General features: G+C 37.9%; 7 protein-coding genes, 1 long non-coding RNA gene and 1 pseudogene across 23 annotated transcripts; 5 read left to right on the forward strand and 4 right to left on the reverse strand.

Moving 5' to 3' along the window:
* Positions 1-2,861: 2,861 nt before the first annotated feature.
* Positions 2,862-14,021, forward strand: LOC103717995 (F-box/LRR-repeat protein At1g67190-like). 5 transcript variants are annotated; one of them, XM_026808808.4, is made up of 4 exons: positions 2,907-3,001; positions 3,508-3,534; positions 3,776-5,256; positions 13,545-14,021. In XM_026808808.4, the coding sequence occupies exon 3, from the start codon at positions 3,929-3,931 to the stop codon at positions 5,180-5,182; it is 1,254 nt and encodes a 417-aa protein (XP_026664609.1). In that variant the 5' UTR covers positions 2,907-3,001; positions 3,508-3,534; positions 3,776-3,928; the 3' UTR covers positions 5,183-5,256; positions 13,545-14,021. The 5 variants fall into 5 exon arrangements, with proteins under 5 accessions (XP_008804826.1, XP_026664609.1, XP_088564319.1 ...); XM_008806604.5 differs by lacking the exon at positions 3,508-3,534 and having other exon boundaries at positions 2,862-3,001; XM_088708193.2 differs by lacking the exon at positions 3,508-3,534 and having other exon boundaries at positions 3,767-5,256.
* A 154-nt stretch (positions 14,022-14,175) lies between these two features.
* On the forward strand, positions 14,176-23,407 carry LOC103717994 (transcription factor TGAL5). 3 transcript variants are annotated; one of them, XM_088708188.2, is made up of 13 exons: positions 14,176-15,466; positions 15,582-15,802; positions 16,251-16,339; positions 16,653-16,726; positions 16,851-17,051; positions 17,851-17,925; positions 18,360-18,419; positions 18,511-18,588; positions 18,693-18,738; positions 18,851-19,122; positions 19,925-20,164; positions 21,328-21,470; positions 22,132-23,407. In XM_088708188.2, the coding sequence occupies exons 2-13, from the start codon at positions 15,666-15,668 to the stop codon at positions 22,220-22,222; spliced, it is 1,506 nt and encodes a 501-aa protein (XP_088564314.2). In that variant the 5' UTR covers positions 14,176-15,466; positions 15,582-15,665; the 3' UTR covers positions 22,223-23,407. The 3 variants fall into 3 exon arrangements, with proteins under 3 accessions (XP_088564314.2, XP_088564316.2, XP_088564317.2); XM_088708190.2 differs by having other exon boundaries at positions 17,872-17,925; XM_088708191.2 differs by lacking the exon at positions 17,851-17,925.
* Positions 23,408-26,887: 3,480 nt separating this feature from the next.
* LOC103717993 (uncharacterized) lies at positions 26,888-33,162 on the reverse strand (annotated as a pseudogene). The gene is made up of 3 exons (XR_015971880.2): positions 32,714-33,162; positions 31,807-32,384; positions 26,888-27,268 (listed from the first exon to the last, which is right to left on the reverse strand). The product of XR_015971880.2 is annotated as an uncharacterized LOC103717993 (transcript).
* Positions 33,163-37,058: 3,896 nt separating this feature from the next.
* On the forward strand, positions 37,059-39,439 carry LOC120104788 (ACT domain-containing protein ACR12-like). The gene is made up of 4 exons (XM_039116551.3): positions 37,059-37,746; positions 38,337-38,434; positions 39,160-39,262; positions 39,347-39,439. Exons 1-4 carry the CDS (start codon positions 37,576-37,578, stop codon positions 39,437-39,439), a joined length of 465 nt encoding a protein of 154 aa, XP_038972479.3. The 5' UTR covers positions 37,059-37,575.
* A 4,072-nt stretch (positions 39,440-43,511) lies between these two features.
* LOC120104798 (uncharacterized) lies at positions 43,512-45,139 on the forward strand. Its single transcript, XR_016398065.1, has 4 exons — positions 43,512-43,980; positions 44,071-44,139; positions 44,514-44,686; positions 45,005-45,139. It is a non-coding gene; the product is annotated as an uncharacterized LOC120104798 (long non-coding RNA).
* A 147-nt stretch (positions 45,140-45,286) lies between these two features.
* ABI5 (Basic-leucine zipper (bZIP) transcription factor family protein) lies at positions 45,287-50,577 on the reverse strand. Of its 4 annotated transcripts, none has more exons than XM_008806597.6 (6): positions 50,433-50,577; positions 50,222-50,318; positions 47,167-48,239; positions 45,936-46,007; positions 45,810-45,839; positions 45,287-45,657 (listed from the first exon to the last, which is right to left on the reverse strand). In XM_008806597.6, exons 3-6 carry the CDS (start codon positions 48,190-48,192, stop codon positions 45,571-45,573), a joined length of 1,215 nt encoding a protein of 404 aa, XP_008804819.1. In that variant the 5' UTR covers positions 48,193-48,239; positions 50,222-50,318; positions 50,433-50,577; the 3' UTR covers positions 45,287-45,570. The 4 variants fall into 4 exon arrangements, with proteins under 4 accessions (XP_008804819.1, XP_017700914.1, XP_088564379.1 ...); XM_017845425.5 differs by having other exon boundaries at positions 47,167-48,255; XM_088708253.2 differs by lacking the exon at positions 50,433-50,577 and having other exon boundaries at positions 47,167-48,255; positions 50,222-50,426.
* Positions 50,578-60,302: 9,725 nt separating this feature from the next.
* LOC103717990 (uncharacterized) lies at positions 60,303-82,000 on the reverse strand. Its single transcript, XM_039116550.3, has 4 exons — positions 81,749-82,000; positions 81,447-81,658; positions 81,000-81,267; positions 60,303-60,784 (listed from the first exon to the last, which is right to left on the reverse strand). Exons 1-4 carry the CDS (start codon positions 81,998-82,000, stop codon positions 60,470-60,472), a joined length of 1,047 nt encoding a protein of 348 aa, XP_038972478.2. The 3' UTR covers positions 60,303-60,469.
* Positions 69,755-84,429, forward strand: LOC149751527 (uncharacterized). 3 transcript variants are annotated; one of them, XM_089926849.1, is made up of 2 exons: positions 69,755-82,689; positions 82,802-84,429. In XM_089926849.1, the coding sequence occupies exon 1, from the start codon at positions 69,755-69,757 to the stop codon at positions 70,739-70,741; it is 987 nt and encodes a 328-aa protein (XP_089782975.1). In that variant the 3' UTR covers positions 70,742-82,689; positions 82,802-84,429. The 3 variants fall into 3 exon arrangements, with proteins under 3 accessions (XP_089782975.1, XP_089782976.1, XP_089782974.1); XM_089926850.1 differs by lacking the exon at positions 82,802-84,429 and having other exon boundaries at positions 69,755-82,410; positions 82,492-82,796; XM_089926848.1 differs by lacking the exon at positions 82,802-84,429 and having other exon boundaries at positions 69,755-72,879; positions 72,974-82,796.
* Positions 84,430-88,931: 4,502 nt separating this feature from the next.
* LOC148700385 (uncharacterized) lies at positions 88,932-94,956 on the reverse strand. 4 transcript variants are annotated; one of them, XM_088708362.2, is made up of 5 exons: positions 94,868-94,956; positions 94,480-94,733; positions 94,173-94,384; positions 93,734-94,016; positions 88,932-89,452 (listed from the first exon to the last, which is right to left on the reverse strand). In XM_088708362.2, exons 2-5 carry the CDS (start codon positions 94,729-94,731, stop codon positions 89,144-89,146), a joined length of 1,056 nt encoding a protein of 351 aa, XP_088564488.2. In that variant the 5' UTR covers positions 94,732-94,733; positions 94,868-94,956; the 3' UTR covers positions 88,932-89,143. The 4 variants fall into 4 exon arrangements, with proteins under 4 accessions (XP_088564488.2, XP_088564489.2, XP_088564486.2 ...); XM_088708363.2 differs by having other exon boundaries at positions 94,818-94,885; XM_088708360.2 differs by lacking the exon at positions 94,868-94,956 and having other exon boundaries at positions 94,480-94,809.
* Between the last annotated feature and the right edge of the window lie 17,657 nt (positions 94,957-112,613).

Genomic DNA, 112,613 nt, shown 5'->3' on the forward strand with positions numbered 1-112,613 from the left:
AATCACTTCTCTGTCTTTCCTGTAAGAGTCGATTGTAAACAGTTGGAGTACACTCGCGCTCTGCACTTGAAAAAAAACTGCTCTCTGTTTTTACTATAAGAGTCGACTCGCCTCATCTGGGAGTCGGCTCAAGGAAGTGCCAGACAATAACCATATGTGAGAGTCGACTCGTGAATTTTGGGAGTCAACTCGAGTGCAAGGCAAATACTTTAATGGTTCCAAACATAAGTAAAGTTCAACTTGAATTTCCTGAACCATATTCTAAGGCATTCTTACAAGTTTGAAAGTATTTTACCTGTAACACTCACTTGAATTCATTAGTACAATATGAAATATACTCAAGTGTTTTGGGCTCATCAAAATCAAATAAGGAATCAATAATCACTCAGCAGCTCTATTAGGGTTTTGGCTACTCTTGCACCAGTGAAACCAATATCCTCAAGTATTTGCAATGCAAATTTTGTTTGGCAGACTGATATACCTTTTGTAGACCTTGCTACTTCTAAGCCCAAACAAAATTTCAAAGCTCCTAAGTCTTTAATTTTGAATTGATGATTAAGTGCAGACTTGAGAACATTTATTTCTTCTAAATCATTTTCAGCGAGTATAATATCATCAACATATACTAAAAGAGCAATAAATGAATTAGCTCTTGATATGGTAAACAATGTATAATCTGCTTTAGACTGCTTGAAACCTTGTTGAATTAAAAAATCAGAGAACTTAGCAAATCATTGCCATGATGCTTGCTTCAAACCATACAAGGATTTATTTAATTTACAAACCACTTGTGTTGATGAAGACTTTCCCTTGCTGCCAAATCCAGGAGGCATTTTCATATAAATCTCTTCATTTAAGTCACCATGTAAAAATGCACTATTAACATCAAGTTGTTGCAAGTGCTAATTTCGGGCTACAGCTACTACCAACAAAGTTCTAACAGAAGTAAGTTTAGCTACTGGAGAGAGGGTGTCAAAGTAATCAAACCCTTCTTTTTGAGTGTAACATTTAGCAACTAAATGAGCCTTCAATCTTTCTAGAGTACCATCTGATTTAAGCTTTTTCTTGTAAACCTATTTGTAATCTATGAGATGTTTTCGGTTGGTAAAGTCTCGCCACCAGTGATGGCACACCCAATTTACCATACCTGACTAGCTGGCAAACCACCTCCCAAATGGACACTACCTCTGTCGCCTCACCTCCCCTAGGTAAAATCCCAGATGAGCTGCTCAACCGACCTCAATGACGCTACAGGGGGAATGGCGTTAGACAAAAGATATATCGAAATGGAACTAAGCACTGACCACGCCAAGGTAACCCTACCCATCATAGAGAGTGCATGCATCTGCCACCCCTCCATCCTGTCTAATATTGAGCTCCAGAGAGGAATAGTCCCCTCTGCGCAACCATCGTCTCAGAATCAGAACACCCAAATATCTCAGTGTACCCTTCTGCTCGTCTACTTCCAAAATCTCCATAATCTCGGCCTTGACATGAGTCTTGGTCTTCGGGCTGAAAAAGATTGTAAATTTGGCCTGATTGATCCGTTGGCCGGAAGCAATATAATATGCCCAAAGGATCCTTCTAATCACATGGGCGGTCTGCCAGGTCGCCCCTGACAACAATAAACAATCATTGTCAAATAGCAAATGGGACATCGGAATAGCTCCCTGCACTAGCCTGTAAGCCTCTAGGATCTGCAAATCCACGGCATGCCGAAGAACTCTGGATAGTGCATCTGCACAAATAATGAAGAGCAATGGGGACAAAGGGCATCCCTGGTGGAGCCCAACAGATGAAACAAAAGAATGGGAGGGCGTATCGTTTACCAAAATGGCAAAGGAGGGCCCCCTCACGCAGCCCCTAATCCATCTGATCCATGTCTCGTGGAAGTCGAAGCTCTGTAGAGAATGTCAAATAAAATCCCAGTACATCTTATCATATACTCTCTCCATGTCAAGCTTGACCCTCATAAGACATCTCCTCATCGGGGCCCTGTTGAGATCAAACATAAACTGCTGGGCAATTAGGATGTTATTTGATATGCTTCTCCCCCTATAAAAGCTCCCTGCTCTGGACTAATGATCTTGGGTAACATATCCCTCAATCTGATTGCCAAGATCTTCACCGTGACCTTGTACAATGTGTAGCATAGACTGATCGGCCGGAAGTGGCCAGGCTCAGTAGCATCCTGTCGCTTGGGGAACAAAGTAACAAAAGTCCTTTGCCACTCCGGAGACATCGAAGCTGTACTGAAAAATTGCTGGATGACCTCAATCACATCCTGTTCAACTATTGATCAGTACCTGCGAAAAAACACCGATGGGAAGCAATCCGGCCCGGGTGCCTTATCTCCGGCTAGGGACCACACCGCCTTCTGAATCTCCCTCCCTGACACTGGCCTAATGAATACTGATGTATCCTCATCTGAAACTCTCTCTGAAGGCATGGGTAGGTTAATCAGAGTCGTACTCCCCATCTACTCAGTCCATCTAGCCCTGAAGAACTGCTCCAGCACCCTGCGAAATTTGTCCGGGTCCTCTGTGATCTATCCATCCTCTCTCCTAATAGTTCTGATCCTATTCTGCTGTCTCCTGATTAGTGTCTGCTCTAGTGAAAGAACTTTGATATATCCATGTTACCTATTACTGAGCGCACATTAGTGGAAACCCCAGCTTGTGGCGCGCCGCTATCTCCGCACGTGCGGCCGTCTCGAACCAGTAAAGAGAGGGGAGAGTTAAAAAAAAAATCAGAAATAAAAAAATATTTTTTTAAAGAAAAAAAGAGAAAATAAAGAGGAAGAGGAGGATGAAGACGACCATCCAAAAACGTCTTCGCCGCTGCTTGACCTTTTCTCCTCTTCTTCTCCGCTGCAGCCGCTTTTTATCAAGGATAAAAAAAAAAAAATAAAGCTACCGTAAATTATCATCAAACTTCTCGGCTGGTGGCATCGATCTTTCTTCCTTGCTCTTGGTCGATACCCTGAATTCGACGCGAGAAGGTAGAGTCCTTGATCGATATGTTAGATTGGAGTAGATCCACTTATTCTTTAACAATTTTAATTTAATTGTTACCGTGCATAGATTAGATCCTCTCGTTTTTTTTTCTCTGATAACTTTTAAATTTTTTGATCTCCTCTGGAGGAACTCGGCTGCCGGATTTCGATTTGTTGTAATGTTTGACGCCCAATCTTTGTTTTCATAATTCTTTTTCCAAGACGGAGATCTGTCTATTGGATTCATCCGACGCTCTTGGACATATGAATACGTGAAGAACTCTCGGATGTTAGGTTCTTGTAGTTTGAAAATTTCTATTTTTTTGGCGAGATTGATTGCTTTTTATGATGAATTCGTGGATCCGGATTTTGTTATAACCTATTAGGATCCTCAAGGTTTCATCAATATTTCGAAACTCTGATCTCGGATTTTTTGCTTTTATTGGACATTGGGAATGAATGTGGACCTCCCTGTGGTAATGTTTGGGTTATTGAATCTTCTAAAATTCCAGTGAAGCTTTCTGAATAGGAGATGGCAGGTACGACACTCAAAAGATTTGGAATTTATGTTGATTGAACGTTACTTCTGTCTGAAACTAGGAATTTGCGAGAACTGTGCGATGCTTGTATTCATTGCCTGCCTTCTGTTATTACATGAAATTTTTCAAAACCTAGATTGTTTTGATGTTCTACTTAGAATTTTTACTATTCTATCCCCGCTATATTAACTTGATTCGTATAATTGGTCATGGTTTAAATCCTTCTTGTTAGCTGCTACAGGAAAGAAAAATGCTTGGTCTAAATTGCTTCTGGATCTTACATGTTTTGCATTGGCTGCTGTATGTACAAGTAGGCAGCTTTGGAGTTTATAAAATGGAATCAATTCTAGAAGGCTAGTGCTTCCCATTTTCTATTGGGAACTTTTTGTTATATATGGAGAACCTCCCTGTGGAAGTCATTGGTAATATTCTTTCCCATCTTGGAACTGCTCGGGATGTCGTTGTTGCCTCTGCAACTTGCCGAAAATGGAGAGAAGCCTGTAGGAAACACCTCCACACCCTATCTTTCAACTCTGATGACTGGCCTCGTGATCTCACCACTAGGCAGTTGGAGATTCTCATAACACAGACTATATTCCAGACTATGGGTTTGCAGTGCCTTTCAATCCATATGGATAGTGCCCATGAGTTCTCGGCAGCTCCTGTGATCGCTTGGCTTATGTATACTAGAGAAACCTTACGGAGTCTATCATATAATGTCCGTACGACTCCAAATGTAAACATTTTGGAGAAATGTGGCCGGCAGAAGCTGGAGATGTTGGATTTGGACCACAATACTATTACTGGGGTTGAGCCAAGTTACCAGAGATTTACTTGTCTCAAATCCCTTTCCTTGAGACATGTTAGTATCTCAGCTTTGGATCTCAGCCTATTGCTTGCTGCCTGCCCAAAAATAGAGTCTTTAACACTTGATACACTAGAGATTGTAACATCTGATTCACAATCTACAATGGAATTGAGCAGTCAAACACTGAAGAGTATTTATGCAAAATCCATAGGCGTGGATAAGATAGTACTGGAAGCAGATAATCTTGAAAATTTGCACTTAAATGCATTAAACCTTGATCTTTTTGAGCTGATTGGAAAGGGTACCCTGAAACATCTCAAGATTGATGATGTCAGCGTCACTCATTTGGATATTGGTGAGAACACAGATCATCTGGAGGTTGTAGATGTTGGCAATTTTACAATTGTGTGGCCTAAATTCTACCATATGATATCTAGATCATCAAAATTGAGAAGACTCCGGCTTTGGGGCGTGGTGTTTGATGATGAGGATGAGATTGTCGATTCAGAAACTATTGCTGTTTCCTTTCCATTGCTCAGACATCTTTCATTAAGTTATGAATTAAGGGATGGATTGCTCCATTATGGTCTGCCTGGTTCATCACAATTAGAGAATGTGTCGGTATTGGAACTGGGATGGACGGTAATAAGTGAGCACTTTGGACATTGGGTTTTTGGGATGATTGAAAAATGCCCAAACCTTAAGAAGTTAGTCATCCATGGTACTCTTTCTGAGGCCAAAACTCGTGAAGAACGCCAGATGTTGGCCAATTTTACCTCATTCATTGTTCATCTCATGAGGAAATATGTAGATGTTGATGTGCAGTTTGAATATGAATGAGATTCCAAAGGTGATTTGATCAGAGTTCACATCGTAATTTATCTCAGCCTTTGTAACCATTACATCAACTTCAGGTACAGTTTCAGCATTTTGTGTAAAATCTGCCCCGCTCTTTTTGTCTTGCCATCATATTGTTGGCTTAAGCTGATGTAACTTACCTGTTAGGGGTGTTTTTTTTTGTCAACTTGATTTTTAGTACGATATTTTGTTTCTAGTTCTTCTAACATCGTGGCAACAATGCACGCTTTACAATTTGTTGTCACAATCATTATTTTGCATTTTTTTTTCATTTCACAAACCTCTTCAACTATCTTGGTCCTTTCCTTTTTCGTGTCTATGGTTACTGTAAGTGTAAGATATGATGATAGACTATGAAGAATTAAACTCTCTATTGATATGGAATGTTTATCCAATTCTTTCCTGTTCAAATTCTTGCAGACATTAAATCATGTGGAATCATTTTCCACTATATTATTCGTGTGCTCAGATAATCAATTAACGTTTTGCAGTTAAACTTTCATTTTGTATTCATATCTGTTTATGGATCCACTCGATGCTGTCCATTTAACTAGAAGCATGCAAATGTAATTTTTTATTTTACAGAAATTGATATATGAACCTGAGTGTCTCACTCTCCCTTCGTTTCCCTTTTATGCATTGTTTAATTAAGCTAATAGTTTAATTTCAGGGTGAAGTTATGCTTTGTGCATGTGGAGGTGGGGACTTGGGGTAGTACACATATGGTCCAGTGTTAGTCATCACAAATTACAAAACTTCTCTTACTGTTAATTTGCTCAAATATATGACATCTATATTCAAGGCATAACCAGACATTTAGATTGACAAGAATTTGGTTATGAGCAAATTTTGACGCTTCAAAGAAAATGATTAGAAATGTCATGATGGAACTTTGAGATCAAGTGTAATTATGTAACAAATGCAACATCTCAGAGAAATGATTCTCGTCATTAGTGTACCACATCTTGCCTGGACTAGAAAAAATATCAGTACATCTGAAACTTAGAGGGAATAAACAGATGCTCAAATGGATGCTTATAACTTAAAAGTCATGTGGGAATGCTCGGGTGGCAAGTCTTACTGGTAGTAGACAAAAGCAATCAGGCTTATAGACAAATTCATATATTCCTATATCAATGCTCCATCTATATTTGTGGAAGGATATATTGCACTACCGATCACATCAATACTAAACAATATTAGACTTCCAGAGTCAAAAGCACCGGTAGTCTTTGAAAGCCCTTCACAATCGTTCCAAATCTTATAAATACTCATGGAGTTGCCTTTCTTTGTAACCTCTGTCAGAAAATCTTTGCATTCAGATAGCATCCATACCTATCTAATCTCTTCAGAGGACTTATTCTCTGTTTGTTCATATTCATTTGTTAATCAAATAAAAAACATCAATTTAAAGTAAACCAATGCATCTAGCAAGAGGAACTACCCTGCCTTCACATACTAGTGCATTATTTTCAGCTTACTGATATTCTGTCAATGCCTCTTGGTGATGGACATTAAACCATTGATTTTCTTTTTTTCTTTCTTTTTTTGGTAGTAGACCCAAATATATTGTAGGGGAATTTGTCCCCTGTCATCTTATGAAATCTTCACTAATAAGATAAATCGTATACTCTTCTGTCATTATGCCAACGAACTTGTGAAGTCATTGATTTATTACATGTCACTGACATAATCATGAATCACAAGTGACAAACTTAAGGTTGGATATTGCTCATTGTTAACATTTCACATTATTAGAGTTTTATACGTAATTTTTACATGCTTAGTTTTTCTACTCCAAGTCTAGGTTGGAAATATAATTAAGCCAATATCACCAGCCTTATAACTCATTTTTTAAGCACAGTGAAAACCTAATGAAGAGAAGAGGAAATATGTCTTATCATGGACCTCTTTCCTTCCGAATTTTTTTTTAAATGGCTTTATTTTTGACTTGTCTTTTGAAGTGTCGGTGGTGCAATGGAATTATGATTTTGACATATTAGCCCCCTTTTCCAACCTAATCATAAATTAGTCCCCCTATTCTTATAAAAAGACATTTAGATCCTTCTGTTTTTGTGAATAGGACAAAACAGTCTTTGCCACCCAACTAGTAACTAACTTTGCTATACTCTTTATATTAAATTATGATTATAAAATTAATCTATTCTTTTACGATTAATTTAGATAAGGAGAGTGGGGATGTGGATCACCCAAGGAATTTCTATGATAATGGTAAGACAGTTTTTTTTTCTTTTTGATGGAAATGGTAAGACGGGTTAAATTCAAATATTTTTCCCTTTAAGATAATCAAGTTAATGGTATTAGTAAGCAGCTAGACAATATCATTCACAATAAAAGGTCCTAAATATATTTATTAGAAAAGGGGACTAACTCGGTATTTGGTTGGGAAAGGATAGTTAACACATCAAAATCATTCAACAACTTCACTGAAGTTTAGGAGTTTTAGGCAAAAAGGTAAAAATTCTCATACAAAAAGAAAAGTGGAAGAACAAGCAGCCAAGTTATTTCACTATATGTGTCATGGTTTTTTACCTTGGGTAGTTTTGGCAGCTTTAGGCTGGAGTTAATATTTTATTCAGGTGAAATTCATAAAGTATACCGTTTTTTTGTACCGTTAACACTTATATTGTTTATTTATTGAACTATTATTGTTTGAAATTCATTACCTTTAGCTGTCATGAAGCTTTCTGATTCCTATTGTCTTCAAGTCTTTTTCCATCGTAAAACTCACAAATATATTGAACTAGAGCATTTCTTTCTCATATCTTTGAGGTGAAGTAGCTATCAGTTTATTGTATGAAGTTATGGAATGAACTAAATATTAAACATTAAATCTTTGACAAGATATTTTTAACAATTTCAAGAACAATGATAAGCCTCTAGAATTCAAGACCCACAATGTTGAGTTTGATCTATTCCTTTAAAATGGGTGGAAGTTAAAAATCATATATATTTTGGAGGTCTTCAATGTACACCTCAAGTGAGTACAATAATGAACGGTACTAATTCTCGTAGTGTGCCAAAATATTTGATAGGGCACATAAATCAAAGATCCACTTTTTTGCTCATGATCTACATATATGAAAACATGAGTATTTTGAGTTCAATCTGTTTTGATGATTAGATCATAGCAAAACATGGTACCATCCTATTAAAACCATTCACCTTTTCATCTATTTGATGCTTAAAGATTACCAAAACATATGATTTTGAGTTTCTAGATATTTTTTTTATACTGTAGATCAAGGTCCGCCGTACCGGTCCGGATCGGCGTACCGGTGGCCGGCCGGACCGGTACGGTACCGGTCCGGACCGGTACCGTACCGGTCCGGACCACTTTCTTTCCCATCAAAAAAAAAAAAAAAACCACAGCGAGGCACTGTGGTTCTCCCCCCCCCAAAAAAAAAACACCGTACCGGTGCGAACCGGCCGGTTCGCACCGGTACGAGGCCGGTACCGGCCGGTTCACAGAAGAAAACCGGAAATACCGGTTTTCATCTGTGTCCGGTACCGGTCAGGGACCGGACCGGTACGTACCGGCCCGTACCGGCCGGTACGGACCGGTACGGCATTCCTTGCTGTAGATCATGTTCAATGGTTTGGATTTTTAATTTGGATGCTCCATCATTGACTTTGAATTCTTAAATCTTTTGTCAGAGATGTAACATTTAGTGTGTGGTCCAACTCGTATGGTTATTTTATTAAAAAGAAGATGTTATGACTATGCATGATTTTGCTCCATTAAATTATCGTAATAGGGCCCCGTTAGAGGACTTAATGCGTTAAAGTTACATTTATCATCTATAAGTAAACATTCCCTCTTTAACATCAAGAAAAAGAAAGGAACACAACCCAAAATTGATACTATACAGCCCATGTACTCAAGAAAACAAAGAAATTACCTAAATGTGCTATTAAATACTAAAATTATAAATTAAACAGAATTTATGTCTTATTTCAGTCATTTTTGGTTCGAAAACTGAAACTGCAGAAACTGATTGAAGCTACTGGCATTAATTAATCAAGTTTTGGGGGTAAGTTTTTGCTCAGTTTAAAGCCAAATCGCTCCATTTTGTCTAAAATGGATTTGTTTCAGCTGAAACATCAGACCTTATATCTTAACAAATTTAAGGTATCCCATTAATCATACAAGAAAAGTTAAATATGTAATTTTGGTCGGAAATCTTCCTAAATATCTCCTTGAATTAGATCTAGTAGTACATGAGGGAAGCTGCAATCAACTCGGCCATTTAGTTCACCAAAAGCAAGCATACATTTTATTCCTTCTTTGACTTTATACCTGTACTGTGCACTAATTTCCAATTACAAAGTCACCCAAGATAAATCTGTAGTTTTTTTTTTTTGCTGAAAGATAAATCTGTAGTTTGTCTTGCATTTTCTTGAGCTTGGCAAGGCCATGACATAATCTTACAGTCCATGGGTTTATTATCTTTTCTTCCCCTGTTTCTTACAGGGGTTAGGATAATATGAATAAAATCTTTTGCTGCTCCTTTAGTCTTTAGTATTGTCAAGGGTTGCTTATCACTTCCTCTTTCAAGAAATCAATGATTTGCAGGACTATGTAATCGGTATTTCTCTCCATTTGTTCATTAGTTGCTCTCCTCTGTTTTCTTTGCACTGAAATCTTTGGTAATCTAGTACTTATCAAATGCAGATAACCAATCATCATACAATCCCATATATTTTACTTGGACTTCTTTATTTCTTATGAACTTCTTCAAGTAGTTAACCAGTTTTTGTAAATCCTCTTGCACGTTTGAAGACAAGACCTGCAACCCGGCTTTTATTATTTTCATATGATTTTCTCGTTCCCATGAGCACATTTGTAGAATAATATGATTTTGTAAGTTTTTCTTTTCAAGGCATGAGTCTCTATATTTATGGTGCCCATTGATTTCATTATTCGGAGACATGTTATTCCAATTAAAGTTAAACATTAACATCATAGGAGCTTTGTGATTGGAATCCACCAAAAAGGGGACATTGTTCAAAGTCATTTTTGGAAATGCACCAATAATAGCCCAAAGGTACAAATTTTCCCTATTTGATGGCACAATTGATGTTATATCTTAATTATATCGTCCATCATTAGACTGGAAGTAGCAAATGAGAAGATTTCTTTTAGTGGAGATAGGAATAAAGGTGAAAATGAGAACATAGAAGAAATATTAGGTTGTCTTTATTTTTGCTCCTAGTCCCTCTCTCTGTCTGCGTGGTAAACAATAATTTGTCTTCTTTGAGATAAAACGAACCTAACCTGGTGGCAGCTTAAGAAGATCAAACCAAACCATGATGTGCAGTGCCCACATCTTATTTGCCTTAAATATCTGAAAATAGCTGCTGTGTCTCCAATGATGCAGTTGAAGTTAATAAAGGAAGATCTCATGTTGATTCAAAAGGTTCACAAGGTTTCCTTATATGGAGAAGTTAGATGAAGTTCTAGGAATCAGCAAAGTCCATTATATAGGATCTATAGGATGGAATGAAGAAATCCCCTTAATGGGACTTCATGTTTGGCAATCAGGAAGTACAGAGGAGGGTATAAGTTGTAGCTTGGAACAGGTCATGTAATCCCCAACAAGAGGATATGCGGGCAGGAGTCCTAGGTGGCAGCATTTCTTGCTTGAGGTGACTGGTGTGTTTGTAAGCTGGATAATCAATGCTGTTCTCCTATAGAATTTTCTTTTAATAAGTTACGTGCTTTAGATTAGATGAATAGACCCTTAAAATTTTATAAGGACCTCAGAGGTTAACTAAAATTTCAATTCCTTAAGAAACTTGACTAAACTTCAGTTAGTCCATGTGGAATGTGTAATATATGCACCTTGCTAACAGGGTTATGAACTGAGCATTGAATAGAACTAGTCTTCCTGGTTATGGCTATGTCGTCACCTCCTGAGAAGTTTTTCTTGATTTACTATGATTTTTGTCAATCTTCTACAAATATAGAGGTGCAACTTTATGACTATCCTACATTTGTTGAGCTATTGGAAACTGTGACTTTATAGTAGCAATTAAAACCAATTCTTGAAGATCTGGTTTTAGCTTTTATTCAACTGGAGATTGATAGTTGGGTCAAAAGGATCATGCTCCCCACAATAAGTTTAATGCATTTCAGGAGATAAATGGACATACCAAGATCCTATAAGTGCTTGAAGATCAACTCCGTAATAAGGACTTGTTTGATGAGGTTATCTTGGCTCCTATAATGGAAACTTTGAGGGTGTCTGTACCCCTCGAGTTCTGCACCACCATGGTCTCAATTCCATTTGGCTCCACCAATCTTTCTATTTTGCGTTATTACCTACTGTGAACCTACCCTGTTTTTTTCCCTAGGAGTCTGTCTTTTCCTTCTAGTGCCAGCAATCTCACAAAGTTGTGGACCTTGGATGGGATTCTGCCCATTCACCTGCTTCTAATGTGCAGTGCATGTATAATCATCAAGTTATTGTTAATTGAAGCTGAGTGAAGATGGCTCATGATTCTAAAGCCACAGTTTGGGTTGTTTGAGGAGGTCAAAAAAGGAATTGTAGGACAGTTTTTGTATATTGTCGAACAATTAGTCTAAGCAAGTTGAAAGAAGGTAGATGAGTGTGTTTGTGACTAGGTGGTTGAGACAATGAAATAGATATAGATAATGATACATATCCCAGCAGGTGCCAAAAAATGTGCCCAGTATAGTTTTGGACCGCTGGGGGTAAAATGGGCGTTAAAGCCCCAAATGAACCACCTATCCCCTGTGTATCATACTGAAACGTGGTTGGCAGCTCACTATGGGTACACAGTGGGGCAAGCATAGCAGTAGTCATAGGTAATTGGCCTAGTGTAAAGTAGAAAATTTGTTCTAATTTAACTTCAGAATTCCTCAAAAGGTTTTACAATATAGCATGCTTTGATGTTAAAAATAAACATGGACCTTTGGTTTCTCCAATTATCATTGACTTTAGAGTTGGTGTTTTATGTTTACCTCATATTTATATGTTTTTTGAGCTCTTCCCTTGGATTCTCTTATTTAATTTATATGTTACAAGGGAAAAGCCTAGCATGTTCCCTTGCATTGCTCCCTTACCTTTTCCTTTTCTATTTCCTGTTACTCAGTCTTGATCTTGTTGTTCTTGGAGAAAGATCATTGTTATGTTTCTGTTGAGACTAGAGTACCAAGCAGGGCTGGATAGTATTTGTACCACGGAAATCACTTATTTTCACATATATCGTGGGTTTGCTATGAGTTTTTTTTTTTTTTTTTTTTTTTGTGAGAGTTGAAATATGGAGACAGCAGTTTTTTTTAATTTATTGTTTTGTTATTTTCTTGGAAGTTCTACTCTGATGGCACATCTGAAACTATATAATAGATGTGTTCTTTTAAATAACGTATGTGATAGATGTGTTCTACTCTAATGGCCCTAAATTGCAGCAGAATGGAGGAAAATGATTCATGTAGCTGATTCCAACTAGTTTGGGATTAAGGCTTAGTTGAGTTGTAGAATGTATGAAAATCAGCTCTTTCAGCACTTTCCAACTTGTATTATTGTAGAGACAAAGTTCAGATACCTGAAGTCTAACCATTATTTACAACATGAAAGGACATGTCTATATTACTTGAAACCTCCTTTTTTTTTCTTCTTATTTCATCAAATCCAGCTTTTTACCCTGCAAAGTATTTGACAGATATGCGGCCATTTTTTTGGAAAAAGCTTACCATCTCACTGAATTGACAACATTACATCATTTGTTAATGCTGGTTTTATATTGAAAACATCCTTCTGCTAATTCACAAGGCACAAGAGATGTTTGTTTTTCATTATGTCAGTAACCTTTTTCTTTCTACTAATTCCCAAGGTGCAGAGGTTCTCTTGACAATGATATGAGCTTCTGTTTCACCCGAATTTCTTTTCTGCATTTGGTTGACCGGTTTCAAAGTAAAGCAGTTCTTATCCTCAGCAGGAATCTTAGCTCTCTGACTCAGATCTGGGCAACTAGAAAATAATTCTTTAACAACACAAATTGCAAGGAGCCTAGCCAAATTGTAATTCACGTCAGATTTCTCTCGTCAAAACCTCTTGAGGGCCTCTTGTTTAAAGAATATCTTTTTAAGGTTTTATGATATATAGTTGTTCAGATCCTTGATAGTTGGTGTAGAATTGCCTTGCTGTTGCCGGGGCCTACTAAACCAATTTTTGGTTTGTCCTACTCTTTGGCATTTTGAATGATTCATACTGAGTTCTGCATTTTTAGTATGTTATCTAGTCCTTGAATTTCATATTGAAAGTTGGTTAATGACAATTTGCTTATTCCTCTGCAGATGTGTGATATTAGCATTTGGTCACTCGCATATCCGCCAATGCTCTCAGTGCCGGTATTGTGTTCTTCAATGCAGTGCATCTACGGTGGGAACAATCTAGCTTCCACATATGTGGCTGAAGAATTGTATACTATTTACATAAGCTTAAGGTTGAGGAAAGAAAAGTACTAACCGGATCATTTTCTCGGATGGGATGCTTGCATCGCCTGCTGCTACTGCCAGAGTCTCTAAAGTTGTTGCATTCATTAAGTCTCTTGGAGGCGTCCCAAGAAATGAACAGAAACTGCCCCTCATCTGAAATGTCATATTGCACAAGAATTTGCTTTCTCTATCGCCACATCTATTTTAGTTGGTCTTTGATGTATTTCATATAAACTAATGGAGGTGGGCTTGCTGGTTATCATCTCGAGTTATTGCAGATGCAAGTCAGAGGATAGAGCACTTGAATCGACAATTTTTTCCCATTTTCTTTTGCAATATCTTCTCTCATGTTCCCTTTCAGTGCCACTAACTTCATTAACAATTCAAATAATGCAGCAGCAGTCCCTTGGAAATAATCATTAGTTTCTGAAGTCAGAGCTAAGTATAATAATTAATATTTGTAAGAAACAACAATCTATTATATACCTCCAGATCAAGAGGCCTAATAATTTGTGCATCACTAACTGTTTTGAGGCCGGTTGGATAAGTCAATGACTTCTTTTAAAGAGGATTCCAGAGTGATTCAGACCCTTTATGATCGACTACAAAACTGGATATTAAGTTGACAAGTAGATTTTTAATCTAACAACCTGATGTGCTTCATTTGCATGTGACTTTGTGAATCCAAAAGGATTACCTGATCGCTGTTTCTGATGACAGAATCCAAATTTCAACCATGAATAATTAGCACAAACAAGTTAAAAATACAGAGAAAGATGACATCACGCGAAGCTTAAGCAATCACCATGTCATGTGTTGTGTTGTAGATTACCTAATATGTGCATTCTTGTTTGAGGCCGAAAGGAATAGTTGATGGTACCTTTAGATCTATGTGGTAGTAGATTGACATACGCTTTCCATCTCTTTTGAAATGACCTTTCTTATACAGGGATTTGTTGGTAAAAGTCATTATTTGGTTAATGATCAATACACAAGCCACACCTAATATTGGATGGGGAACTACCTCTACTGAAGCTTCTGTTTGGGGAGATGGAATTTCTGGTGTGTTCCTGGTTTTAGGTATTTGACATGGCATGGATGTTGACCCATGAACCAAGGGATAAATATAATATCAAACAATGAAACAAATCCATTTCAGGGGCAGGATTTATATTCCAAGTGGCCTTGCTTGTGGGCTAATTCTGGTAGTGATTGTTTTGGTTGGAATGCGCATGGAAAGGGACAACTAATGTTCAGCATAGAGAAAAGGACCATGATAGAGTTCCCCATCTTTTTTCTTTTTTTTTTTTCTCAAGCTTAGGGGCTTGTCTTTTAACTATTGAATGCTGGTTTTGTTAAGTACTTCATCTCAAGTGGCCCAACAAGGAGCCAATGAGAGAGCACAGTTGGTTACAAAAGAGTGGAGAGGGAGTCAGAGCAAGTCGCTTCCTGCCAAAGGCCCACCATCTCTCTTTCTCCCTCTCCCTCTCCCTCTCCCTCTTCCCGCATGCTTTTGAGAGTTGTCTGCAAGGACAAGATCTTCTCTGCTGTACTACGGATAAACTCCAGGGGTGATATTATTGCTAGAGACAAGAACACAAAAGTTTAACAAGAGCAATGGATAGAGACCCATGAATGGTCAAGGTCCATCAGATGATTCAGTGATATAGCTTCTAAAATCCATAGGCCATATTTGTAGAAAGTTATGGTCCTTCTCATATATCTGCCTCACATTTACACAGAAGGCTCCTGTTGTTCTCGAGAAAGCTAAATATAACATGGTATACTCCATAGCTCGTATCTCTCACTATCCTCCTTTCAGACTATGAAAACTCTCTCTCTCGCTCTCCCTCTGTCTGATGGTTTTGTCGTTCTTACCTCTGTTGGCCACTGCAGAAAGGAAGAAGCATGGATGAAGGGCTGTTGGAGAACACGAAGTTGAAGGATTAAATTATGGACCATCGCTGAAGCAAGTCAGGCATGGTGCAAGGGGGAGAAGAGCCCGGGATGATGGGAAATCATAGAGTTGGTGAAACCAGCCTTTCTAATTCCGGACCTTCAAATCAGGCTCCAACTTATGGAATCCATGGCACCAAGGCTGCTGCCGCCAATTTCTTGTACAGTTCCTCAATTCTATTCTTCATGAGCATATAAGTCTAGAAAGAAAAAAATATTACGTCTCAAGTCCTTTATGAGATTTTATGCACTGATTCTAGATCACTACATGAATTTGTTCTTTTTTAGTGACTGTTTTTAAATGGGTTTAGCACATCTTTCCTCCTGTCTCATATCCTATTTTTCTAATTCTTCAGTGGGCTCCTTATTTGTGCTATCTACTGCTTTTAACCTTCCTTTTACCTTTATAACGACCAATATGCTATATCCTCAGCCTTTAGTTGGATTACTCAACTTCCCATTAAACTCATAAAGTTTTTGCCTAATCCATGAACTGGTTCCTCTTTAATTCACCTCCAGCTTAACCCTCCTCTTCTTTCTTCTCCTCCTACTTATCTAATATCAAACTAGAAAACTGCTCGCTAAAATGGATTTTGGTTGCTTGATCAGTGATCATGGGCGAACTGGTTACTTTGGGGAGCTGGAAGAGGCTCTCATGCAGGGAGTTGATGGCATTAGAAGCGACGGAGGTGGAAAGGGTAGGCCTTTCTGTGTTCTTCCCTTCTTTGGTGACCTTGTTCATCTCGCACACGGATTACACCATAACAGGCTCTGCCTTTTTCCACCATAGCGATAAAATGAAGCTGGAGAACTTAAAATGGTGTGACCCCCCATACTCGGAACCCCACCAACCCAAACTTTATGTTAAGTGTTGTTTTGTTTAACTTTCCTGCATCCCTTGCATAGGGAAAGAATAAGTTCCATGCTGGAAAACTGAGTCACTGACACCTTGGCCTTTATTTCTTTCTGATACTTGGAGCTCTCACCATCCTGCACTCACTCTGTGTACAGATTATTTCACAACGAGACTCCCCACACTTGAGATCTTCCCCTCCTGGCCAATGAGATTCCAGCAGAACCCCAGAGTAAGGTCTTTCCCTTTGACTTGGTTTTTTGGCATAGAATAGTAGAATTATAAAAAGGGGAGGGTGGGGATGCGTTGCTTCCCCCATTCAGGCTTTATGGTGCCTTGTTGTTTATTGCCAACAGGGGAATTCACAGTCAGCAGGGAGCACTGATTCAGGCTCAGCTCAGGTCACAATATCTCAGCTGGAATCAGAGTCTCCAGTTAGCAGGAAGGCCTTCTCAGAGAAGTCAGCTGAGCAGCAGCAGCAGCAGCAAGGGATGATGGCTAGTGATGCCTCCAGGGCAGGAGCAACACCAAATTATCAGCATGGAGCCCAAGAGAAGGTACTGTTTAATTGTTCTCTTCCACTTTATTGTTACTGATCCAAATCCCAAGAACTTATACAAGAAAAAGTTGGGGCGATTTAGGTCTCCCCAAGCCCAAGAACTCAGCTCCCAAATCTCAAGACCCAGAACCACACCATATGCCTGGCCAGAAACCAACAAATCCACCAACAGTCTATTGTCCACACAGATCCCAAGGAAGGAGAGAGAGGGAGGGAGAGAGAGAACAGCCAGTGATGTGTCAGCTACGATCTTTGGCCTTCTTAGATTAGACCTTTGATACTCAGCAGCTCGAAAGACTATGTATGAGTTCTGACATGGCCTGGTTCACGGTTTCTACTGTTTCATTTGTTTTTTACCTCCTCACAGAATCATAAGTTTCACTGCCCAATGCCAATTATGGAGGTTCTATTTTTTAAAAACTATGGGTAATAATGATGAAGCTGGTGACGGTTTTATTAGATATACAGTCTATCAACTGCTGTCCTTATGATCTTTTTTTTTAAGCTGGCTTTGCGAGTTCCTCCTTGTTCACCAAAGAGTCATGATCTGAGCTACCCCACACACACACACACACAGAGCTCAAAAGGAAGGATGTAGAGCATCCACCTCCACCGAAAACATGCTATTATTCTTGTTCTGCTGGACTAGAAACTTGCAGTCACTGTGGACACATGCCAATCCCTTTGCAACTTTTTGTAACTTGATGCCCCTCCACTGTTACGTTCTTTTCTATTCTTCCATCAGATTTTGTGAATATTGGAGGATATGTCTTTTGACTTCTTTTTTAAACTACCAGTTGTTATATTTTATGTCACAGAAGAGGATGGGTGGTTCAACTACAGGGAAAGATACCAAGATGCTTGATGCTAAGGTTCTCTCTCTCTCTCTCTCTCTCTCTCTCTCTCTCTCTCTTCATCTCCCACTGTGTATGTGGTCATGCATGTATGTCTGCATGCATTGCATGGATCTACATGGGATCAGATCGTTCCTCTTATGATTGAACCAAAAAGAAATTAAAAAAACTTGAACAAAGAACTCACTCCTTTGACATCTGTCCACATCCAACAGCAAATGCGACTTTTAGAAATGAATTCAGGTAGAGCTCCTAGATACTTGATTCAAACAGCTGTCACTCATCGAAACCCTTGGAACAAAATATTCATTCTATTGCACTAGGACCTAATCCTTAGCTGCATGGCTGCATGTAGGGTCCTTATATCCATCTATGAATGAGAAATTAGGATATAGCTAATATCCATCATTTTCTTTGCCATTTCCTCTTTTTTTATTCCCACAACTTTTTAGACCTTGAGGCGCTTAGCTCAAAATAGAGAAGCAGCAAGGAAGAGCCGACTAAGAAAAAAGGTGAGTCTGATAAAATTTTTTGCTATAACCTGTTGAAAGCTTTAGAGAAATGGTTTGGACCGATGTACGACCCCTCCCTTCTTTTCAACAGGCATATGTGCAGCAGCTAGAGTCTAGCAGAATTAGGCTTCAGCAATTGGAACAAGAACTCCAGAGAGCAAGATCACAGGTAGTAAAAGCACTGTTATTTTTGTTCTTCCATAAATCTATAGCTTCTTCTTAGTTTTCTATCTGAAACATATATTGAATCCACTTCCATTGGTTGGTGTTTAGGGTCTGTTCTTGGGAGGAGGCAGTGCAAGTGGAGATCTCAGCTCTGGTAACAAGCAAATTCCCCTTCCTCCTCTGGCTTTTGGACACTGGCATTGGAAACACAAGATTACTTTCCTTTCCTTCAACCCTTCCTGTTGATAAAAATAGATGTGTTGCAGGTGCAGCAATGTTCGACATGGAGTACGCCCGATGGTTGGATGATAACAGCAAGCATATGTCTGAGCTCCGAGGTGGATTGCAGGCTCACCTGCCGGACGGCAATCTTGCCGTCATCGTCGACGAGTGCATTGCTCACTACGACGAGCTCTTCCGGTTGAAAGGCGTCGCAGCAAAATCCGACGTCTTCCACCTCTTGACCGGCATGTGGGCAACACCTGCAGAACGGTGTTTCCTGTGGATGGGTGGATTCAAACCCTCCGAGCTTCTCAAGGTCTGCAACCTCATCCTCTTCTTTCTTAATTTTCCTCAAATTTCTCAATGCCAGCAACCTGTTTCATCTTCAATTGGACACCCATCACTTTGTGTCTTCCAGTTATCTGATCTTTCTGCGAGTCATCTGTGAATCAGTTTTCGATGGGCAGCTCACTGGTTAACGCAGCAGACAGCCAAAAATATTGCAGCTCAAAATTCAGTACTTGAGCTATAATTGGTAATGTATTAACCGGTCGACCAGTTATATCTCCTTGTTATGGCTAGGACATAAGTGTGGATACATTGCGAGGCACGGCGAGTCCACTTCGAGGGATTAGAGATATTTTAACTCAAGTTTTGCCATCTCCGTACTGAACTGTATACCGGTGCCGTACCTTCCGTATTGGATACCGGTACCGAACCAGTATGGTATAAGATGTTCCATACTGTTTGCTTTGGACCGGTAAGATTACCTTACTTTAACTAATGCAACAAAATCGACCCGGTGGTGCACGACGACATACAAATTTTTGCATTGTAGCTGCTCCGTCATCCCCGACAGATGCATTGTATTGAGCAATTTGCTAGTAGGAGCGGCATGTATTAGAGTAGCACTCAGATGTAACTAATTTTATCAAAAAACTAGAGCTGATTTAGTCCTGGTTCCATTGCATTATCTTCAATTATCAGCTGTTAAATATGTTCATTTTATTCTTTCTACTTGAATTTAGTGTCCAATAGAGGATAAATATTATTTTTCACTAGAACATAACAGGATAATGACTCGTTTAACCTGTTTAATTGTCGATGAATTTGATCAGATACTGATGCCTCAGCTGGACCCATTGACGGAGCAGCAACTAATGGGGATATGCAACCTTCAGCAATCATCGCAGCAGGCAGAGGAAGCCCTTTGGCAGGGTCTCGAGCAGCTCCACCAGTCCTTGGCGGACACAGTTGCAGGTGGATCTCTCAGCGACGGTGCCGACATCACAAATTACATGGGTCACATGGCCATTGCATTAGGAAAGCTTGCCAACCTTGAAGGATTCATCCAGCAGGTCTTTTTTTTTTTTCTTCCTCTCCCTTTTCATGCAGTCCTCATATCATGCATGATTTTGATACTATAAGATGCATGGCATGGCTTGATGGTTGGCCCACAAATAGTAGTTTATGATCAACAAGATTAATTATTATGAAGTCCAGCATAATTCTAGAAATTTTGCAAGGTTTTGATGAAAGCTAAGTTTATTAATATATTTTGGAAACATTGGGTGGTGATGCATTCAGTCATCTTGAGGATTGATAGTTTAATACTTTCCTAACAGTCAGATCATGTACAAGTACTTGGAGGCCTAGTTCTCTCAATTCTTCTCTTTCCATCTAATCAATGACCCTGATAAAGATCATGATCTTTTAAAAATGTCTTTGAGGAGCCTGAATCTTTCTGCTGGTGGCATTGCTGTAATAAGTTGACAAGGAAGCCATAGAAAAAGGTAGGAAGAGTATCCTTAACCCCACACCTCACAATCTGGATAAAGTCAAGGAAGAATATTTGATTTGTTTTTTTTCACTTAAGGGGGTCCCTGCATCTATTATATATTCCTTTGTCCTTTCTTCTGCTAATGCTAACCTTTCCCTCCTTTATCCTTTAGTGTTTTTTGGGTACTTCCAACAGACACAAGCATCAAAGCTATTTGGTTCATTTAATATCTTTTTATGCCTTAGAAAAGTAGTAAGGGTTGCAATCCATGAATTGTAGCAAGAAAAGGACACCAATTACCTAACCCTCATATCCATGGATAAGACCAGTAATCTATAATTACACACCAATACATTTTGTGTTTTTCATTGATATCTGATTATAGTTTTTCTGAAACTTTTATAACTTTTGTTAACTAGATATTTTAGGATGGGTACATGTCACTAGAGAATTTCACTCTTACAAAAACATAAAAAGACTTTGTCAATCGAAGATACAAACTGAAAGTAAACAAGAAGAAACCTGCATAAATACCAGAAAAATAACTCGTTCTAGGTTGTTATTTAACACATTATCAGATTCTAACTCTTTTTTCCCCCCTCCGTGCTAATAAGTAATTTTGCGTTGCAATCATGGTCTATTTCTATTATACATTGATAGAACCTATACTTAAAAATGCAATTTGCGCTTCAAAAAGTTATCTTCATAATATCAGATTTATTTACATTGATTCATCAATAGGCGGACAATTTGAGACAACAGACCATACACCAGATGCGCCGGATCTTAACAATTCGACAAGCAGCAAGATGTTTTCTAGCAATTGGAGAGTATTATAGCCGCCTGCGTGCTCTCAGCTCCTTCTGGTCTTCTCGCCCTCAAGAGTAAGCTTGCTTCACATCTCTCACTATCTTCATTGCAAGATCTCGTACGGCAACTAATATGTCGGCCGAGGGATGGTAATAAGATGCAAGTACCCCAAGATAATTTGATAGGTGTTGTCAACTATGCTATAGCCCAATTGTGATAACCCCTTCTCTAAATGGAGGAGGTTCTGAGAACAAAAATTGAGAGATGTTTGTTTCCCAAGAATTAGACACAAATCTACTGGCTGGGTTTCCCTCCTTTTGCTGGGGAAGGATCAAATAGATAAAGAAGTTGCATATGACTTTCTTCTATAAATTAAGAAAAGAGTTGGTGCTATAATTCACCTACTTGATGAACCAGAGTGAACCACTGCCCTCACCAACAGATACAGAAGGCTGAAGAAAGACTCTCCCATGATTCACATGTTCACTTCGAATTCACTTAACAAAGTATGGTTTAATCAAACGGTCTTCACTAGTACTACCATGATAGTGTTCTTATGTCTATACGAAACCTTTTCGATCGACAGGTGAATCTAGCTTTTGCAATGACTCTTACCTTATAGTTTGTTTGTACTGGATACATGCAATCTAATTAGGATGCTCTATTTTATTATTCCCTTGTTCATCTTGGCATGATAATTTTAACTTAGCTATCGTATGTGCCTTTGCATAACAGGAACTTGATCCCGAACGAGAGTGTTTGCCCTACGACGACAGACCTGCAAATAGTTCATCATCCGATTCACCATCATTTTTCTGCCTTCTGACTGATTCATTGAGAAGATGGTAGAGTTGTCCAAATCCAGTGTTATAAAACTCCTGCCTACCTTTATTTGGAGAAAGTGAGAGTGGGTTTATCCAACCATTCAAAGAGGTCCCTAGTCATGTGGCTCATGAGGAGGATGAAGGGTTTTAGGAGCAAAGAGAGAAAAACGAAGACAAAAAAGTTGGCAGGAAAGACATGACATGGAGTATAATATTACTAATGTGTATAATATAAACATATATATATATATATATATATATATGGTTCAGTATGAAATATTCTGCATTATATTATTTACAAGTTGCATTGGATAAGGACAAGTTAGAACGGTTATGAGTTCAATTGATGCGCCTTTATGTAGGTGTAGTTGCAACGAATTCCCCTACTTTCTGAAATGGAAAATGCTTTATAGACCCCTTAGTTTTTGACAAATTATGAGGGGTAAAATAGGTAATAAAACTCTTTATGAACTTTCTACACTTATATGGTGTACAACAAATCTCCTTTGGCACTCATTCTAGGTATACTGAGTGGTAAGCCAAATAGTAATTTTAAAATTTACAAATATACTTTTTTTTTCCTTAGTGCCATGGTTTTAAATAACAGTATTATAATCACTGTAGAAATTGTTATAATAGTTTTGGCAACCTTATTTATGTTAATGAGGTTGATGATATGAAAAATATAAAGGTTATTATTCTTTTTCGAGTAAAATGGATGCATTATCCAATCTCTGAGGAAATACAACCGCTAGATTCAGTATATATAATATCTAAAAGCTGGGTTAGAGCTATCGATCTAGAGTTCCATAATATTATCCCTGTATGATTAGGGACATATGTCACAACTCAGTCATTTGCTTCTAGGAAAATATGTGTTGTTTCAAACGAATGAAAAGAGGCAATCAAACACTAGCAGTCTTGTATCAAAGGATGAGACTGAGATTTTAAAGATTGCGAGGCTGATAACCATCTAATCACTATTGAGGAATCTCCCTGCGAAGCTCTCAAGATATCGATGGAATGTGTCAAATTGCATGCAATTCAGTTGTTGCAACTTCGGCATCAAAGATTCTAACTCTATCTGCAGCTATGAAAAGACCTGTAGAACTTCTGATAACAAAACCCGAACAACTATAAGCACCTCTATTCTGGATGCCGGCATCAAAGTTAATCTTATTTTTAGCATACCCTTAAATTTTCATTTATGATGGACCATTATAACACAAATAATGAATGCTATCTTTCTTATATATTCCTTTCAACAACATAATATGGTTTTACATTTCAATTTTTCTCTCAAATTTCCTCCAAAAGTGAATGTATAGTTCATCTAATAAAACATGAACAAAATAATACCATTATTATCCATTATTTTCTATTAACATATTATTATAATAGCTGTTATTTCAATCATTGTTTTAACTTTTAATATAAACATTCAGACAATTACTTTAAGATAAATAACATAATTATAACTGTTACAACAGTCAATAACAGGTTCAGTGGGGCTCATAATAATGTGATTACACACTATTAAAAACTATCCTCAATGCAATAAGGTAGTTGCTTGATTTAGGTGTTGCCACATGGTATTCATCTATATATATATATATAGTACATGAATTCTTGCATAATTATGTGATTGGCATTTTAAAATACCTAAAAATTAATAAAAATTATAAGCATAAATAAATTAAGTAAAAATACAAATAATTTAAAAAATGAAAAAAAAGAAGCAACTGTTATGCATGAATTACAACTAAATTTAAAAAATGTCTATTTTTTTTTTGCCGGAAGAAAGGAAAGAGAGGGGTGAGGAGGATCTCACCCGCGTAGCAACCCTCACTGAGCCCCCTTTCCGCCGAAGAATATTCAATATGGGCGGACAAGTTTTACTCATACCCTCTCCACCCGCAGGGGAGCCCCACTAACGTGGCAGCCCCTTCCACGTGTGAGTACATCATACCAGCACCACCTAAGTACCGGCAGACCAGATGGCGACTCCACTGGGCAAACCAGATGGGGGGCATCCGGTCTCCGCATTTAATCGACGCCCGCACGTTTCGAATCTGGGCCACTCCGATGGAATCTGAGCTCCATTCCAACCGTGCTACCACCACGGTGGTAAAAAAAAAATGTCTATTCAACAAAAAGTTTGAAGTAGCCAATAACTACTAATCTTCATAAAGACAGCAAGTCATACTTGTTCTTCAAAAAATAATTTATTTATTAGATAAAAGGCAATCATCACCTCAATGCTATATGAGTGCGTCCCAGTTTCAAGCGGACAAATGCAAGCGTATGCCACCCCCCCCCCCCCCCCCCCCCCCCGTTTTTTTTTTTTTGCTTAAGAAGCGTATGCCCCCTTCGCTGCATCCAGAGATAAAGCAAAAAAAAAAAAGGGCCGCATCCCCAGATGCAGACCCTAACATAGTCTTCAAGGGTACAATAACCTCTCGTTCTATCAACAAATCATAGGTTAATAATATTACAATTATTATAATAACAAAACAATTATTATAATAATAAAATATTATTACAATATCACCATTCTTATTATAATAATATATTATGTTATATTATATTTTATCTTATAATATAACATAATTTTATAAGATAACATATAATATATATATATGAATATATTATATTATATTAATATAATAATATTATAATAATTATATAGATGATAATATGATAGTGATATAATAATATCAAGGGAGGTGATCTTACTCCGCCAATCACATTCTATATTAAGCTTTCCGAATGCATGAATTACATATGCAGTTTCTAGATGCAAGCAAACCAGGACACTTGCAAATACAAATGCATTATTCTAGTTATAGTTGCATATAGAATTGGAGGTACCTAGAAATACAAACAACCAAGTAACTCCTTCATTAAGTTTGATCTGGCTAGCTAGATGACCAATGTACGAGATATGCATACATACATACATACATATATATGTATGTATGTATGTATATGTATATGTATATCCCTGTGGGGAACAGAGACCCATGAACTGAATTAGGGTAAGTGGCAGAAGTCAAATACACCTTGCTAACTATTTACCCATAGTGAAAGATCTATCTCGGCTCCAAAAAATTTTCAGTTTTGTATATTTCTCTTCATTAAGAAGGCAACAAGCGCCATAATAAAGTTTGGCAGAAATACAGAAAGGGGGAGCAGCTGTTGAAGCATAAGAGTAGTGATGGCAGCAGCTGCTGCAGCAGAATATTGCAAATATCTCATTCCAATTGTAGAGTTGTTTCCACAAAACTTCAAAAGAGAAAACAAGTTGATTTGGCTTTTTTCAATCGTAGATATAATTGTGAGGGTAGTATAAACAGTGAGAGGTTGGTTCTGAACAACCATTTGGTCTTTGTCTCAAAAGGTTTCTTATTTTATATTACCAGGTCCAATCTTCCTGCAGCAATGGACAAATAGAATGACCACCACTGCCGACACAGTATCCACAGTTGCAACACAGAATACGTTATTAGCAACCAAGCAAAAGTTGATAATTATAAAGAACAAGATTTTAAATTCTAATAAGATGGGATGCATTCTGCCCGTCCTATCCTATTCCTGTGAGAAAATAGGACTAGGATGGAGTTGGGATTCCAAAACCCATCCACATGAGGAGAAAAGAAGAAAAAGAAAAGAAAGAAAGGAAGAAAAAAATTAAGAAAAGAAAAAGAAAAAAAGGAAGGGAGAAGAGAGGAGAAGAAAAGAAGGAAAAAAGAAAGAAAGGAAAGGACAAGAAAAAGAAAGAAAAAGAAAAATGAATGAAAGAAAGTAGAAGAAAAAGAAAGGAAGAAAAAAAATACAAAAAGGAAGGAAGGAAAGGAGAGAGATGTGGAGGGTACTGAGGCACCGGATTGAGACTGCCACTAGGATGGGATAGGACAGCAGGCATCTTTAAAACTTTGATAAAGAAACCATCTATATTTTAGTAACTGAAGAGATGCATTTGAATTACATAATTCTCCAGTGGTGGGAATGTACAATTAGGATGTGGATTATTGGTTTTTACATCTGTGTAATACAGTCAAAAATGGGAAAAATATGGAAAGAAATCTGTGAACATACATAGACAATGGAAGAGAATCTCTTGGGAGTGGGTGAATAAGTCCACACCCCACTACAAACAGATCTGAACTAGCATTTGAAAGATTTATTACACCTAATCTACATGAAGCTGAAAGAACTAATATAAAAAGATCGAGGCTAAAAGAGTGGGGACAAAAAATAAAAATAAAAATGAACCCTATGCTGTCATGACCATTCAATATAATGAGGCCTGCTGGTTCATATCCTTTGTATATAATAATTTTCTATGAACAGTTTATCTCTAGAAAGATTCTTTCAACATTCACGAGAAAATTTTATGAAGCACTCATGCAATCATCATTGTCCTTGCTGCAATGTGTCGATGAGTATAGCAGGCAAAGCCAAGATACACAATGATGTATTAAAATAAGCACAATTAGGGTCAGCCAATGATTCTATTAACACAGCATAAGTTTGTCTATCTTCGATAGCAAACAGCATGACATAAGCTTTTAGAAGCTTCCATAAGATTTGTTATGAAGTAGAAAACTTCTGGAATGTCCACAGTTTAAACTTTCATTCCCAGTAATAATTGATGGATGCGCAGATAAGGAAAAAAAGGAATATGCTAAATTAATCGAGCATCAAAATATATAAGGAAGAACAATAATTTGAGGGTTTCTCTCATTGTATTCAATCTGTGAATTATATATAAATGCTAAAATACTGATGTTGGGAAGCCCTGTATTGCAAGCTTGAGTTCATTATTCTCTAGAATAATCAGAAAGAATGACAGAACTCACTTCCAATTCTCTGTCTTTTTGATGATATCCGATGTTTTGACCATTCTTCCAAGCTTCTGCGATGAAGAGCATTCAATCGGATAAAAGGACGCTTTTCTCGAATCATCTTTTCAGCACTTTTCCAATCCTCAGCCAAATCAAAAGCAACTAGAAGCGCACAGATGATGCATACACTCCTCCCATGGCCTGTTGCATGTTCAATGGTCCATCAGCTTATAATGACAAAAATTGAAATCTATTAATGGTTTCTCAGCACATTTCAGTGGCCATACTGATACATCAGTTATTAAATTGACACACAGCAATTGCGTCAGATGGTGCCCCCAGTAAGATAAAAAAAAACAAAACTACTATATCCGGTGCATTACTGTATTAAAATATTACAAAGTATCATCATCTTCTAGCACTTTGTTAAAAGATCAATGGAAACACTTATTTTTTCATTAAACTACTAAATGACGCATTGTTTTCATCCATCAATGCCCTCTCTAAATTCATCAAAGGTTGATTGTGAAGGGAAAAAAATAAATGATCAATTATGTAACTGTATACTTGAACACCATAATTTGACAAGCTCATGATTAAACATATTGCGAAAATAAAATCAACTAATCATTAGAACAGAAAACCTCAATATGTATAGAGTTTAGTCAACTTAATTCTTCAACAAAATGAGGAAACAGAAAATAACGACTGCACCTCATGAAGTGGGTTTACAACGACAGAAATGTGTCCAAAAAAGTCAATGATGTTTTTTGTAAAACGGAGTCAACTATGACTATAGGTTTCATTGCATAATGAAGTACAGAAGGCTTATACATTTTTGTGATAATTGCATATAAATAAATTTGTATATCTATCGTTCAAAACATAAATTTGTATATCTATAATAGCTAGGTAGCTGAAAAAACATGCAAGATGAGCAGTAGTATATAGGCATGCGAATACAGTTAAAAATGTAATCAAGACCTCATTTTTATCTTCATGTGGGTAAGATTCCACGCTTCTAAATATTAAAAAAAATTAGATTCATCACAGCAAAAAAAAAAAAAAAAAATCATATTATATCCACGAGTTAGAGCAAATATGAAAAAAAAAATCATATTACATCCACGAGTTAGAGCAAATATGAAGCTGAGGCACCACCGTAGTAAATTTGACTTATAAACAAGAAACAGATATGACATAAATTTGCTGTAAATTTTCTAATATGAAGAATGCTTCTGAAACATTTACTAAATGTCTGCACATAGTGTTGAAATCTTAAGAATCAAATTATATCATTTCCTTAATAGGAAACCAGGTTAACAAACTTCACTTTGCTTATTGATAATGAAGTTGCTTTATTTATAAAATAAGAAATAGAATATGGAAATAATGAGCAAATATTGGAGTTCTTTGTAGTTAAGAACAGGTAACTGAACGATAGGACAAGAGAATTTATACAAACACAGGTACATCTTGAAAAATATATTTTACTAATATTTAGGATGAATATATTTTTCTTAGCATAGTAAACATGTATAGAAGTATAAGATCATCTAAAAGACAAACTATATATTGCTTAAAGACTTAAAGTGACACACAACAATATATTGTCAAACACATGTATTTTATCAGAAAATATTGGACCATGAGATCTTCCAAAAGAGTATGTGTTTGATTGCTTACCAATATATGGTTATTAATGATCCCTTTTTGAAACATGTTTTGATTAGATAAATCCTATTCATTTTTAAAAGGTTTCAGTTAGCAATTGGAACAGAAATACTGCTTTGGATAGAGAATATGTGATCAAAAAGTAGATAGGATGATAATCTGCTTAAGTAGTTGAAATGAGCCAGTTGGTAGCAGGTTCCACAATGAGAGCATATCTTAAACTATGGTTTGGCATCTACAATGTCATGATAGTCTTGCACAAAGAATAATACCTCCTAAGAGTACAAGAAGAATTGAAACCAAGGCATCTCAACATTTCCACTTCTTTTGTACACTAACTTTACACAAATAAAGGACATGTTGGGAAAGCCACAATATAGAGAACCCAGAGTCATGTAATAATTTATTTAAGATGAAAATTCAGGCCATGATAGGATACTTGGGTAGTGGAACTCTTGAAGGGAAAATATAACTAAAGGGACAGGATTTTCATTTTAATTTATTTATAAAACTTGCAACCATGCTCTCCTAGGAGAATTGCCCATTTCTCACAGTCAACTAAGATTTGTATACCCCATTGCAAAAGGCTTTAGAAGCTGGCTACACATGGCTGAGGGTTTTGCAGCTTTATATAGAAGACAAACAGGTGTTTGCCATCGCTGCTCTTTTGAGAAGATTGAAAGAAACAATTTAAAATTGAAGAGTATAACAAAGAACAACAGCCACTTTAAGAGAAGATTAGGACTATGCCAGAACATATCACAAAAGAGAAAAGTAACTTAAAGCCCTCTGTGTGGTTGTCTTGAAACAATAATATTCCCTACTACAACTGAAGACAATAAAATGGCTTCTGACTACAACCAAAGACATTTTGGATATAAAGTTATGCCAGACACTTTTGGCATTTAGATTTAGCTTCTAAAGCCCTTTCCAAATTTCTTGAGACCAACTCAGTTAACAGTCATGGAGCCAACAGGCATCTATTTTCTTTATACATGTATATACATAGAGTGAGAAAATATAAAGTCATGGTTGGAAACCTAGAGAATTGATGGAGATTTCATGGATCAAGAATAGATAACAAAATAAGAAACAATTTGGGAGAGTGCTAATGAAGTTCAAGGGTGAACTGGTAAGAGTTTTGAAATCCCTACACATGGTGGTTGTTTCTGAAGCTTATTCCATACAGTTGCTTATCACAGAATTTGATTGTTGCAACATGAACACTATTTGTTTAGGTAAATATACAAACAAAAAGTAAAGTAATCATTGCCAGGAACTTTGCATGTTCACTGCAAAATACAGATTAAAAGAAATAACATATACGTTAAAAAATACTAAATGTTATGCAAAGTACATGAATCATAATATAAAGATCCCTGCAAATCACAAAGTGTGTCAAACCTTATAGATCTAAGCCATTAACACCACCTGTGCTCATCATATAATATGACCATGTTATATAAAGGTCGATGGCATTGTGCAATATGATATGCTAGAATAACTTGCATGAAAGGGATAGAGAAAAGAAATAGAAAGTCCAATTTAAATAGATACAAATGCCAGCTTGGAGCACAACAAAAATCCAGCATCCCAACAAGTTACTCATGTCTATCTCTCTCTCTCGCCCCCGGCCCAGAACAACAAAAATCCAGCATCCCAACAAGTTACTCATGTCCCCCCCCCCCCAAACAAGCTATATCCATGTCTTCAATATAGTGTTATCCTAACCAACAAGCAGTACCCCCCTAAAAAATTCAGTCTTATGGATCAAACTAGGATTATCATAGTTTGAAAATGTGTTACAATTGGCTCTCAACTTGATCTTAACCCTCCAAAAGTCATGCTGAATTACCTAATAAAGGCTTACATTGAAATACTTGGAGGGTCATAAGATCTTTCCTATTTCTTATACAATATTGGCTCAGGAAATTGGGGCCAAGATCCCCCTCAACTTGAAAAGAATCATAAATAAGGTCAAAAAAGGAGAGGTTTGATATAGGAAAAACTGCCTTCATCAATAATTTATTTTACTTTTCTACTTCTGCGAAGTCATGTTTCAAAATAAAAAAAAGGTCAAAATTGAATGTGCATAATTAAAAACAACACAATACTGACATTCATCTAGAACAATCTTTTTGATGTGAAGTTCCATATCACTGATCACAGGAGTAAAGAAAGGTCTGCACATATGTTGCATGATTGCAGACATGCGTAGGTGCAACTAAGCAATTATGTGTGCCCGTGCTTGCTAGTACTTAGGATAAGAATGATATTTACCTTTGGATTTTGTAGCATATAAGAGGTACGAAAAAGCTAAAATTAAGAAAAAGAAAACCATAAGGCAAGTAACAAGGAAACTAATGTTTCAATCTTATCCTAAGAAGGCGCTTCCCAAAGATCCTACCATTATATCTAATAATGTTGTGTAAAATTTTTAGATCCTATAATCTACTATCTCATATCTAACAAATGAGGAAAACTTTGCTCCTTGCAAATAGGTATTATCTTGTCCGAAAGCATCATTGGACCATGAAAAGATCAATTATATGAGACATTATTCTCTTCTTAATCTGCTTGATTCTTTCTATCAAGAAGCATTTTGCCCCTCCTTGTACTACCTGAAAATTAAAGGAGTATGTATGATAGCCATATGTTTGATATTTCAGGTTTTGATCAATATTGTAAAGATAATATAAAATCAACTTCAATTGAAATATACAATATCAAAATGTCATCTGTTTACTTGTTTATGTAATTACATTTTTCCTTTACATTTTGAGGAAAATGCAGCATGTCTTTCACAAATATCATTCCAAAACCAATGGAATGAATGTCCAATTGGGAATTATTTATACAAGATAATGAATGCTAAATTTATAGCAAACAACAATCAAGCTTTCAGTGTATAAAGAAATTTAAACATGATAAGAGTAAGGAGTTGATGCATATCACATATATGTGTGTGTGTGCATGTGTGTGCGTGTGTGCATGCATATACATATGTGTGTGTGTATATACATATATATGTAATATAATATAATATAATACAAAAGAGAACTCACCGAATGCACAGTGGACAAATACAGGTTTCTTTAAAGCCCGCTTTCTGCATGCCCACCGAACTGCAGATTCAATTTGTGATGGCTGAGGGGCCCTTGTATCCCAAATACCAATGCACAGATATTCATTCTGTGAGAGCACGGAGCTTCTTGGTAATTCACATGTGCAATCAATTACTGCAGGCTCACCTGGGGGCACATGATCCAATGAAAATGGCCAGGCTCCAACATATAAACCTTCAGAAATCTTGCTATATGCTGGTTCCCTGCTCTTCAATCTCCTCAAGAACACAAATATCCGGGCAAAAGCCAGAAAAGGCCCAAATATGAGCATCGACCAAAGAGGGAAACTCCCATCAGAGTTCTTGCCCAAAAGCAGGGGAAGATTGACTGCTGGAAGGGATGCAATAGCAACTAAATAATCAACCAAAGAGGCATGTAGAAGGGGTATAAGAATCACTTTCACACCAGACTCTTTGAGGAAATAAAATGCCAACAGTGAAACAGTTGCCTTCACTCCCATTATTGCAGATATACCCATAATTTTCTTCTTCCAACAACAATTCTTTCCTACTTTCTACCTGAAATCAAACAAAACCAAAGAGCTAAACAGTTAGAAGACCTCAGAAAACAGAGTTCCACCGCCGCTGCTGTGATAATAACAACAATTCTAAATATCGATATTGGCTCCAAAGTTCAATAAAAAAGAAACAAATCCCAGTAATATTTGTTTAAGATTCTTCTCCTCTACAGATACTTAAAGAACATGGAATGATAATGAACCACGACTAGTTTAACATGAAGAATGTAACCAGCATAAACTATTAAACCAAGTTCCAACAAATTTCACTTTACAATTCTTTTCAACGAACATCACAAGAGAGAAAAAGCATAGAATGATTAAGCTAACCTTGCAGCATAGTCAGAAAATCAATCCTTCTGCACTTCCAGATATACATTTAAGTTGATATTAACAAACTCTATCTTTTTGGGCTACATACGGGAACTGTTAGTGACCACAGCAAGCAACTTTTGAATTAAAGAAAAAAAAAGGAACTGCCTTTCATTCCTGAAAGCATGTTCATTTATAGTTTCTCCAGTCCCGGATGAATAAAAATTGGAAAAAATAGCTTCTTTTCTTACGAAAATAGGGCAAATGACATTTGTTCATCGACAACACCATATCCATAACAACATCGAACAAAATAAAATCTATTCGAGTTCCTCCAAATATCTTTAATAAATCGAAACATGAAAAGTAAAGCCCCGTGAAAGCTGTTGAAGCGTGATAAAAATTGCTCCATAACCGCAAAAATAAAAAGGAAACTGCAGAAAGGAATTGAACTGAATAGGGTTTCCCTAGATCGTACGACACAGAATCTGGGACCGTTTCGCCTTCACAAAATCACGTTTTAGAAGCTGTGCCAGAGATGGAAGCCGGGAAAACAAGACGAAGAAGTTGAGAGAAACGACGGGATATCTGGAGAGACCTTCGGGAGAGAGACGACGGCGAGCTTGACCCGTACTCGAGCTACTTTGGGAATCTCCGATGGACTTCAGCACACGGCGAGCCCCCTTTACCAGCATCCGTTCTTTTAAAACGAGAGAGCCGTGTGGACCAAATTGTTCCAGACTTCAGGAGGCAGGAAAGGATTTTTTTTATTGGGTTTTTTTTCTTCATAAAATCCTTCTAAATATTAAAATTTATATGAATATCTCTCTAAAATTAATATTTACATATATATTCTTATAAAATACTTATTTTATATGTATACCCTCCATTTTTCTTTTATCTTGCATACATGCCCATCCCATCAACTCCGTTAAGAAATTAGCGATTTAAAAGTAAAAATAACTGAAATACCCTTAATAGGTAATTGTACAAAAAGAAATATTTGATAAGGATATATATGCAAATAATACTTATGAGGATATTCATGCAATTTTACATATTTATGAGGGTTTATATAAAAAAATCTAATTTTATTTTTTCTATTTCAATATATTTTAGTTTTCAGTGGGATCTGTTAACTTGTTCCCACTTTAGAACTAAAAAGATACTTTTATAATTTTAATTAATTTTTAATTTAATAAATATAATTTTGGCTAATTACATTAGTTGAATCTTTATGTCAAAAGTATTCATACAAAAATAGTGTTTTGTGAGGCAAGCAAGTAAATATTAATTTAGAGGGCATTCGTGCAAATTTTAATATTTAGAAGGGTATTTATGCAAAAAGATAAGAATTTTTTTTTTGCATGTATATCCTCCAAATATATGAAATTGCATGAATACTATTCAAAATTACTATTTTTATGTATACCTTTATAAACATTTCTTTTTGCATGTTTACCCATTGATGGTATTTTTGTCATTTTAATTTTAAACCGCTAACTTCTTAACGGCGTTAGATGGTACGGATATATATATATAAAATAAATATTTGATGAGTGTTTATATACAAATATCAATTTTGGAAGGGTATTCACGTAAATTTTAATATTTAGAAAGGTATGTATGCAAGAAACTCTTTTTTATTTGTATCTCTTTATAAATCTGAAATTATATATACATACATACATACATACATACATACATCTATATATATATATCATAAATTTGTTTTTCTCATATATATGTTTATAAATTATTTTCTTTTGCTTTATTGAGTTAAAAATATATGCACAAAAAAATAAGTTATAAAGATATACATGTAATATTAAATTTTTATAAAAATATACATGTAAAAGAATAATTTATAAAGGTATAAATATAAATAGTAAATTTATGATAGAACATATTTAATTTCAAATATTTATAAGGAAATACATTAAAAAAATAAAACAAAATTATATTTAGCTAGTGCATTGCACATGATATATGGCATCTCTTAATTATATTTGTATATGAGCTTGGCACTAATGGTTCTATATTTGATCCGCTAGCATAGCATTGGGAAAGGAATGAAGATGAGACTTCTTCCCTGCCTTAAAAAGTGAATCGAGCAATCAACCCTGAGGTGGCTCGGTAAGGAAAGAAAGGTCAATCATCAGGGACGACTTCTTTGTCGGCAAAAATGGATTGGGGGGGACCACATTGGTGATTTTGGGTACTCTTTTTGTGTGTGTGTGTGTGTGTGTGTGTGTGTGTGTGTGTGTGTGTGTGTGTGTGTATATAAAAAATTACAGCCCATGCCTACTTTTTTTTTTTTTTTTTTTTTGACTAATAAGTCGTTCTACTTTAGAAGTCTCAAATTGACCCATAGGGTTACCCTGTTCCTTATCCAAAGTATCCCTTCCATCCATCTCATTAAACCATTTTGCCCCCCATTAGTTATCCTTCCAACATTTTTAGAGGAACATTGATTGGTAGGTTAGAGATGCTAGAAATTGAGAAATTTTGCTAAGGAGAAAGGCTATATTTCAATTTTGAGCTTAATTGGAGTTTATTTGACCCTATTTCAATATATATATATATATATATATATATATCATATATAGGTCCAATTGATTGACATGTATGAAATTTAGTCAATATGAGCATAAAGTCATATAATTGGATCTGTGAGTCAATAAATGGGATAGAAAGAAGATGAAATTGATAGATAATTTAAAAAAAAGATCAAGTTAGTGTACGAGCTAGATTCGGTAAATCGAGTTAGTTGATTCAAGTTAATTTGTTGGAATTAGTAAGAATTTTGCACAGTTGAGCTAATAATTGATCAATTCGAGGTGGAATTAGATAAAAGAGTATGTGAATCTAGTTTGGAATGAAGTGAGATGTGAAAAATTAGGTTAGAATAGATGAATTAGAGTTTGTAATTGGGAACAATAGACCAATTGATGTAATTAGCTTTGTTTGGGTTCAATTAAATATATAATTGATAAAATAAAGGTAGGATAGAGTAGACATCGACCCATTCAGTACTAATTGAAGAAAGAAGAGTGGTTTAGTGTGATAGAAATCCACCAAAACTAAGTAATTTTAGATTTAAAAGCATGATCACCTATTGATTTTAGAACTATTAACTTGGGATAGGATGATCACGAACTTTTACGCTTGTGTGATTGGAAAAAAAATCTTTCAACATATTTATTTATCTTGGAGGGAGTTAGGGCAGAAAGACTCATCGTGCTCTGTCTTCCATCCTCTCTTACTCATTCCTTCACCTCCTCTTTCTAATCCTGGCCTATCCTGTTGAAAGTTTTCAAAATAGATCTTAAATGGAAAAAATACAAGTTGGAAAAGGATTCATTTGATTTCTAAGCTCATCCAATAAAAATAAAAAATCTACAAGTTGCGAAGATGTGAAAGGAAAACTGTCTTAAAACGATCTTGACCATGCAAGTTTATAGGATCGATATAGATCCTTGCAATGTCATTTGGCGGCTAAACCCATTATTCTAATCAACCAGCCTGCCTAATTTGCCTCGCCGATCTCAGAGATCACCTGACGAATTTCTAGACAGAGAGGAAGCCAGTTGTTATATCATATCCGTACATCAGATCAGCATTCCATATGAACGGTTTGAATGGAACAAAAACCTACCTCGCTGTTCAATACATTATAGCAGATCCGCAACTATTGCCATAAATAGGCCGCATTCGCTCCCTCCCAATTTCAAATCTCAATACAAGGGAACCTTGGGCGATGGCGATGGCGATGGCGATGGCGCGCGCGTGCCTTCTTCCTTCTCGCTCTCGGTTCTTCCCTTGCCATCTCTCTCTCCACCACCCCTATAGGGTTCCCAAACTAGGGTTTCTACCCCATACCCCTTCTCGGCTCGGAATCGCCAACTCACCCCGTTCCTCGAGTATCCGATGCTCTGTTCCCGTAGAGGATTCTTTGGAACGACTCGTGGGTAAGCTCGAAAACTCGATCTTGATTCAAAGGGTTAGCAGCTTTCTTGGAATAGGCGATCTTGGGTACTTGAAGAAATAGGATTTGGTTTCTTGACTCTTTCACTAAGTTAGGCGATCTTTGGTTTTCTTAATGATGAAGAATCCAGTATTTGTGACTGTAGTCTAATTGTCTTCCATCTGAAATTGTTTCTATTGTTAAGATTGGTTTGATTGAAAGTTTTATTGTGGGATATTTTGCTGTGATTTTGATCTAATTTCCGAGACTATTGATGTGGTATCGTTTTGGAGCGATATATGGTTGTGCTTTATTAACGTCTATTATTTGGTTTTCACTTCACTGCAATGTATTGAAGGTGATGGAATTGTGCATCTTGTAATGCTGATTGAATGTTCTTGATGGCTTTGGAATGGTCAAACTGTGGTTATCATTAGGAGAAGCGTGTGTTAGTGATCATGGTTGTGTTTTTTGCGTTACATCTTGTTCTATTCTATTGCTCTGTCTTTCTAACAAGGTAAAAGAATCGAGAACAAGAAAATCAGATTTACTTAATCGGAAATGGTTCCTCTAGTAATCTTATGTAATGTGCTATGTTGTAGAAATGGTTCTCGGAATTCTTACAATCCTGTTCATGTGGTGAAATTTTCTTTCAAGGTATGTCCTCATCCTTGATTCTGCTGTTAAGTTTATGAACAGCAGTGTTAAGCCAGTGGAAGGTTGAGTTGCTGCACTGGGTTTTAATCATGCAATGGATGGACTAGTTATGATAATGCCAATAAAGAATCAGTTGTGGAGAACTAAATATAATTTGGCACTTCGGCCTATATGATTTCATTGCAAATTAGTTTTCAAGATTCTGTTTAAAGAGTTTTGATAGAACCAGCTTGCTTGTAATTTTCTTAGCCTCATTATGGATGGTGGTACAAATGTATGTATTGCTGCTTTGACAGTTTCTTTGCAGGCCTGGGAACTTGGCATGGATTCCGATGTACTGTTGTTTCTGATGGATCAAGAGTCATGTCCTGAAGAAACAATTGTGCAACTTAACTTTGGGGACCACTTGTGGACGCTAGTTGAACTGGTGAAGTGACTGGTTTTTCCATTTTCCTTCGATTACACAAAAAATGTTTTAGCTCCTTATGCTAATATCTGTTTTTTTGCAGACTATCTTGATTCTCTTATGATCTTCGCATGTACTATTTATGGCGATCCTTTGTGTTGTTTGCTAATAATTTACACGAACTTCTATGTATAACATGCATACCTATGCTTAAAATTGTATGTTGATGAATATTTCTTCCAGTTTACCTTCATTATTTTCAGGTGATAGAGCCATCACTGTAGCATAATTTGTGTTATTATGTTCCTAAGTGAAAAAGGAATCATTCTAGAAGCAGATCGTTTTTGTGGATATTAGGCCGTAATATGTTGTTATTAGTGCCAGCAAAAAGCACTTCCTTGGCAGTGAAGACTTGGGATAGTTACTGGTGATACCCTGTTGAGCATATTTATATGATTTGTTTGCTTTCTATTTTCTTATTTTTTCAGCACAACTGTCAACTGGGTGATGACTAGATAATTTTTCTGTGTAACAGTTCTGCTGTGGCTTGTTAGTTACAACGTATGCACTCGCAATAGAGTAATTATATCTCTGGGTTTGTGTTTCTGCAGTTGGAGGCTCTAGGAAGACTTGGCTGGGATGTGCTTAAGGGAACTGTGACAACCGAGGAGGCTTCTAGTTTGCAAACAAAAGTTTTAATTACACAACCGTGAGTAATCATTTCCGTATTTGAACAACATTTTGTATTTCAATCTGATGATTTTTTTCTTAGCCTATATCAAACAAAAGAGCAGCTTGAAAGTTGGAACCTCTACACTTTTGTAGAATATTAACAAACCTTCCCCCACAACTACTTTTACGCCACCCCAGTGGCTGCCTCAAGCTTTCAATAGATAATGATGTGAGCTTATGAGCTCTATTCACCATTATTCATTATGTACATGGATTTAGCTAGCATAGGACAAGCACTGTGATTGAATACCACAAATTTACTGGGGCGACCATAATATACTCCCCGGCTCAGGCAAGCTGCTGACAGTGAGATTTCTCATTCTTCTTGTTAAAAAGATGAAGTTACATAGCTGAATTACCATACCCAAGATATGAACCACAAATCCACAGTAACACTTTTGGAGTGCACACAGCTTATGGTAACAATCATGCATGCTGGAGAATGTCAATTAAGATCAATCTTGAAAGAATTTGTTTATAGGATGTCTTGAATACTACGAGATTTCTTTGGTCAGCCGTTTAACAGTATCATATTACCTGCTATATGATGGAAGTTAGTGTATTCTTTAACGTATAGAGCTGTCATTGAGACTACAGGGCTGACTAAAGCATTCCTTTCCATTTTATGATTGGATGCACAGCATCCATTTCATATCATATGCTGTAATTGATATTAAAAAATATATTTGTGTAACACCTTAGGAATCACTTTAATCAACAACTTCAAGGGCATAAAGTTGAGGATTATGATGTGTTAGAAGAAGCTGGGTTGGTCATTTACAACTGCCTTCTCAAGGATCATCCAGTATGATACATTTTTACTTGTGCCCCTTTTCAACTTTTTCTGTTTTTTAGTGATTCATTCACTATATTTAAGATTTCCCTGCAGGAGTTTATTCATATCACGGAGAAGTTGGATTTAGGTGAAAATTTTTCAGTAAGATATTCCAAGCTCTGCAGGCCAGCAGAAGTCCACTTCTGAATGTAGAATATGCTCTTTATATTGTTCTAGATTTGGTTATTAGGATGCATGGGTCTGTACAGCTGTGCTAAATTTCAAATTAATACAGTTCATATATAGTACATTCTACCAGTGTCCTAGCTACTGTTAGTAATAGAAAACTTAGGAATATTTTCTTTACTATAAGAAAATAAAAAACACAACCATGTGAGCATGCATAGAATGAAACTTAAGCTTCTTTTTTTTTTTTAACTCAATCAAAGTTTATCAAGAGGAATTGAGCTCAAAGCATTAGTAGGAAAAAAGGCTTTCTATCAAAGTTTGTTCACAGAAAAGTGGAGGATATAATAAATAACTGCATGCTATTTTATCATTATTTGCTGATTTCAGTAGATCTACTAGTCCCCTATGGACACTACTCTAACTAATGCTTTATAGATGGGGCTTTCTTTTGAATGTAAAGATTTCTGATGCACTGCCATTACCACAGTTATTAAAAATTTGCTTCTAGTGTATTCTTTCTTCAATTCTCTTGTTATATCTAAAGGCTGAAACGCTATGGAAATGTCCCATTAATTTTGATTATATGCTTATAGTAAGTGTGATTTAACTGGGAAGTAGTTATCAAATTAATCTCCTGGGCATCAACCTCCAGCCATGCATAATATAAGCAAGTTTAAGACTATTCGGTGTTTTAGTGAAGGAGTAGATCGGTCAGTTTGTTATTGTTATGAAACTGGTACTGTTGCCAACATAGTGTAACACAAACTGGTGGAATGGAAATGGAAAATAAACTAGCCCTTGGAGCCTGTATGATTACATTTAACTGGGTGCATTGGTCGACCAGTTACGGTAAGTGAGTGAGTCACTCCATTTTGGTTTGATGTAGTTTACTAGCTATGATGTAATTGAACCTACCAAAACTCTTCCAGTTGCAGTAACTTGTCCATGACCCCAATGTTGCAAGAACCAGTTATTTGTGCAGCTAAACAGCTTTATATAGCTGCAGTTGCTGTGATAATGCTATACAGGATTCTTGCTACATGCTAATGGTATTTAACTGTAACAAAAACCAGCGATTGATGAAACTCTCATGATCTATTTACTGTTTAGCTCTTATTTTCTATCATGTCGGGCTGCAAACAACCCTGTTTCGAGACCTTAGGCTCTGAAATGCTTGGTCAAACTAGATTTTGTCATTTTTTAGAAACTTTGATGTCATGCCCCCGACCTTAGTATTATATTTCGAGGGCATGAGGCATTTCACCTGTCATTGAATCAATATAACCTGAAAATCATATACTTCATATATAGGCAATAGTAATTATTAGAATCAGTAAACTACTAAATTGACATATCACATCAAGTCAAACATACCATCCTAAGTCATAGCCAAGAATTTGTTTCCAAAATTATAACTCAACTTTCAGTAACTAAGTATGTATACATAACTTTGAGCTGCACTTTAATATACACTACTCATCAAAACCAAACATACTGACTAGCAAGGCGGCCTTGCCTCTAATAACACTTTCTTAAAATGCTGATACTTGCCCAAGTCTCGGTCTGTAGATCTGAAAGATATAAGTGAAGATTATAAGCTTCACAACTTAGTAGCTAATCCACTAATGATGTTCACATAATGAATCGATACATGGAATCAAAATAAGATAGATTATCTAAGTCTCATGATCCTACCATGATCCGGGAGGATCACCAGACTCAGTATGGACTACTTTGACCACTACGAGTGTTCAGAAGAATCACCAAACTCGATGTAGATTATTTTAGTCACTACGAATATTCAAGAAGATCCCTAAATTTGATCTGGATCACTTTGGCCACTATGAGTATTTAACGAGATCACTAAATTTGATCTAAATCACTTTAGCTACTATGAGTATTTAATAGGATCATTAAAGTCGATGTGGATCAGTTTGGCCACTACGAATATCCAAGAGGATCACCAGCCCGATGTAGACCACTTTGGCCATTATGGATATCCAAGAGGATCACCAAACTCGATGTAGATCATTTTGGCCACTATGAGTATTTAGGAAGATCACTAGATTCGATATGGACCATTTTGACCACTGCGAGTGGGGTTGAACAGGGTTCAGGAGCGAGATCCGCCGCATTGAGAAGCCAAGTCGCATGTTAAACTTTTGAAAGCCATAACTTGATCATACGATGCCCAATTGAGATAATCTTTTCTTTTGAAATTAGGTATCTTTTGAAGATCTACAAGTAGTAGGTTGAATTAGGATGAAATTATATCGTTTAGACTTCAAAACGGGCTGGTCAAATTGAAAATTTTCTTTTCGGGCAATACTTTGACCAGGCATAGATCTCTATTTGAGAAGAATCAGGTACAGCGACAGAAGGCAGAGTCGATGTGAAAGTCAAGATCTATCTTTCTAAGAATTTTAGCTTTTTCTAGAATATTTCTAATATAGATATCTATTTTAGAAAAAAAGTCCTACTAGGTTTAGAAAGAGGAATCCGATCTAAATTATGTTAGGGCGACCTCATATTATAAATAGAGGCTATATACCTCGTTGTTTTTAATGATTAATGAAAGAAAAAAGGACTTAAGCCCTACTTTCGAAATTTTTCTATCCTCTTATAGTTATCTTCCGAGAGATTCGAGTTGAGCAGGTTGAAGAAAATCTTTCTTCTCCCCGATCGGATCAAGTTGGTGTCAGAGCCATGCTCTTATCTAGTGGAATTCTAACTTGATCTGATCAGATCAAGTTGGTATTAGAGCTCTAATCCTCAACATCTATGGGAGCCTTAGTGCATGGTCCAGATGCACAAGTAGTACAAGCAGTCAGAAGAAGGGCTATCCGTGCTTCAAAGACAAAGACGAGTATGGCTGTTAGGTTTTTCTTGATGGATGATTAGACAAAGAGATATTTTATACAACTAGAGGAGAAGATTACCTAACTCATCGATATCATGTCTCGATTAGTGACGCCTTCAACATGAGCACCAGCAACTCTATCTTTGAGGAAAACCAAGTGGTTCAGCTGCGAGGCAGGAAAGCAAGCATTTTTCCATCTTCAGTTTTTATTTAGTAGGAGCTAAATCTCCTAAACAAGAGGAGCTTTGATCTAGAAGGATCACCAGAATTGATTTGGACCACTTTGGCCACTACGAGTATTCAAAAGAATCACCAAACTCGATATGGATCACTTTAGTCACTAAGAAAATCACCAAACTCGATCTGTATCACTTTGGCCACTTTAAATATTTGTTGCCGAACGGATGAGAAAAATGTTCCAGCAAAAGATTTTTCTTTTTCGTTCTCTTGTGTATACTGTCTTGTAGGGGGAGGGGGGAATCGGTCCTTGTTTTACTTCTTTATTATAAGCACTGTTTGTTCATGGTCGCTTTTTCTAAAAATACATTAGTAGGTTCTCTATTGATTCTTAGTCATTAACTTATCATAATCAAATTTTTATTTTTAATTTTTTTTTCTTTGACCTTATTTTTTACCATCATCATCGTTGTTTTGTTATATAGCTTTTACCTCACTTTAATAAAATTTTCGTGCTTTTTCATGTTTTATGTTGCAGGCTCTGTGTTAGACTAAATATGTAAAATATTAATTTTTAATTGGATGTGTTTCCAATTTGTGACGGTTTTTATGACTCAATGGCCTATTATAGTCTTGAAGGTTTGAAGGCTCTTCCTATCAGGACCATTGAGCTGATTTTTTTGTTGACAGCTTGGTGCTGATGTATGTGTACATGTTAAAGACGATGGAACAAAGCGAAGGCTTGATGCTTTGTGTTTCATATTTTTTCCTATTATGTATCATTGTATACTGTTCTGCATTACTGTATAGGTTGCTTTAGATTCGAGCACACTTTTCTTTCAGAAATATCCATGATGAAAAAGAGCTGCAAAAATTACGATGTCAAATCAGATGTCAGTTTTACATCATTGTTCAAAAAATTGATTCATAGGCCATCTAATAGCCGGCAGTCAGGCTTTCAGGTCTGGGGTACTATTCCTATGGTAGCATTATCACTATCTTACTAGTTCATAGTGGTAGACTTGTCAAACATCGTTGCTGCATCCAACATCTATCTGATTGCCACCATGTTACTGATTTCAAATATATAGAATACTAGGGGCTCCCCAACCTTTTGCAATTAATCCATAGTATGTTTATCGATACCAATGAATATGATTGAGGAAAGAAAAAAAATAAAGTTAAAATTATAAACTGCATCGCTATTTTTCTTACTGCGATCAGTTAGGTGTCATTGAGTTTTATTGTAGAATATGCAGTTTTAGCTTGGTTAGGTAAATTCCCTACATATTTTTGTGCTTTGTAAACCATATGAATACAACTTACAGACATCACTATACTCCGTGCAACTCTTTAATGATACCTTCAGAGTGAATTTGGAAAGGGCTCAGCATGTGTTTGCCAATTTTGTACCAGCATGCTGACAATAGAGACTGCTGTTCGACCTGGACTGCTGCTGGGCATCATCAAGAATTTGTTTCATCTAAATATTAACGTGGAATTGGCTGAGTTTTACAACTACGTATGTCTGCATTTATTTTCTCAATAACTGGCCGTCTCTTGCCCTCCAATTTTCTTGCCCAAATGTGATAATACGCGTCATATATGACAGGAATCATTTGCCAAGGGTAAATTCCACGTCAGCTGGAATGGCGCAGCACTGGACGACTTCCATACTCGGGTAATTATATTCTTTTCTCTAAGCGTCATTCTTTCAGCACTTGCTGTTGTCATTCTGGATCCTGCAGTAGTCTCATAAAATGATCGCCTCAAGCATAGTGTCAATTTATCACCTCAAGCATAAAATTGCATGGGTTACATTGGACTGTTTTCAGAAATAATTACCCTAAAAATGCTGATATCCATCATTTTTTCACACTATTTAGTGTCCGAAGACAGTCATCTAGCTCTGCTTGTATGATTGGATTTAGTCTACAGTTCGTCATGTTATCACCTGCTTTTGTTGGGACTCAAATGTGAAGCAGCATCAAGGTCTCCATCTTCCAGCTGTTATATGTCCGTAGCATTTACGTTTGCATTGTTTAAATATTTCAGGCCCGGATACACTGTTTGGAAAGCCTTCTTTAAGACAGCCATATATACTCCGTCAATGTACAGAACCGACAGCTGCCACAGTTCCCCCTTCACGACAGCTGCCCCAGTTCCCTGCTCTGTTCGAGCTTCTTCGCCCGTTTCCTGGAGAAACTACGTGGACCGACAGATTACAGGTTTGTCGTCTGATTGCGTGATCTCCAAATGAGCTCTGGATCTTTCATTTCTGAAGGGTGTTAGATACGTCTAAATTTCTCTGAGGTTCTTGAGTTAGTGTACCAACCAGGTGCCAGCAATTAGCTTTATCAACTTACCATTGCAGTCATACGGGATTTGAAGATGGAAACTATAATTTTAAGATGGGATAGTAGGGGTGCAATCGAGCCTGAGCCAAGTACCAAGCTGCTTGGTCTCGGCCCAGGTTTTAAGTAAGTTGTTCGAGCTTGGCTTAGGCTAAACTTTGAGCTGAATATTTGAACAATCTCCATGTTCAGGCCCGGGACTCAAACGTGTCCGAGCTCAGCTCAGTTTCCCAGTGGAGCGGAGCTCAAACGAGCTGATAACATGAGCAGATAGAAGAGTTGATTAATCTTATCTTCTCGTTACTTCTGGATGATAAGAAGAGAGCGATCGACAAGTATACCAGGAATAAGTCTATTAAATTCCTAAATTTCCTGACAGAGTTAGCTGCTAAGGTCCGTAATCCACGACTTCAGTCCTCTTTTCAGCGCAGGCATCGATACCAAGCACAATAATATTGTACTCACAAATGCACAGAACACAAGAACATGTTGGCACTTCTTTATTTCACATTGTTTTCCGGGCAGACCTTTGTACAGCAGAGCAGCCAACCAAATTCTCTATGTATCAGGATAGCTATCACCGAGGGATTCAACAAAAGGGCCTACTAACAAAAAAGCAGGAACCATGGGAAGGAGCTAAGCAATGAGATGGGTTCGCTCCCAGCGCCCTGCTCCTCATAACAGAGCTAAAACAAAACGAAAGACTACTACTACATGACGCATGGCAGGTGAGGGCTAGGGTCGTTGCTGAGATCCCATTACCACTGGCTACTGTTGCAGCGCCTCAGCGTCAGGATAGTCTTCTGGGCGTTCACGCGTGCACGTTCGGCCATGGCCTCCATCAGCTAGAAAGCAAAGGCCACAAACAAACAAATAGTGAGCTTCAATCTTCAAATTCTGGCATGTTATATAGTTCGAGAACGTGCAAGCTCATAAGAAAAAGAAAGCAGTGTGATTACTGCCGCGACTGGCGAGCGAGGAGAATATATATACGTACCAGTTGCTTCTTCAATGCCAGAATTTTCTTCTGTCAATCCAGAAAAAAAGATCCGTAACATTTTATTAGCGAAGGAAGGCAATGGAAGAGTAACTTTGTATGCGACGAATTTGCAACGGGCCTTACCTCCTCTTCCTTCAGGCGGGCATTCTCTTCTTTCAACTGGTTCAGCTCCGCCTCGAGCTCTACTGTATATGCCTGCATGTTTTTCCCACGGAGCTGTCTTAGAGAGGATTAAGTCGTCGAAAACCACACCAAAGAATAGGTTTTACCACTTTTCTCTGAGCCAATGACGGGTTGGGCTTTCATATCAGTCGTAAGTGCGTGCGAGGATTTGGATCTAATGTCAAATTAAAACCTAACATAATGATGTCGAAGGCCCAACCCCTTCGCCCGATCCCCTGTACGCAGGAAAGCACCAGAATTCCCGTGGCCCATCCAAAAGGTGCCACGTCGAGAAATACTAGTTTTGGAAACAAATACAGCGCGCTTCATCGTAAAGTATTAAACTAACGGATAGTCGCTATCAAAAAGCCCAGGAAAGCAGCTGAGATTACGTCTTTGATGAAAACAGAATCCTCCATGAGAACCATCCCGACGTTAAAAGACTCTTGCTCTCCCTCTCCCTGTCGTTTTCTCTCTCGGGCATAAAAAACTTTCTTGCACGGTGAATGCAAGAACATATGATGAGGAGTGCACTTAGAAAAGATTGAGCATCTTTGCCAACCCCCAAAAGGCCGAGAAAGCAACAAAGATTTGTGCTCTGTATCCAATCGCAGAATTTATAATACCTGTTGCGGGGTCGGAACCCCGACACCAGCCCGCACACCGGACGAGCAGGAAAAGCATCCGCGTCCTCCTCGAGGTATTGTCCGCTCTGGGATTGCCGCTTCGGGTCTGCGGGAGGTCGCCCAGGGAGGTCGCCCAGGGCCGGAGCCCAATGACAGTCCCGGGGTCCCGGGGGACCCCCCTGCCGGCGCGGAGGTCCGCGGAGGTACTATCCCTACCCTCACGGTTTTGTCCTACAAAAGAGCCCTCGGTGAGAAGAGGTGTTTGCACCCCCCATTTAAGGCACAGACTTTTCCGCTGATTATCCGATGTGGGACTAAACTGGAACCCATCCCACAACAATACCCATCCCCAATGTTGTCGTCTACGTAATTCCCTCACCCCCGTCACCCCCGCGTCCACTTCTGGGTGGAAACAAGCACTGCTCAGTTCTCATCCAACGCGAATAAGAAGATCAAAGACTAATTTGATGTAAAATCCTGAACTTTTCATCTTCAGCACTCTTGCATGCTAATTCCTATAGATGTTGGAATGGTACCGAGGCGAATATAGTAGCATGCACGCGTACCTGCTTTCGGGCGCGGGATCTGGCCGCAGACTCGCGGTTCTTGATCATCCTCCGCTGCCGCCGCTCCACCACCTTCTCCACTGTCCCGTCCAGCGCCCTCTTCCTCCCTCCCTTCCCACCTCCGCCTCCCTCTGCCGCATCGGAGTTGTCCACCTGCCCTCCCCCCGCCCCCTCCGAGGATCCCGGGCTCGCCGGCGACCCCCCAACCGCCGCTCCACCACCGTACCCGTTCCCAACCATCCCCCCGAACCCATTCCTCAACGCGTAGCTTGGCCCACCACCATCGCCGACGACCTGGTACATCCTATTTGCGGCGGCGACCTGGTGGTCCCCGTACGCCTGCACCCCCACCACGTGCCCGAACACCGGCGCCCCCTCCGGCCCCACCATCTGGTACCCCGCCGGCATCCCGTACTGCGTCGCCGGCGGAACCGGCGCCGCGTGGGGTGACGGGGCGCTCCCGCGCTGGTAGCCCTCCTTCACGATCCCGGCCTTGACGAGGAAGTCCTCGAGCGTTATCTCCCCGAAGGTCCGCTTCCGATGGGCGACGCCGTTGCTCTGCGGCTGCTGTTGCTGCTGTGACGGCGGCGGCGCCCCGTCGACGTTCTGGCGGCGGGCGTTCTGGTCTCGGTGGATGTCCTCCCACACCTCGTCCACCGTCTTCCTGCACAGCGGCGGAGGGATGGTGATCGATCCCTGCCGCTGCAGCGGCGCCGCCGCGGGCATCCCCCCTCCGCCGATGTGCGGTTGCTTCTGCGCGTGGGCGTTCGCGATCTGGCCCTCCTCGACGTTCCAGATGTTGGTGAGGAACTCGTCCATGTTCATGGAGCCAAAGGCCTTTCCGGGCTCGCACACCGTGTTCTGGATCTCATCGAGGGTGAGGGAGTATATGGAGGACTGCCTCATAAGAGGGAACTCTAGGTCCATCTCCCTCTCCTCCTTCCCTTCTTCCGGTCGCCGCTCCGACGTCACCTCCGTCTCCTCCGATGTCACGTTCCTGCTCTCCGACGCCGACGCCGACGCCATCGATCAATTAATCCTCTATCCCTTTCGCTCCTTTTGCTTTCCTCCGCCTGACAAGAACTTCCACTTTAGAGAAGAGTCGAGTCAAGAGAGACAGAGAGCGAGAGGAGGGGTGCAAAAAGACAAACAAAAAAAAAACCGTATAAAAGTTAGCTTCATAAAGAAAAAGAGGCGAAGAAAAGGAGGAAAGAACAGCACAGAAGAGACGCGAAGAGATGAGGATGACCCTGCCCTCTCTCTTTTCCGTCCTAAAACTTTCGCGTCTCAATATTCGGACAAATTTCCGGGTCTCGTCTCTAGACTTGAGCCATCGTACCGAACTCGCCAACGAACGATTCTTTCCGTGAGTACGAGTACTGATTAAAAAATTGCTCCCTACCCTAGTAATTAAGGAGGACACAAAGTTAGGTACGTTCTCATTAATGGAGGAGGTGGGCCTCTTGACTAAATAAAACGAATAGTGCTGAGACCTCGGGGACGAAGGATTACGTTTGGGTCAAAATGTTCCTGCGGAACTGCTAAGGTTAAACTTTCGTGAAATGGGAACATAGCTCAGATTCAGCTGAGCTTAAGAATTTTACACAAACAGTTGGAAATGAAGTTTATATTACTCCGAGGATGGTAAGTCAGGAGGATGATAGCCTCCATTGATCGAGCTATAACTTTTTAATTCTTTTTACTGATCCTTTAACATCTGCTTCAAATTTCAAAGTTTTTTTTAAGTCCTCGTAAGTGCAAGCAACAGCAATATGGACAATATTATAATTATAGACAATTTCTATGTAAATGTATGCATAATTAAAAATGAAATACTAGCAATGAACCGATCAAGGTAGGAATAGGATGGGATATTAAGCTTCCCGAAACTGGGATATCTTGCCTTTGCCATCCGCATTTTGACTGCGCCTGCATAAGACAAAAACCAGCAGTCATATGGACCAAAATCCATAACTTCGCCACAGAGTACACGTTGTGCTGACGGCAGGCTGAAGTCAAATTCCGGACTAGTCTCAAAGCATTCAAGGCTGATTTGATTTATGAAACAAAATTTACCTCATCCAAATATTTTTTTTAAAAATAATTTTAAAAACATAAAAAATAATAATTTCATAGTCACCTATATTTAGTTGAATAGCTATTTTTCTGAAAAATTATATAAAATATCTATTATAGCTATATTAAATTAAAAAAATTATCTATAAATTTTGATGGTTTAAAAATACTTTAAAAAAAATCCCAATTAAAAAAAATAGCTTTATTATGATCCCCATAACCTTTTTATATAAAATATAAAAATCTTATTTTTATGTAAATGCTATTTTTCTATATTCCTTCAGTTGAGAACCACAACTAAAAGATTTTTTTTTTTTGTTGTTTTTATTATACTTTTTTTTTTTGCAAACCAAACAAATTCTTAAATTTTTTGCAAATCTATTAATAATTCAACTATAGTAAAAAAAAATTAATAATTTACCTCTATGTTATTGTCAACTCCTTCACATTATTTTTCCTAATCAAATATCTCCGGATTCTTCTTTCTCCTGCTTTAGGACAGTGGATTGGACACGGCCCACATTTGTGCCAGAGTTTCCTAACAAGGAAAGAAGCGTGACCGAGAAAAAGAGAGAGGCTCTTTCCACTTTCAGCTAAGAAGACTTGGGGGCAGTGCTCCTGGTTCCGAATAAAACGCTGCCCTCGCGGACTTACTTGGAAAAAACACACACATCCTTTCGTTTATTTAGCATGGAAACAGAACGAAACATTATTCCCAAATCTACCTTCGATTACTTTGATAAACTCTGCAATTTGGACGCAGAGACACGCAAAACAAATGCATAATCTAATCGGACAAACTCAGTAAAATAAAAGTAAAAGAGCAAACGAAACCATATATTTCCAAAACTACCACCTCAAAACTTAGAAAATAAGCTAACAAAGCGAAGGAAACGCCATAATCTGTATATTTACAGAGAATTCTAAAGCATAAACCGGAGATTAAAAAAGGAATAGAGAGAAACGAGTTCTCAAGTACCTGATAAGAGAGCAGCTTATAAATTTCCCAAATTTCCAAGACAAAGAGAAGATCTGAAGAGTAGTAGATCTAGATCGCATGCAATCGCTCCAATCCACTGAAATGAAAAATATTAATCCAGTAATGAATGAACATTCCTAAAATAAGGAGACGGAAAGAGAGAGATATATATCTCCAGGCAGAGCTTTCTCCTTATGAAAGGAATACTCACCCCCTCTCCCTGCTCTTCTTCCGTCCCTCGCTTTATCTCTCGTTTTTTTTTCTCAGTCTCTCTCTCTCTCTCTCTCTCGAGCCCGCTACCGCCATCGTTATCCCCGGGAGCGGGCCCACCGGGCCGAAACCAGCTCGAGTAAATGAGTTGCAATCCGCGGCGCGGGCGAGCGTGTCCGTTTAAGCGACACGTAGGAGACACGCGCCGCGATGAGGAGCCGAGCTCGCGCACGTTCCAAGCACGTGCGCTACCCCCCGCTGGGACCCCAACATATATCTCCGTATATATTCGTAGACCGAAATACCCCTCGAGTTGGATATTGTACTGCGGACGCCGTCAAGCGTACGAATGGGAGTACGGCTGAGAAGACGTGAAATTACTAATAAACCCCTGGAGTTGATTAAAAAATTTGTCTTTCATGCTTTTCTACTGCTTTGTTGAAATGTCTTTCTACAGCTTTTATCCTAACGAGGACCCGTGTGCCTGTAGGAGGACGAGTAGAATATCCACAGGCAAATTGAGAAGGCGAACTTATATGGATGGTAATCGATCAGATAATTTATTGGGATCGATTTTCTTATCTGAATAAATATGTAAATATATAAAAATATTTTGAGCATCCAACTAATATTCGTATCTATATATGTATCCAAATCTATCAAAGAAAAATAGATATAAACATGGATATATAACTTCCCAATTCGTTTTATTTTTAACTTTATTTAATTTTATATAATATTCATGAATTTTCAAAAAAAAATAAATAATTATGCTATTAATTTGATTTATTATCTGCTTAATAATATCTTTTATCTATCGTCATAAAATTTAATTATCTGGCTTATATCTGTCTTTATATACATATATTCGGTATCTGATTTGTATCCGTATTCTTAAAACAAATATAGATATGAATTTGTATATGACTAATATCAATGTCCGTATATGTATTCGTCAAATTAAACAAATATCGATATGAATATATTAGTATACTATTCGATTTCAACCCTATGAACGAGGCATTCTTACATCGCTTTCCAGGTAGGTGAGAAGTTGGGCCATGTCTCATTAACATGACAAAGTTACATGCTATGTTTCGAGCATCAGGGGGTACGATGATTTTTTTTAAGGTAAAAAAGGGTAGACTAAATCATGCACCATAGATACATCCATAAAAATAAAAAAGAAAGTATTTAATAATGGGTTATTTGCATGTATACCCTCCAAAATATATAAAATTATATGAATATTCTCGTAAAATTGCTATTTGTATACATACCCTCATAAAATACTTATTTTGCATGGATACCCTTTTTCTTTTTTTTATACATATATATGAATATTCTCGTAAATTTGCTATTTGTATACCATACATATATGCACCCATTTCAAGTTTACATGCATTGCAAAGCAAATCCAAATCAACTGGAGATTTAGGATAACATAAATTCATAGTCCACCTAGGACCTAATACATTAATTACTTGTAGTAATAACTTATAATCATCATTGTGTATTGTTAATTATGATTTATGTATGGTTGTTAATCAACTCTTATGTAGAGGAGATTGTGTTCATACGAGACGTATAATGTCCAATTGTTGTTATTTTCTTGCAAATCATGGCCTGCATTCGCTTATTTTGATCCTGTTTGACACGCAAAACCTAATAGATCAATGAAATATATCATAAACCTAATGCAACCCAATCCAAATGGAAATAAATTAGGCTTGGGCTCAATTTTTTTTTGACTCTTTTCAAATATAGGTTGGTTTTTGGGGTGTGCCAGTCCCAAATCCAATGAACTTGCTTGTAGCCTTAATCTTCAATATTAAGACTTTAGTTTTAGGAAATGGTTGATGTTAATAGTTTTGATATTCTTGCATGAAAGATGTCATGTTTTTCAATTTTAGATTATTAATTAATCGCCTGATTTTTACATATTGTTGTTCATTTAGCTTCGAATAAATTCACATAGAATTGAAAAATTGATGAACAACATGACATCAATTTCTAACCCTAGATTTTTATGAATACTAATAGAAAGCCATATTAGCAATCTCTAACCCTAGATTTTGACTCCTTTTCCACCACATTCTGACCAATAACAATGATTGAGGATTAATATGCACCAGCTACATGACGGTGTTTGGAATAAGGCATCGACTAAAGGTTCTCAAACTAAAGTACCCAGGTAGGATGAAGTAGTAGCTTAGATGCTAAAACTTTGACATCCTTGAGTCCCATTAGAAGAATGGACCGAATGAGCTGAGGAATGGCTCGATAGACACACACACACACAGACACACACTACATGATGACTGAATGGGAGAAGTGTCACGAGCAAGGACTTATTGTGACAAGCTTGAGGCTAATCAGGTATGATGACCTATAGAGTTTTGTCTGTTGGTCTAGCTAAGGGATCATGTTGTAGTACATAACATGCATAATTACCTGAATGTGGGAAGTTGAGAGTAGTTGGATTCACCCATAGGAACCACCTGAAAGACATGGAGGCCAGACTTGGATAATTGTTGATAGTAGAAGTGGATCATATTATATGAATACTAGAATGTAATTCTAAAGAAGAACCTTTGGCTAATCAAATACTTATCAGTTATTTTTATTTATCTTTATTTCCTTTCCTTTAGCTGGTTTACCCTTGCCCTATAATTCTTATCCTAGATTTGCAGCTTTAATTTGGCTACCTCGACCTGCTCCTTCGAGAACTTGAAGCTCAAGTTGGTAGGACTCACTATCTCTTTCTGGCTTTAGATGTCTGTGGGATGCCAATTTGATTGCACAGCCCAGCTAGAGAGACCGATTCTCTTCCTCTTGAGATAGAAAAGAGCAACAATGGACTCTATTTGCTTTTAAGATGAGATAAGATTGCTTGAGACACAATTAAATGAGGGGTCTTCTTCTGGAAGGAGATACTGTAATGGTTAAAGATCTTGTGTTGGATATTGCCACATATGGAAATAAGTAGATTGATATCTTTCATTTGGACTATCATTGTTTAGACATGGTATTTGCAAATGTTTTGTTCTTGAAAAAGATGGCAAAGCAATATAAAATGCATCTAGTTTAATGATATTTAACATATAAAAATATACATAAAACGTTGATAGAAAATAATTCTCTCATGTAAACTAACAAACCCTATTAGTTAAAAGGTCAATGCAATAAAGTTAAAATAAAATAAGATAGAATCAACATATTTTTTGCATGTGGAATATGCAATTGTTTAGTATATTAGTATTACTTGCATGTGGAAAAACCAAACAGATGTCTAAAAACACTTCTCAGTCAAAAAAATCTTGAGAGACACATTGCAACTCATAATGTTTATAATCGCTCATGATTTTCAATAGTCCAGGATTGTGTTACCTTTTTTCTAAAAAAAAATATAGGAGACACTTTGTAAAACTTATGGTGAAGCCTCTAAATGCACCAAGAAAGTGAACTCTAGCAGAGGATCCCATACTCTTCTCTCTATGGGCCTATGTTGACCTCGATAGGAGGTCTTGGACTGACAATGTCGTGTCCACCCATCGTGTCAGTCTCTACCTTGTACTTTGCTTATAACTGGATTACATCATTGCAACCCTCATCTTGATGTCTTTATCCTAATCGTGATGCCTCTCGAGCTGGTTGATTTCCACCCAAAATAGATCAATCTTGGATGTCAGCTACTAGGCCAATCTTATCCTTTTGTCTCTCTCTTTCTCTTGTTTTTTTTCACCATTGATCCTATTTTATAATTTTCTCTGATTATTGGTTTTTATTACATAGGCATGCAGTTGTCTGGACAAGAAGTCCAGCAAGGTGTCTTACACTCTGTTTCTTAAATTAAGGTAAAGCCCTAACCTTTTTGCTTATTTAATTTTGGTAACCGGTATGGTTCAAGGTAGGAATTAGAATTAGAAACTGGGGTTAAAAATATTTTGAGCATCAAAATTTAGAACTAGAAATTTAGTAGATAATATAATTAAATTAACATTGTATATGATTAGTGATATGTCGGTTTTCTAATTATTTCAATTCTTGATTTCAAATTATTGGATATGTTAACTCTTGAGCTGATAAGCACTTTTTTTCAATTTTTGCAGTAGGTAGAGGTAAAGATTCCCATGCATGATCATATATATATATATATATATATATATATATATATATATATATATATATATATATATATATATATATATATATATATATATATATATATATATATATATATATATATATATATATATATATGTTTATTTATATATGTGCATTTATATATCAATGATTTTGGGTTTCGATAGAAGGTGAAACTATTTTGCATGGAATATGTTACTAGATTATGCTTTTGTTTGTCAAGCATGAAATTGAGTCTTATGTAACTAGATAGTTGGGTGGGGTGTTTTAACTAACCACATTTATCATTTTTTTCGTCATAGGCTGGAAATGTGGCATTATTATTGTCTTGTCATATGCTTGAAATGTGGCACTATGCCATGGTTAGTCCAAAACAAAATAGTTAATTATTGTGGGATCCAAATCATGCTAATAAGAAAATGGTAGATATGTTATCTAAAATCACTATTGAATAAAGTTGTTATTTCGACGTTATACAGCATGCCACTTTTGAATATAATGGCTATTTTAATGATTTATCATATACATATATACTGGTCTATTTGAGTAGTATTTATAGGTGCTGGGTATTTGGTATGCAAATTCATGATTTTTGCATTTATTTAGGTATTGATTATTTTGCTAATTTTTATCTTTAGATTATTTATTTTTATGTATGTGAGAAATTCTTATCGAGCCATTAGCTCATACCATTTTGTCACTTTTCTTTTCATAACTATAGGATGTTTAGTACTTTGCTATGGTTTAGGATTACTGGTGAGAGAACGAATTGTTAAAGTGGCAATAATACTAATCAAATAGCTGAATTTATAATTGGACAACTCTTGTTACTTGTTATGATAGAATTATTTTATCTTGTTTTGAATAAAGGTTCACATTGTTAAGTAATGATGTTTAATCTATAGGCCTTACATATTTTCTTAGATCTTGCCCTAGAAAATGCGTAGCCTTGTCAGATGTCCAGCTCGAGTGGTGGGTCTGATGGGCAAAAGAAATAGTATCAGAGCATAGGTTTTAGATCATTAGGGTTGAAACAAGGTAGTTGTAAATGGGGTAGAATTTAGGGCATGATGGGATGTTTTATATTTGCTTCTTTAAGAAGTTTAGAATTTGCTTGTATTCAAGATTGTTTGATTTAACTAAAAATTTTATGCGAATATTCTATCATATGCGCATTAGTTGTTAAGATCTAGTTGGCTTTGCATTACATTTATTTAAATGCACCCATGATCTTACTATAGACTCTATATATCATGACCAAAATATCCTCATGATTATAATTTCCATAACATGTAGTCGCAACCAATTTCATGACTTTAGAGTCATTTCACTTCAACTTGAATCATTGATTTCGATCCTTAACTGCAAATAGTAAAATTGCACTGTCTTGGCTCCTATATATGATCTTAAATCTTGAGTCTAGTATGACAAACATTTTGAAAACTAGGAGCATGTTGCAACCTAAAAACTCACTATCACCTGATTCTTATACTAATTTTGATTCCAATTGCTATTCTCCCCGGAGTATAAGTTCATTTTGAATTTAAAAACAATCATTTCCTTATCTTCTTGGTATATAAGTAATATTTTGGTTGGAAATTATTTAGTAACCTAGAGAATTTGGTGAGTTTACATTAGCGTTGCGTAGTGGAAGTGTGGTGGGTCGAGCCATTACTTCTGATTCAGATAGGGATATGATGGATGACTTGTTTGTTTTTCTACGAGAGGATGCTTTTATTAATTTAGAGAAGGAGAGAGTTAGAATTTCAAGTAGGAGATCAAATTTTTATAAAAGTTTTAGATTTGTGAGTCATGACAAACTAAGCCCTACATATATATGTTCATTTAAAATTTTGGATAGGGTTGGAGAAGTAGACATGATATGTTTTATATGTCAATGTTGAGGAAGTATATGCTAGACTCTAGCCATGTAGCGAACTGAGAGCCGTTATGGCTTTATGAGGCTTTAACTGTATCCTCTTCTTTTTCTCTTGGAGATTCCCTTGCAATGTCATGGCTTCAATCTTGCTAAACTCAAGGCATCAACTCTCCAATTCTCTAGTTTTCCCTCTCCCTTGTTTCAGACCTTCGATCTAGCTTTTCCCCTTCGACTGAGCCCTCTCGAAGCTCCCATGATCTGATGCCGGAGCTCAGCTGCTTGCAAACGAGCTAAGGCTAGCTCAAGTCGACATCGAGTCACTTCACTCCCTTACTTTGCCTTATCCTCTGGTTCTTCCATCTTTTTATTTTTAATGTTCATCGGCTGCCCACTATCACCCATCATACCATCGGCTTCCAAAGCAAAGCCCTCCATCCTCCCGCTTCCTCTCCTTCTTTTCCACCTTCAATTAAATCCTATGAAGGCTCTGTTTCTCACTCTTTCTCTCCCCCCCCTTTTTTTTTCTCTCTCACTCTCTCTTCCTCTCTGTTTCTCTCTCTATATGCTTCAGTGGACCCCAGCAAAGGCGAAACGGTTCCGTACTCTCTTTTTCTACGAGCTTAAGCTGACCTCTGTAGAGGATCCCGAACTAATATTGCCGTGATCATCCAGGTCCCCATCCTATACTTGGCTAGAGACAACCCTTGCTATGTTGTCTTTATCCTGATTGAACTCTCACCTCTCTATTTGACCAATTTTCATCCGGATTAGACTGATCCAAGTTGCTAGACGCTGCTACCTGGTTGGCTTTGTCCTTCCCTCTCTCATATTTTCACCATTTCACTAATTATTTTTTTCGATTCTAGTGGGGTGCAATCGTTCGGACAAGAAGTCTAGTAAGGGGTTTTATACTGTCCGATCCTTAAATTGAGGTAAGATACTAATCATTTCATTTTTTTGATTTTGGTAATTAGTATGGTCTAGGATAGGATGGAAAAATCTAGGGTTAGAAATAGTTTGAGCATCAAAACTTAGAATTAGAAAATTAGTAAATTATTAATTAAATTAATATCATGAATATGGTTGGCCTTAAGTGAGTTGGCTTTTTGATAATATCAATTATTGATTTTTCAAATTAATTGGATATGTTAGGTGTACTCTTGGGCTCATAATCATTTGACTTGGATTTCCCCATGCATGTTCATCTATATATATATATATATATGTATTATGTATCGATGATTTTGGATTTTGATGGAAGGTAATACTCGTTTCTTTTGAGTTTTGCATGGAATAAACTATTAAGCCATACTTTTATTTGGTGAGCATAAAATTGAGTTTTGTATTACAGAATGGTTGGGTATGGTGTTTTGGACTAGCCATGTATATCTTGCCTCTTAATTGGTTGGAAATATGGCATTATCATTGCCCCATCACAAGCTACAAATATGACATTATTGTTTCTCATCACAGGCTAGAAATATGGTATTATTATTACTCTATTACAGTTGGAAATGCGGCACTATTATTGCCCTATCTTGGGCCGGAAATATAGCTATGGTTAGCCCAAAGCTAGAAAGTTTAATTGCTGTCGGATTTGAATCGTGCTAATCAAAAATGGAAAATAAGCTATTTGAAGCTATTGTTGAATAAAACAGTTATTTTGATGATATATGATATATTATTTTTGAATAGAACAGTTGTTTTGATGATGTATAGTAGTGTATGTGCGTGTTTGTGTTTGTGTGTGTGTGTATATATATATGCCAGTGAATGTGTATATATCTATGTACCTATGTATGCATGTATTTCGCTCTATTTGAGCGATAACTATAAGTGCTGGATACTTAATATGTCAATTCATGATTTTGCATTTATTTTTGTAATAAATATTTTGCTAATTTCTATCTTTAGATTATTTATGTTGGGGTGTGGGGGGGATTTACTGAGTTGTTAACTCATACAAATTGTTGCTTTTTTTTTTTTTTTTTTTTTTTAAGTTGTAGGATGCGTATTAGTGGTCAGCTATGGTTTAGGATTGCTGGTTATAGGAGGAATGATTAGAGCGTTAGTGATACCATCAAATAACTAAATTTGTAAATAGATATTTTTATTACTTCATAATGATGGAATTATCTTATCTTGTTTCGAATTAAGATTCACACTGTTCAGTAATGATTAGATTAGATTGTATTTAATCTATTAGCCTTGCATATTCTCTTTAGATCATTTTCTAGCAAATGCATGGCCATGACACGTGCCCATCTCAGGTAGTGGGCTTGGGGTATGTCAATTAAGTTCTAAGGGAGGGTGTAATGGTTACAAAATCAGATCCCAAAGCACTCAAATCACAACTCATACAAACGGAGGGTTAAGACCAAAAATTTCGGAAGCAACCGAGGTATTTTAGGGCCTCCCCCTCCTGCAAGGAATATCATGAAGGGAAGCTCATCTACCATTTCATCCAGATTTATTGATAATTGAGTAGCTTTTAGGTTCATATATTGCTTTTAAATTAACTTTTCAGAGTTAATAAACGGCGGGATGTTGTTTACATGAACAGTACACGCTACAGTTACATGGATGTGGCCTCTTAGGAGTTGTAATGCAAGTTAAATAGGTTGTCAGCTAATGGGATTTTTTGAGGGGATTTTTAGAACATTGCCAGTTATAAGTCCTAATGATGGTTAAATGGAGAATCGGCTGGTGGGATTTTTAGGGATTTGTCTTCAAATCGAAAAGGCTTTAAAGAAAGCCGCGCGGCTGGCCACCTTAAGATCAGGTAAACTGGCTTTGAGTAAGAGGCGACCAGGTTCAGCCAGTTCCTCCCTCTAAAATTTCATTTTTCCTCTGGTCTAATATATTCGATTTGTTTTTGTTCATTGTAAACTAAATCCTGCTGTGATTTCTGGACGCTCGAACTGTTATTATGATATGTTCCAGCAACCATATATCATAATTTCTCCATCTTCAAATGCATGTTCTGTTAACCAGATTACTGATATGTGGTTTTACTCAAATCTGCAGCAGTCTTCAGTTAGTATTTTCTTGTTGATTGCCTCGTCAACATTAAATACGAATTGTAAGATCACTTTGGTATGCATAACTTCCCTTTAATCTTATATCACATTAGATTTGCATAATATGAATTTAGGATTCTTCTGAGATTTGTTCTTGTCAACATTGGAACCTTCCTCATAACCGAAATAATTTCATACTAGGTCTGTGTTACCATTATTGAATCTTTGCCTATTAAACAGATCTGTTTCACCTCTTTATTTGCTCAAATTCTCCAGATCTTGCAATTTCTTTCCTAATTTTAAAAATCCAGAATGCAGGCATAAAAGTCATTAGAAACCCTAGGATGTCCTTGTCATTTGGGTCCTCCAAGCATTGCAGGCCATCCTTGTTTGGTCCCTCCAGCATTGGTATAAAAGTGGGTTTAAGTAGTCTGCATGGATAAACCAATGACCATTTTGATTTGCAAACATGATGCCAGTAAATCCTTGTGTTCTAGCAGAAATCCAGCCCAAAAATCCAGTGTTGAAATCCTAGTATGTATCTTTCTCGTGTCTAAGGTTGTTCATCAATGTTCTCTACAGTGTTGTTTGTAAGAGCGGGGGTACCATGCAATTCAGAATTTGAAGGCTACAATAGTATAACATTCTTCACGGTCAATAATATTGACAATTTTTTAGCTTAAGACTTAGAACTTGCACTATAAATTGCTAACTTTCCTAGTTTTAGTAGTAGATAATGTCAACTGTCAAAATGGCAATGCAGTTGAAGTAATTCTAGGAACAGGGGGCTTCTCTCCCTGTATTTCCTGGTTGTAGTAATAGTAGATGATTTTGAATATTAAATTGGCATTGCAATAATAGATAATGTTAATCATCAAAATGGCAACACAGTTGAAGTAATTCTAAGTAACAGTGGGATTCTCCATGTATTTCCTGGTTGCAGTAATAGTAGATGATTTTGAATATTATAATGGCATTACAGTTGAAGAAGTTCTAGTAAAAGGGGGGTTCCTCCCCAAGAAGAAGTGCTTTAAGTATTTTGTCACCCCAACCGTCGATTGATGCAAATAGATGCCCACCTTTTGGATTCTCGTGATATCGTATCCATGGAAGCCTTTGTGCAATATAGCGCTGTAACTCCACTGGGACGATCCTATCTTCATAGCCTTGCCAGATGTCGACATTGCCTTCATTTTTGTGAAAGGGATTGCTTATTTTCATTGGATCAAACTCCCAGTTGCAGAATAAAACCATGATGTCCCTATGGAGAGACTCAAAGACACTCTGCTGTGCTGCTTTGTTCTGTAACTGAAATCAGTAACATTGAAATGTTATTACTTGAACGTTTTTTCAATAGTTACAAGATTGCCACAATGACGTACTAATATGGTTGTTCAAAATTATACCTTGGCATGGTCTAGAATCTAAACTTGATGGTAGGAAAAGTTAGTCCAAGCAAGCTAACAATGACTTCTAACATAGTAATGATTCTCATGAATTTGAAGTTGAGGCTGTAAACCAGTAAAAGTATGTGTGAAGGCCCGGTCTGGTCGGTCCACTTGATTGACCAAACCCAACTGCGGCCCAGCTCAGCTGGACCACGTGCGCTGCATGAGCGAAGGCAACGGAAGACTCCTAGAGGGAGTTTTCCTCCTCTCCGACGACTTCGGGAAGAAGCTAGAGTCCTAGGGTTACCGGTACCCTAGGGCTCTCTATAAATATGACCCCCAACCCCCTCTATGGTCCTCCACCACAAGCACCGTGCCTCCTCTTCTCTTCTCTCTCCTTGTTTTTTTAAGGTTTTCTCTCACTGTGGCTACCGAAAATTGAGGCCGGAGAAGCTTGTCGGAGCCAAGGCTCTGAGAGAGACTTTCAGAACTAATTAGATTTGTCGGTAACGTAACCTCTTTTGTAGATTTATAAGCAAATTATAAACTATTTTTCTAAATCAAATTGTTTATGGTTTACCAATTTGATGGATAGTATTTTAATTATTGAATATATTTTTTCTGAAATATTAAGAGATTCATAATCTAATGTATTGATTTTGATATGGATTATGTCTGATTGATTTTGATATAGCATGATTCTATGAATCTTTTGATTTGGAACATGACATATATTATCGAAAAAAAAAAGTTTTGATTTAAGAATAATTTAGGTTTACAACGAGACTATATTTTGATACCCTGCCAGTGGCGGTTGTACGTTGGTATTTCAATACACTGCTAGTGGAGATGGTATGATGGCATTTCGATTTTCTGCCAGTGGGAGTTATACGGTAGCATTTCAATACCCTGTCAGTGGGGTTATACATTGGCATTTCGATACCCTGCTAATGGGGGTTATTTGCAGTAGCACTTTGGCTATTTTTGTGCTCATTATTTGGCCTAGCCATAGGGTATAAATGTGGTTCTGGTTCATGGCTGACGAGATGAACTTGATGTTTTGAAAGAGACTGAATTTATGATCGGATTTGATTTGCAAGTATGATGTTTTCATCTTGCTGCATATCTGGATCGGATTTTGAATTGATGCACTTCCATATACTTATTTGCAGTATCCTATTATTATTTATTTTATTTTTTGATTTATTTAGTTAAAGTGTTCATTGCTTACTGGGCTGTCTAGCTCATTATTCGATATCTTACTATTTTTATAGATTCAAAGAGGTAGCTTGACCTAGGGTTGAGTTATGGGAGAGCGACTGGAGACAGAAATTTTGGCATCTTTAGTTTATATCAGAGTTTTATTAAAGTTTGATGCAAGACATTAGAATATCATTGGCTACATGAGACATTTAATTGTGATTTAGTTATTTAAATTAAATTTGAATGTTAATTATTCAAATTTATTCCGCTGTCTGTTGCTTGTTTATGACATCATGTTGAGATGTCTTGCATGCTTGTGGGAAGAGTTTCCTATAAGCATGTGACAATTGATGCGACCCCTGGCTTGTGATCTCGGGCCGAGGGCGTGACAATATGATTGCTTTTAGATTTCTATTTACTAGAGCATATGATTTAGGCTATTTTAATCTTTTTGTTTTGGGTATTTGTATTTCTTATCAGACAAGCAAAGGCATGTAACATACCGGCTAGCTTTGATAGGCATTTTCAAAATTTGTGCTCTAGTTAAACATTCACTGAAATATGAGATGTCAGCAGTTATCCTTGGTCCTCCTTTTCCCTTGCTACATTGTTACTCTTATTACAAGTGTCATGCTAAAGATGGCTATTTAACTTTCTCTGCTTTATTAGTTATTGCTGCAATTATATTAGCTTACAGTTTCGTTCTTATTTTTGCTATGTTTTGGATAATGGTTCTTTGTTTACTTTTAGAAAAAATTACGTTCAGTCGAATAAGTTTTCCAAATTGGAGGAGAATTATTTCTATAAAAAATTATAAGACAAATGTATGTTGAATGTTATGCATATGAAGCATAGATATCAAGAAGCTAAGGGAGGATGTGAAGTACTATCTTCAGAGTATAGGTTATGTAGAAATCTTAGAGAAATGATTTTGCTTTGAGGTAGCATCAAGTCTGATCTCTAACTGAGAAAATTGATCGTATTTGTTTAAAGCAAGGTTTCAAGTGTTTGGTTTTAGATGGCTGGGACATACCTTGCTAGGCCAATACTGGTACCCAGCATCTATTAATTTATTTTAAAATATTTTCATATAAAAATGGTATTCATTCTTTAAGTTTTTTAATTCAAAACAGAGCATCTTGTGTGGTAGCATGGCACAGCATGGCATGCTCACACAGTCTTACCATAGAGATTGTGACTACTGGAGCACTGAGAGAGGATGCATGGGCAATATCATATTTGTACATAGCGTGGTAACACATACAAGCATCATCTTTGGAGTGATTGAAGCATGTAAAATATATTTACCTAAAAAACAGAACAAAGGTATGCACAAGTATCTTCATGTCAAAGGATTTTTTATTTGTGACTTGGTTGCAAAGACTTTCATGATAAGTTACATTAAGGTACGCCGTACTAGCTCGAACCGGGCGGTATGGGGCATACCGTACCGGTTCGGTACTGGTATCTGATACGGATGGTATACCGATACTCGGTATGTCAAAAAAATCATGTACCATACCGTACCGACACTGTGCTAGTGTGGCACCGGTACAGAATCCGGTACCGAGACGGCGAACCTTGAGTTACATATCTAAGTCTTACAATTTAATATTTTTCACAACAATTTTTAATATGCATAAAATGTTATACTATTTTCGACTTTTTGGTCTATTTGTTAGCTTGCATTTTGTACCTTAATAGTTTGACACCTAGTTCCTTTATGTAGCTTCCTTTATCCTTCAGAAACTTCCATAATCTTGTGCATTGTGAACTATGATAGAATTGACATGAAATGATGGTTATAAGAATGCCATTGACTGATTGTTTAAATCATTGATCTAATTAGTTATAACATATGATGGTAAAGCAACTTATTTTACAAAGCATTGGAACCAACAAAAATCTATAGATATGGCAATGAGCAGCAAGTTAATGGTGACATTAAGATACTTGGTCTATAAATTTCAACTCCTTATGCCTGAATAACAATAACATATTTCTACTATGTCTTGTTCTTTAGTCTCAGAGATAGTTACTATTACTAGCATGGTATGCTGTACTGGCCGGTACGGGCCGATACAAACAGGTTCGGGCAGGGACTGGTACCGGATCAGCGTGGGATCCGGTACCGGAAGCTTTTCATTGAAAAACCAGCCGGTATGACTGCCGTATCGGTACGGGACTGGTACGAGATCGGTGCAAACCGATACGGGATCGGTACGTGCCGGTCCGGGCTACCACCGGTATGCTGACCGGTACCGATACGGCGGACCTTGGTTACTAGTATGTCAACGAACTTTCTATTGATAGTATTCAGAATTTATAATAGCTAAAACATGGATCCTATTGACTAGATAAAAGAATTTAAATCACTCCTTTAGACTCTAATATTCTCAAAAGAGTAAGGATCCAGCACGATAAGGTCTTTCAATACAAAATACGTGAATTTCCTTGTCTACCCTGTATTCTCATGTCATTACTATTTCATTTCACACGAGTTTTAAACTTGCCACCAAATATCTTCTCTTAAGAAAATTTTCCATATTATTTATCTCTTTCCAATATTAGTTTTAATCTTCTTTTTTTTTTTTGGATAAAAGCGGCATTTCATATAGTTCTAACTTGAGTACATCCAGCCATATCAAAAGAAAGTAAAGCGTACAGGGTAGGAGGAATATCTCCTACAGATGTCCATATGACCTCCCCGGAATGCCGGGCAACAATAGAGGCAACCCAGTCTGCTGCTTTGTTTGCCTCCCGAAAAACATGTAACGCTCGGAAATCACTTGACTCCTGCGCCAATCTTCGAATCTCACGGATGAGAGGATGACCATCACCATATCTGTCCGCTCCCCGAATCCACTCGATCACACAGAGGAATCCCCCTCAAGGCATATATGCTCAGCACAAAGTACCCGCCTCGCATAGGATATCCCCTTCCAGGCTCCCGCAGCTCCGCACCGACTGCAGTGAGTCCCGGCGCACGGCGGCCACCAGCTGCTACCAAACCACCCAGATGGTCTCTGATGACAAAGCCAACTCCTCCAGACACCCCGTCCAACGACATACTACCATCGAAGTTCACTTTGAGATGACCAAGGGGTGGGGGTACCCAAGAAACTAGGGCGAACCTGGGCGTTGTGACAGCGGAAAGAGTACCCCAGATGTCCCTGGCCATCTCAGAAGAAGACCTAACGGTAGTAGTGGTAACCTTCCTGGCAAGACGCATAGCTCTGTCCACCACCACCCTCGGGGGTAACCGTCTGCCCTCAAAGATACCAGCATTCCTGTCCAACCAGATAGAATGAGCCAAATAAGCCCACCGGATCCCGGCCTCAACCGTACTGGGCCTCCGCATGGAAACTCTCAACCAATGAATCCAATCCTGTGTTGACTCGACTGAATGGGGCAACAAAGATGGTGATCGGCTCCAGATTCCCCTAGCTCTGGGGCACTGCAGGATAACATGATCAATCGTCTCCACAGTCTCCGTGCACTCCTCACAACACTGAGTGATCCTCACCCCTCGCCGTGCTAACACGCTCCTGGTTGGTAGGCAGCCCCATGCCACCTTCCATATGAAGAGCGCGACACGCGGGTGAATCCGCATCCTCCAAATCCATCCTCCCTCTATCTGTCGGGCTGGCTCTCGGCTCAACAACATAGAGATGTCCCTGACTCGCACCTGCGATCGCCCTGTCGGCATCCAGACTAGTCTATCCGACCCCACCCGGGCAGGAATAGGTAGAGCCAGGATCATCTCTGCCAACTGCTCCCCAAAAGTCTTCCTAATCAACTCAACCCTCCAACGCCCCCCTCCGGGCTCCATCAAATCTCTGACCCTGAGACCGACTAACCTCGACGTATCCACCATGATCGGGAGTCTACTCATAGGCTGCTCCGTCACCCAGCGATCCTCTAACACATCAATGGATCGCCCATCACCAATAGCCCATCTAATCGCGGGAAGCACCAACCCTGCTCTAGCGCAAATCTCCCTCCAGATCGGTGAATGGCGACGCCCCGCACGGGCCCCGGGCACCATATCGCCATACTTGGCCCTCATCAGTGAGGACCACATGCCATCAGGCTCTAACACAACTCTAGCAGCGTGCCGTGCCGCTAGGACCTCCCGTCTCGCCACCAAGGACTGCACCCCAAGCCACCAAATCTCGTCGGCTGACATACCACCTCCCATGCCATGAGAGGGATGCCCCTTCCACCTCCGTTCCTCCCCCAAATAAAGTTTCTGAAGATCTGCTCAATATTCCTCACTTAGAATCCTTTAGTAATGAACACTTAGAGGGTAGGCCTTAATGCAATGGTAAGATTGCTCTATTGTGACCTGCATAGAAACAACCTCTCCGTACCATACATCTGACCTTCTCCAGACACCATAGTGATGAGAGCCTCATCCATTGGGATGCTCTTTTTTTTAACGAACACTTACTGCGGCTATTGCATATCCTTCTTACATCTAAATGTTAATCCTTCATATATTTGTGAGGATGATAGTGGTATTTTGATGATTAATACAATAATCAAGAGTATGTTACAAGTTAATTCGATACATCATTTATAAGTCTGTTACTCTCAGTACATTAGTATAATAAGATAAAGATGCATTTCATTGTTTATATGGATGAATCTAATCTTAAGTTGCAGCAAAGTATGGATTGAGTCGACCCCAAGGTTGATTGAGTCGACCCCGGCACATCAAGAAAGCATCTGGCACACTTCTGCAAAAATGGCACGGATGAACAGTAGTTGGGTCGACCCAAGCAAAGAATGAGTCGACCCAAACCTCAAGCCTCAAGAAAACAGTTCTCTGGAAACACTGAGAGGGTCGACGCAAATGAAACTTGAGTCGACCCAAACTTGAGTTGACCCTAAGTTAACATGAGTCGACCCAAAGGCAATGACATTCAAAAATAGGTTCTCTGGAAACCCTGAGAGGGTCGACCCAAGTGGAAGTTGAGTCGACCCAACTGAACCTTGAGTCGACCCAAAAAGATGTTGAGTCGACCCAAGTGAAGGAATGCTGAAATGCAAGGTTCTGTGGTTCTGAGAGGGTCGACCCTAGCAAAGGTTGAGTCGACCCAAGTGAAAGTTGGGTCGACCCCAGTAAAAGTTGAGTCGACCCAAGCACGGACAGAAGCATAACGGCTAGTTCTGCAGAAGTACTTTTTGACCTTCCAACAGTGAGTAACGGCTAGTTTTTGAATTCTAACCATTGGGGCTTGTCCAATGGATGAAGGAAACTATTTAAAGTGACACTATTCATCAGAGAAAACATCATTTTGCAAAATATCAAAGATTACACAAGAAAGACAAGTGCCCTAATCTTCTTCATCCAAGTGCTTCATTCAAGAGTGAAAAAAAGTGGTTGAGCAGATTCCAAGAGACATTAAGAGCTCCATCCACCCTTGAAGAGTGAAGCATTCTTGACAAAGAAGAGAGAAGTCTCATCAAGCGATAACTATTCTCTAAACTCTTTTTTGTAGATTATAATTGTTATATTTGCTCATCTAGGAGCTTAAACTTTCTTCCTTCTTTTATTAATCACCTTGTAAAGGTTTGTTGGTGAGCCCGCAAAACCAATGGAGTAGGTTTATTGGTGAACCCGTAAAACCAATTGTAAAGGTTCGTTGGTGAGCCCGTAAAATCAACATAGGTTCGTTGGTGAGCCCGTAAAACCAACATAGGTTGTTGGTGAACCCGTAAAACCAATTGTGAAGGTTCGTTGGTGAGCCCGTAAAACCAACATAGGTTTTTGGTGATCCCGGAAAACCAAAGTGTAAAGGTTTTTGGATTGTGAGCCCGGAAAACAATCCAACTGTAATTCGCGGGATTATAGTGAATTTCCAAGGGGTCGCTTGGGGAGTGGACGTAGGTGCTTGGGAGAGCACCGAACCACTATACTTCTTATGTGTTTGTATTGTGCTTTGTTATATTTCACTAACTCATCAATTGACATAAGTAAGATAGTAAAAATTAAGAGAAACCAATTCACCCCCCCTATTAGATTACTTCTAACTTTTGCATGTTTCATGGATTTCAAATTGTATCAAATGGATGTAAAAAGTGCATTCTTAAACGGTTTTATAGAGGAAGAAGTATATGTAGAGCAACCTCCTGGTTTTGAGAATCATGAATTGCCAAATCATGTGTTTAGACTACATAAGGCATTATATGGATTGAAGCAAGCACCTAGGGCTTGGTATGATCGATTAAGCAAATTTCTACTAAATAATGACTTCAGTAGAGGAAATGTAGATAAAACACTTTTTCTCAAAAGAAAAGACGAAAATCTGCTAGTGGTATAAATATATGTAGATGACATAATCTTTGGTGCCACAAATGATAATCTTTGCAAAGAGTTTGCTAATTTAATGCACGGAGAATTCGAGATGAGTTTGATGGGAGAACTAAGTTTCTTTCTCGGATTACAAATCAAACAAACTAAAGAAGGTATCTTCATTCATCAAACTAAGTATACAAAGGAAATATTAAAGAAGTTTGGGAATGAAAATCACAAGGGAGTAGGCACTCCAATGAATCATACTAGTAAGCTAGACAAAGATGAGAAAGGAAAGAGTATTGATATTAAGCTTTATAGAGGATTAATTGGATCCTTGCTCTACCTTACTGCTAGTAGACCAGACATCGTGTTTAGTGTAGGAATATGTGCTAGATACCAATCAGATCCTAAGGAGTCACATTTAAGTGCTGTTAAAAGAATCCTTAGATATTTAAGAGGAACTACAAACATAGGATTATGGTACTCAAGAGACTCCTGTCTAGATTTGCTTGCCTACTCAGATGCTGATTTTGCTGGATGCAAATTAGATAGGAAGAGCACTAGTGGAACATGTCAATTTTTAGGAAATAACTTAGTATCATGGTTTAGCAAAAAGCAGAATTCAGTAGCACTGTCGACGACTAAAGCTGAATATATAGCTGCCGGCAGTTGTTGTGCTCAAGTACTGTGGCTTAAGCAACAACTAGAGGACTATGGAGTTAAACTAGATATCATTCCCATAAAGTGTGATAATACTAGTGCCATCAATCTTACTAAAAATCCGGTTTAGCACTCTAAAGCCAAACACATTGAAATAAGATATCATTTTATTAGAGATCATGTGCAAAATGGAAACATATGTATTGAGCATGTATGTACTGAGAAACAATTAGCTGACATATTCACAAAATCTTTGAGTGAAGATAGATTTTGCACGCTTAGGAGAGAATTAGGCATATGTGATCCTTTTTATTGAGGAGATATAAAAGGGAGCAAGCAGTCTCATGATACACTCCTCCCATTTCTAAAAACCCATGAAACATTAGTCAAACTTGTTATCTATAGATTCCTTACTTATGTATCATTGTTCCAGTAAAAATTTGTAAGGATTGGAAGAAAGAAAAATTTTTAAAAGGAAAAAAGGGAGAGAGAAAAATTTCTGAACTTGGGTCGACCCAACCCAGAATAGGGTCGACCCAACGTTGAGTCGACCCAAGAAAAATCTAGGGTCGACCCAACGACGGGATCTCACTGTTAAAAGGGGGACCCGTGAGCCATCTAGGGCACTGTTTTCACTTTGTCCTCTTCCGAAAACCCTATTCCCCACTCTCAAATCTCCCCCAATCATCTCCAAACAGTAGATTACATCAAGATCTTGAAGAAATGGGACCCAAAAGAGCCGTAGCCAAGCGATCCGGGAGAGTTTCACGGATCACCCGTGCGGATAGGGCTGCTACAGAGCCGTCTACAGTATCTCCACAAGGTGAGACACGTGTAGAGCCTCCTCCTCCTCCCTCCCCTTCAGTCCAACTTGCAAAATTTGCGGGGAGAATTATCACGGGGAGAAGGATCCACTCCGAGTTTTTGGATCAAGAAGGGTTCCGTTTGGGAGAATGGATCCGAAGGCAAGGATGGGAGTATCTTTGCTCCCTAGATGTGGTGATCGACCCAGGATTAGTCCATGAGTTCTATGCCTTCCTCAAAACTAGAATGGGAGAGCTTATATCTGAAGTTCGAGGAGTTAGGGTTAGAGTTTCCGAAGAGAGTTTGAGTGAGTTGCTTCATTTCCCCTGCGAAGGAGCAACTCCAGAAAAGCCCGAAAACAAACTGAAAGCCTTGCAGTTGATTCTTGAGAATGAAGACTTCGATTATTCTGAAAATGTAATAGCAAGCTCTCTTTCAGCTGAAATGAGGTTGTTGCACAACTTCATAGGTCGGATTTTATTTCTGAAGAGCGGAAGATTTGATCTCATTTCTGAGCGAGATCTGGTTGTTATGGAGCACATTATTCAGGGTATTCCCCTGAATCTCCCGGCTATGATACTGAGGCAGATGAGAAAGGTTATATGCAACTCCAGAGTCTCCCTGCCTTATGGTATGATACTCACCCTGATCTTCCGACAGCATGATATATCTGTAGAGGGAGAGATCTCCAGGCATCTACTTTTCACTGACACATACACTGCACGATCCCTTATTCGCATGGGTTATGAGAAGGTGAACGGGCAGTGGGTATGTGCTGGAGCGGGGATTCAGGATGATGCACCAGAGATTGGAGACCCTATCCCTGAGGATGAGGAGCCTACGGATCATCCTACAGCACCTTCAGAGGCTGGACCTTCGTCATCTGTTCCTGCGGGAGACAAATGAGTTTTGGAGTAGGATGACTGAGCTTATGTCAGCTCAGGCGAGGACTATCACTGATAGACTGACGAGCAGACTGGATATTATGACTGCTGAGATCAGTGATCTTAGAGAGCAGATAGGAGCTCTACGGAGAGAGAGAGAGGTTCATGGACCATCTGTGCCACAGGCAGCTGAGTTAGAGATTTCGGCACAGAGTCATCCAGCTCACTGAGCTCCACGCCAGACTCAGTCCCATCAGGCTCGACCTCCCCTCGCCACTTATGCTAGAAGGATGAGGACTAGATTACAGCCATTAGATACCCCCTAGGCTGATATTAGCATTCTGATTAGAGCCTAGGATATGTATCTAGTTCTCATATATATTTTGTGTTGATCATGTACTTTGAACTTTGATTGAGGAACATTGTATTTGTTTTGTTTTGGCATTATTGTACTATAATGTTCCATTTTGATCAATGAAACTGAAATGTTTGTTAATTATTGTGTTTATTCCCATGCACCTATTTGATGATAACAAAAAGGGGGAGAAGCAAGGAAAGAGAAATAAGTTGAGCAAGGAAAGAGAAATAAGTTGACAAACAAGTTGAAAATTATAATAGGAAAGCATATACATTTAAGGAGGAGCAATTTGTAACAATGAAAATGTTAAAGTCTAAAATTTAAATCGAATTTCAGAATTTGGCACATACCTTTCACACCTCGATACATAATCTGAAACTCATACTTTATCTCAAATTTTTGAAGTTTCATCTTTAATGAAATATAAAAGAAAGGGGGAGTAATTCAAAAGGTCAAATTGGAAACATTTGGATGAAATAGGGGGAGAGTTCACTCTCAAATTTGAAAAGCTGAAATTCAGCAACTTGAGCCCTTTTAAAACTAATTTTAAGATAAGTATCAATAGGCTCATACTCTATATTTTGTAATCATCAAAAAATGGGAGATTGAGGATGATAGTGGTATTTTGATGATTAATACAATAATCAAGAGTATGTTACAAGTTAATTCGATACATCATTTATAAGTCTGTTACTCTCAGTACATTAGTATAATAAGATAAAGATGCATTTCATTGTTTATATGGATGAATCTAACCTTAAGTTGCAGCAAAGTGTGGATTGAGTCGACCCCAAGGTTGATTGAGTCGACCCCGGCACATCAAGAAAGCATCTGGCACACTTCTGCAAAAATGACACGGATGAACAGTAGTTGGGTCGACCCAAGCAAAGAATGAGTCGACCCAAACCTCAAGCCTCTCAAGCCTCAAGAAAACAGTTCTCTGGAAACACTGAGAGGGTCGACCCAAATGAAACTTGAGTCGACCCTAAGTTAACATGAGTCGACCCAAAGGCAATGACATTCAAAAATAGGTTCTCTGGAAACCCTGAGAGGGTCGACCCAAGTGGAAGTTGAGTCGACCCAATTGAACCTTGAGTCGACCCAAAAAGATGTTGAGTCGACCCAAGTGAAGGAAGGCTGAAATGCAAGGTTCTGTGGTTCTGAGAGGGTCGACCCTAGCAAAGGTTGAGTCGACCCAAGTGACAGTTGGGTCGACCCCAGTAAAAGTTGAGTCGACCCAAGCACGGGCAGAAGCATAACGGCTAGTTCTGCAGAAGTACTTTTTGACCTTCCAACAGTGAGTAACGGCTAGTTTTTGAATTCTAACCATTGGGGCTTGTCCAATGGATGAAGGAAACTATTTAAAGTGACACTATTCATCAGAGAAAACATCATTTTGCAAAATATCAAAGATTACACAAGAAAGACAAGTGCCCTAATCTTCTTCATCCAAGTGCTTCATTCAAGAGTGAAAAGAAAGTGGTTGAGCAGATTCCAAGAGACATTAAGAGCTCCATCTACCCTTGAAGAGTGAATCATTCTTGACAAAGAAGAGAGAAGTCTCATCAAGCGATAACTATTCTCTAAACTCTTCTTTGTAGATTATAATTGTTATATTTGCTCATCTAGGAGCTTAAACTTTCTTCCTTCTTTTATTAATCACCTTGTAAAGGTTTGTTGGTGAGCCCGCAAAACCAACGGAGTAGGTTTATTGGTGAACCCGTAAAACCAATTGTAAAGGTTCGTTGGTGAGCCCGTAAAACCAACATAGGTTCGTTGGTGAGCCCGTAAAACCAACATAGGTTGTTGGTAAGCCCGTAAAACCAACGTAGGTTGTTGGTGAACCCGTAAAACCAATTGTGAAGGTTCGTTGGTGAGTCCGTAAAACCAACATAGGTTTTTGGTGATCCCGGAAAACCAAAGTGTAAAGGTTTTTGGATTGTGAGCCCGGAAAATAATCCAACTGTAATCCGCGGGATTATAGTTAATTTCCAAGGGGTCGCTTGGGAAGTGGACGTAGGTGCTTGGGAGAGCACCAAACCACTATACTTCTTGTGTGTTTGTATTGTGCTTTGTTATATTTCACTAACTCATCAATTGACATAAGTAAGATAGTAAAAATTAAGAGAAACCAATTCACCCCCCCTCTTGGCTTGTCACCTTGGGCAACAATTTGGTCACCCATTCCCATGAAAATCTTTAGTTTGTTTTTTTCGTCTCTGATTTAGGACAAATTTTTTAATTGTATTGCTTTTCTTGGAATTATAATTTTTATCCTGGAATTATAATTTTTTATCATCTCTTGAACCCCTTAGATTTCTATGTTTTTTGCTTACCTTTGTCACATCATTCATGATTTCTATCAAATCATCATCATCCTATTACAAACCTTTTCTAGTTAAAATTGGGCAACTGTAGAGCATAAATCCTAAGTTAAGATAGACTCCAAAGTGTCCAAGCATTTGAATACTCATTTGTCAACCTGATGTCAACCCTCTAAGACTTGGTGCTGCACGAGTTCATGGTCTGGGCAGCTTTAGACAAGAGAGGGGCCTACTGTTATTTCTGTATAGTAACTAGAAAAACCTTGTAATTCATTCATGCGCTTGGATGTGATGTCCATTATGCAACATTAAGTTCATGAGTAAGATACTAATAATCTTAAGTTCTTAGGATAATCTGCTTTTTACTACTAGTTCTTACTAAAATGTTTGTTGACCGTGCAAGTTAGCATTTGCCTTGCTAGGGAAGTATTGCAGCTAGCACGAGTTGGCATGGCATCTATTTAACTTTTTTAATTAAAATTATTTATTATTTGTTATTTCTTATTATCATTGTTGCCCAAGGAGACAACCCAAGAGGAAGGGGTGAATTGGGTTTGGATTAATTATTGACAAATTAAAACTTGATTAGTAAATAATTAAATTTAATGCAGGCAGGTTAATTAAGCTACTTGACGAGGAGATTGGAAGAGACAAATACCCAATGCAAACACAAGAAAATTTTATAGTGGTTCGGAGCCAACCCTTGCTCCTACGTCCACTCACCAAGCTTCACTTGGGAGTTCACTATAATTCCTTGGATTACAGCCGGTTGTTTTACAAGATCACAACCCAACTTGTTGTTTTCGCGAGATCACAACGAACTCGGTCGGTTTTCACAGGCTCACTGACTAGAACCACCCGATTGTTTTTCTGGGATTACAATCAAACCCTTACACCGTTGGTTTTAACCTTGGGTCACCAACAAACCTTACAACCCTTGATTCAATCCCCTGATTGAACCAAGTAAGAAAAACAGTTTGGGAAAAGATACAAGGAAAGCTTCTGAAAAAGCAAATATGAATCAATATGAATAGAGTAAAGTTAGAAGCCCTCAAACAGATTTCGGAAGAGGAAGAAAGGGCTTCTCGAACTTTGAGTCTCCTCTTTGAGTGCACTGAAGATTTGATGTCAGAAGAAGAGCCTTGAATGCGAAAGAAAAACTTCTAGGAATGAATTGAATGCGTTTCTTCCTTCTTTTGCTTGTCTTTTCTCTCAATGGACTCTTGGTAGTTGGAAATGCCTTAATGCATAGTGGAGTAACTCTTTTGTTGTCTACTACTGTTAACTCTGGCTATTTAAACAGTCCCTTTTGAAAAATAGCCGTTAGACACTGATTTGTAGCCGTTCTGCACAGTCTGCACCTCCTGACAATGTATCCGTTGGGGTTGGAGTCGACTCGCTCGATCTGGAGTCGACTCATGCTTTACTGAAGACGACTCACCCACTGTTCAGGATTTGAATTACAGTGCCGTTCCAACCTGGAGTCGACTCGGTCCAAGCTTGGAGTCGATTTGCCAAGATCTGGAGATGACTCGGCATTTTGAAAACGGCTCGTTCTCAGGATTCCAGAGATCTATTTTTCTGCATTTCTCTCTCGAGTTGACTCGGATCCTCTTGGAGTCGACTCGGCTCTCAGAGCCCGAAAAATCGATCCTCTGTCTATTGATCTGAGCTGCCTCGGAGTCGACTCGCACTTTGTTGGGGTCGACTCGGCTGACTTGGGGTCAACTCTGGAATTCTCGGAGTCGACTCGTTCACAGGGTCACTGAGTTTGGTTCTCTGCCTTTCAGTCCGCTTTCCTCTGAGAGTCGACTCTGGCACGATTAGGAGTCGACTCGCCAAACGTTGGAGTCGACTCGCATCCTTCTGGAGTTGACTCGGTAACAAGGTCTAGAAAATACCTCTCTATCTTTCTGTCTGTTACTCATTGGAGTCGACTCGGATCTGTAGAGAGTCGACTCGTCAAGCATCAGAGTCGACTTGAAGCCTTCTGGAGTCGGCTCGCTGACAGGGTCTGAAAACCATCTTTCTGTCTTTCTTTCTGTTCTCAGTCGTAGTCGACTCGTAGAGTATCGGAGTCAACTCGAGCTGGTGCCAGAAACTCTAAACCATTTAGAGTCGACTCGTAATCTTCCGAAGTCGACTCGAGAATCAGCCCTTGGTTCAAATAGGGTTCAATACTTGTCCAACTTATTTTGAACCAAAGCTTGAGGCACTTAATTGAAAATATACAAATATATGCCTGAAATACTAGATTGAATTCATTAGTATAATATAAGATATACTCAAATGCTTTGAGCTCATCAAAATCAAATAGAGGTTTAATCAATCACTCCACAATCATGTAGTAGTAGTACAGGTTCAGCAGGTGACCAACAAAACCGGCGTCAATACTCAAAACTTTGGCCACTTACAGATACACCTATACATGATCTCCATTGGAAATTATTAAGCCGATGGATAAATTGAGTTGGATCCCAAGAGGTTGCATAAGTGCCTACTTGACACAAATAAGGTATTTTATTTCTTAATATCCTATAAAAGAGGATACTTTCTAACAACCAAGCATGGAAGACTTGCCCGATACGTATTACAATTTTTCATGCCAAACTTTGGACCTTGTTGTTAGCTTTCTTTAGAGTCAATACCTATTTCTACCTCCTCACATGGGTCCTGAGATTTGTATTTTATGATTTCCTTCTGTTTGAGTTTTTTTCTTGAATAACATTCCATCAATGTCTTCTAAGGTAATTGCAGCATGTGAACATTTACCTCTTTCTATCAAATATGTTTCATTCGTGCTGCTCATAGATTTGTCATGACACCTAATTCCACAGCCATAAAGTATGTAGGGATAAACCCTTTCAGACTATCTTTCACTTTGCTTGGATGGTTGTACACATGGAAAATCTTATTGTACGTGCATGTTTGCCTTGGTAACAATTTGGCACTTCTTCTAGAACAGAAATGGACTTGTTACTTTCTATGTGTGAACTTAGAAGTCAATATCTTCTGATAAGTTTATGAGTTCATCAGTTTTGGCTGCTATATTGTGCAAAGATCAACCTCTAAGTGCTAGAAATTTAGAACCACCTACATTTCTAATAATTGTCATAACGGTTATTATTATTCTGATTCTGAACTTGCTAGCAAGGTTATGTCGTTGTACCAGATGGAATTTTCATTGCTTATTTAGTGCAGATGAAGTCAAATCAGCATAAATTATCTTGTTTCTGATCATTTCGTACTCATCTTTTGCTACATACAGGATATTTCTTTATCTTTGTTGTATTCTCATAGCCTTTAGTGTGGGCTGTCCAGTGATTTGATTCTACTATTCAGTCACTTTTTACTCCCCTGTTTGGGAAATCATTCATTTTAATTCTAAAGATAAAGTTTCAGTTTTTGTTGAAAATGTTTAAAGTTGGTTGATTGGTTAAACTAATCCAAGAGGATTTCCACCTGCCATGGACCGATTTGGCCACTTCAGATAGGTCTGATGGGTTCTAGGTGCAAGATTCACCACATCTATAACTAGATTATGCAGCCAATTTTCAGAGGTCATAACTTCGTGATACGGTGTCTGATTTTTGTGCTTTTCTTAATTTTGAAATCGGTATCATTTTAAGGCCTACGAGGGTGATACAGCCTCCAAGGAGGTTTGCTGCATTCTACTAACCTGGGGATATGGCATTATTTTGGGCCTCGAAACAGGCCAGTCCAAGTAAAATACTAGTCTTTCCTTTTCCATTAAGACTGTGACTAGCACATCTTTCAATGGCAGAGAAATTAGGCATTATAATGGAAGTAAAGGTTGATGGAATAGTCAAGATCTAGTGCTAGGATAATTTTAGTATCCACCTGATTTCTCTACTAGTTATTTAATATTTTACAAAGTTCTAATATCTTTTAACTAGAAGAGGAATATGACCTAGATTCAGGACTTGGACCTCACTAGTGTAAATAAAAGGCATTGCAATGGATTTTGGTATTCAATTAATGAAAGCAAAAAGGGTCCAAAGCACTACTTTGAGTTTTTAATTTTTATTATTTTTTGTTGTGAGAGGTCCGGGTTTAGTAGATGGAAGGATTTTTTTCCTTCTCTCTCCGATCAGACTATAAACTTTATTTTTGAGGGATTTTTACTTTATTTTTTGAGGGGTGTTTCTGACTTTATAATCTCCACATCTTATCCACCAAACATATTTTTCAATGATTTCAACTGATTACGTCCTACATTACAGTTTACTTCAGATATTTGATTGCCTCTTGATAGTACAATTTTCCCTAAGGGGATTGTCCTATAAAGTACATACAAAGGTATGCAGATATGTACACACATATGTACATTTATAGATTTCATTGTTTCCTTCCTAGTTTTGTCTTTCTAATGGTTAGAAATGGCTTTGCCTACAAATTCTTCCAAGTCGGTGTTTGAGTATGTTGTGACTTGTGAGGTTTCAAACAAAGATTTATAGTACAGGTCCATACAAGCCAACTGAGTATGGCCTGCAATTGGTACCATACCAACACAAGTTTCGTATCCTCATTTTCTGCTATGCTGGCATCAAGAGGCATGCTATTTGTGGTCTTGCTATCTTACTGTATTGGTAAGGTGCTGGTGCAGGTATTTTAAACCTTGGTAATAGCTGCTGTTATAATGTTGTAATGGCCGGCATAATAGTTTAGGAGGCTTTCTGTTCTAATTGTTATGATGACTGTTATTTCTAATAATGGTCATAACGGTTATTATTATTCTGATTCTGAACTTGCTAGCATGGTTATGTCCTTGTAACAGATGGAATCTTCATTGCTTATTTAGCGCAGACGAAGTCAAATCAGCATGATTTATCTTGTTGCTGATCATTTCGTACTCATCTTTTGCTACATACAGGATATTTCTTTATCTTTCATGTATTCTCATAGCCTTTAGTGTGGGTTGTTTGGTGATTTTATTCTACTATTCAGTCACTTTTTACTCCCCTGTTTGTGAAATCATTCATTCAAATTCTAAAGATAAAGTTTCAGTTTTTGTTGAAAATGTTTAAAGTTGGTAGATGGGTTAAACTAATCCCAGAGGATCTCCACCTGCCATGGACCAATTTGGCCACTTGAGATAGGTCTGATGGGTTCTAGGTGCAAGATTCACCACATCTATAACTAGATTATGCAGCCAATTTTCAGAGGCCATAACTTTGTGATATGGTGTCTGATTTTTATGCTTTTCTTAATTTTGACATTGGTATCATTTTAAGACCTACGAGGGTGATACAGCCTCCAAGGAGGTTTGCTGCATTCTACTAATGTGGGGATATGGCATTGTTTTGGGCCTCGAAACAGGCCAGTCCAAGGAAAATCCTAATCTTTCCTTTTCCATTAAGATTGTGACTAGCACATCTTTCAATGGCAGAGAAATTAGGCATTATAATGGAAGTCAAGGTTGATGGAAAAGTCAAGATCTAGCGCTAGGATAATTTTAGCATCCACCTGATTTCTCTACTAGTTATTTACTATTTTACAAAAGTTCTAATATCTTTTAACTAGAAGAGGAATATGACCTAGATTCAGGACTCGGACCTCACTAGTGTAAATGAAAGGCATTGCAATGGATTTTGGTATTCAATTAATGAAAGCAAAATGGGTCCAAAACGCTACTTTGAATTTTTAATTATTATTATTTTTTTTGTGAGAGGTCCAGGTTGAGTAGATGGAAGGATTTTCTTCCTTCTCCCTCCGATCAGACTATAAACTTTATTTTTGCGGGATTTTTACTTTATTTTTTGAGGGGTGTTTCTGACTTTATAATCTCGACATCTTATCCACCAAACATATTTTTCAATCATTTCAACTTGATTACGTCCTACTATACAGTTTGCTTCAGATATTTGATCACCTCTTGATAGTACAATTTTCTGTAAGGGGATTGTCCTATAAGTACATGCATAGGTATGCTGATATGTACACACACATGTACATTTATAGATTTCATTTTTTTCTTCCTCGTATCGTCTTTCTAATGGTTAGAAATGGCTTTGCCTACAAATTCTTCCAAGTCAGTGTTTGAGTATGTTGTGACTTGTGAGGTTTCAACAAAGATTTATAGTACAGGTCCATACAAGCCAAACTGAGTATGCCCTGCAATTGGTACCATACCAACATAAGTTTGGTATCCTCATTTTCTGTTATGCTTGCGTCAAGAGGCATGCTATTTGTGGTCATGCTATCTTGCTGTATGGGTAAGGTGTTGGTGCAGGTATTTTAAACCTTGGTAATAGTTGCTATTATAATGTTGTAATGGCCGATATAATAGTTTAGGAGGCTTCTGTTCTAATTGTTATGATGACTGTTATTTCTAATAATTGTCATAACGGTTAATATTATTCTGATTCTGAACTTGCTAGCATGGTTATGTCCTTGTACCAGATGGAATCTTCATTGCTTATTTAGTGCAGATGAAGTCAAATCAGCATGATTTATCTTGTTGCTGATCATTTCGTACTCATCTTTTGCTACATACAGGATATTTCTTTATCTGCAAATCTGTTCCCATGACCTTCATCAAGTCTTATCAGGCCTTACTATTCTTTATCTTTGCAGCCAAATTCAAGCCCCTTTTCCTCCAAAACCTCCTCCATCTATACTGTGTGCTACACCAGGGTCATACCATCATGGACAATATTCCACCCTTTTTCCCTTGTCTAAAAGCAAATACTTAACCTCATTTCTTATTTATTTGCTTACTTCTTTCCATGACCTTTTCCCCTCTAGTTTTAAACACAATGAAGCATTTTCATCTATGCAAGGCTAGTTTATATTCCTACACCATCTTCTTAGATTGAAACCCTAACCTTTCTAGTTGTTGTTCTGTCTTCTTTCTTCCAAATTTTTAATGAAATCCTGGTGGTATAGCTTGATAATTGAGCACTCCAAAGCAACCATGCAACATATTTCTGGATCCTTTAGATACTACGTTTAGTCTTCATAGATGAGTCCTACTTAGACGCGTTTCGTGAAAATTGTGATTCTACCATGTATGTTTGGAAGTCTCACCTTGAACACTACCGAGACCGACTGCCATATCTTAATTCTTATCATTCCTTTTAGTTGATTTTCCAAACACCAATGGCAACTTCCATGGAAAAGTATGTGAACATGCTTTATTGTATCCGAGCTGGTGAGTTTGAGACCTCATGTCATTGAGCAAACTGCAGAAGTCAGAAATGGGTTTGGCTGCAACTTAATATTGGATAGGTAACTGGTCTGTATTTCTAATTCTGATTATGTTTAACCTTCTTCCTTTCATATATCTAGCTTTGTTTAGTTTCCAAATCCTTTTTGACATCCAACTACTCGACCAGCTTGAGTATAGATATGGTGATGACTAGTCTTAAGTGTTATGTCTCGCAGAGCTGCAGCTTGAATAACGGTAATACCTCAAGGAACCTCTTCAGCTAATCCTTTTTTCCCCCCCTCTTTCTTTCTTTCTTTGTTTTTTTTCAATAACTTGTGTAAACATATGTGAAAACAAGAAGGGGCATAAGCAACCTAGACAAACAGGTAATATAAAATAGTCTAAAGGCTATATCTGAGGAACATACCCCGAGTATCTCAGCATGTGCTTTCATCTTCTGCATGATTTCCATATCCTGTGGGGTAAATAATTCAGGATGTCCTTGAATAACTGCTGAAGTGGGGAGCCACTTCTGGGACATCCACCCATATAGAAGGGAAGGAAAATGGTGTGCGATCCAGAATGTTCTCTGATCCTGCACGAACAACTTCTTGTAGGCCATTCTTGATAGATTGGCAGGAAAAGAAGGCCACCAGTAGTTGACGGCCGGTGCAACTAGTGCTACTCCTGCCAACCTGCTAGCATTCAGCATATTTGTAACTACAACTACTTAGTTTCATTTTCAGGCAAAATTTTTTGAAAAATCTTTCAGGATGAACTGGATAAACAATCCTCTTATCTCGATTAACTTCGAAAAATATGATCGCATCACTGAAGGAACAGAGCTGAGAGTAGAATGTTAATAGTAGTTTACCTGTGCGGTATGTAGTTGAGGCAACTCCAGGCAGGATAACCACCCATGGAGGCTCCTATCACGTAGAATTTTGATCCAAGCTCTAACTGATCAGCAAGCTCTTGAATGTCCATAGCTTCACTTTTTACTGTGCGCTTTGGGTTTGGATCACTCTCGCCATACCCTGCTCGGTCAAATGATAAGAAGTAGACTCCTAATTCATCTACAAGCTCCTGAAACAACAAGTCATAACACCATCAAAATCTAGTCTTATCCATCATATATTAACATCGATTACTGTTATAATTTTCTGTTTGTTTTACTTGAGATGCTGGAAACTCAGGGTCTTTGGATGAGCCAAAGCCATGGACAAGTATGACTTTGTACTTGGCCTTTTCCTTGGTGATTCCTGCTTCTTTGTAGGCCAGGTACCTTCCATCTCTGAGCTTAATCCTTGGGGAGGTGACAGGAGGACCATTTGGAGCGCCACAAATTCTTGGAGGGGGTGGTTGGATTGCCTGGTAAGCCCATCCAAGCAGAACTACTAGCAAGACTGCTGCTGCTGCAGTAAGCATCCCTGTACCGATGCCAAAGATTCAAACATCAGAACTCATGCATTCTAGGCCACACTATATTAACATGACAGTGGCAAGTTTAGTCTAAGAACAAAATGAGATAGGAAAGAACCTCAAGACCTGGATTTCTTTTACACCATCCGTAGATAGGAGTTGAGAGAGTTCGTGGGAAGACTCTTTAAAGAACTTTGGCAGCAGTGGTTGGATTGGATCAGTGTGCGTTGAAAGGTAGGTTAAAGTGGACAGGATGGGTGAATAGAGCTTACTGAAGCAAAACTACCTCTTCTGGAATATACTGTTTGCTTGCTGTGATTAGCAGCTCTTATGTATTGATGATGTGTCCATTATAGACATGGCAGGATTTTCTACAATTGGTCAGTTCACATTCTTTGATTCTCTTCTGCTACAAGGTATGTTCAGCAACATTTTTCACCAAAGTAAGAAAATTGTTAACGCACTAATGAATAGTATGCGTAATTTTATTTTGCTAGAATCCTTTGTTGTGTGAAGGCGGTGGATAAATAACATCATGAATTAAAAGAAATCAGGAAGGGAATTCTGTGGCTGCATAAAGGACCACTAGGAATGTTGTGCTTTACGGGATAAGGAACTAAAATCGACAAGTTCAAGTCTGAATTTAAGAAACTCTGGAACAATCCTAGATGGAACTTGTGGAATAGTCTTCCACGGTCTGCTTAACCTTAGCCTGCTTGTGCCTTTGTTCTTTTAATCTTTCTCTTTATTTATTTTTGTCAGGAACATTTGATTTGTATCTATTTTTTATGTTTGCATATCATGTAGGTGCATTGTTATTGATATTCTCCAGGGAAGGTTCGACAGCCCTGCAACGTCCAATTATATAAGCAGCAAGTACCATAGGTTTTCTTGTAAAAACCTTTTCCTAATGGTCAATTTGATTGGGCAATCAAGATTAACACAGCCCCAGAACTCTTTTGATCGCCCTCATCCTTGAAGAGGTAAGCATCACAATAATTGATTCTCCTACTATGACTGCAGCTGAACAGTGACTTGAATAAGACCAATTTGGCTCATATTATACAACATTACCATCCCAAGAGGTCTTTACAGTGTCTGGTCACATTTGCTTATCAATTAAGGTGCATGTAGGGTCATGGGTTAATCAGGGCGCCATCAATGGAATGACAGCTGTTTTGATGAACAATGATGAGTCTGGACCAGCATGGTCTGCTTAGTTTTAGAAAAAGAATCATAATTCAAAAGTTACAGTATTGCCAAAATTGTTGAATTGAGTGCCATGAAGATCATAATGTCAGAGAGTGCTACCAGACCAAGACTGGTTTTGTTGACATGATAGACCACTAAAACATTGTAAAGTCTGATCAAATCTTCGGATCGACTAAAGTGTGTCCATAAACTATACTGGTCTTTGCAAGGCTGTTAACGGGCGTTGGTAAAGCACTTTCATGGCTCTGGTCCAGTTTTATTCATTTTCAGACCGAGAGATCACTGCACAGGTATTTTACGGGTGAATTGTTTTTTTTTTTTATTGAATTTTACAGGTGAATTGTTGAATTACATGGCAGCAATATCACATTGTCGCATGAATTATTCGTATACATATGGCTTGATCTTAAGATGTTTTCATTTTGAATCTGTATTCCACTTAACCTTGTAAAACTCATCAAGCAAGCAGTGCATTTGATTGCGATCAGGGTTCAATGGAACGATACACTTGGTTAATTTTAAAGGGAAATGTGGAATTCAGTGTAGTGGCCACGGTAAGAAAGCTAAGCAGGGTCACCAGTCACTGCTGGCTCGGAGCTACCGGACAAAATCGCCTTCAGAATAGCATTGCTTGCTCATACTGCTTGCAAATGGGAACATACGGACAGCAATTCAAGCTTGTGATGGTGAACCCAGTGAAAGCTTTTGTCATATCCTTGACACCATCCTACGTGTGACCTGAATCCTTATCTGTGTATGGGCTGTCAAGATCGAAATGATCAAATTCCACCTCCCAAGAGCAACGATAATGTCATGTTGGACAGTCTCATCTCTCCTCGCTGCCTTTTCTATGCCTGTCGAACAAGTCAAATCAATCATCAGAAATTTTGTTTGCATTGCTTGTCATGGTATATTCACAGGCAGATGAAACAAAGTTGTGAACATATCATGCTTGGGACTATTCAGCTCTCTTAGAAGGGATTCTCAGGGATTTCTTGGAGGAAAACTTTTATAATTCGACAACTCTTTTATCCCCTGTGAAACGCCAATGCATGCATGATGCATCTCAAACAAGGAAAAATATTCTGGACCAGGGACAAAGGAACCCTGTGAACATGTATCAAGTATGGTGCAACCTTTTGGTGTATAGAAGTTTAACTTATATGGTACTTGACCACAAAGTCACAGTTCTTTGGCATAACGTGGAACCCTTCTCAAACAAATTTGGTTGCTGAATGGAAAACAGATGATAAAATTGCAATCAACCTTTATTCCATCAAAAAGTATAGCAGCTTTCTGTAAAGCTTTTTTTCTTAACAACGTTTCAGTCATTTGATTAGCAGCAGCGCCTTTACATTTCAACCAAGGCGGCGTTACAGCAGAACCCCACCAATTTGTTGACTGTTATGATGGTAGTAACGGATATTATTTGACTCAAAATTTGTTATTTTGTTTTTTCAATGTTAAAACAATCAATTTTTAATGTAACACCGAAACTATCAGATGATGACTGAAGATAATGATTTTCTTCACTGCTCAGTTGATATGAAAATATCATTTGGTACAGATTGCACGATCTCTTTTGGATGAAATTGATTTAACAAATTTGAATTTTGGAAATAAATAATATTTGATTTATAGAAAATGATATAAAGAAAAAAAAGAGCCACCATTGCCAACTGCTTTCTCCTCAGCTTGTTGTCATTGATACATCCATGGAAGAGGTCCTAGGTTCAAATACAGGTCCAGAAAAATATTGACTGTTTCATTTTTGATATCAAATAAGGATGTGCAAGATTGATTTGGCCTAGGATCTCGATCATTGGCCCAGGATCTTAAAATTTTATATATTAAATATCATTTTTACTCTTTAATTGCAGCACAAAGTATATTAGAGAGCTTGTAAGAAAAAAAAACAAATAAAGAAATATATTGAAGTTATTGATATTTTAAATATTTTAAATAAAATGATTATAGAAAATCATAAAAAAATAAAATGAATTTATTCATTTTTCATTTTATCAAAAGGAAATGACTACTATTTTATGAAAATAAATAATAATTAAAACAAGAAATATCATAACATATTTCAAATTTTATAATGTGAATAAACCATTAATAACTATAATAAATCTTAATTTACTAAAGTAGATTATTGTTATAGTGGATAGGTGGTTCTTAGATAATTGATGATCACTAGTTCTAAAATTGTTTACACTACATCTTAATAATTTAGAAAGTAGCTATAAGCAAGTGCCATATGGATCAATTTGGGCAAAGTCAAGACATGCGAAAGTCATATGACCTTTGTTGGCCTTAATGGAGTGCGGCTATGATAAGCTCTATTTGGTAGTTAATATGAAGTAGATCCTGATGGTTATGTAGTAGTAGGAAAGCTAGTGGGTCAGTTACCAAAACCACAATGAATAAGGGCCAGATGTGGATGGCAATCATCACAATGGATAGTTTTTTTTTTTAATATAATTAAGTGGAACTTGACTTTGTAAAAGATCCTTCAACAATCAATTCAATATATCTTTTTATTTTATCTTAGTTTTACTTTCATAGTAGCTCTACTATAAAAGTAATTATAACTTAAATTTCTACCTTAGACCAGTACTATATCCTTATCGTAGCTCAGCGCTAAACCCCACCATAGACTGACACTATATCCCTATCCAATTCTTCTCCTTCGAATAATGGTACGACAATGGTAAAAGTCTTTGAAGATCAAGACACCTATATCTATGCTACACTTTATCCTCCTTTTAATCCTCATCATCATCTTTTTGATTGATCAAACACCGGTGGCACATTCGTGCACACTAACCTTGTTGCCACTGAGATTCGAAGCCTTTCTTTGCTAACCAAGTTTTCTGGGATTTCGAGTTCCTTAGTGCTCACCCGGATGGGATGGAAAAAGTGCAAACAAAAATATTTTTCAGATAATTTTTTACCCGTATAATATTTTCCACACACTAAATATATCCTTGACACTACATTCGTCGACACTTGTCCGACATTTTTAAAAATAATAGGAATTTATTGGGCGACATTTATTGAATATTTCTTGGTATTTTTGAACTATCGGAGATTCTATGATTTCTTGTAGTAGATCGTCATATAGATAATCAAGACCCGTATCCTAACCCCAATGTTTACCAAAGCATTGCTTGTGGCTTGCAATACTGAACTTCTACAAGATCAGGTCATGCATGTGTTAATTATGTATGCCAAGTCATGTATGCTATGACTGCTAGATTATTTCATCTAGTGAAGCATATACTTTGCTATGTTTAATGGACTCTTGATTTAGTTTTTCTTTATATTCTCTATAATTCAACATTAGATTTGTATGCATTTTCGGATGCCGGTTGTGCTGGCTATCCTCTTAGTCATCGCTCTATAAACAATTATTGTTTTTTTAGGTGCAAATGTATCTCCTATAGTGCGAAGGAGTAGAATATTGCTTTATGTTCTAATATTCAGGTTGAATATTGGCATCTTTTTATATCGGCAGGGTTCATTCTCATTCTCCAGTCCAAAAAGTGAGGTTGCTAAGTTATTTTCCAATGAAAAGCATGTACTTTTGAAATGGCAAAAATATTTACCTAACTGGGAGATGGGTAAATTGATTTTCCATCAGCTAGGTAAAGTGGTCCTATTTTTCGTTCCTAAAATCCTCGCTCTTATGTTGATACATTAACAAACCCTAACCTCTCAATTGCTCTCCTTATCTATAATGAACCTTAGCCCAGGCAGTGCCGCTGCAATCGCCAACCAATTTTTGGTCAAAAGATCGGTGGATTCTAGTCAGCAATTTATATTACTCACTTAAATCTTCTTCTTTTTCTTTTAATTAGTGAGTTTTACTTTTTTTTTTTTTTCTAGGGGATTATGCCTTTCTTTCATGTTATCTTCTACCCCTAAACTATAACTATGAATTTCTAACTCCATCATACTAGCATAGCCTTTGCAAACAAGCTAAGAAGGAAATAACTCGTTCATTCCCCTTGGTTGGGGGCTTTTCCAAGTGGAGACACAATCCAACGGTGTAAGGAGACGAAGCTCTGAACCAAGTAAATATAGGGATGTTACACCTCTCTTCCCCCTCTCTTCCCTCTCTTCTTCTTATTTTACATTTTCTAAGCCTTATGTCATCTCCCTCAAAACCCACGAGCCCTATTCTACCCATAGGACCTCTTCTCTTTGAGGTTTGGTCGGTTTTTCTTTAGGCCCTTCTCGACCATGAACCTATATCTAGATTCCTCCAACCTTTTCCCTTACTTACTCCACACTTTCTGCCTAGCCTTTTTAGGTAAATTCCTAGCTCATTACGATACAAGCTGGAAAAGTTTATGATTATCGCTTGGGAAAGCAAGCTCAACCTCAAGGAGAAGATAGATAAAAGGTGGGTACAAGGTCGCAATTATCAATGTACAAAGTCCCCAATAAAAGTGTCCAACATTGTTAATAGAACCATGGTCGGCTAGCTCTTTATGGATAGGAATAAGAACCATTTTGTGCATGGGTGGCCTTGAGGTTGAGGAATAAGTTGTATGCTATGTCTTGCACAAGATACATTCTTTTATAAAGTTTAGTATTTCATTTGCCTTTCTATTTCTTCTAGATCATTCATATCCTATATTAGAACACTATTTTTTCCTTGAAGTTATCTGCAACTATTTTTTCTTTAAAACCAAATCATAGATCTAAATAATTTCAAAAATTCCTCTCAGAACCTAAGATTTTTTCCTTTCTATTTCTCCTGAAATCTCCGGTGACCGTAAGCCGAGACCGTTGGACGCGAAGAAGAAGGAGAAAAGAACCGGTGGTGGTCTAGTAGTAGTGATCAGTAAAACCTCTTGATGGTGAAGCAAAAGAGACTGGGTCTTTAAATAGCCATTAGAGGCTAGATTTTATAGCACTTATAAGAAATCGAGATGGAGAAGAAGTCCGTCTCATATTCCAAGTCGAATAGGGCTCTAATCTTATTTTTTTTTTCATCTCCTACTCCAAATCGAACATCTATCTTCTTTTTTTTTTTTTTTCTGTTTCTTACTCCAACTTTTACACCTGGGTTGATCAAGTGTACTAAGCTCAGTTACTTATTAGCTGGGCTGGGTGTTACACAATAGCTTTTGTAATTGTATAAATTCAATATATTAAAGACTTATGCCCTATGAACAGAGGTTAGTTTTTCCTCTTCTGCATGGTCATTGGCTGGTGATTTTCTCACATGGTAATGTGGTATGTGTTATAGATGAATATGATGATTCTTTAATTTTCAACACATTTATGGCTAGTATTAGTTGAAGGGCTGCTTGGTGGATTGTGTTTTGGGCATGCTTGTCATATGAGAAACTAAGAACTTCTCATCTAATATGATATGATTAAGTGGTAAAATGGTAAGTACAAATGAATGACCACTTTAATTTACAAGCGCGATGCCTTTAAATGATAATCGACTTCCACTTCCAAACATCTAGTACTTGAATCCTAATAGATGTTTATGTCATATAAATAATTTTTCATGATGTCCTCCCTGTAGTAGGGTACGGAAGAGCAGTTGTGTTTCTGCAATTCAGGAGTTGCAGACCATAAGAATAAAATTATTCTGCATACCCTATAATATTATTTTTCCCCGTACTTTCTAAGCAAAGAGTTGAGACCTGAAATGCCGTTTTAGTCAGTTTCTGGCTATAGTAGCAAGTGACGTTAAATATTCAAATGGCTTTGTAGTTTAAGTAGCTCTAAATTTACAGAAAAGTAGTTGTACCTTGCAATTCAGAACTTGGAGGCTAAAGAAATTTTCTCTGCATGCATGTGATATAATGTTGCACTGCTTATTTTCTTAGGATTGTGAACACCACAATTATTATATGGCCTGTTTCCCATACTGGAGTGCTAGGTGATGCCAAGTACTCAGAAGTAATTCTAAGTAGCAGTGAACTCTTCTCCAAGTACAAGTGCCTTGAGCATTGCATCACCCCAACCATCCATATACAATAACGTGTGCCCACATTTTGGATGCTCATGATATCGTATCCAAGGAAGCTTCTGTGCAACATAACGTTGTAACTCCACCTGGACTTGCCTATCTTCATACCCTTGCCAAAGGTAGACAGTGCCCTCGTTGTTTGGAAAAGGATTTCTCATTTTCATGGGGTCAAACTCCCAATTGCTGAATAGAACCATGATGTCCCGATGGAGAGACTCAAAGATGCTTTGTTGCTGCGCCTTGTTCTGAAATTTGCATATAAAAATAACATTGGAGTATCATTACCAGAACTACATGCAGTGCTTATAAAACTTTATGAAACTGTACCACCATGATATACTATAATACTAACTTGGATTGTTTGAATAATTTTTCTTGAGGTATTCTGGTATCTCATCAAAATCTTGGGAACATCTTTATATTTATAAAATGCTAATTCAAGCGGGCATAGAATGATTTTTAACTGATCGCCGATTCTTCCTGGCATTTGAATTTGAAGCTGTAATCCAGTATGTTATGGATTTCTTTAGATAATTAGTTTGATCGAAACATTAAAAAAATTATAATTAAATAGAAATAGAGAAACTTAATTCTTGTTATGATATATTTCTTATTCTGTTTACTACAGCACACAATTTGGCCTAGTTAAATCCTATTGCTAATCCATATGTGATATGCAGCATACCAACCATTTATATTAGCCATTCTTTAAATTTACTCATTTGGTAAGAGGCCAATGGAACAAGAGATCTGATTTTCCTTTTTTGCCAAGGAACAAGAGACATCATCTCATTTTGGACTCTTGATGGTTATCCTGAGTTGTTAGTTTCCTTGCTTTATGTCAATATCTTTTCTTATACATGCCACATCATAACTAAATGACTACGTTCTCTTTTTGATAACAGTGATGACTGCAAAATTAAGTTTAGCATATGAGTAGCAGTTCAATTCTTTGTTTTAGATTTCCATTTTGAGTCCTATTGTTACTGCTTAAAAAGATCTAGTTTCGATTAGTTTGCTCACTTACTTGATTATTGTTAAAACGGTATACTGAGGAAAGTAAAGTTGTAAATATTAAACTAATAGATCTTATACATATTCAAAGTGATCCTAGATGTACCAAATACCAATTTTAGACTAACATGCAAAAAAAAAAAAACAGAGTACTGATTTTGTCTCAAAATTCAAAGGTTTTCCCATCGCCTACCATTATTCATTGGCAACCCCTTTTTTTAAAAAAAAATCAAATTTCTCTAATCTCATATTTCACAAATATTTTATTGTCTAATGTACCTTATCTCATCCATAATTCTAAATCTCATTTTCTCATCTTTTAGCTAGCTTGTAAGTTCTGAACTACTTGGCATTCCAACGCATTATATTGTTCATGAAAGACTGACAGTTGTTTTCCATTTGCAATTTTTTTCAGTGTACATATCTTTCAAAGTCTTCAATCAATTTTTTTCTTGAAAAGAAAACTTTAAATTTGACTGGTCAATTTTAGGGACCAAATGCAGAATTTCGGTCTGTTTCAACTTTTTAGAAGATTGATCGTACATTGTAGATTTCAAAAAGTTATCTAATTTAAAATATCATTTGAATCGGGCATCATATGACAAAATTATAGTCTTCAAAAGTTTAACATACAATTTGGCCTTTCAATATGGCAGATCTTGCTCCTGGATATTTCCCAACCTATTTATAGTAGTCAAAGTGGTCAACATCGAGTGTGGTGTTCCTTTTTGTCAGAGCTCGCTTGTTTAGGGGCTTTAGCTTTTATAAATTAAAACTATAGATGGGCAAACATCTACTTCCCTATCTCATGGATAAATTACTTAGCTTTGCTTGGAGATGGGTTCCATCCATACTCTTCTTTGCTCCCGAATCTTAGCAAACCACTTAACCTATTTTTGCATCTAGATTTTGCAATAGGGATGCTTCTTGTTGTCCTTCCTCATTGACAATGACGACCACTTCCCCTCAATCTCAATCAACTAGTAGGTGGAACCAAGGAACGAAAGCATGATTTCTTATGAGTGGTATTAGCTTTTCATATCACCATCCACATTAACTTATTGCAGGCATTAACTTCATTTGGGCAGCAGTTGCAAGATCCATATTTTCTTATATTCTGGAGGTGTTTATCATGAATGTCTTTCCATCCTTTGCAAAATGATACTTTTTTGGCCATCTATAAAAGACTGCATCTTGATCCCATAGGTATGAGCTTCTAAGGATGAATTGGCATATATCCAAAGAAACTACTTTGCAAGTTACCTCATCTATGTACCTTTTAGTTATTCCAATTTGGAAGGTAAATTACTTAGTGATCTGTAACTCAATATCTTTCTGAATCCACCCAATGGTATAGGGACACATGTGAGGCTTCATCTGCAACCCTAGCTTCTAAACCAATCTTTTAGAGATAATTTTATTTGGATCCTAGAATTTGTAATAGCCTAAATGATGCTCTGTTTCATCTGGATCTTCGAGTAGAAGAGTTTCTCTTGCATCTTTAGGTCTGCCTTAGTTGTTATCTTGAGTTTCCTCACATCAAACTCAATTTTGAATCTGCTTGCTCAAGCTCAAGCAGCTCGTCAACCTCTATCCCATTGACGACCTTCCTTTTCTTGTTGGAATCCTCATCCTTCGACTTCTTCCTCTACGATTGTAACTCAGGATGAAGCTTTCGATACTTCTTGGTATGCCTTTTGATTCTGCAGTGGCCACAATGATTTTTTACGTCATGTTGACCTACTTCTTACTCTCCTGCTCTTTGTGGCCTGATTTTCCATCATCTTCTTTAAACTTATCGCCATTGTCCTTCGTCAAACCAATCCACATGGCCTTCACATTAGCTTCATCAATGTCTTCAGCTTTGAAGAGCTTTAGCTCCTTTCGGATGCTCTTATAGAGACCTCCAACGTACTTCATGAAGACCACATGATCATCGATGGAGATTTCAAGTGAGATGGCTTGTTTGTGGAACTCGGAGGTGTAATCATGTATAGTTCGATCATACTTCTACCATAGGTACTGCCATTTGATTCAATAATCATCCTCATAGGTGAGTGGGTATTATTGCTTCTTGATTAATTTCTTGAATTTTCTCCACATCTAAGAGAGATGTCATCATTCCTCATATATAAGAATACCATCAGATAAGGGCATGCTTGAAAAGCTTGAGATGGGTAAAAGCTACCTTCTAGATTCTAATATAGCCATAGATCGTGAAGTAGGTTTCTAACTAGTCTAACTAGTTATCCAACTTCTCTACATCGATAGCTCATTATATTCATGGATCTCAATTCGAGCTTCATTTTTAAAAGGTAGAAGACAAGGATTATGAGTGCCCGTAGGTTGCTTATCCTCTTGCTAAATAGTAGTTTATCATCTCTAGATATGGAAGACAACTTCGCTATAAGAGTTGCTGGTGCTTGTGTTAAAGGCATTGTCAATTGAGATATGATCTTAGTTAGTTGGACAATCTTTTTCTCTAGTTGTGTGAGATATTTCTTTATAAAGGAAATTAGAAATTTGCTCAAATTGTACCAATTCTTGCATTTAGTGTGTGTGAGGATCCGTGCGGGCGTGTGTTTAGTCCCACATCGGTTATTCGCTGGGTAGATCTTGGGTACTTATACAGGATCAAGGAACCCAAATAATACCTTCCGGCTAGCCATTTTGGGTGAGGTCCTGGGTTGTTACAAATGGTATCAGAGCGGATCCGGCCCATAACCTATGTGGACTAGGGGACACTGCAGCACGGATCCATTGGGGCTGACCACGGACCAATCGTGGTGTTTGTGATTTGATTTGAATAGATATGAACCTTTAGCCTGACGAGGACGTCAGGGCTTGAATGGAGGAGTATGTGAGGATCCGTGCGGGCATATGTTTAGTCCCACATCGGTTATTCGCTGGGTAGATCTTGGGTACTTATACAGGATCAAGGAACCCAAATAATACCTTCCGGCTAGCCATTTTGGGTGAGGTCCTGTGTTGTTACAGTGTGTGCCTCGTTATGTTGGAGGGAACCAAAATAGACCTTAATACTGGCTAAAAAATTGGTCTTTCTTGATCCTATTTTATTAGCTACCAAATATTTATTGACTGTATAACACTAAAAGAGGCTTTAGTTTAGTTTTACTTTTAAACTAAACTACTCATATAAAGGTTTGCCCTCTCAATACCGAATTCTGTATCGGTACTATATTAGTATTGCATTGGTATGGTAATATAGAATCTTTTCAGTATACCGAATGTCGGTGCGCCATCTATACCAAATACTGTACCAAACTGATATGGTACGGTACGATTTGTACTGCCTAGTTTGGGCTGGTACAGTGAACCTATCGGTCAAGAAACCAGAATTCTCATTGATTAATCTGCTTTCATGCCTTCTCTTCTTTTTTTCCTTCTTTATCCTTCTTATTTCTGTAGTTTAAAATGATTCGGAGGAAATAGTGAGATAAGAATCCTTTAAAATATGAAACATTCCGAAGCCTATCTGTGAAGGACCTTACCCGAGGTGACCTAACTTTTTTGGGCCTCTTGTGCATGTTCTCCTTGTCCTGAGGGGACAACAGATCAGGATGCCTCTCAACAGCAGCTGCAGTAGGGAACCATTTCTGGGACATCCAGGCATACATCAGGGAAGGAACATAGTGTGCAATCCAGATAGTCCTTTGGTCCTGCACCAACAACCTTTTATAGGCCTTTTTTACCAGGTCGGCAGGAAAAGAAGGCCACCAGTAGTTGACAGGCGGTGCAACAAGTCCTGCTCCTGCTAATCTGCAAGTACTGAAACTATTTGTAAAGGAAAAAGTTTGATAGAGTACTCCAGTGCAATTTTTCGCCTGAATCTTTTGAGATGAACTGGAGCTAACTCGGATACAAGTTTTCAGAAACATGACTACATTGAAGGAATAGAGCATGAGAGTGGGATGTTTATAGAGAGATTACCTGTGTGGTATGTAGTTGAGGCAACTCCAGACAGGGTAACCACCCATGGAACCTCCAAGCACATAGAACCTCGATCCAAGTTCTAACTGATCAGCGAGTTCTTCAATGTCCATAGCTTCACTCTTTACCATGCGTTTGGGGTTTGGATCACTTTCCCCATAGCCCGCTCTGTCAAACTGTAGGAAGTAGATCCCCAGTTCATTCACAAGATCCTGAAACCAACATTTTATAATACCATTGAAACCTAGTCCCACACATCCATCATGTATCAACATAGAAATCTGCTGCAATTTTCTGTTTTTCTTACTTGACTGAAAGGGTATTCATATTCTTTGGAGCTGCCAAAGCCATGGATGATGATGACTTTATACTTCGCCTCGTCTTTGGGGGTTCCAGATTCTTTGTAGGCCAGGTACCTTCCATCTCTGAGCCTAATTCTTGGAGAGGTGACAGGAGGACCGTTTGGAGTGCCGCAGATTCTTGGACGGGGAGGTTGGATGGCCTGGTAAATCCATCCAAAGAGAGCTACCACCAAAACTGCTGCTATCGCAGTAAGCATCCCTGTGACAATGATAAAGATTCCAACATCAGAGCTCATTGTTCCTACTATCAACATGACAATGGTATTTGGTTTGTAGAACATACTGAGGCACAAAGAAAGATGACCTTTCCCTGGAGAAAAGCACAGAAAGTACCTGCAGTGCCTCTCTAGAGCTAGGTTTCTTCCACAATATTCTCCAGAGGCAGGAACTGGGGGAGTTGGTGATCTTTAAATGAATCTGGTTCAGCTTGTTGGTTTGGTTAGCAGCATTTGCTGAAATGTGTCCAAGTGGAAGGCTTGGGTGGATAGTGTTCTCTGAAACAAGCAGCTGGCCTCCTGGAATTAAACCTTTTGTCCGTTAAAGGGGATTAATACGACCCACGCATGGATAGCGTGTCCATGGAGGACTTGGCATGGTTCGTTCGCATCCTTATTAAAAAGTAATAATAGAAAAACGAGTAATGCTAGGGGCCCCAAGTTATGAGCACACGAAGAGTTCTTCCACCACGTAGCAAATGGAGATCATTAAAAGTTTGCGGATTTATCTATTACCATACGCAAGGTGATTGATTATTAAATTATCAAATCAATGTTTATGAGTCCGATAATTTTCTTTTCTACACAAAATGGGCGCCCCAAAGCATTTACCTAGGGAAACTAAATTACCTTATTATTCTGTATCAGCACACAACTCAATTCTTTTATTGAAGCATCATTATAGATGATAAAATCTTCACCACTGGAAGAAAGGATAAGGATAGGGGCTGACACTAAATGTTCCTTAAGTTTCTTGAAGCTCTGTTCATATTTATTTGACCACTCAAACTTAACTAGTTTACGAGTTAGTTGAGTTAAAGGTGCAGCAATTAAGAAAAAATCCTCAACAAACCATCTATAATATCGAGTTAGGCCCAAGAAACTGTGAATCTCAGATACAATGTTCAGCTTGTTCCAATTCACCACCAAATTTACCATGCAGGGAATCCAGAGCGCAACAAACGCTGCACACCTGTATGGCGAGCCATACAGACATGCAACGCTATAGATTATATCAAAGCAATATTAATTTCTAAAAATTTATTTAATCAGTTACTAGAGTTTCAAAGTGCCATAAGCCAACATATACTAACTATTAAGATAAATCAAATTAATTACTCTAACTAATCTCATTAAAGCGTCACCAAATGAAGGTATCTTAAAAAAATCTAATACACTCCTCAGTCTCATGCGATAATGCATCTCGATCTAAGAAATAGAGAAAACATGATGGTGAGCTACACTAGCCCAGTAAGCAACATAATATCTGTGACAAAAAACTACTATTATTAACCATCTGTGACGACGGTGTCCAAATATCACTATTCTAATCATCGGTGGAGTGAAATCTAAACCAATTTCTCACAGATTACAAGTCGACAAGGCCAACAGAAAATCTCTATTGGCGGGGCCAGATCATATCTATGCTGAGAATATATACATACAAGAATAGATTTTTCATAATTTGTCCGATCACATTTTCTAAATTTTATAATATGTAATATAATTTTTAAAATGATTATTAACATTGCTCATCCATTTAACTAAGTACAAATTATATATCAAAATTTATTCAACTAATAATTATTTTACCAAATAACTTGAAAAACGCACTTTGACATATTAGGTTACTTATATCTTTTCGCTTTAAATCCCATTTTAGACAAACGGGTCAGATATGCCTGCTTAATATTATTAAAATATTATAAATTTTAACATCATTCTAGAAGTCAAAATTAAATATTTCTGGAGAGCGGACTCATTCCCCCAGAGCAATTCGGTTAGGTAATTGTGCCTGACTGCCTAGGTCAGTCCAAGTAAGGAGGATTCAATAGTGAAGACCAACGATGGTCAAATTTAGATGGGGTTGAAGTAATGAGCTGATCTACCACCCAAGTATCGAGGCGATGCACGGCACCCACCAAGGGATCAAGTTGGATCTAAGCAAAATGGAAGCAAGGACTTTGAACTAAGATTCCTAGGTTTGGCTTAGAGAGAGAAGGAGGCTTGAAGAAAGAATCTCAGTCCAAATCTTGGTCTAATCCTGACCACGGGCCCAGTTTGAGTGGTTCCGGTCGACTATTAGGAGCAAAGTCTAGATATACTTGGTTAAGGAGAGTCGGAGAGTATTTTTTTTTTCTCTTGGCTTAAGATAGGGTTGACACATCCCAACAGAGGTCCTTCATCCCATTAAGAAAACAAGGAGGAAGGGGAAAGAGAAGGAAGAGAGGAAGGATAGGCCGAAAGGTCTAGCAGTGGACAGGCTTGGGTGGTCGATGGCCTGGCGGTGGCTCGGCCAGCAGCTCGTGGTGGCGCAGTGAGAAAGGAACAACTACTTGGCTCGAAATAGAGGAGGGGTCGTGAACATAGAAGAAATAGAGAAGGAGAAAGAAAGGGGGCAGCGCCCCCCTAGCTAACTTAGAGGCGACTTCCTTAGCCAATAAAGAAACAAGAGAGGGTGGGGTCTCACCAGCGAGCGGCGCAAGCAGTAGCTCTTGGCCATGGCAATGAATTCTAGTGAAAATGAGCAACTCGACCTAAAAAAATAGAGCAGCAAAAATTTAAGAGAACAAAAGGGGTTTTCAAGAGTGGCAGAGCTCAAAGGTGGTGGTGCGTCGGTCACTGGAAGTAAGGGAGGAGAGGTGGAAGCTCGGTGGTGGATCAATGGCAAAGGGCGAGGAGATTTAGAGGGTTCTCGAAGGGATTAGACACATGGCTTGTTTACTGCCGTGATTCTAACTGTGATTGAGCGTAATCGGTAGCCGTTCAAGCGGCCGTGGAGCTCCCGTAGTGTTGCCGCAGATCTAGCCCATGTCATGCCGTGGAAGGTGGAGCAAAGGATCGCAATTGCGATCCTTTGTTCTGTATTTTTTTTTGGTGGGTCTGCTGGCTTCAGCCCATTCAGGCTCTATTCTCACAAAAATCCTCGAGGATAAAAGATCATCCTTGATTAAGCTCCAATATCTTTCAAAGAAGAAGAAAGAGGACCCATTAGGCCTCAAAGCTTTCAAACTTCCCAACGAAAGTATGTCATGTCTAATTCATCCACAAAGAAGGCGTCAATGAGGGTGCTCAAACCAAATAAAAGGGCTAGCATAGAGGAAGCTCCAATTGTTAGAAATCTTTGATTTAGAGTAGCTTCCAAAAATATTTTTGAAATATAAATAGAGTATTGAAGCAATATCTTTCTGAGGGATGAACTAAACTCCTCCATCCACGAGAGAGGCAATGAAATTGCTTCTTTTCTTACCTGAGGCGGCCTTATTGAGGAAAGCTGTATTTCAATATACCCATCTTTTATCCATGGCACTTTTGAGCCAATAAATCTCTTCCTTATTATATAACTTGTCCAAGGATTGCTTCAAAATTCTCCATCAAGGAGGATTTTATTTTTGGAATCCTCTGTGTTGAATTGAAACAAGTAGAACCCCTCTGCTAAAGTCAAAGATTCCATTTCAGGTGCCAACTTCCATCTTTGTTTCATCTCCCTTGCGATATAGTCAATGAAAACTTTCTTCCCCAAGGTCTTCCCTACAAAGGCCATGGATTTCCATTCTTTGCATGAATCCTCAACTACATCAGTAGGGATGATCAAAAACTTTGCATCTCCTAAACATTGAGTTTGGCCTTTGATGACCTTGGCCCAAGATTTTTTTCTCCATGGCTTTGCCAAATTCCTTCTCTTGGGTCGGATTGCTCTGAATGATAACCATGGTCGCTTATTTGTCCACAAGTAGGGTTATCGCCATTGCCATCATCCAGCCCATTTTCCTTTCCACTCAGCTGAGTTCCCTTTTTTCTAACCCTCTAGGTTTGGCGATACTGTATTTTGGTACCATAAAATTATTAAATTTGAATAATGGAGTTAAAAAGAGAGACGTGCTAGATCTAGGCTAGGGTGGCATGGTGGGTAAATATTATGGGAACCAAATGCTTGTTGATGAACGATGCCAATTTAATTTGAAAAGAGTTTTGCTAGGAGGTCTCCAACTTTGCTATTAATGGTTATTAAACCCAGGCTGCTTCAACCAATTGGCCTATAAAATCAATGAACTAGATCCCTGGTCGGTCCTGTTTTCTAATAGGACCAAAAACGTTGACCTATATAATGTATATAATAATATATAAAATATAATCTTATCAATAATTATGTACATCTCTCTTAACTTGAATCTATCTTTTATGTTTTAGAATTTAATATTTTTGTCATAAATCTGGTTTGACCAACTAACCCTACGGTCAAACAAATGACCTCATGATGACCCAAACACTTGGCCCAAATAAGTCTCCAGCCCGGGTTTAATAACTATGTTGATACCAAAATTGTTCTGATCATGGAGAAGGAAGAAATTCTTTCAACCTGCTTAGCTCAATTTTTTTAATAAAATAATAAATAATAAAAAATTTAGAACATGGGCCTATGAGACATTTATTTTCATTAATTACTCATGATCTATAATAGTTGTACATATTATGGGTAGAGAGTAGAGTCTGTACTTTATTTCTGTTCTCCAAAATCATGTCATCTGCCTTCTATTTTCTTGTTCTCCTTATTTGAGTTCGATTTTATTTATACCACATCTCAACAATTTAGTTGGTGGCCAGAAGTAAGTGTTACATGGATTAAGTTGATAGAATTAGACTAGATAAGAATCACGTGACCTCTACTAAGACGGGATGAAGTTTAGCTATGAAATCATACTAAGAGTAGAGACCCAAGCTGAACACATATAATTGGACCCTCAAATGAAGAAGCAAACTTAAAGGTCAAGTCTTGAGCCGTTGGCTGATAGAATTGAGGCAATCATACCAATCTCAAATCTCAATAATAGAAGACTATATTATAGACCAAGTGATAGGAGATGACCAACACAAGCTAAGTCGGAATAAGTTAATGGTCGATAAGGCATAATTATCAGTTTGGTAGTTACAAAATGATCATGTTTGCCTATGTGTATAGTGGGAAGATGGTTGAAAACAATTGCCAAAACTACTAGAAGTGGAGACTAAATGTGGGAAGAAATTGTCAGAGTGAACAATTATCGTGTTTGAGGGAAGTTATTATATATTAGTATAAATAAGTAGAATTATACTCTATAGAGGATCTTTCAACAATCAATCCAATGAATCTTTATCTTTTATCTTAAGTTTAATGTACCTTTTATCCTAAGATTATGTGTAACCTAGATTTCTACCGTAGCCCATCACTACACCCTCAACATAGCCCAGTGCTACAATCCCTACCTAGCTTAGTGCCATCCTTCTACCGCAGTCTAGTGCTACACTCTTGTACCATAGCTCAATGCTACACTCCCATCTATTTTCATCTTATTTGAAAGGTGGTATAATGGTGGCAAAAGTCCTTAAAAGTTAAGACACCTAGACCCATGCTAATCTCTATTCTTCATTCAACCCACATCTTTTTAACTAGCCCAACATCGGTGGCACATCCGCGCATGCATGTAGGCATTGTCCGTTCAAGTTTAGCAAGCCACCCTTTGCCTTGATCACTCGAACTCTCTAGGTATCCTGAGTTCCCTAGCTGACTCGGAATGGGACAGTAAGGGCGACAATAGGTTCTTTTTCTAGCTAAAAAGAGGAGAAAGTGCAGGTTCTCTACTATTTTCTAGAGGTCTGCTCTTTTTGTTGGAGCTAGATCCCTTTTCTAGTTAGAAGAGGATGAAAATTTCCTTCTTTTTCACTAACAATGCTCAATCCAAATCAGATTAGATTTATCTCCTAATTTAAAGATGATAAAAATTGCAAAAAATAACAAAAATATCTAGAAACAATAAAAATAATTTAACCGACTCCGCAAACTCATCCTCATTAGTGTCCTCTATTAAAGCTATTCCAAATGTCTCAAAGACCACATCAATGAGTGACTCCTTTACTAACAAGTCCAAGTCTGGGGCATTCTCATCACTTAGGGTTCAGGTTGTATCTTTTGTGTGAAAGAATGCTTGATCTTCTTTCATGACATCGACCATTGGATAGTGCCCCGCATAGATCTCCAATCACTTCAAACTCATTCATTCATTAGCCTACACAGATCTCAAAGTGAACATTGTACGATATGATGGTGGATTCATGCAAAGGAAGGTGGATTCTTCTTTCGCACGAAAGATACAACTCTTGTCCTATCACTCATGCAAACTTAGAAGAGCCCAAAACTTCTTTCTTCATGACTAATACTTCATGGTGACAAAGGAAAAAAAACACTTTACTTGCTCTGCATCCCAGGCACTCTCCACATCTAGCTACAATCCAACAGCATTGTCAAGTGTCTTGTAGTTAGGGGTGCAAATGGGTTGAGTCGGACTGGGTAATGAGTGACCCCGACCCAACCCAGTTCTTTGTTCAGGTCCTATTATTGGACCCAGACCCAACCCAATAAAAGATCGGGTTGGGTTGGGTCAGATCCATGGCTAAAAGTTCTAACTTAACGGATCATTTGGGTCTGGTCGGGTCTATGTATAAACCCATCCCAACCCAAAAAATTTGGGTCTGAGTCGGGTCTAGGCTGGGTCCGAGTCCGATCTCTGTACTTGTCATGAGTGAAAGCTACAAAAAGTAGATTATGTAGGTACAAGTAAAAGTGTTTAAGCATTAAGGATTGATGCTATTACAAACTAACCTAATAATGATAGGTTTAACCTTATTGGCTTCAAGAAAAATTTTCTGTTCACATATGCAACACTTTTTTTGAGTAGAAAAGAATTGCTTTTAAGCTAATCCTTTCTACTACTATTTTTTCTAAATATACTACTAGAAAAGCATACAAGGGTCAAAATAAGGAATATAGTTTTGATAATGACACATAACAAAGTTCAATAGCTGCAAAGGACTCATCATGAACCCATCTTCTTCCACATGGCAAAATTAACTCTATTCTATCTTCCACAATGTTTCCATTTAATGTAACCAACCTAAACCATAATATAAAATTCATACCATTCGACAGTATATAAAAGACAATCTCTTTCCTTCCTCTCGTCTTCAAACACAAGACGAGATTAGAGGAATAGATAGTTAGAGACCCATAAGCACCCTTGTGAGCCCTAACCGTGTACAGAATTTGGGTCAGATCGGGTCAGGTCGAGTCAAGATGTAGAGTTCTAGTGATCATCACTCACTGACATTCTCTCTAAGATATAGAGTAAGAACACGCTCACAACCCAAAGAAAAGCCTAGATATACAGAATACCCAAAAAGAAGAAACTCGTCAAGTCAAAGGCTTAATCTTTAATTCTCTTAAACTTGAAATTCATTTATGAAAACATAACATAGGCATGCCTTTATATAGGCACATTTGGAATGCTCTTTAAGCAATTACAATAAATAATCCTAAACTTGGGAAGAAAGAAAAAAACCATAATTAGGCATTCCATAAGGAAGAAAAATACCATAATAGGTGTTCCATAAATAGCCTTTGCATAGGCATAAACTAAAAATAAATTACCATAGAAAAAAAAAATTGGCTCCTTAAGCACCTGTGTCATGCTCCCCTAGTTGAAAAAAAAACTTATCCTCAAGTCTGGACCAGCTTCATCTTCATCTTCATGATAAGGGGATAAGTCAAATACATTGAATGTAGCAAAAATACCATAGTCTCCTGAAAGTTCAACCTTGTAAGCATTCTTTCGGACACGTCGCAACACCTTGAATGGACCATCAGCTCGAGGCATCAGCTTCCCATACTTTCCAATTAAGGAATGCTCCTTTCGAAGATGAATCCACACCAAATCTCCTTCCTTGAAAGATGCTGGCTTACGATTCTTATTGACACTAGCACGATACTTCTCATTTTAATTGACAATCTTCTCTCTAATCTGCTCATGCATCTTCTTAATAGCCTTGACTCGCTCATCGCCATCTCCACTAAATTGTTGTGTTGAAGAAATAAGGGCCAAGTCCAAGGGGTTAATTGGATTATGGTCATACATTGCTTCAAAAGGGTTGTAACCAGTAGTTTGACTTACAGAATAGTTGTAGAAAAACTCCGCCTGAGCTAACATAAGATCCCACTGACGAATGATTTTACCTACAAAACTCCTCAATAAATTTTTCAAGCTTCGGTTAATAACTTTAGTTTGACCATCAATTTGAGGATGATATGACATGCTGAAAAGTATGTTCATTCCAAGCTTTCTCCACAAAGTGCACCAAAAGCGACTCATGAACTTAGTATCTTGATCCGAGACAATCGTTTTTGGCACGCCATGAAGTCGTACAATCTTCTAAAAGTATAAGTCAGCTACATATGGAGCATCCATGATCTTGCTACATGAAACAAAATGTGCCATCTTTGAAAAACAATTGACAACTACTATGATAAAATCCTTCTTCCTTTGTGTCCACGACAGCCCCATCACAAAGTCAATGCTAACGTCCTCCCATGGTAAATTTGGAACTGGTAATGGGGTATACAATCCTGTGTTTTGCCCATGACTCTTGGCTACATGACAAGTCTTAAATCACTCCAAGTGCCTCATAATGTCTCGCTCCATTCTAGACTAATAGAAATGAGATGCCGCCAACGAAAAAGTTGTCACGCCCAAAATGTCCAGCTAGGCCACCTCCATGAGCTTCTAGAATAATTACCTCTCGCAATGAGCATTAAGGAATGGACAACTAATTATCCTTGAAAAAAATCCATTCTGCAAGACAAAATGATTAAATGACCCTTTCATGCATTCAGTTAGAATAGTATTGAAATACGGATTATCTTGATATAGCTCCTTAAGAACTTCAAAGCCTAAGATCTTCACTTGCATAGTAGACAGCATGAAATATTTTTGACTTAGTGCGTCGGCCACCTTATTCTGAAGTCCAGACTTATGCTTAATGGTAAATGAAAAGGTCTGCAAAAATTCCACCCATTGAGCATGTCGTCAGTTCAATTTGTGTTGCCCATTGATGTACTTCAGTGTTCATGATCAGAAAAGAGAATAAATTTCTTAGGCAAAAGATAATGGCTCCAGTGATCCAAGGCTCGCATGATGGCATAGAATTCGTTGTCATAAATAAAGTATTGCCTCCGAGACTTACTCAACTTCTCGCTGAAATAGGCAATAGGCTTACCTTCTTGACTAAGGACAATACCTATCCCCAGATTAGAAGCATTACAATCTACTATAAATATACCTTCAAAATTTGGCAATGCTAAGACAGAAGCTTTAGTTACCTTTCTCTTCAAAACCTCAAAACTCTTCTATGCTTCTTCAATCCACTTAAAGACTCCTGCTTTCGAATAATCAGTGATAGAATTAATAATAGTATTGATTCTTTTTATAAATTGATGATAAAATGAAGCTAACCCATAAAAATTTTGGATATCATGAATAGTTTTGGAACAAGCTAGCTTGTGATTGCCTCCATCTTGCTTAGATCCATCTTGATTCCATCACTTGAGACTACAAAACTTAAGAAGATGATTCTAGTAGTGCAAAAGTGACACTTCTTCAAGTTCACATACAGCTTTTGCTCTTGTAGCTTCTTAAAAACTTAACGAAGATGCATCAAGTGCTGATCAATGTACTTGTTGCACACTAAAATATCATCAAAGTAAACCACAACAAACAAACCAATAAAAAGTTTAAACAGATGATTCATAAGGTGCATAAAAGTGCTCGGGGCATTTGATAATCCGAATGACATAACCATCCACTCATACAATCCATCTCTTGTCTTGAAGCAGTCTTCCACTCGTCTCCTGGCCTCATTCGGATCTGATGGTAGCCGCTCCTAAGATCAATCTTCAAAAATATAAAAGTACCATGTAATTGATCAAGTAAGTCATCAAGACGTGGAATTGAAAATCGGTACTTGATTGTAATCTTGTTCATTGCTCTACTATTAACGCACATACGCCAAGAACCATCCTTTTTAGGCATAAAAAGAGCTAGAACCGTATATGGGCTCATGCTTTCCCTCACTAACCCCTTTAACAATCAACTCGTCTACTTGCTGGTAACTCCTCTTACTCCTTAGGACTCATCCTATATACTGCCTTGTTTGGGAGACTAGCACCACGTATGAAATAAATGCAATGTTGCATGTCTTTCATAGATGGTAGTCCTGGTAGAATTTTATTGGAAACAATATCAGAAAATTTATGGAATAAAGTATCCATGATAGGAGGCAACTCACACTTCTCCTCATCTCCTATAGAACAATAAAGTCATAGGTTCTATGAGATTCCACTATGTCCTTTTCAACTTCTGACTTAGACAAAAGATTATTTCTCCCCCTTTAGAAGGCTTGGGACTGCTTTCTATTTTAGTAGGCCCTAACACAATCTTCACCCCATCTTTCACAAAGAAATATATATTCTTGAATTCATCATGTATTACTTTTCTATCATATTGCCATGGACGACTAAGTAATAAGTAATACGCATCCATAGGTATAACATCACAAGACAACTCATCGGAATATTTCTTACTAATAAAAAATTGAACAAGGCAACGCTTGTGAACCTTTACCTCATTATCTTTACAAAGACAAGAAAGCTTGTATGGTTTAGGATGATCTTCCATTTTGAGCTTCAATTTCTCCACCATTGTTTCTGCCACGACATTCTCACAGCTTCCTCCATCAATGATCATAGCATAAACTTTGCCATGAGAAGTACATCTTGTATGAAAGATGTTGCGAAGCCACTCGTCATCTTCTACATGTGTTGTGCTCAAGCTCCTACAAACCATCAAAGATTCTCCTTGATCGGCATAAACCACTTTCTCTTCATTTACCTCCTCATCATATGTTGGCTCACCCAATTTTTTGGCTTCACCTTCGTCTTCATCCACAAGAGAATTAATTTTACGGTTAGGACAATCAGATGCAATATGGCCTATACCTTGGCATTTGAAGCATCGGGGATCGATAGGAGGTAGAGAACGACTAGAACCAACTGTTGGACTTTCTGCTTTTGGAGGAAATTTTGACAAGGACGCCTTCGTAGAATTAGCTTCGAAAGGTTCGGCACTCTTCCGGTTACAAGAAGTGTCATGATTTGTCGAGCGAAAAACTCCCTATGAGGCTCCTTCAGTTGCTTCTCAACCTTAGCTGCTAGCTTGCATACATCTTTAAAAATCCAATAAGGTTGCAATTATACCATGTCACAAATGTCACAACGTAACTCGCCAAGATAATGAGCTATGGTTTGCTCCTCGAGCTCCATAACATCACACCGCAACATTAGATACTCAAACTAAGCAGTATAATCTTCTATAGATAATTCTTTTTGCTTAAAATTATGAAACTTGAGAAAAAACATTTTGTCTGTAATAATCAGGAAGAAATTTCTTTCTTAACACCTTTCTCATCTTTTCTTATGTCACAATTCGTCTTTTTTCTTCTTAGGATGCTCCCACCAGATAGAGGTGTACTTCTTCAACTAGATGGCTACAATTTTTAGCTTGTGATCTTCTGGTACATCTTTGTATTTAAAGATGCGCTCCACCGTATGCATCGAATCAATGAAATCATCAGGATGCGCCCTTCCTTCAAAATTAGAAATATCAACTTTGATGTCGAACTCTTATTGAAACTCGCAACTCCTTCGGGAATGATTAGATGCCGGGCTATGATCACGATGAAAAGGAATGGTCTCTTCTTCCTCATCATGTGAATCTTTTTCCTCTAATTCATAATTTGGGATATTATATCTCAAAGTTTGAAGACGCGCTAATTGTTGTTAAGCTGCTGTACTTTTCTCCACAATTCTTCATTCTCAGCATCACGAAGATCCTTCTCACAATTTAGTCCTTCAACTTTCTGCCCTCTTCGACCACGACCTCGACTAGTGATGACAACCCTTGCTCTGATGCCAAGTCTGATGCCAAAAAAAATAAAAGGGGGAAGACCAAACAATGAGCAAACCAATACAACTCAAGAATTTGAAAATAATGGTAAACCCAAAATTCCTAAGAATAAGAACAATAGATATAAAAAAACTCACTATCCAAAGAAATCCACCTAAAGGATACAGAGTTTGATGGAAAAAGAAAACTCACCATCCAAAAAAATCTATCCTAGGATACAAAGTTCTAGTGATCACCACTTACAGACAATCTTCCTGAGATAGAGACACGCTCACCACCTAAAGAAAAGCCTAGAGATACAGAACAGCCAAAAAGAAGAAACTCGTCAAATCAAAGGCTTAATCCTTAATTCTCTCAAACTTGAAATTCATTTCTGAAAACATAACATAGGGCATGTCTTTATATAGGCACGTTTGGAATGCTCTTCAAGCAATTACAATAAATAATCCTAAACTTGAGGAGAAAGGAAAAAAAAAGCTATAATTAGGCATTCCATAAGAAAGAAAAATATCATAATAGGTGTTCCATAAATAGTCTTTGCTTAGGTATAAACCAAAAATAAATTGCCATAGAAAAAATTCTTTCCTGGCTCCTTAAGCACTCGTGTCAGGTTAGCCCAACCCATTTGCAGCCTTACTTGTGGTTACCAATGGAAAGCCAAGCAGACAATGATAGAGCTCCATGCATGATAGGCAACCCTAGATCAATTCAAAGTGCCTTCAAACTCCCCAGTGATGGTAGATCTAGGGACCATTGAAGCAGGAAGGAGGATATGGTCACTCACTCTAGATTGAATGAAAACACTATAGGAAAAGTGGTTTTTGCTGACGCTTTTTTACCGACGCTTGTTCGCTCTAGCGTCAACAATGGCCGACGCTTTTAAAAAGCATCAGTAATAAACGATGCTTATTAGCATCATTGTAGTGTTTCACCTAAGACAACGCTTATACGCATCGTCAGAAGCAAAATACACAACAAAACCTAGCGGTCGTTCCCCTCCTCCTCATTTTGCATCCTGATCAAGGCTAGCCCTTGCTCCTCTCCTCATCCCTCCTCTCTGACGATGAGTGGCCGACCTTTTTCCTCTTCGGTGCCGAGCGTCGTCCGACGGCAAGCTCCTCTCCTCCTCCCTCCACTCCAAAGACGAGCGGCTGACCCTTGTCCTTTCTGGCGCCAAGCGACATCCGACGGCAATCTCCTTTCCTCCTCCCTCCTCTCCGATGACGAGCAGCCGACCCTTATCCTCTCCAGCGCCGAGCGACATTCGATGGCAAGCTCCAATACCACAATACCACACAATAGAAGAGGAGCCCAAACTCTTCCCAAGGTCCCTACCATCCTCATCATTCTCTCTCTTGCCAAGCTTCGAGTCACAGGTCTTTAATGCATGCAGATATAACGGGACCCCAGGCAAACCAAGTGCGGATCCCCCATAATAGGGAGGTGCTCCATCAGCCATAAATGCAAAGAAGAAGAAGTTCAAAAATAATGAGACGAATTATTTTAGGATGCTCGACAAAACTGGAAGTGTTTGGAAAACTCACATGATTCAATGTTGCACAACCTCTAAACTGCCAAGGATCCTGGTGAAATGTACTCAAGCAAGCGAAGGTCTCACGTAGGATGCAAGGAATGATAGAATGTCCATTCTCCACTACCCCTAGAAGATCATAAAGGCAAGAATCCACAAACCTGGCATCATCCAAGGAGAAAAGTTGTACAAGACAAAAGGTATCAAGGCATATGCATACGACTCAGACCCTCCTAGGAATCCACCGTCTCAGAAATACACAGTAAGTGACGAGTAATTAAAATGAATAAATAGGAAATGATGAGAAATGAGGAAAGGCTCTTGAAACCAAGTCTGCCCCATCCACATCAATGATACCGAGCATCTCCTACGTCGTGCCTCATATATGTAGTCGTCTCTCTTCCGAACCATAATTAAGGAGGAAGCCTGAGGATGTTGCCTACATCCTCGAGGGTGGGTAGAGCTCCACCTAGCTGAATCAGACATAAGCCAAATCATGAAACTCTCTAGCTTCTTAAAGAAGGTCCAAATCGACTCTATCATCTTCCAAGAATATAAATCTGAGAAAAGTGTGTTTATCCGAATAATCTTCCTTTGTTCCTCTTAAGCCTTTGCAAAGGAGACATGCAAGCCATCTCTAGCCAAAAAGAAAGAAACATAGAGGAGTTCGAGGACTCTGCCATCAAAGGAAGAATTTCTAGAAGCACGGCAAGTCAAAGCAAGGGAATGGATGTGAAAATTTTCCGAGGATAATAAACACTATAGTAAAATCGTGCTTTAACGACTCTTTTTTGCCGATGCTTTTTACAAGCGTCGGCGATTTTCGGTCTGGCGCCAAAACTTGCCGATGCTTTTAAAAAGCGTCGGCTATAGACGACTCTAATTAGCGTCGTCGTAGATTGTGGCTTAAGACGACGCTTATACGCGTCGTCAGAAATAAAATTGACATCAAAACCTAGCGGCTATTCCCCTCCTCCTCATTCTGCATCCCGATCAAGGCTAGCCCTAGCTCCTCTCCTCCTCCCTCCTCTTTGACGACGAGCAGCCGACCCTTGTCCTCTCCGGCGCCGAGCGACGTCCGACGTCCGATGGCAAGCTCCTCTCCTCCTCCCTCCTCTCCGACGACGAGCAGCCAACCCCTATCCTCTCCGGCGCCGAGCGACGTCCGACGGCAAGCTCCTCTCCTCCTCCCTCATTTCCGACGACGAGCGGCCGATCCTTGTTCTCTCCGGTGCTGAGTGACATTCGACGGCAAGCTCCTCTCCCCCTCCCTCCTCTCCGGCATTTAATAGTAGGTGAGTTTTTTCCCCAACCCTCTCCGGCATTTCAAATTTTAGAATTAACCAAATATTAGTAGCTCGTGGATTGGTCCATAGAAACAGTGCCTATATGAAGTCCTTATTTATATGCATGATGTATTGCCTGTTACTTCTGATCTTATTTGCGGTGATTCGTGGTGCTTATTCATGGATACCAATCCGTCAGTAGGCTGTGCTTCCTCAAGACTGAAGTCTGAATAGAAACCAGTTCTCAAATTTTATACGTACATCATGAAAAATGTTGTAGATTAATTTGGACCTAAGCAGGTGCTTAAGAAAATTCAGATTTCTACCTAAATGTTGTCAATATAATGCCTACTGGTCATGGTATCTGTCGCCAAGAGTCTATATATAATGCAGATGAACATGTCAATGTGAGTCATTGTTTCAACACTCATGGCATTTTCATAAAGTAAATTATGTCCATTCAAGCAAATCCAACTGTTTAACGTCTTTGAGGAGTAGGATAGTTTTCCATGGGGGGTAAGTTATACCAACATGATTAAATCTATTCAAAGTCTGTGTAATAAGCAATAATAATCCCTCAACGCATAAATCCAGCAGATTATGTTACTCTCAGATAAGGATCTAACTATCATCTTTATAAGGAGCTGAAGCAGAACCAACAAACTTTGCAGTCTTAACTTGAGCATATTTTATCTATGTTACAGCGATTTCTCTCTCCTCAAGTAAATAACTATATGTATTTGATGACTTTACATAATTATCACTTATATTGCATGAGTTAATGATTTTCATATTCCTAACTTCTAAAGTTTTTCTTTTTTTTTGTAGATTTCTAATACTTCAACAGCTCGTAGAGATGATGATGGTGCTGAATTCGGTCCCTAATACTTTTTAGACTGTTATTTAAGAAGTTTTATATGTATCTTTTTATATTTTTTAAAGTATAGTATAATTCTAAACTTATTAATCATATATGACAATATGAAAATTTTGAATGATCTGAATATTTGTATTGATGTAAATATAATGCAGGTTCATATCGATGTAAATGTTGATTTATGATATGCATGTATTTTTGTAATATTTTTTTTTAAAAAAAAAATTTCAATCCCGACGCTTTAAAGCATCATTAAAACCCATTCACTGACGCTTATAAGCATCGGCAAAAACCCCAACAGCTATGCCGGCATGCCCGAGTAGTAGTTTATGCTCACGCTTGTTTGCGTTGGCAAAACCAACTACACCGACGCTTTTTTTAAGCGTCGGTAAATCTCAGGTTTTGCCGACGCTTTTCGTTAGCGTCGGCAAAAACCTTTCCTACTCAGGTATCACCGACGCATTTACGACGCTTTCTCTGGCATCGGTGGGATTTTTACCGATGCTTATTAGCGTCGGTAAAGGCTATGAAAAACGCTAGTAAAAGTTACTATTCCTTTAGCGAAAAAGCCGTCAGAATGCATTTTAGTATGAAAGCTATGTGCCCATTCAATTGGCAAATGACATAAAACATTTGAAGAGAGCCAAAAACTTCTATAGGGGAGGCCTTTTATACACCCTATAATGTGCACATTTAAGAATATATCCCAAGAGGAGTCCGAAATTATTTTTGGGAGAAATTTTTCAAAAAAATCCAAAATAGACTTTTTGCCACCATAAAATTTGATTTCTTAAACAATTAGGAAAGGGAATTTCAAAGAGAAAAGTGTTTTATAAAAGGTCTTTTCAAAAATTGTACTCTAGTAAATCTCATTTTCAAAATATTCTCAAAAAATATATTTTCTTAGCATATTGCTTTAAAAAAAATTTACCAGAAAAAAAATCCTAGGAAACTTTCTTAGGTCATTTTCCAAGTAAGTAAGATAGCAAACAAATTCCTCCATCGAGTTCAAATTGTCTTCCTATTGAAATGCTTGTCTAACATAATAACCCCCCGTGGATTGTGTTTAAATATATAGCTTCCCTAGCAAAACATCTACCCAAAAAAATTTTCCCCATTGAGTCCCCTTAATCAAACTTATTGCAGAAAAAATAATATAAACAAAACTCAGAATTATAAATAGTTTAAAACTAAAAGTTCACGTGTGGATCTCAAAAAATGTGTTAGGCAGCAAAAGGTAAAAAAAAGGGAAAATTATTAAAAATACCCTAGAAATATTTGTTATTATGTAGTAAATAGCTTCCCTAGCAAAACATCTACCCAAGAAAATTTTCCCCAATGAGTCCCCTTAATCAAACTTATTGCAGAAAATATAATATAAACAAAACTCTGAATATAAAACGTTTAAAACTAAAAGCTCACATATGGGTCTCAAAAATGTGTTAGGGAGCAAAAGAAAAGAAAAGAAAGCAAAATTATTAAAAATATCCTAAAAATATTTATTATTATGCAGTCTCACTCACCCAATCAAGGGCACAATCCTATGATACCCTCATCTTGGAGAAAGGCCATTGACACTTCAAGGAAGCCCTACCTAGAGATACAATGGCACAATCAATCTAGGTAAGCTCTACAGCCACTGATGATCTATTGAACTCAATAGCTAGCGTGAGCAAGATGCTATTTGTGCAAGAATAATTAGTTGCTTTTTAGGGGCTATTTGAATATTCCTATAGGATTGGGCTGAAAATCCTATAGGAATTGGACTTGTTGGCCCATTTAGCTTATATTTTCTAAGAGCCTATCGAAACCTAGTCCAAATCCTAGACTTTGAGCTGCAGGAAGAAATTTTTTTCTTCCCATGAAATTTGGGTTGGGTAGAGTATGGTTAATACAGGTCCATGCTTAAATGGATGGTCCAATCCACGAATCCTACGGGACTTTCAACCCAATCCTATAAAAATAGGCAAACAGACCCTTTGTGGATACAACAGATAAAAAGCCACCAAAAGAATCTAAATACATCTATAAAACAACTAATGTGTATTATCTTTTTCCATCAGCATGACATGATCCTATGAGCAAAATTCATATGGGGCAAGCACTAAAGAAAAAAATATGGGGCGAGCTTCCTATTTTACTATATTTTTTTCTAATGCCTATCTTAAAGAGGAAACCTAAAAGTAAAAGACTCTTCTTACTCATGGAGTCGACAGTCTCATGTTTACAAAAAAAAAAAAAAATCCCGTAGCATCCTCTTTTTTTCTCATTTTTAGAATGTATTTTTATCAATATATACTACATGTCCAAATGATACACACCAAGCAAATTAATCATCTAAC

Source organism: Phoenix dactylifera, chromosome 12 (assembly GCF_051530095.1).
Source record: "Phoenix dactylifera cultivar Ajwa chromosome 12, Ajwa_hap1_PhDact_Kaust_v1.1, whole genome shotgun sequence".
In the NCBI taxonomy this organism is placed as follows: Eukaryota; Viridiplantae; Streptophyta; class Magnoliopsida; order Arecales; family Arecaceae; genus Phoenix; species Phoenix dactylifera.

Coding starts and splice junctions, on each gene's coding strand:
- LOC103717995 (XM_008806604.5), top strand. CDS start 3,929: ATGGAGAACCTCCCTGTGGAAGTCATTGGTAATATTCTTTCCCATCTT.
- LOC103717994 (XM_088708188.2), top strand. CDS start 15,666: ATGGTGCAAGGGGGAGAAGAGCCCGGGATGATGGGAAATCATAGAGTT. Junction 17,052..17,850: donor AGCATGGAGCCCAAGAGAAG/GTACTGTTTAAT, acceptor TTAAACTACCAG/TTGTTATATTTTATGTCACA. Junction 18,739..18,850: donor AAGTGGAGATCTCAGCTCTG/GTAACAAGCAAA, acceptor GATGTGTTGCAG/GTGCAGCAATGTTCGACATG.
- LOC120104788 (XM_039116551.3), top strand. CDS start 37,576: ATGGATGGTGGTACAAATGTATGTATTGCTGCTTTGACAGTTTCTTTG. Junction 37,747..38,336: donor TGTGGACGCTAGTTGAACTG/GTGAAGTGACTG, acceptor GTGTTTCTGCAG/TTGGAGGCTCTAGGAAGACT. Junction 39,263..39,346: donor GCCTTCTCAAGGATCATCCA/GTATGATACATT, acceptor ATTTCCCTGCAG/GAGTTTATTCATATCACGGA.
- ABI5 (XM_008806597.6), bottom strand. CDS start 48,192: ATGGCGTCGGCGTCGGCGTCGGAGAGCAGGAACGTGACATCGGAGGAG. Junction 46,008..47,166: donor GATCCCGCGCCCGAAAGCAG/GTACGCGTGCAT, acceptor AAAAACATGCAG/GCATATACAGTAGAGCTCGA. Junction 45,658..45,809: donor TGGCATTGAAGAAGCAACTG/GTACGTATATAT, acceptor TTTGCTTTCTAG/CTGATGGAGGCCATGGCCGA.
- LOC149751527 (XM_089926849.1), top strand. CDS start 69,755: ATGGGACCCAAAAGAGCCGTAGCCAAGCGATCCGGGAGAGTTTCACGG.
- LOC103717990 (XM_039116550.3), bottom strand. CDS start 82,000: ATGCTTACTGCAGCAGCAGCAGTCTTGCTAGTAGTTCTGCTTGGATGG. Junction 81,659..81,748: donor CTGAGTTTCCAGCATCTCAA/GTAAAACAAACA, acceptor TTGTTGTTTCAG/GAGCTTGTAGATGAATTAGG. Junction 60,785..80,999: donor CACATGCTGAGATACTCGGG/GTATGTTCCTCA, acceptor TACTGATTTCAG/TTACAGAACAAAGCAGCACA.
- LOC148700385 (XM_088708360.2), bottom strand. CDS start 94,788: ATGTTGATAGTAGGAACAATGAGCTCTGATGTTGGAATCTTTATCATT. Junction 94,385..94,479: donor ATGAATACCCTTTCAGTCAA/GTAAGAAAAACA, acceptor TGTTGGTTTCAG/GATCTTGTGAATGAACTGGG. Junction 89,453..93,733: donor AAAAAGTTAGGTCACCTCGG/GTAAGGTCCTTC, acceptor TGCAAATTTCAG/AACAAGGCGCAGCAACAAAG.